A 138,783-nucleotide genomic window follows, 5' to 3' on the forward strand; every position below is an offset into this window, starting at 1 on the left:
CTTAAGGGAATGGTGGGGGCAGGTGGAGGAGAGTCTTTCCTTTGTTCATTTTTAACCAAACAATATAGAATTGTAAAAGTGACACCAGACAAAAATTTCTCACATTTGGAAAGTACAAAGTAAAAAGTAAGAGCTCCTCTTCCTTCCCCCCCACTCGCTTCCATTTCCACTCCTAAGAGGTAATCACTGATAACATGTTTTTGTGTGTATCGTTCTAGAAATTTGCTAAGCATATAAAGCCATACGCATGCTTCCTTTTTTTCCCAGGAGTCAGAGGAAAGATGTGATTGGCCACTGAATGAAGAGCGCAGCCCCACCTCTGTGCCTTTCACCTGTAGGGTCTCCTCCTTTCCCTGTCCCCTCACCTCTTTGTATTAATGCCTTGAATGGCGGCACCATGTAGTGGTAAAGGACAGATTCCCGAGTCAGACTTTCTGGCTGCACATCCGCTCTACCGTTTGCTAACTCTGATTCTAGCTGAGTTACTCAACATTTTCGTGCCATGGTTTTCTCATCTGTAAAAGGGGATTAAAAGCAGAATCCACCTCAAAGGGTTGTTATGAGGAGTAAAATATGCTAAAGTGTATAAAGGGTTTGGGGCAGGATTTGGCACAAAGCAAGTGGTGTATAAGTGGGCGCCTGGGTGGTTCAGTCGGTTGAGCGTCCCACTTGGGCTCAGGTCATGACCTCACAGTTCGTGAGTTCGACCCAGAGTCGCGTGTCGGGCTCTGTGCTGACGGCTCGGAGCCTGGAGCCTGCTTCCCATTCTGTGTCTCCCTCTCTCTCTGCCCTTCCCCCCTCCTCCTCCCTGTCTCTCTCGCTCTCTCAAAAATAAATAAAACATTAAAATGGGTGCATTAAAAAAATAAATACATGTTTACTCTTCTTCTTCTTCTTCTCAAAAGCCTAGCACTTGTTTCCTCCTTACTAGGAAACCTTCTTCAATTAGCCCTAATCCCTGCTCCCCTCCAGTTTACCTCTTTTAGTGCTAATCATGCCCCTTAATTTGGCACCCAGTTATACTGCCTCATATTGTCCCACCGTCTGTCATATGTGCATGTGTCCTGCTGACTGTCAAGGCAGGGGCCACGCCTCTTCTTTGTGTCTCTGTAAAGGCACCGCTTGAACAGAGTTGGGGCAGGAACACAGGTGCCTCCATATCTCTGTCCTGCTCTGTCCCCTGTCACAGAGATCAGTGAGCTGCAGCAGGGACCTGGGACCCAGCTGCCCCTCTTTTCCAGGGCTTGGGGTGAGAGGAAAATGGAGGGCTTCTCTTGTTTTGAGCTGCTCTTTATATGCCCCAGAAGGTGCCCTGCCAAAATTTAGAGCAAACAGTTTTAGAAACTCTTCCCTCGCACCAGGGCCCTCAGGGCGGCACTGCTCGGCACTTCTCCTGTCCCCAGGGAGCTTCTGAGATCATCTCAGTAAAACTTTAATGCCTGGAAGTCAATTAGAGCGGAGAATTCTCTTGTAATCAAAAGAGGCAATGCTTTTATTGGAAAGGTGCAAACTAGAGGGGAATGATGGCAGCTGCGAGAGGCTCTCGAGTTAATGGCTTGGGCTGGGAACGTTGTTGGGACCAAGTCAAGCTGTATCTCCCAGGCCTCAAGGCGAGGGGGGCTGTGGAGTGGGCAGGACGGGAAACGGATGGTAGGTGGCCTCCGTGATACCCTTAGAGTGAATAGGTTTATGCCTTCACTCTCCTGGACCCTCCCTCACCCCCCACCAGATCCACAAAGTGAAAATCACACCCCATCTGTCATTTGTAGAAGAGGAACTGAAGTTCAGAGACCTTAGTGCAGCACTGGATGTGAAACTCTAGCTTGTCCACTTCTTTCCAGAAAGCAAACCTGGCTGGAGCAAGGAGTGTGAATGAGGAGCGGGGAAGAAGCCTTGCTTCTTCTAAGCACATCTTCCAGAAGCACCTGCTTGTTGTCTATTAAGAGAAAACTGTTAGAAGAAGTCATGTGAAATTTATGACTTGAACCTCAGCGGACAGATGTACGGCCTGTCTACGTCTGTTCTGGTTACCGGGGCATTACAGGTCACCCCAGAACTAATGGTCTCGCAACAACCATTTCATTATGTTCACAGACTGTGTGGCTCAGGGATTCAGACAGGGCAACAGTGAGGCTGGTGTCTTCTTTCTGCGGCATCTGCTGGGAAGACTTACCCACGAGGGTCACTTGACAGCTGGGGCTAGAATCTTCTAAGGGTCCACCTGGGTGGATGTCCAGAGTTGCTTATCAATGGCTGGCAGTTGATGTTGGCTATCATGGGGCTCAGCTGGTGCTATTGAGTAGAGCCCCACGTGTGGCCCCTGTAGCATGGCAGTCTCAAAGTACTTGGTACCCTTACACGGGGGCTGGCTTTCCCCAAAGTGAGCCTCCCAGGAGCACTTGACAGACCTTTTTTGACCTAGCATCACTTCTGACCCATTCTATTGATTGAGGCAGTCATAAGGGTGCTCAGACTCAAAGGAAGGAACACAGATACCCCACCACTCAATAATGCCAAAGAACACACAGCCATCGTTTTTAAAAACCACCATTGTCTTATTCCTTTATGTCGTTGTTGCTTTATTTATTTATTTTTTTATGACCCCTCTAATTCCTAATTACTTTAGAAACTGTGGCCGGAGTCAGCAGGTGCTGAAATCCTGCCTTTGCTTTGCCACTTCCTAGTTGTGTGACCTTGGACAATTTACCTAACCCATCCAAATTTCCATTTTCTCATTTACAAAATCATGTACTATAAAACAAACAAACTTTTAGATATCTTTTGTCACGTATAAAATGTCTTTAAAAGGTAGCTGTCCTAAAAAAGATCTGAAAAGGGTTTTTGGAAAGGATTGGCATGTCCCCAAATTTGTGTATGATTCTTGTCAGGCAAAAGCTTGGTAACAATGGAGAAATGGGTAGAGGGCCTTGAGAGCAACGGTGGGGAAAATGGAGCAGAGCTGGACAGAGGTGAGAGGCACGTGTGGGATCACCGGAGACAGAAAGAGACTGGAAGGTGATCCAAGAGGGTAAGTGTGGGCTATAGGGCTGCCACTGCTGCCCCAAAATAGGAAGAACGTTGTAAGGAGGAGGGAGGGGATGGTCCAGAAACTTTGATGATGGAGACCACAGGATATGTGGAGGCCAGGGAGGGGGGCAGATGAAATTGCTTAGGCTCAGAGAGTACAAGATGGATAATAAGTAGAGGAAGGAAGCATATTTCTCCTTCAGGGTCCTGTGTGGCCCAGCCCAGGGCTGGAGGGGGCACACAGGGAGACTGGCAGGATGAATGTCAATGGCAGGCATCAAAGCTATGGACTCAGGGGAAGGGACAGGTGGGCAGGGCCGGCTTGGTGTGTGTGCAGCCTTGTGCAGCCACACAGAGCCCTGCACTTCGAAGGGCCTTGCACTTGGTTTAATGCTCTGCTGTCACCATTTTGAAATTCTTAATAATGTATGAACAAGGAACCTCACGGTTCCATTTGCACGGGGCGCTGCAAATGATAAACTTGGTCCTGTAGGCAGGGCAGCCTGACTGTTGCCTTCAGGCTTAATCAGAGGCTCAGCTGCAGAATTTGTGCCTAGGTCCCTCATGGGATAGCAAAGTGAACGTATGTGCTTCTGTGGATGGAGGCTGGAGATGGGCACAGGGTGGGAAAATGTCCTGCCACTGGCGAAGACGGATGGGTAGGAGGCACGGTCCTTTGTTAAGAGAACTCTTCCTTAAGGCCAGTCCTGGGGCAAGACAGGACCTGGGCTCGCCGAGGGAGCCGACCTGGGTATTCACAGGGCCCGGTCTTTGCATTTTTAAGGTAAGACTCAGTAAATCCGATCAGTTAGCATTTATGGACGTGTCAGTGCCCAGGCTGAGTTTGATAGTGTTCACAAGTTGACCATTTCGGAGCTGAGGTTACAACCCTTCAGATCACAGGGGTGGATAGCTTCCTCCTTCCTGTGCTGCCTGCTCTTAGGAGCCAACTCTTGGTCTCAGAGTGTCTCAGGGAGATTAATACCTTCCTCAGTATTCGACCCACATTCCTTGGTGGAGTCTCTGAGAAGTTTCGGGCACTGGGAGAGATCCTGTCACCTGGATCACCTGTGGCAGAAGGCATAAACCAGGGATATGGGTCCCAGGCATACCTGTGCCTTTAGCCAGACCTGTAAGGTAACAGTGACTCCTGTAAAAGAAGAGAGGGGTGTGTGTTTGTAGGGTGGGGATGCTTGATTCTCAACACTGACCACTAGCCTTAGTCGATTTCTTTTATATCTTCAGCTCCAGGTATCCTCTTCCTTCAGCAGATACGGTCACCTCCCTGTATGATGATTCATTAACTCTTGTGGGCCCCTCCGTGTGTTCTGAACCCCAAGCAGGAATCCACAAGCCTTTCGACAAATAGGGCTTTGTGTCTCTCTAGCCCAGCTCGCCTCTTAACGGGGAACATTGCGCCCCACTCAAGTCCACTTTTACACGTCTGGAATCACTCCCGTTTTCTCATTTGTACCTCTAAAATCTGCTCTAATCCTATTCTCCAGGTCCCTTTTGCCAGGTGGGCCCCTCAACACCCTGACTGCTCTGTCTGCATTGTGTTCTAGCATCAGTGTGGACGGTGTGGGAGCCAGTCACCAAGATGGCTCCTAGTAAGTTCTGCCCCCTGGGCTCATGCCCCTCTCACACTGAATAGGGCTGACCTGTGGGAATAACAGAGTATGACTGCTGAGGCTAGGTCATAAGAGGTCTTACATCACTTGCCTGGAGTAAGGCAGCTGTCGTGTTGTAAGGACACTAAGGAGATTGGAGAGAGGTCTAGGTAGTGAGTAACGGAAGTTGCCTACCGATGGCCAAGCACAGCCCGCCGGCCAGTGAGTGAGCCACTTGCAAAGCACATCCTCCGACCCCAAAGAGGACTTACAGGGGCTGCAGCCCCAGTCAACAGCTTGCTTGCAGCCTCATGAAAGAGCCTGAGTCAGAAGCACCCAGCTGGCCACTCCTGAATTCTGTGGCCACTCACAGAAACAGTGAGATAGTGACAGTTTATTGTTGCTGTAAGCCACTAAATTTTGTGGTCATTGTTATGGAGCTAGATGACGAATACAATGACAAGCCTCTCTCTCCCGTGGTTTCCACCATCCCAGCAGATGGCAACTCCGTCTACTCTGTGGTTCAGTCCAAAATCCAAGAGTAAAACTGGATTCTTTTCTTCCCCTCCCACCCCACATCAACACGTTTTTTAAGGCACCTTTTCCTTAAAACCTTATCACAAGTATGTCCACTCTTCCCCACCTCCACTACCCTGACTTGCACCCAAGCCACAGTCACCTCCTGAAATAGTGTGTGTTTGTGGACTCCTGAAATAGTGTCCTCACTGGCCTTTCTGTTTCTACCCTTGTCTTCCATGGGAAGTTCTCAAGACAACCAGCCAGAAAGATGTTTGGTTTTTAAATCAGAATAGGTCACTCTGTTCAAGCCCTTTAGGGGCTCTTACCATATCATAAAACCACAACCCCTCACTGCAGCCTAGAGATGCTTCAGGATCCAGCTCCTGCCTAGCTCTCTGCCCTCGACTCCTTCCACTCGCTTGTTCACTTACTTGGCTCTAGCCACACTGACCTCCTTGCTACTCCTTGATGATGTTCCCACCTCAAGGTCTTTGCATTTGCTGTTGCCTTCCTAGAATGCTCCTTCCCAACCCCTTGCCTGCCTTGTTCACACACTTTGTTGAAGGATCATCAGAAATTTTGCCTCCTTAGAAAGGCCTTTCTTGACAACTCTATATAGACAGCTCCCTTTCCCCATCTATTCTCTTTCCCTCACAGGTGAGGTATCGTATTGAAGCCAAGGTTCTTGAGTTGCAAGCAACAGAAACCAACTCTTTCCTACTTAAGCTAAAATAGCAATCATGAGAAGCCAGGGGGAGCAGAATTTGATGGAAGGCAGTGTTGAAGGGCCAGGAAGGAGCAGGCGTTGGGCAGCTCTGAACAGGTAGTTTCTGAATAGAGCACCTGCCCCAGGGCAGGGGCCTCAGATGAAGAATGAGTAAACCCAACTGGAGAAATGTGGTTAGAGAGAGCTCCTAGTGAAAAGGACCATATGACCAAGGTCATAGAGCAAGACTGCTCCAGGATTCCTCCTTTGGTCTGGTGGTTGAGGTTGGGGAATGGTGACTGCTCTGGAAACCTTCCCAAAGCGATTGGACTAAAAGGAATTGGAAATGTGATGAGCAGGATTTCATTTTACCCCATTCTAGTCCTGGGAACAAACCAGTGAACTGACCTTGACCTGCACCAGAGGACCATTTAGAAAGAGAGTAATGGAAGAAGCACACAGACTTGAAGGATTTATAATGTGTAAGCTCATCTCTAAGTAGGTTCGGTTTCTAACTTCCTGGTGGGTGAAACCCAAAACAAGCTAGCTTAAGCAGAAAAATGTTTTTGCTTTTGTTTTTTTTTTTGATAGAGATAGATCATTGTTTTATGAACCCGCAGTTCTCTTATGATGGCCAAAGGACTGGGACCAGAGTTTTTGGCAACCTATAGGGGTTCTTAGTGTGCTTCTCACAGCCTCCGTATGAGGTAGGGACTATTATTAATTCATAGTTGAGGAAAGCCGACGCATAGAGAGGTTGAATAACTTGCCTTAGTGTCACATCTTGTCTTGCCTCTAGGATAGGAGGGTCCTCGTTCATCCTGGCACAGTGCCTGGGGGTTTCAGAATGTCCTTGTTCTTTCCTCTACTACTTTCTTTCCCCATTCAAATGAGACTCAAGCTTCTGGCTCAGGGGTAGGCAGGCTGCAGAGGACCCAATGTCCATTGAAACACCACTTTACAGGGCAGCGTAGTGCCTGCCCTCTGTCCCCAGTGCCTGCTACCTTGGAGTCCTTGAATGGGGGGGCCCAACACCCAGCACCCTCTGTCTGAGGCCTGAGTGTTGAGAAATGAGCGGCCTGATCACTCTGGGCGGGGTGACGCGGAGCAAAGAACACCAACTCTCAGGAGTAGAGGGCGGGATCATCGAGACCTTGAACCCAGGAGCCACAAGCCCACCTGCTGCAAGAACCATCCAGGCACCATAAAGAAAATAAACAGTATGATAGGAGTGTGATGGTGTGGCTGATGGTCTCACTTAATAAAGCCCAGCTTCTACTGGCTTTTTTCTGCTATGTTGGACTGGTGCCCAACATTGTCAGGCTTCCTGATTTGTTTTTCAGAGAAATCAGAAATTTTCTTCTCCTACCTCATGAGATCGTTGTGACAATTAAACGAAATAACTGCATACAAGGTGCTTGGAACGTGCATCTGCCATCTGGAGGGAACCAAGTGTTGGTTGCTATTATTATTACAGCACTTCACAGATGTAGAAGCCAAGGCCCAGAATGGGGCCCCCCAAGATTACGATCAACAGGTAGATGTTACATGACAGCCCAGGCTCCCGACCCTGGGCCAGGGCCCTCCTTCCCGGCTTCCCCCTCCTGCCATCACCCCTTTCCTAAGCCATCAACCACCTTTATTATGTAGCACGACACATTTCAGGTAACCACATAATGCTTTGCTGTTGTAGCTCTCACGCAGTATTTCTGCTGATTGCCTACTTTCACAGAAATCTCCTTCCCTTAATAAACGAAACCGTTCTTTCGGCTTATTCCAGCAGAACCGTCCATAGGGTTCTTTTATTTATGTCCCTTTAGGTTCACGCAGGAGTAGCGACTTGAAAGTAGCTCCCCACCCTGCTTCATTAGCTCTGTGGGGCTGTATTCTATAAACTCAGACTTTTCCATTTAAGTCAGGGGCTCACCTACTGTTTCACCAGGGCCCATTAAACCATTAGGAACAGCGATGCTTAGCGGGCCAGGACGATCTGTGCACTTTGCTGGGAGTAAAGCTCATTTCCTCTTGCTCTGTGGAAAATGCCCTTTATACTCATTAAAAGTTCCAGGAATTCTGCATCCTGGGCTGCTCCAGGTGTGATCCCAACAGACCAGGTGTCAGGGCTACTGTTTCCTCCTCAGTTTTTTGGTCCTTCATCACAGCTCTAAATAGGGCCTGATGTTGACCCCAGTCCCTACGTTTGTCTTATACCCGTTCCCATAATTCTGAGTCAGTCGTGTCTCACTTTGCACTCTGTGTCAGATTCATCCCACTCATTGGAAAGTCTGAAAGTCTGAGGTTGAGTGAGGTCACTCCCCATCCCTCGCATGTTTTGAACTGGAATGTTCCTGTTGTTTGACCTGTAGCTAGCCTCATCTTTGCCCTAGGATGGCCACTCTGGCGCTTGAACCTCAAAAGCCTGCCATAAGTCGGATGGCCTGCTGCCCTTTCCCAAGACCGTGGATAAGGGTGCAGAAAGAGAGACTCGAGACTGATCCCTAAAGACAGCCCCATAGGGGCGCCTGGGTGGCTCATCGGTTAAGCGTCCGACTTCGGCTCAGGTCATGATCTCACAGTCTGTGAGTTCGAGCCCCACGTCAGGCTCTGTGCTGACAGCTCAGAGCCTGGAGCCTGTTTCAGATTCTGTGTCTCCCTCTCTCTCTGCTCCTCCCCTGTTCATGCTCTGTCTCTCTCTGTCTCAAAAATAAATAAACGTTAAAAAAAAAAAAAAAAAAAAAAAAGACAGCCCCATTGGGCTGGGGCTGGGGCGGGGGCACTGGCTGCCCTTGGTCTTCAGTTCTCCTCAGCAGACAGAGCTCTGATTCATACTGGAGCCGACTTGAAGCCATTTTCCAGGTCTCTTTTTTTCTGAACCACTTCTTGGAAATATAATTAAGGTGCAAGGCGAGACAGTTGCACCCTTGCATTTGTCCCTCAGGTCAGGAAGTGACATCCCTGGGTACTAAGAATTTGGCTAATAGATGGGAAGCCCAATGCCAGAGAAGGCTTGTAAACCCATGGGTGATTTGAGATTCCGGTTTTTCCGAATGACGAAGATAAGGAGCCACATCAAATAAACTGTAGCCTTAGAAACGGTGACATGGTAATGACAGACATGTACCCACAGAGAGGGTAGACGAAGGTAGATGGGAGAAAAGCAACATCAAGGTTTATTCAGCTGCAGCCTAGGGAGGGAGGCACGGCGTCTGGCATTCTTGAGTCCCTCACTCTGGGTTTTAGGCACGCCAGTTCTCCACTACATCGAACATCCCAGGCCCTGTGTAGTCTTGGTTATGAAACAAACAAACAAAAATATGTCTACAACTGTCTGGTCCCCTCCGGCTCACTTCCACCCAGTGAGTGAACTTCTGGGTACTAATTTGGCTTCCCTGGAATCCTGATGCTGGGAAGAGGCTGCCCAGGATAGCAGTCACAACTGTTTTATTAATAAATGAAATGCTCCTCATGCAGCAAAGCTCAGGGCCAAAATCCGCGTCTGGCCTGACTCTACCGTGAGCTCTTCCCTGCTGGACACCAGCACCTACTGGAAACTCGAAAAGCCCCCAGATCTCTCCTGGGCTCAGATGCCCTCGCAGCCCGGTTACAGTTAGAGCAGCCTCTCACGCATTTCTCCTCGTCATCCTGCCTTTCCAGTGGCATTCAGTTTACGATCTGTTATGGATCCTGGTACGGACTTGGAGAGTCCACGGGTAGGGACGTGCCTGAGTCCCTGCAGGGAGATCGCCGTGCCACGGCTGCGTGCGGTGGTTCCGGGACTTTTGCTGTGCTGCTCGCCCATTAACTTCCCTCCCCGGAAAGATGTTTTAAAACCCACTTTGCCCCTGGAAATGAGCCCCTTCTTTCTCCCATTCTTCACAGAGGCTGGATGTGAGGTTGGGGCCGCGCTGAAGAGGGCCTTACATGTTTGCCGGGGGGTTTTGAGGACATCTTGGGGACTGAGGGTTTTTCAGCTAAGAGACAGTCTGCTCATCTATGAATTTTTGACTGTGTGGCGAATCGGTTGAAGAAGACAGGGACCGGAGGGGCGTGTTATGATGGTCCAGGTGCCAGAGGATGAGGGCACGCATTAGAGGTCGGCAGTGGAGACGGGGAGATCCAGAAGCTTCAGAGGACCACCCTGCAGGCTTGTCAGGCAAATCCACGCCTCACCGTCCAATCAGAGACGCAGAAGCTGAGCAGGGAACAGAAGACTTCCCTGCTACACCCACAAGGAATTGCAGGACTTTACTACTTGCTATCTCCAAAATCCAGGAATCGTTCATTCGTTCAGCGAGTCATTCGTTCAGCAAATACCATTAAGTGCCTATGCCTGATTCTGGAAATGCAGTGGTGAGCAAAACCAACAGCGTGCATACCCCTGGTGGAATTTACATGAGCCGGCGGGAAAGACCGATGTTAGCGGACAAACAGAAAAGTGTGGTGGATGGGGCGCCTCGGTGGCTCAGTCGGTTTGAGTGTCCGACTTGGGCTCGGGTCGTGATCTCACGGGTAGTGAGGTCGGGCTCTGTGCTCACAGCTCAGAGCCTGGAGCCTGTTTTGGATTCCGTGTCTCCCTGTCTCTCTGCCCCTCCCCTGCTCGTGCTTTGTCGCTCTCTGTCTCTCAGAAATGAACAAACATTAAAAAAAATTTAAAAAGAGAAAAGAAAAGAAAAGTGTTGCTGGCAGAAATGCTGAGGAGAGACCAGCAGTGCTCTGAGACCTGAGAGTAGGGGGATTCAGTTCACTCAGGGAGGTCTGGGAAGGTTTTCCCAGGGAAATATTTTACACTGGTATCTGGAAGGTCGGAAGGAATTTTTTTCATAGCTTCTTTTAAGTTTATTGAGAGAGAGAGAGAGAGAGAGAGAGAGAGAGAGTGCGAGCTTGTGCAAAGTGGGGGAGGGGCAGAGAGAGTGGGAGAGAGAATCCCAAGCAGGTTTAGCCCTGTCAGCACAGAGCCTGACGCAGGGCTCAATCTCACCAACCATGAGATCATGGCCTGAGCCGAAATCAAGAGTCGGACGCTTAGCTGATTGCATCACCCAGGTGCCCCAAGGCCTGAAGGAGTTTAAAAGTAAGCTAAGAGAGTGGGGAAGAGTGTTCTGAGTGGGGGAACAGCACGTGCAAATACCCTGTGGCTTCAGGAGGCATGGCAAGCACTGAGAACAGAAAGCAAACTGTTGTGACCAGAGTGGAAAGGGCAGGGGAAGAATGAAGGGATTCAAGGCTGGAGGGGCAGGCGAGGCCTAATGGTACCTTCCCGGTATTGTTATTCAGGATTACTTTCTATCTATGGCAAGTGTTGTTAGTTTTTAATGGATAGTAGTAACATTCAGATTTTCTCAGAAGAACATATTTAAGACTAAAATTTGGCTTGATTTAAATAAAAATAGTAAGTTAATAGTTAGGTGGTAAACAGAAATGGCAAACATTGCAAACGCAGCTCAGAGACCATACTTGTGGAATTGAGGAAACAGACCTGGTTCGAAATTCTGGCCCCTCCCCTAGCTCTGTGACCTTGGCTCTGAGTAGCAGTTTTCTTGTCTGTAAAATAAGCATGGTAATACCCGCTTCATGAGGGTGCTTGTGACGAGTAATGAGGTATTGTAGAAGGTTCTAGTGGTGCTTGGCACATCCCAGGTAATCAGAGAATGTTCGTCTCAAGAGAAGAGAATTTTCTGGAAGCATCTAGGATGGTGACATTGGTGGAGAGAGGATGAGGGTTGTTTGACTATGCAAATATTCCCGTTTGGAGGTGATACAAATCTGACACAGGATGGTAGAAACAAGAGGAACGCCTGGAGAGAAAGTAATATTTGAGTTACACCTTTTTATTTTATTTTATTTTTTTTAACGTTTATTTTTGAGACAGAGAGAGACAGAGCATGAACGGGGGAGGGTCACAGAGAGAAGGAGACACAGAATCTGAAACAGGCTCCAGGCTCTGAGCTGTCAGCACAGAGCCCGACGCGGGGCTCGAACCCACGGACCGCGAGATCGTGACCTGAGCTGAAGTCGGATGCTTAACCGACTGAGCCACCCAGGCGCCCCTGAGTTACACCTTTAAGAAAATGGCCCATCTGCCTATTAACCAATATGTAGGGAGAAAAAGCATGCATTCCAAGTGGAAATTACAGAGTGATCTAAAGTGCAGGGATAGGAACTCATAGGCATGTTTGGGGGCAATGGAGATGGTCCAGTTTGAGTCACAGCATGAAATGAGTCAAGAAGCGTCAATGAGGGTAGGGCCACAGTGCACAGCTTTATCTGCAGGGTGGACAGTTGTGAGCAAAGCAAGACAGAGCAAAAAATAAAATAACAAACAGTGGTAACAGCTGACATTTGTCGAGTGCTTATGATGTGTCAGGCAATGTTTGAAAGGCTTTTCAAACACTAAGTGTTCCTTCTCCTATCAGCCTCATGCCTCATGTGACTTATTGTTTTCTGTAATTCACAGAGGAGGAAACTGAGGCACAGAGGGCTTAAGTGACGTGTTCAAGGTTGTGCAACTCTAATTCAGTAGCTAATGGGCGGGGGTCCTCCAAGCCTTCTGAGCAGCTGTGGTCTCAGGAGTGCTTGTGTGCCGGGCGGATGGAGGGGAAGAGGAACAGAAGCCGAGAAGCGATGGCCAGGGAGGAAACCGCACTCAATCTTGGCCAAGAGGCTGAGAAGCGATGGCCAGGGAAGACACCATAACATTTCGGACAAACTATGAGCGCTGGACTAGCCTGGTGGAAATTCGTTGTGAAGCAGAAACCTACTGTTCCGTTTCGTTTTGTTTGGAGTAATCACTGTGTACTCAGCAACAATAATTTTGTTCATGTCATTTTCTTTTTCCTTTTTTTTTTTTTTTTTTTAGCAGAAATGCACGTGGATCCAAATTCACCATAAGACATCTGATTGAGAGGTTTTGAAGGGAGGCTCTCAGAGGGTTTGCTTCCCAACCCTAGTTAGGAACCACTGCTCTCGAATGACCTACACTCTGTGAGCCGTATTGGATATTAAATTATTTCTTCGACCACTTCTAGTTCTGCATGTAGTGATAAATCATGACCTTCTGAGGACGAAGGCTCCTCTGAGTTTGGACAGAGGGACGGGAGAAAACTGAGTTGCTCAGAACAAAGACCAGGGAGGATTGGAGACCCTGGTTGCCAGAGGGGTGGGTGGAGGGAGAAGGACTAAGCCAGTGAGGTCACTTGAGGCATGGGACTTTGAGGGGTGACCAAAGAACTGTCCAAACTTTGGTTTGAAAAGGTTTGTATATCTGCAATGTGCAGGCCCTGTCACCATCTCCCAAGACCTTCAGTAATGTCCCCTGCACGCAGAAACGTCTAATGTGGGGTGTGAGTGGATGCTTCGAGTGTGTAAAAAGCGAGAAACAATACTCATATAACTATGGAAACTTGGTTTGTCACGGTATGTGTGTTTTGTTGGTTGACTTTCAGTATTTCTGTTTCCTTACGTTTTAATCATGTCTCAAAACGAGCCTACACCCGGAGTTTTAATTTTAAATCTAATATTACAACATTGTTTGAAACTGGAGAGCCCTGTTCACTTTTACAGTAATTACTGATATACCAAGATACATTTCTACTACGTTATTGTTTTCTTCTTACACTGCACCGTTTTCTCATTTGTTAAGAAAGAAAATCTCCGTTCTTTTTTCTTTTTAAAAAACTTGTGGTAAGATCCACATGACATAAAATTTACCGTCAGCCGTTTTAAGGGTATAGTTCGAGCGTCAAACACATTCGCATGGTCATGAGACCGAATCCCCGGAACTCTTCTCACCTTGCAAAACTGAAACTCTATATCCGTTGAACAACAATCCCCTGTTCTCCCCTCCCTCTAGCCCCTGGCAACCGCCCTTCTACTTTCTGTATGAAGTCAGTACTCGGAGTACCTCATGTAGGTGCAATCTTTTTCCGACTGGCTTATTTCTCCTAGCGGAATGCCCAACAATCTCCTCCTTGTTTTCTTCTTCTTTTTTTTATTATAATTTTTTTGTCAACTTGTTTAGAAGTTATATACTCTATATCTATTTCTTTTTTTTTTTTTTTTTAAGTTTTATTTAAGTAGGGGCGCCAGGGTGGCTCAGTCGGTTAAGCGTCCGACTTCGGCTCAGGTCATGATCTCGTGGTCCGCGAGTTCGAGCCCCGCGTCGGGCTCTGGGCTGATGGCTCAGAGCCTGGAGCCTGCTTCAGATTCTGTGTCTTCCTCTCTCTCTGCCCCTCCCCCGTTCATGCTCTGTCTCTCTCTGTCTCAAAAATAAATAAACATTAAAAAAAAAAAATTTAAGTACTCTCTAAACCCAACATGAGGCTTGAACCCACAACCCCGAATTGCACACCCCTCTGACTGAGCCAGCCAGGCACCCCTCCGTGTCTATTTCTTAGCAAGTTATTTTAACATGCCTTCGCTAGTTTAAAGTTAATCAACATTTTAATCCTACTGAGTTAGACAATCCAAGGATCTGAGCATGCTTTGATCCTTCTCCCTGTGATCCAGTATTTTATTTCTAGCCTACCTTTCACCCCTCAAATTAAGCATTATTATTAATGTTACTGTTATTATTATTAATTTTTAAAGTCAGTGTTTGTTTAGCTTTACCCACATATTAACATATTTTTACTTGGGGTGCCTGGGTGGCTCAGTTGCTTGAGCGGCCGACTTCGGCTCGGGTCATGATCTCGCGGTCTGTGAGTTCGAGCCCCGCGTCAGGCTCTGTGCTGACAGCTCGGAGCCTGGAGCCTGCTTCAGATTCTGTGTCTCTCTCTCTCTCTCTCTCTCTCTCTGCCCCTCCCCCGCTCATGTTCTGTCTCTCTCGGTCTCAGAAATACACATTAAAAATTTTTTTTAAAAACATATTTTTACTCAATATCGTTTCATGTGTCTCAGACTTTCCATCTGGGAAAATTTTTCTTTAGCTTGAGGGATTGTGGCAGAGTTCCCTCCCTAAGGAGAGGAAACAAACAAAGAAACAAACAAACAACTCAAGGCAACCTGGCTATAGCTTCAGTGACAACAGCCCTCAGGACCTTGTAACATGAGACCACTTGATCAGACTGCATGTTTGTGTGTTACCATATATGGGAGACAAGGAAATAGAAAATGTATATAAAAGAGGCTACGTGGCCTGTGGGGCTCAGTTCTTCAGGTAGGAACCCAACTGAGCCTGAGCAGGGCCGGCAGGAATAAAGTTGCTTCCTGGACAGAAAAGTCTTGGTGTCACGACTGTGTGAGAATCCTACTACAGTATATTTTTAGTGAGGATCTTTTGTTGAGAAACCTTTCCTAGTTTTTGTCCAAAATTGTCTGTATTTCACTGTTGTTCTCAAAAGATAGTTTTGTCAACATGGAATTTCAGGTTTACTTTTTTTTTCTCTCTCCCATTCCATTGGATGTTTTATTCGGTTCCTTCCCGGATTATTTTTTTGCTGTTGAGTTGTTAACCGTCATTTACATCACCATCTGTTGGTACATGATCTGCCTTTTCTCCATGGAAGCTTTTAGAATGTAGTTACTTTGGAGGTTCTGAAATTTTTTTTTTTTAATTAAAAGTTTTTTCCCTTCTTTGGATTTATTGAGCTCCTTGGACTTAAAGATTGATGTTTTCTAACAGTTCTGGGAATTTCTGCCAATTATACTTTGAACGTTCTTTTCTTTATTCTATTTTTTCCTTTTGGAACTTCAATATGAACTTATGTTAGGCTTAATCTATCTTCCATATCTCCTAGCCCCTCTTACTAATTTTACATCCTGTGCTGCACTTTGTTCTAATTTTCTCATATTTATCTTCCAGTTTAAAATTTTTCTCTTTATGTGTGTCTAATCTGCTGCTTTACTTGTATATTGCATTTCTAATTGCAGTTAGTAAATGCTTTACTTTCTAGACATTTTTTGTTTCATTTTAAAATTTGCAAAGATCATTATTTACAGTCTCTTGCTCCCTCATATTTTTAAGCTTTTTAAAATCGGTTCCTAAATTTCCTGTCAGATAATTCTACAACCTGAAATCTTTGTGTTGTCTGTTGCTTTGACTGGTTCTCGCTCTTGGTGACTTATTTCCTTCCATGTTTTGTGATTTTGATTGTGAACTGCTGAGTTTTATTAAAACATTATTGTGGGAATTGCTTGAGGCCCTGGATCACAGTGGACTTTCTCCTGAAAGGATTTGTGTTTGCTTCTGCCAGACTCCTTCTAGAGGCAGATTTTATTTCTTGTTTACCGTGCATTGTGGGTGTAAGTGCTTTGAGGCTTCCACCTTATACAGTGGACTGTTCTGACATATCCCACTTTAGATAAGCCCTAGGCTTTCTGTCCTGCCCCACACACTGTGCAGCCGTCTATTGGACACATAAGGTCCCTAAGGCTTGGCAGAGATCCTTTAGGTAAAAGCTGGTTCCAACACTCTTTTCCATCCAAGGGTTTCTGTTTTGTCTTTATCTATAGAGTCCTTCGAGCTTTTTAAATATTTTAATTTTTCAGCTTTTAATGTTTTATCCGGTATATTAGTTGTTTCAAATACAAGAAATTTTCAAGATATCTAACTCTCCATATATATATATATATATATACACACACACACACACACACACACACGTATTATATATATATATGTGTATTATATATATATACGTGTATATATATGTATATATATATACACGTATATATATTGTATATATATACACGTATATACATATATATTTTATATATACATGTATTTTATATAATTTTATAATTATAAAATTTTATGTATACATGTAATTTTATCATTATAAAAATAATTAATATATATATATGTATATATATATTAATTATTTTTTTTCTCCCAGTACTGACTCCTGACTGTAAGGAGAGTCTGTGAACCTCTAATTAATAGTCCTGTGAAAAAGCTTTTTCTCCTGAGATAACATGTATTTACACAAAAGCTTCATGAAAGGAGTACAGCAATTAAAAAGTTTTTCCTGTGATAAAACTGAAGGTTGAGAACAGTCTTTAAACATAAGATTAAATATAAATTTAAGTCCACGTTTAGGAAAAGGGGCAGGGTCTTCAACCTTCTACTTGTGCTATGTCTTATAACCCTTGTTTTTTATTTCTGTAACCATAAAAATGTCTCTTGATAGTATTTGTTAAACTATCTTGTAGATGGGTAGACTTCAACATTTGAATGTCATCTCCCATATCAGGTAACTGTAACTCTCCAAGCCTTGCTAATTAATTGCCATGTAAACATTACTTGTGAAAATCTAGTCTTATAACAGTTCTAAATGTTTTGAAACCTCTTTCTTTGCTGATGTTGTTATCAGGCTAGCTTTGCCTGCTTCTTCTTCCTTCGGCCACAGGATTGTCAATAAAATCCCACACTCTAACAGATCCTTTGTCTTAAATTAAATGTTAGAGAGATTTTTTTTTTTTCTATGCAGCCAGTGAGTTCCATGTCTGTTCTCTCAGCTGAGTGAAGGCAGACGCTGCAGCTTACTTATTTCTGGGTCTCCTTAACCCTCTCCCCCACTAAGCGCTTTATAATTTGGTAGGAACTCAGGATATATATAGGAAATAGAATAGAAACATAAGAAATAACAGTCAAAATCCAAGTTTTTGAACAGAGATTGAATCTGCTGTTGAAGCCACCTGGCTTTCTTTAGGGTGAGAGACATCTGAGTAGGGCCCCGTGGGGCAAGGTTGGTGTTCAGAGCCTGGGGGATCATAAGGTGACCTCCTGCCACTCAGCTCACCCCTCTGATTCTCTCTCCCTTAGGAGACTTGGCTGCAAACAGCTACAGCCGCTGGGGACCAGAGTGTGGGTAAGGGGACCTGGCCACCGCAGGGGGCTAGGGAGTGAGGTTGGCCCCATGCTTGTCACCCCTGCGTGATGGCTTTGCGGTCCTAGAGAAGCTGCAAGCCTGAGATTGCTGCCGTCTCCCACCCCGTTCGGCAGGCTCAGCGTTCCCTCCAATTAACTGTGCATAACAACAAGGAGTGAAACCAAGTGATTTAAGCAATAATTTATCATATTCAGTTCACCATTAACAGCCATCTAGTGTTTCCTTTGCCCTTTTAAATGAGTCTTTGTTCTGATGCTCAGCTCTTCTGTGTATTCGAGAAGCTTTTAGTGAGCCTTTCCTTCCCTCCCTCTCCCTCCCTCCCGCCCTCCTCCTGCTTTCCTCGAGCTCTGAAGCACAAGGGTCTTTCTGGAAGCAGCTGAGCCATCCCTCATCTAGCTTCCTTCATCCCATTTAATAGGGAGCTTGAATGCTAATTCATGGGCACCCAGAGAGCGGGGTGCTGAGAGATGCAAGGGAAGAGGACGCAGCCTTTGCCCTGGACCAGCCTTCAAATAGGGTGACGAGGCTCATCCAACAGGGAATGGTCAGAGGAGGAAGGGGGGGGGGGGCAGTCAGTGTCAGCAAAGTGCGACCTTGCTATGAGAAAAAGCTCCCTAGAGGAGAGGGCGTCACCTAAGTTCTGAATGTTGGTGTGGATTCCAGGAGGAGGTAGCGGGGAGGGCAGCGTGGGCAGGGGACTGGCAGGAGCACAGGTGTGGCTTTGAATGTGAGCCTCCAGCTGGCACAAGGGAGGTAAGTAAAGGTCAGGGAGGTGAGCCTTAACCAAGCCAGGGCTGCTCAGGGCGGCCCTTTGTCTGCCTGCTTGCTAGTTTGTCTCCTCTTTGGGATCACCTGGCCTGTGAGCCTCCCTTTCTTAGCCTCCTGGTGTTTGGGGGTGTGGGGAGCACACTCTTATAGAAGAAATCAGGTAATGGCCCCAACGAAGTTTTAGGTTTTCTTGGTGTTATTTACTGTCACGTCTCTGTTTGCTGGGTTGTGTGGATGAGTGTCTGTGGTGTGTGTGTGTGTGTGTGTGTGTGTGTGTGTGTGTGTGTGTGTGTGAATGCATACCTGGGCTCTCAGGGAGCCTCATCAGACACTTGTGTTCTGGACTTGAGCCTGGGGCGATAATTAACAGAATTGGTGCGGCAGGGGCGATAGCTTTGAGTCACTGACGCTGTGAGACCCTCAGCCCCACTACGGGGACTCTGGTAGCAGCCCTGTCCTCACCTTGAGGTCTGCCAGGCCCCTTGATAGTGGAGGATGGGCCCAGGGATGGGGAGGTGGGGAATCCTGGGCCTTCAGAGGGGCTGAGGGAGCACCCAGGAAGGCCCTTCGTCTTGAGCAAGGTCCTAGGCCCCTGGGGACACACAGAAGGTCCCAAGGTCAGGGCCCACCGACCCACTGGGCCGGCCCCTTCTCAGAAGGAAATTCATGCTGGGTGCTGTGGGAGAGTGGTCTCACTGGCCTCGAGGGGCTGAGGTGCTGACAGGTTGGACTGGTCGGGGCACAGATAATTCCAGAGAGTGGAGAGGAGCAGAGGGGGAGAAGCTGCACCCCAGTGGTCTGATTCCCCAGGCACCTAGGAACGTCTACACCCGTACTCGCTTCATGGTGTCATTTAAGACTGAACTGTCTTAAAAACGAGGCCTCAAAAACATGAGGATTTACGGCATCCATTTTGATTTCTAAAGTTAAACGTAAAACCGATGGCAAACAAAATAAGACAGTATTACCTTTAATTCCAAAGTAGGCAATCCAGTGAGGTAAAGACTTGTTTCTTTACCACATTTCTTTTGCAGAGAGCCTATTATTTGCTCGAAAGAAATGCTCAGATAAATCGCTTGAGATGGCAGGTGAGACCCGAGGGCATGCGGGTAAAAAAATTGAGGGGGCATCTTTGAAACCGTTATGCTCAAGGCATGGAGAGAAATGTGCCTCATTCTTGAGGGGAAAGATGGCAGGATATTGAAGTGAATACAAAGACTTGAGGGCCCAGGGGGGCTGGGAAAGGCCGAGAGAGATATCCCCAGAGCCAGAAGCGAGGGACAGCCCTGGTGGGTCCAGGAGACGTTGGAGGGACAGACCTCTGACATCGGTGCTACAGTTAAAAGGCTACGTTCTCTAGATGGCCGCCGATGGCCACCGACGGCCACAGGCTCCAGCCCTCCTAGAGGTCTGCGTCGGGCCACGTTTTACAGCGGTGGCCAGAGGAGCTACTGTGCCGAGGGTTTTAAAGAGACCGGAATAGCATCAAGTTTAGGCTTTGGCGTGAAGCACTTAACCCGAGGCCAGGGGAGGCAGAGGAGGAACGTCTTCCGGCTTCTCCTGGGACCCCCCTTCTGTGTCTGAACTTGAACCTCAGAAGACCTTGTTTCTCTTCTGTTGCACATGGTGAATTCATTTCCAGATGGCTTTACATTTGCTCCAGAAATACCAACATCCACTTTCTGCCCAGTCAGGGAAAAGCAGAGAAGACGCTGAAATGACAAAACAATGGGGGGAAGGGGGGGACATCCTGAGGCAAACCTGCTGAACTGCAGTCCTGAGACCACCTTCAACCCCTAGGGGATTAAGGGCTGCTGGGGAGGGGGTGGGGGAGGCGGGCCGGGAGCGGGGTGGGGAGGCAGCTGGGGCAAGACAGCTTCATAGGTAGATGTGTTTCTTCCTGTCACTACAGCTCAACCCCCCCCTCCTCTGTCTATTCTCTGAAGGAGAGCTGTGCAGAAGTCTGATGCTGCATGTTTGTTCAAAGCCTAGACCGTCCCTCTCCTTTACACGCTTGGGGGTGCTGTCCCTTTAAGACTTTTCCTTGCCTGTATTCCTTTCCTTCCCTTCCTCCTCCACACGGGCAAACCACCGAGAAGAATGAAGCCAGGGTAAATTGAGAAAATATTTGAAACCTATTAAGTGTGGCTACAAGTTTATTGCGATTCTTAAGTTAATTATATCCTTTTTGACTTCCAGCCAGTCCCTTCCCTGGGCTTCCTTATAGACTTGGCCACCTATCCCAGCCTCAGGCTGGCGGCATGCCTGTCTGCCTGCCTTGTTTCCCCCCTCCCTCCGTCCTTCGCTCCCTCCCTCTACCTCTTCCCCTCTCCCTCCTACACAAATAAGTTAGCAATACACTGTAGCTACTACTTGCTGGAGATTAAAAAGGGTAGGGGCTGCGGTGGCCATAAAGACTTTGGAGCTTGTGTGTATTTGTATCTATGGGGGTGGGGTGGTAAAGACGCGGTAGCCAGTGGGCGACCACACATGGGAACGCTGACTCTTACCGCAAGGAGCCTGAGTTCATTTCAGCTTGTACTTTGCAGTTCACAAAAGCGGTAGCCCCTGATCAGTTAAGTCTCACAAATGCTGCATACAGCAGGCGTTATCAGTGCCGCTTCTGGACGAAGAAACCAAGATTTAGAGAACGTTGAAAAAGAGATCACATGGCTTTTAGGCGGCACAACAAGGCAGGATTCCAGGCCAGGTCTTGTGGTTCCCCAAGAACAATAAAGTTGTTTCTTTGTATACCGTGTAGGACTATACAGAGAGAAGTTCACACACGTTGCCTCATTTGATCCTTAAAACATGGTGATGTTGGTGCTGTCCCCATTTGGGGTTCTCCAGGAGCTGCTCCCCCGGGATCCATTCGGGTTGGCAGTGGGAGTGGCCAACCTCCAGCACCCTGACCTCTGTTGATCGGTTCAGAGTCAGGCCTCGGAGCCGGAGCCGTGTGGGGCCATTCAGATCCTTCCCCAGGGATTTTGCATCCCAGAATGGAAAGGCTCCACATTTAAACGCAGAGGTTAGGATGCCATTTTCTGCCGGGTCAACTAGGATCACAGAAAACTCATGTACAGCAGAAAAGGGAGCACAGGGGCTGGGGAACAGCAACAGGAACAGGAGATGAGGAGAGACAGAGCTTCCTAAGTTTCCTGCTGGACTTCGGCTTTTCCGTCAGGGGCCACAGCCATTCTTCCCTTGGATTCTGTGCGACACCCCTGATCCCTGCCAATAAAATCTCTTTTCTGCTTATACTAAACGCTAGGGTTAGGATTTTGTTAGCTGCAACCCAAAGAGTCCTCACGGTTACATATCAGAAATACGCATCATGTCAGCATGCATATCAGACAGTGGAAGCTCTGTGGACTAAATGTTAAATGCAGGCTCCAGCAATGAACGGTAGGGGTTAGGTGATGGGGCAGTCTTCACTCCTGTGTTGCACGAGACCTCACGAGCTGGACATTGAAGCCTTCGCTCAGTCCCTACATGCTTGTACGAGCCTTTGGCTGACCGTGTGGCATCGGGGAAGGGAAGAATATATAGGAACCAGCTTTTAGGCGGTCTCTGACTAGAGCGGCTGCTTTTGGTACCCACTGCTACATTTCCTCGGACTACCTCTGATTTCAGCTAAATAGGTCACAGCCAGTTCCCCTGGGTTGGTTTGCTCCCTCCCAAGTTTTCCCGCACACGTTCCATTCACTTCGGCTGCCCACACCTGCCGTGGCAATCGTCGAACCCTCGGCATTATCCGTGAACATTGTTTATTTGCACGGATGTCTTACTGTCGGTTGAGATATCGGTGGTGGTGCACATTAGGGAAACAGAAGACTTGGTGGTTATACATCATCAGAAGCTTACGGCTGTGCCGGCGCCATGCCTGTGACTCCATACAAGTTCAAGTTCAAACTCCCGGGTGGTAGTCAAGTGGTATTCAAGGCCACGCAAAGCCTCCTCCTCTTCTGTATCCTTTTCTGTGTCACCACTTCATCCTCATGGAACAACCTGAGGTTCTCTACACATGTCCTGTCCTTGCCGGCCTGTGTGTCCTTGCTCAGGCTTTTCCTGGAAGGTCCACCCTACCTGCTCTGCATATTGAGTTCTCATTCATCTTCTCAGCCTCAGCTCAAATTCCCACCTCCTCTTGGAAGCCTTCCCAAGGCTCTCTGCTCCCTTCTGTGAAGGCCTCTGTTTGCATCTTGCTTGCAGCTTCTTGAAGCCCTCTGTCTTGTTTTTAGTTCTTCGTACATCTTTCTTTCCCGTGCAGGAGGCTGCATGCTCCTCAAGGACTCAGGTCCTGTTTTGGTATTTCCAGGCGTTCTGCAGTAATAGAGGTTCAATGTCATCTTTGCTAAATAAACAGATGGGTGTGTGGCTGCTGCTAAAGCCGATGATCCCTACTTGGCCACTGATGTCAAAGCTGGTCAGCCTATCAGATGGAAAGACTGAGACTGTCAGGATCTTGCTCCCTGCTAGCACCCAAGGGAGGTGACAGTGCTCCAGGGATATAGCAGACGTGGGGGCATCCTGCCCATGTGCTGATGTTAGCATCCCCTTATAATGCACACTCAACACAGGGGCTCTGCTCCAGCCTTCAGGTGCACATCCGCTTTCCCCAAGTGCTCTGCAGGAGAGGCGAGTCTGGGGAACGTCCTGAATGCAAACCCCATGCTGCTTCTGTGGCCTGTTACATTTGGAATCATTTGCATTTACCTTGAAGACAGAAGCTAGGATGTTCTCTGAGACTTCAGAGTGGGAAGTCAGAAAATGACTTAATAGCTTAGGAAAATAATATTTGCCAAGAGTTTGTATTTAAAAAAAAGCCAGGGCCTTTTAAGATAATGGATTTAGATGCCTCCCTTAACCTCTTCAGACACACACATTTTTAACCATGTAAAAAAAAATGCTTATTTATTAGCTCTAGGTCCTTTTCTTTTTTTTTTTTTTAAGTTTTTAATGTTTATTTATTTTTGAGAGAGAGAGAGAGGGACAGAGAGAGAGCATGAGTGGAGTAGAGGCAGAGAGAGGGAGACACAGAATCCAAAGCAGGCTCCAGGCTCTGAGCTGTCAGCACAGAGCCCCATGTGGGGCTTGAACTCATGAACTTGGGAGATCATGACCTGAGCTGAAGTCGGATGCTTAACTGACTGAGCCACCCAGGCGCCCCTCTACGTCCTTTTCCTATTCACTGGTCTTCTCTTATTCTGAGAATCGCCCTGAAATCAGACAGAGGTTTAGAATTTCTGATCACTGCTTTAAAAAGTCAGGGCATATACATTGTGCCAAGCCCAGCACTAATCCCATGTCTGTGACTTCAGTGTGGCTGCGTGGGATTTAGGTGTCGAGTCAGTAAGGGGAGAAAAGCAACTAGGCCTTTTCCCTCTTAAAAATGAAGATACTCATATCCGGTGTTTGCACAGTGTTTTTGTAGCTATTATCATATTTGCTTCTTAAGGCTAAGGAGGTTTGAAAGAATGATCCCATTTTATGCGAAGAAAATTAAGGCTCAGGGCAACTGAGTGCTTCATCCAATATCATGCAGCTTTAGCGGTAGAGCTGGGATTTATGCCCAGTTCTTTTGACTAGTGTTCAGTGCCACTTCTGGCAGGACCGAAATCTGCCTGTAATTGCAATCCAACACTCCTTTAAACACCTACTTCCTGCCTCCTGCCCCCGTATAAACATCTTGTATCGTTTATCTCAGCTGGTTGTCAGCTAGCCTCTGGAAGGGGACAGCGGCCGAAAATAGCTTATGGTGCAACACTTCCCAAAGAGATCTAAGTTTTCCCCAAGAATTAATAAAACAAAAGCCGAGTTGGGGGAGTTTGGGGTTGGATGACAGATCATTGTAGCATCGCTTTGGTGGCCAAGGGATGTGCTTGGCGTCCCTTGTGACAACCACCTAGGTAAAGCATGTCTTTTCACAGGTCTGAACCCTCAGTGTTGATGGCCCGAGAGAAAAGAAGGGAGGAGCAGCCGTCTGGGAGCCTTATGAACCATTTCACATCGTGGGCCTTGGCAGGTTCCGGGGGGCAAGAAGCCGGAGCGCCTGGGTCGGGTGGCCTCCAGGCTGAACGGCGTGGCTTTTCAGCTAGACTCTTCGCTGTTCTCTCACCCACTTGGACGAGGCCAAAGAAAAAAAACAACCTGTTTCTTTATTAATGATGCTCTCTGCAGGGTTAGATTAAGCGCTGATTAAAGGCAGATGCTTCCAAAGTATAAATGTAAGTACCATCTCAGTCACTTCTCCGGTTACAGGGTTTCCTACACGATTCTTTAAAATCACTTTGGCTGTGTTCCCATTTGCCTTCCTCAACACTCTCCACCCAGCTTCCGAGCTGCCCCTCCCAGAAGGCCTCCAACTGCCAGGAGCAGAGGCTCAGGCTCTGTGAGACTTGCTCCGTGGAGAGCTTTGAGAGGGGCTGCTGTCCGAAGCCGCCTTCCAAGGCAGGTAAGTCCTCTGGGCCGGTGGCATCCCTGTTCTTCTGGGCTTTCGAGGCTAGACCTGTCACTACGGAACTTGCTCTGTGTTTTCCATCAGGATGGAGTACAGGCCTCTTGTAACCACGTCCTACTCAGATCAGAGTCAGGGACCAGGTACAAGATACACGGCTCGGGTGATGGGGTCCATCGGGTGCTTCTCCTCCATTCAAGTGCTCTGAGAAGACATGGGGCCAGGGGGACGGGAGATGGCTGCCTGGCCTGATAGGTGCTCGCAACACCGGACTTCATGTCAGGAATTGGGTTTTTCTAGAAAAGATGTGCTCAAGTCTTCTATCCCGAGACTGCAGTGCAGACCCTCCAAATAGTTTCTGAGTTCCCTGTGGCCAATTAGCTTAATCAGAAATTAATGTGTACTTAAAAAAATTTTTTTTTTTTTTCTGAAGAGGTAGTAAGCTCATCAACCTAGGATTGATTTTGGATTGAGATCAATGAGAGTCTATTCATGTTCGTTTGTTTTCTGATCTTCTTGTGGGATCTAGGAAGGAGGAAGGGGCCATTATTTATTTGTAACCTGTGTTAATGGACATGGTTTGTGTGTCACCAGAGTTAAAATCTTGTTGTTCAGACCACCACCCAAAACGGACAAAGGGGCGTCTTACAGGGTACGTTACCATCGGGCTGTCTGGCTTGGGTGGATGAGACAGTGTCACGGTGGGGGTGGTGGGGTGCCCGAGGGAGTGACGTGTGAGGCTGTGGCAGTGAGGCTGATGTCCTGGGAAGCACGTCACACAGTGAGGATGTCACAGACCCCACCCAGCCCAGCTGGAAGCTGTGTGGCTTTCTCCTCCTGACTCCCTTCTCTCACCTTCTTGGGTTGTCTTAGCTTGGACTATGAAGAACTAGGCAGGTAGGTGGATTGCACAGTGGTGATTACTTGGGATTGAGATTCTCTGGCACTTCCGTATGTGATCTTAGGCAAGCCTCCCAATTCCTTTACGTCCTCGTGCTTTCTTCTGTAGAATGGGGGCGATATGACAATATCTACCTTGTAGATTTCCTGGGAAGTTAGGAGAGATTATGAGAGATGATCCATCTAAAGCATTTGACCCAGTGCTTGGCCCATAGTGTATAGCTTTTATTAACCGCAGTGTTGCATCTCAGGTTGTGTGGACCAGATCCACATCGAAAGGCTTTGGGTTGCAAACCTTTGGTGACTTGCCCAATGACCTCCCCTACTGGTTAGGGTCAAGTGTGAGGGTCGGTTTGTCCTTTCTCCTACTAACAGAGAAAGCTGGAGAGAAACTCTAGCCAAGGAAGGTACAAGGTTAAAACCCCTGCCTCTTAAGAGAAGGCCACAAATAATTCACCTTCATTTCAGATGAACATTTCCTTTCAGAAACCCCTCAAGGTTAATATTTATCTCATGAGATTGTTCTGAGGCTTAAAGGAGATAATGTGTGTTAGCACACTTAAAATTTTACCTGGAACAGGGTAGGTGCCATTAAGTGATACCTATCTTTGCAAAAATGTTCGCAATATCCCATTAATTGAAAAGTTCACGAGATAAAATTGCCTATGCATGACAATGCCAGCAGCGTAAATATATGGAAAAAAGACCGCGGAACAGAAATATACCAAAATGTTAAAACTTGCATGTGCTAGGTGGCTTTGGTTTGTGGGCGATCGTTTCCTTTTCTTGTTTTCTAAATTTTATTTAATGGATGATGCCATCAGCCAGAGCCCTGACAGGAAGCAGATGGCACATTCAAACTGGGCATTTCGAGGATATTTTATTAAAGGGACATTTTTTTTTTTTTTAAAAGGTACAGGCAGAGCTCAGTAACAGCAACCGGTGAGGGTGCAGTTCTCAGGTGTGGTGAGAATGGGGTGCCATTACACCCACATCTGAAGGGGCCGGGGGAGGGAGGTGTTACAGAACCGGAGAGAGCCGTGTGGATGGGCCACCGGGCAGGAGCCGTGGCGCATGGCCGCCACTGGGGAGAGAGCTGGGAAGGAAAACCCTGACCTCACTCTCCACCATTCTCTGGGTCTCTTGCTGGTGCCTCCCACTGGCCAAATGGAACCAGAAGCCAGAATTCAGGGGCTCCCACTGAGGGGTCCACGTGGATCAGCTGCACAGGCACTGAGCAAGGAGGAGAAGGACAGGGAGAGGCTTGGAGCGCAAACTGCAGATGTGCAGCACAATGAGGTTACTCAACTTTTATAATGACTGGTAGAGTCATAAATAGGGGAAAAAAGCCGTTTGCTACCCTCAGTGTTTTCACACATGCTCACACCTCCCTCCATCCTCCCAGCTCAGTGATTTCCGATTCTTCATAACCACGTTGTCCTCTGGGCTCCCACAGCACCTCGGGTTCCCCGCTAGTGCAGCCGTATTCACTGTGTGGTTTCATCCTCGGTCCCTGACTCACCCAGGTGCCCACCCCCACTGTAAGACCCTTGGGGCCTGGGATGGTGTTTTAAATCATTTTGCATTGCCCGTGCCCAGAGCATGAATGAGCGAGCAATCGGAGTTCAGATCTAACGTCTCTGTAAGGCTTGTAGATTGGACACAAAGCCCGGAGCGACCTGATCTTAACTGCAAGTGAATTCCCTGAGTAATTTAAGCTCTCTGCTTAGGGAATGAAGCTTCAGCCCTGTTTCCCTGGATGGGAGCTTGTTTTTTATCTGGCAAGCGTGGGCCTGTGGGCCTGTGAGCCTGCTGAGGGCCAGTCCTTAGAGGAGCAGGGACAGAGCCCCCTCTGACGGGGAGCCCTCCAGCCGGTCTAGGGCATCCCCTCAGGGAGGTCTGGCAGAGCCTTCTGGAGGGGTGGATGGGGGCTCCTGGTCTCTGTGGTTTCCCTATCACATCATAATTCACACGGCGCTGGCCTCCTGCTTTGGACTTCAACTTGAGATTCTGCTTGCTTCCTTTAGGACTCGAATTAGTTTAGAGCCTGTCATTGTACCTGATATTTTTGACTCTCTGTTTTAAATCCGAGGATGTTTGGAGGCCTGGAAGGATTTTTAGTCTTTTAGCAAATCTGTAAAAGTGACACTTAGGTGTACGTAATTCCAATAACTCAGAAGGAAGAAATGCTGGGAAAGGTATCACATGAAAAATAAAATGCCCCCCCCCGCCCCGCCCCCCCTTGCCTATCTCCTCCGTCCCACTTTGAATCCCTTCAGTGTTTCAGTGTTCTGGTTGTTGTCTGGCTAACTCGAACTGATCCTGTTAATGCTTTTATTTCTTGAGTTATCAAGTTTAAGTAACAGTTATTGAATTGTCCCTGTGCAAGATGAGGAATTTAGTGTACTGACGGTAATCCTTCTCCCGTACCCAGGATTCCTTCAGTTTCTGCTACTTAGCATGTTTTTAATTTGGTCTTGCGCTGGATTACCTGCGTAATTTTCAGGGGTAGACTTATACTTGTATTGCTTGATCCACAGACCTTCTATAGGATGTCTTGATTCTTCAGGTGCTTAGGATGAGGAAACTGTAGCTCTGAGCATCCCTTCATCTTTGCTCTCCAACTCGAGCTTGCGATACAATTTTATAACATTTATGTCATTTGAATTCTATTCTGTAATTGTAATTAATTCTGCTTTATCTATAGGATGATTGTTAAAATAAAAAACTGGTGTATAACTTTTATGATATAATGAATTTGTAGCTTCTAGTCTCTAAAACCAATATTTGGTATCTTATTTGGACCCAAAGAGATGCGAATGGACTCTGATGTCACTGACCTTCTGTTTCATGAAGGAGAATGTCCTAAGTGTCAAGGTCAAGTGGACTTTTTTTCCCTCTTCTGTCAGCTGCTCAAGCCATTTAGTCAGCTTCATACGTAAAATCTGACTTTCTGAAGAGCTGTTGTTTTGATGGAGTTTCTAGTTACCTTTCTTTTTTACCTATTAAGAAACCACTTGCTTAATCATTTTCCTTGTGACAGAGAACTTAACTTGTACTTGAAAAGGTTTTTCTTAGGGCTCTCTGACTTCTAGTTCTTCTTAGATCAATTGCTTTTTAAGCTGATCGTAGTGCAGTTATCCTGGAATTTTTTTTTACTGCACTCTTGGGTTTGGTACACTATGTTTTGGAATTCATGTGCCCACCATTTTTGAGATTCTGTTTTCATTATTTGGAAGCATATACCCAAATAATTTTTTTTTTTTGTAAAGAATCACTCAGTGTCTGCAAACCTTGCCGTCATATTTGATTATTAGTAAAGCTTGAGAAAGATTGCACTGTAGCCAATTTTTCAACCAATTTTTCCATGCAATGCAGTCTACTTGCTGTATAGAAAAATTCTCAGCATCAAGTATCTGGGGTATAAATTTCACAATGAAGATTTGAATTGTTCCAAATGTTACCAATTATGCATACTGATTTTATTAATTTATTAATTGAGTTAATTTTGCATGCACAGGCTTTATTTCCATAGTCCAATTTTCCTGAGTCTACTTTTATTAAAAATATTTGATTCATCAATGTTTTTCAATTATAAGACAGTTTTGCTGTGTGACTTATTTTTTCAGATTTGAGTTGATAATTTTTATAAAGTCCTCTTTTTTATTTTTTTTATTTTTATTTTTTATTTGAGAGAGAGAGAGAGAGAGAGAGAGCATGAGTGGGGAAGGGGGGCAGAGGGAGAGGGAAAGAGAATCTTAAGCAGTATGCACCCTCAACACAGAACCCAATGTTGGGCTTCATCTAATGACCGTGAGAACATGACCTGAGCTGAAATCAAGAGTCAGACACTTAACCGACTGAGCCACCCAGGGTCCCCTAAAGTCCTCTTGTTCCTGGGTCAATTTTTGTAGTTTTCAATGGTACCTTTAACATGTGGTTCTTTAGTTATTTCTGTGTCTATAACAAATTTTATTTATTTATTCATTTTTAATTCAAATTCAAGTTAGTTAGCATACAGTGTAGTCTTGGTGTCAGGAATAGAACCCAGTGATTCATCTCTTACGTGTGACACCCAGTGCTCATCCCAAAAAGTGCCCTCCTTAATGCCCATCACCCATTTAACCCATCCCCCCACCCGCCTCCCCTACAACAACCCTCAGTTTGTTCTCTGTATTTAAGAGTCTCTTATGGTTTGCACCCCTCCCTGTTTTCATCTTATTTTTTTTCCCTTTATGTTCATCTGTTGTTTTCTCAAATTCCACATATGAATGAAATCATATGATATCTGTCTTTCTCTGACTGGCTTATTTTGGTTAGCATAATACACTCTAGTTCCGTCCATGTTGCTGCAAATGTCAAGAATTCATTCTGTTTCATCGCCAAGTGGTATTCCATTGTATATTATATATATATATACCACATCTTCTTTATCCATTCATCAGTTGATGGATGTTTGGACTGTTTCCATATTTTGGCTATTGTCAATAGTGCTGCTATAAACATTGGGGTGCATGTGCCCCTTTGAATCAGCATTTTTGTATCCTTTGGGTAAATTCCTAGTATTACAATTGCTGGTTCGTAGGGTAGCTCTATTTTTAATTTTTTGAGGAACCTCCATACTGTTTTCCAGAGTGGCTGCACCAGCTTGCATTCCCAACAGCAGTGCAAAAGGTTTCCCCTTTCTCAGCATCCTCGCCAACATCTGTTGTTTCCTGAGTTGTTCATTTTAGCCATTCTGACAAGTGTGAGGTGCTATCTCATTGTGGTTTTGATTTGCATTTCCCTGATGATGAGTGATGTTGGGCATCTTTTCATGCATATATCTATAAAAAATTTTAATGTGTGCAGTTTTTATTTTGTGTTACTTATTTCCATTAAGTCTCTTTTCTGCTAGAACCTAGGTGAAATATGCTTAGGGTCAGAACAACAGGGTCAGAGTGTACAGTTTCTTCTTTAATAGTCTCCTTATTATGGTAGCAGTCCTGTACTGGATTCCTTGCTGTAACTTAGCGTAAGCTTTTGCCATCCAGGGTCTTTCTAGGCTCATCTGTTTTCCAGGATCAACTAGCATCCATAGGCTGTTGACTGCAGAGGACTCCATCCCTGTCTCAAATGTCTTTCATGAGCTCCAGAACCAAATACAGTAGAGTCTCACATAGTCCCACTTTATTTATACAAATTCAATAATATATGTTTATGAGAGAGAAGGAAGTGGAATGGAAGAGAAGAGGATTGGAGGGGTGGGAAGGGAGAAAGAATAATTTAAATTGTGTGGCCAATTCCATCATCCAGGCATATCCATAAAGAGCTTAATGCTGAATGGATGGGACAGAATGCAGTGAGTCTAGGTTCCATATGTCATTTCAGTTGACATATGACTCACACTATGGGCATTGCATTACCCTTAGTGTGTTTAAAGACACATATGTTGCCTCTATCATGGCCCTTAAACACAACCTGACCACTCTGTTTGTGGATAACTGAAGGGTGACTGGTTCCGGCACTAGAAGAAAAACTGGCCATGTTGACCTCGTTGACCAGTGAGTTGGGATGTCTCTTCAGTATGGTGCCTTCCTGAAGGATTTCCAAGAGAAACTTGACTATGCTTTTTTTTTTTTCTTATATGCTATATTCAGAGGCTAATGTGTAAGCTATGATTGCCCTGTATTCAAATGCCTCCTGGCTCTCTCTACTTACAGGTTCATAAACAGCTTCAGCTTTACCTGTTTTAAACTCAACTTATTCCCCCAAAGCTTCTTCCTTCCCTAGTGCTCTCTGTCTGAGTGAGTGGCACCTCTGACCAAGCCATTGGTGCCCAAGCCGGGAACCTCAGCTCCTTCCTGTCCCTCGAATCTCTCCCTCACCATGGCTATTTCGAAAGTGACTCTCAACTCTACCCACTCCATTAGGTCATCCTCAGCGGTTGCGATCACTGCAACAATTTCTTCAGTTCTACCTCCTCACCTCTTTCAGCCCCTGTCCCAAGTCCTATCTATTCTCATCAGTAAGAGGGATTTTTTTTTTGAAACCCTGACAGTGTTACTCCTCTGTAACAACAACAACAACAACAACAACAACAACAACAACAGTAGCAACTCACTCTTTAGCAACCCTCCATTACTGTCAGGGTGAGGTCCATGGTTTTCACTAGGATTCTAGGGTCCCACATGCTCTCTCGATGCTGACTGGGGCCTTATCTGGCCATTTTACAATGGCAGATAGAACTTGTTGATGGATATCATGTTCTTTTTCACCCACGGGTCACTGCATATGCTGCTTGTTTCCCCTACCATACTCTAATGTCCTCCTTTTTGCTTATCTATGTCTTATATCTCCTTCAGGTTTCAGCTGAGACATTAAAGCTTTGGGAGACCATCCCTGATTCCCCAAGACTGGTTCGATGCCTATCCCATGCACAGACATAGTACCCTCTCTTTCTCCCTATAACAGCATCTGTCTTACTCTTATAATTTCCTGCCTTTTATCTGTCTTCTCCACTTACACCAGGAGAGCATAACTTGTAGGACTAGGAGGAGGGACTGTTGTGTTTTTCCATTAGTGCCTACCACTGTTCTTAGAGCAGACACCACGCATGTGGTTGCTGAATGAACAAACCAGTGCTATGCTGGATTACTCGTAATTCTCTGGAGTGCCTTGGAAGTCAATCGTAGATTGGTATTCAGGTAAATAAGAAAGGAAGACGATGCATGGTATGGGAAGTAAAGGCATTTAACATGAGCCCTACTGCCTTGTCTCATAGCCTACTTTTTTGTTTCTTTAAATGTTTACTTATTTTTGAGAGAGAGCGAGAGAACGAGAGCGCAAGTGATCAGGGGAGGGGCAGAGAGAGAGGGAGACACAGAATCCCAAGCAGGCTCCAGGCTCTGAGCTGTCAGCACAGAGCCCAATGCGAGGCTCAAACTCACCAACTGTGAGATCATGACCTGAGCTGAAGTTGGACGCTTAACTAACTGAGCCGCCCAGGTGCCCCTTTCAGAGCCTACTTTTAAACTTGAAGCTATAGAGAAAGTCCTTGTAGAAGGGTTGTCAGGGATGGGGGCCAGTACAGCTATTATCCCATGGTAGAGTGACCCCGTTAGTGTTGGCAAATCATTTCTGCTTTCTTGGATCCTTACTTCTGCCAGGTCTGGGTTTCAGAAGTAAGAGAGTTGGCATGGAATCAGAGGTGTTAGTGTAAATGTCCTTGCCTGTGTTTATGGCCTTTTTGTTTCCATTTCATCATATTTTAAGAACTTTGCTGACCAAATGTGAGAAGATGTGTGCACTTAATAGCTTTGATTTTGCAGCTCATACTTATGTCCCACTTGATTCCCTATTTTTTCCTCTCTTGTTCACACTATGGCCACTTAGTCACCATCTGCAGGCCCCATTTCAGTAGTTTAGCTGGTTCAGTCTTACTGTGTTGCTCAGTGCTTGGGTCTCAATTTTAGAGACTGGGCTTCTTCTGCCCACTGTTCCCGAACTTAACTTTCCACTTATATCTAGGTCCTCCAGGAATGATGGCCTGCTTTGGTCTTCCCTGCGCCCAGAATTCCTGCTGTATCCACAATGGTGGTCACTTCTGCTGTCCTGCCCCACAATCAGTGAGCTCCCAAGCCCTCTCACCTCACCCAATCTTATAGCTCCCCATGACATCACCCCTAAGGAGCAGAATTCCAGGGCAGGCTGTGTGATTTCTATCTTCCAGAGCTCTCTGAGGATCTGCTGCTTATCTCTGTCCCGAGGATGAAAATGGATGACAGGTGCTACCCGGTGATCTTTCCAGATGAACGAAATTTCCGTCCCTTCACTTCGGACACCCTGGCTACAATTGAGAAGCGGATTGCCATCCAAAAGGAGAAAAAGAAGTGCAAAGACCAGACACCAGCAGAACCCCAGCCTCGGCCTCAGCTTGACCTAAAGGTCTCCAGGAAGTTGCCCAAACTCTATGGCAACATTCCCCATGAGCTGATAGCAAGGCCCCTGGAAGACTTGGACCCGTTCTACAGAAATCATAAGGTAGTTGGCTGGGGTTCTGGGGTGTTCTAGCCATGCAGTTATAACCGGTGTCACAAGAACCTCCAAACATTGATCTTGGGGTTTGCAGGGGTGTCTGTCCTCCTTTGCTATCACCACTTGTCATTGCCTCCATAGTCCTGAGACCCTCTTTCAGTCTTCATTTTCTCTCTGTAATGCATGTCTTGGCGAAGAAGAGAAGGTCCAGGGGGCAGCAGGAAGGTTAAAAGGAAAACAGAGAAAACATAAATGGTGTCAGGAAAGAGGACTGGACTAGCAGTCAGAAAAATTAGGTGTAGGCCATTTAAGTGACTGGCTTTTTGACTTTGGATAAATCCCTAATCCTCATTCTTCTAATCTGTAAAATGGGAATAAAGCATGCTTCCTACAACATGGACAGGCCACGGAAGCACTTATAAACTGTAAAGCATTATACTGATATGAGAGATGAATATCACTGTCCAGGAACGTCCAATTCAGTAGTAAGTTTTCCTTGAAAAGCTCCCCAGCTATAGGCTTTTTAGGCTATTAAATGAGAATTCTGGAGGTTGGAACCATACACCAACATGATGCATAAGAGAAGTTCAATAAGTGATGTTCAAGAATATGGTAATCAAGTGGGCAGGTGGAGATTTTGCATAAATCCCATGCCGATATGTGATAGGCTTGCTATTTAACCTACCTGAATATAGTTGTTGCAGGGAAATTCTAGTAAAAGTTCTTTAAAGGGGCTCCTAAGTGAGGAAATGTGAGCTCTGGGCTCCTCTGATGGCTGCTTGGAAGCCTGGGACAGTGAGGACGGTCCTCTGCAGACCATCCGGAAAAGCTCAGAAGACCTTGCCATAATAATACCATTGTGTGATCCAGCAGAGAATGGAAAACCCACCTCACCAGACTGAGGGCAGAGAGGAAGGAAGTTTGGGTAGAAGTCCTAGAAATATGAGATGCTGAGACCATTCTCTGCTGGCAACCATGAGAAATCGATCTCTCCAGAGAAATATTGCCTGGTATGTTACCTTGCATTGGGACAGACTTAGGGTTACCAGACCAAATGGGAACTGTGTGTATAGAGGAAAGTGGGGTGTGAGTGGGAAAGACAAGAAAGAAGAAGAGAGATGAAGGAACGAAAACACCCCACTATTTCTCCTTCTTCTTATGCCCCAGAATCCCAGGGGCTTCTTGGAGGCAGAGTTGTTAAATGCGAATTAATTTCTGGAGGTCTTCTGCTTCGAGGCTGGAGCAGGTGGCAGCTTGGTATGCTGCAGACAGTCCTGGGAGGACAGGTTCTGTTCCAGCCTGGCTGAATGTTCTAGGACTATCTATCTCTTCTCAGCTTGGGCTCTCCCTTTAAATTAGAAGACACGATACTTTTTTAGAGCTCTGCACACCCATGACCCCGCATGGCTGGTACTCTCAGCAGTCATGTGAGGTATATGTGATAGTTAGCCCTCCACCTCATAAATGAGAATCCAAAGACTGGGTGGGGAAGTGGATTATGACAGGTCAAGCAACCAGTAAGGGATGAAGCTGGGCCCTAAACCCAAGGGCTCTTTCGATAGTCTAAGGCCACTTCCTGTCTTTTGAAACTTCCATTTTGAAGAGCTACAGAGAGAGGGGTGGAGATATGTCAGCAAGAAGACAGAAGGAGTGGGTACCTATCATTTTAATAATTTAAACCCTGGTGAGTATAGTTAAATACACCATTAGCTGAAATATTTAAAGCAGGGAGAGATGGCATTAATAAAATATCAAGGGGCACAGAGACAGAGCCATATCATGCCACCTATTAATCTGGGGTGACCTGCCTCAAGGAGGGGTTTTCTCTCTGCCCTAAAATTGTCTTTCTAGCCGAAGGAAGGGCCCAGAATCCCTAAAGTGGGTCTTGGGCTCCTGAGCTCATAGCTTTCAGAGAAGCCTGTGGCCCATTTCCTTTTGTTATGGAGGCAACAGAAAATATCCTGCCCCATTTTTTCCTGCCGCCAGATGGCCAGCAGACAAGTAAGTTCCAGCAACTCAGCAAAGGGAGGTTGATGGTTGGCAGTGGCTGAAGTTCTGGTACCTCAGCCAAGGCAGCACCCACCCTGCTATATTGGGCCTTGGCGACAAGGCCTGTCTTTCCTGTATAAGAACATACTGGATCACATGCCAAGTAGTACTTTTGCAGATCTGAAAGGAGCAGAGACATGGGGAAACAGGAATGACCCTCATTCTGTGAAGGCTTTTGTAACCAACAGCCTTGGGGACATGTAAGGGGACAGCCAGATTATAGCTAAATGGAAAGAAGGAGGTTTCGGGGGGTTGATGTGAGACCCTGTGAGTGATGGATGGATTCTTCTGCAGGCACTGCTTCATTCCTAGGTCCCAGGAAGAATTGGGCACACGTCTGGTGTTGTCTTCAGTGGAGCCCAGTGGGCATTTTGGATGGGACAGTGTACCACTTAGCAGATCTGTCCGGGGTTCGGCATCCCTAGACCTACCCACTAAAGACCAGTAGAGCGTCCAGTCGTTGTGACAGACAGCCAAAAACACCCACATGTATTTCCAGACGCCTTCTGTAGGGCCTCCCCCACCAGTTGGGAACCGGAGGCTCATACATGAGATTTGCTCATACATCAGTGGGGAGAATGGGAGAGCAAGTCTGGGAAGCTTGATGACTTTTTCTGTTGAAGATCCTCAAGGTTGGAATTGATCGGCAGACTATCTCGCGTAGAACTGCTCAGGTACAGCAACACAGACTCCCCGGGTCCCTGACTGTTCTAACCTTTGTTACGAAGCTCTTATTCGTAATCACAATAATTGAAAATAATCTGCTGAATGTGAATGTTCAGTACTACTCCCTATCTCTTCAAGTTCCCTCCTAGTTCTTATCTCTCTAGACGGAGATACAAGACGAAGGGTTTTGCTGGTGTCCAGAGTCACAGCGTGGGCTGGTTGGAAAGTGCCTCGGGCTACAGAGTGACAGTAGCCCAATCAGAAACTGTCATGATCATGATAAGCCAAGCCACGCCTCAGTCCGCGGTCCCACTGAATTTCCTCTGAGTGAACTAACTCACGATAAATATTGTTCCGTCACTGCATGTAATTCTTGTGGCATTTGTTTGCTTGTCTTCGCAGACGTTTATGGTGTTGAACAAAAAGAGGACCATCTATCGCTTCAGTGCCAATCGTGCCTTGTTCATATTTGGGCCTTTCAATCCAATCCGAAGTTTAGCCATTAGGATCTCAGTCCATTCATATCCTTTCGTTGCATCTTCCGCCAAGTCCAGGTCATGTGAAAAGTGCCAGAGCCCCAGACTGAGGGGAAGGAGCTGATTCTTGGAACCAATAATGGCAGAGTGCCTGTGGCTGCATGGCAGGGGCTGTGCTTTTACTGCGTGTGAACAAGGCTTGGCCCTGCCCTGGGATCCTGTGGCCTCAGAAGGAGACGGGCCAAAAGGCAGGCAATTTCTTCAGTGGGTCGGGCAGTTTGGGAGCGGTAGTGTGGAGAGGCACCGCTGTGCTTTGGAGGCATCCAGGGGGACTTCCCGGAGAAAGGAACATCTAAGTTGGGGCCCAGACAAAGGTGGCAAACCATCTACCTGTCTCTGTATTTAGCTGCTAACGGTGTTGTGTTGGACCTAGACAGAATTTATTTTTATTTAAAAAAAAAATTTTTTTTAACGTTTTATTTATTTTTGAGACAGAGAGAGAGCATGAACGGGGGAGGGGCAGAGAGAGAGGGAGACACAGAATCGGAAGCAGGCTCCAGGCTCTGAGCCATCAGCCCAGAGCCCGACGCGGGGCTCGAACTCACGGACCGCGAGATCGTGACCTGAGCTGAAGTCGGACGCTTAACCGACTGAGCCACCCAGGCACCCCGGACCTAGACAGAATTTAAAGCTTTATGGAAACACTCTGTAATGTGGAAAGTCCGGATTTCTGGCTTCTTTTGAAAAACGGAACCTCTCTCAAGGCTCAGCCTATAGTCCTAGCTGGCAAAAATCGGTGTAGTGAGGAACCACTGCCTGTTTTAGAGGGTCCATGCAAGCTCTGCTTCACCACCTCTCCACCCCTCTCTGTGGCCCATTTTACCCATTTAAAGGACTCCCGAGGGGCGCCTGGGTGGCGCAGTCAGTTGGGCGTCTGACTTCAGCCAGGTCACGATCTCGCGGTCCGTGAGTTCGAGCCCCGCGTCAGGCTCTGGGCTGACGGCTCAGAGCCTGGAGCCTGTTTCCGATTCTGTGTCTCCCTCTCTCTCTGCCCCTCCCCCGTTCATGCTCTGTCTCTCTCTGTCCCAAAAATAAATAAACGTTGAAAAAAAAATTTAAAAAAAAATAATAAAATAAAGGACTCCCGAGACTCTTAAGGCTTTGAGTTTGCAACCTCAGTCTTAAGGATAAAGACAGGAGGGGATTATTGAGCATTCCCGCTGTGTGCAGGGGGTGGTGGAAGACGCCAGGCAGTTTTAGACTGGGGGAGGTCAGAAAGACATGGACTGGTACATGTATTGAAGTACTGGGGGGATGGGAAGGAACAACTGTTCAGGTTGGCTTCCCTAGAAGCAGAATCTGAGATGGGGATTCTTATTTAATCCCCATCTTTAGTATTATTATTATTTTTAAAATTTTTTAACGTTTATTTATTATTGAGAGACACAGAGAGACAGAGCGTGAGCAGGGGAGGGGCAGAGAGAGGGGGCGACCCAGAATCCGAAGCAGGCTCCAGGCCCCCGAGCTGTCAGCCCAGAGCCCGACGCGGGGCTCGAACCCACGAGCCACGAGATCATGACCGGAGCCGAAGTCGGACTCCGAACCGACTGAGCCACCCAGACGCCCTCCCCGCACCCCCCCCCCCCCCGCCCATCTTTATTATTTAATTATTTAATACCAAATGATGACTTTGTAGAGGAGTTGCCCTCTGGAGAAGGAAAGAGGGAAGCAGGATGGAGAGAAAGAGGAACAAACAAGGATAGGGTCTCAGCTGAGCCCACATCAGCTGGAGTCCACCAGGAGCTCTGGAGCACCGATGACGTCACAGAGGAAGCCCACCTGGAAGCGAGGGCCAGCTTTTTTCTACGTCTCAGTCAGTCGGACATGAGGGAGGGAGTTGTAGCCCTCCAGGTGAAGGGGCTGCCATTTGGCTGAGGACCGTTCTTCAGGGGAGGGGACAGGTGTGGGCGGTCGCCCGCCAACACGCACCGTCCGCAGACAGGTTGCACCTGCAGCCAATGGGGCCTGGAGGTATGCCCGCAGCCTCCACCGTGACGGATGACCCGGGCCACCCTGAAGTGTACCTGCCTTAACAGACAGCGGTTACATTGTTCAGCATGTTCATCATCTGCACCGTCATCATCAACTGCGTGTTCATGGCCACCGCCTGTGGGAAGGACAACAGCAACATATATACCGACAATGCCGAGTAAGTGTTTGTCCCGCGCTCATCCGACCTAAGGTTTGGAACAAATACGCCTAAACGACCTGTGATTAGATCAGAGTTCAGCTATACAGAGAAAGACAAAGTCGCCCATGGTCCCAACTTCCCAGTGCAAATGCCGGAAGGGTCCATTTTAGTTTGGTACACATATTTTTAACAATTATTTTTAAAGACCTCCAAAATAATAAGCAGCGCACTTACAACTTTTATGTCTAGCTTTTAAGAGGTTTTCTTTGTGTTTATAGAGGCTTTATAGGAATCTGCTTTTATGCTAATATAACATTCTATCAGGCGAATAAACCATAATTTACTTAACCGTTCTAGTATCTTACTCCTATAAATATCACTGCAGCAAGCATCTTTTTTGCATAAAGCTACTTTTCAAAAATGATTACTTTTCTTAGGGTAGAGTCTTAGAAATGGGTTTACTAGATCAAAAGTACATTGCAATGCTTGAAAAACATATGGGGACAAAATGTTTTCCAAAAGGTTTGGGATAGTTGTTAATTTATGGAGTTAACAATATTTCCATTTCCCATGTATCATTTTTGCTTTTTCCCTGGTGAGTTTGAGTGAGTTCTTCCTATAATTAAAACATTAACTTTTCGTAATTTTTAGTTGGCTATTCAGTAATGCAAGTTAATTTTTCAACTTAGAAAGTTCTGTATTTTGATAAGTATTCTCTTATCAAAGAGAATGTTGTCCTAGTTTTTCTAATTGAACATATTTGCTGCTTTAGTCTTTCAGGAATATATTGAATAATTGAGAGAATAATAAGAAATCACTTATTTTATTCACGTATTTTTATCCCATATTTAGCTTAACTGTGTGATAGAAACCATCACAGTCAACATACAGAACGTACAGAACATTCCAGACACTCTAAAATTTCCACTTGGCAGTCAATCCCTTGACCCCCACTCGCAACCCCAGACAAATACTGATCTGCCTTCTGTCGCTCTAGACCAGTATTGCCTTTTCTAGAATTTAATATAAATGGACTCATATAATGTATATGATACCATACTTTCCTATCTGGCTTCTTCCACTTAGCATGTTTTGAGATGCACCTGTGCTGTTGTTTGTATCACTAGCTTTTCCCCTCCTTGGTGTTGAGTTGTATTCCTTTGTATGAGCATATCACAATTTGTTTTCCCATTCACCTGTTGATGGACATGTGGGTTGTTTCTAGTTTTGGCCATTATGAATAAAGCTGCTAAGAACATTTCTGTATAAAAGTCTGTTTATGGGGATCACTTGGGTGGCTCAGTCGGTTGAGCATCTGACTCTTGATTTGGGGTCAGGTCATGATCCCAGGGTCGTGAGACAGAGCCCCATGTTGAGTTCTGTGCTGGGTGAGGAACCTGCTTAAGATGCTGTCTCTCCCTCTGCCCTCTACCCTGCTCATGCTCTTTCTTTTTCTCTCTCTAAAAATTGAATTAATTAAGTAGGTAAGTGAAAGTCTTTTTGTAGATATACGTTTGCATTTCCCTTGGATAAATACGTAGGAGTGGAATTGCTGTGACATATACGTGAAGTATATGAGCGCATAACTTTGTAAGAAATGGCCAAACTTCTCCAAAGTGAACTGTTTTAAATTCCTGCAATATATGAAGGCTTCAAAGTCTTTATTAATTTCATCCTTAATTTGCTCTTCTATTTCTAGCTTCTTAGGGTAGAAACTTTAATAGTTGGTTTTAGACCATTCTTCTTCTCTTGTACAATTGTATAAAGCTATAAATTTCCACTACGCACTGCTAAAGAAAGCTTCATCCCACATATTTTGATACGTTGTGTTTTTATTACCTTTTGGGTAAACATTCCCTACTTCTTATGATTACTTCTTTGTCCCATGTGTTATTTAGAAGTGTGTTTTTTTCCAAATATTTTATATTTTTCTAGTTGCCTTATTGTTAATGATTTCCAATTTAATTCTGTGGAAAGGATATACTCTGTAAGTTTTCAATCTTTTGAAATTAGGAGAAACTTATTTTATGGCTCTACGGGGAATGTTTCATGTGTACATGAAAAAATGTGGATTCTGCAGTTTGATATGATTGTCTGTAAATAGTCCTATTAGGTTAAGGTGGTTGATAGTGTCATTTATATATTTTATCCTTTTGCCATTTCAATTAGTACTTCTATGAATTACTGAGGAGAGGCTTGAAATCTCCATCTATGATTGTGAGTTGGTCTATTATCCCTTCATTTTTGGCAAATTTTGCTTTATATATTTTTGCAGCACTATTATTAGGCACATACAGATTTATGGTTATTATATCTTTCTGATGTATGCATTCTTTTATCAGCATGAAATGCCCTTCTTTATCTTTAGTAATATTCCTTTTAGTATTTGTTTTGTCTGAGGTTAATACAGCTGCTCCAGTTTTCTTAGGCTCATTGTTTGCATGGTATATCTTTTTCCATCCTTTTACTCTCAACCCTTTTGAGTTTTTGTATTTATAGTGTATCTCTTGTAAAGAGCACATAGTTGGCTTTTGTTTTTTATGCAGTCTATTTTCTAATCTCTGCCTTTTGATGGTATATTTATTTCATTTGCATTTAATGTAATTATGAATATGCTTAAATTCAGGTCTGCTGTTTTTCTATTGGTTTTCTGTTGCTCTCATCTGTTTTTTGTTCCTTTCCTCTTCTATCGTTCTTCCATTCCTACCTTCTTTTTTGTTAATCAGGCATATTTAGTATTTCATTTTAAATCTCTACTGTTTTTCTGTTAGATTTACTTCTTTGCATTACTTTTTAGTGATTGCTCCTTCTCTGTCGTTAAGTGGGACTTGGGTCTAGTTAAGGACAGTGAGCTTGGGGCTATGCCTTGAAGCAAGGGGCATGGATACTGCTGAGAATAGAAGTGATCCTGGGCAATATTACTGGGGAAAATGGTCTCCCCTTTAGATAGTTGGCTATTCCATGTGAGGAGCTAATTGAGAGTGGAGGAGTTGCTCATTATTTACTGCAGTGTCTCTGGAAGCCTTTGTAGTCAAAGTGTAGCTGAGCCTGCTCGGCTCTTCTAGTGAGATGCAATGAGTCTTCTTTTTCCTATTAATGGAAAGCAGTGGCCCAATTGGATGCTAATCTGCTCAAAGGTCATTTTCACTACTAAAAGACCCATAAGGCAAAGATATGAAAAAACCTTTGTCTAGGCTGTAGGGAAGCTGCTGCTGTCTCCTGGTGGCATTTGTACTGACAATGGATGCATAAAAGTGAGGGTGGGAGGAGGAGGTTGAAAACGTTTTTACAAAAGAAGGCATGTGGTTGAGTTATTAGGCCCATGGGGGGAGAGTTTCTCTAATTTTGTCAGTGCCCTTTGGTTAGAAAACTTTTAAATGGGAAATTGATTCCAAGTCTATAGCTCTCAGAGAATGAATGCCAAAGTGCCCTAGGATCAGGCGATGGTGTTCTCTTAACCTACCTGGACACCACCCATGGCCCTGATTGGATACCCTAACCGTGCTTGAACTGACAGTGACACGCTCCAGAGGGCCTCATTTGCCTGGTGGGTTGGGATCTCTCTGTCATGGAGCTCCCAAGCCCTGTTCCTTGTGGTGGGCATGGCTGTACTCCATATCAGATAGCATGGTGGGTCTGCCTGTCCCTCTATTGGCCAGGCTTCGGCTGGGAGTGGGAGGTGGGAGACCAGGTGGTTAGGTAGAAATGGCAGTCAAGGGCTGCTGTCTCATTTGCCTGAGACCTAGATGGAGATTTGCAAAATCCCACAAATCTGCAATTACAGCTTTTCCCAAAATACCCTTAACTTTGTAATTATGCCTGTTTTTTTAAAACGGTATTTCAGGGCAGACATGAATTAATCTGCTATGTTCTTTTGTCACCTAAAAGGTGATCAGCTTAGAAAAAAAGGGCTGAAGCAGAGAGCAGCTCATAACCATTTCTGCCCTTGGATTTGGCTACTTTGGATTTTTCAAGTTTCCAAGATCTTAGCTCTTTAGCTTTGTGGGCTGCCAGTGGTTGGATGTTCTACCAGAAAAGGTCCATTTCTTTTACTGTGAACCAACAGATTGTTTGAATTGATTGTTTCTGTCCCCAAAGTGGAACCTGTTGGTGTGCGTGTGCCCACGTGCGCACGGACAGACCCAGCATTTTTAACAGACTGTTTTAACTGTGGTAAAATACACATTACAGTCACATAGTTGTGCAACCAATTATCACCATCCGGCTCCAGAACTCTTTTCATTTCGCAAAACTGAAACTCGGTGCCTATTAAACACTAACTCCCCTCCAGTCCCTGGCAACCACCATTCTACCTTTGGTTGCTATGTATTTGACTGCTCTAGGCGCCTCACTTAAGTGGAATAATACAGTATTTATCTTTTTGCACCTGGTTTATTTCCCTTAGCAGAATGACTTCAAGGTTCATCCACGTTGTAGCCTGGGTCAGGGTTTCCTTCCTTTTTAAGGCTGAATAATATTTTTTGGTATGTACCCCATTGATCTGTTTATCCATCAGTGGACATTAAGGGTTCTGATGGGCTATTGTGAATAATGCTGCTGTGAACGTGCATGTACAATTATTTCTTTGAAGTCTTGCTTCAGTTCTTCTGTGTGCATGCCCACAAGTGGGATTGCTGGATCACATGGTAATTCTATTTTTAATTCTTTTGAAGAGCCTTCGTAGTGTTTTCCATGGCTGTTTGCACCATTTTACAGTACTGCACGAGAATTTCTGTTTTTCTGCATCCTTACCAACACTTGTTATGTTCTGAGGCTTTTTTTTTTTTTGAAAGCAGCCATCCTAATGGGTATGAGGTGATATTTCACTGTGGTTTTGGTGTGCATTTCCCTGATGATTAGTGGTATTGAGCATCTTGTCGTGTGTTTGGTTGGCCATCTGGATGTCATCTTTGGAGAAACGTCTAATTCAAGTCATTTAGCCATTTTTAAATTAGGTTACTTGATTTGTGCTGTTTCTTTTTAAATTTAGTTTTTTAATTAAAATCTTTTTATGGAAATGTAATGACATCAATACTGTATTAGTTTCAGGTGTATAGTGATTCAAAGTTTATATACATTATGGGATGATCACCATAAGTCCAGTCACCATACAAAGTTTTACAGTGTTATTGACTGTAGTCCCCATCGTGTACATTACATCCTCATGTCTTCTTTATTTTATAACTGAAAGATTGTACCTCTTAATCCCCTTCACCTATTTCATCCATCTCCCAACCCCCTCCCCTCTGGCAACCATCAGTTTGTTCTCCGTGTCTAGAAGTCTGTTTTGTTTTGTTTCGCTCTTTAGTTTCTACATAGAAGTGAAATCATACAGTATCTGTCTTTCTGTGTCTAATTTTACTTAGCATGATACCCTCTAGTCTATCTTTGTTTTCATGAAGGGCAAGATTTCATTCTTTTTTATGGTGGAATAATATTCCATTGTGCACATATACCACATTTTCTTTACCCATTTATCCATTGATGGATACTTAGATTCCTTCCATATGTTGGCTATTGTAAGTAATGTTACAATGAACATGGCAGTGTGTGTATCTTTTCAAATTAGTGTTTTCACTTTCCTTGGATAAATACTCAGAAGTGGAATTGCTGGGGGCGCCTGGGTGGCGCCGTCGGTTAAGCACCCGACTTCAGCCAGGTCACGATCTCGCGGTCCGTGAGTTCGAGCCCCGCGTCAGGCTCTGGGCTGACGGCTCGGAGCCTGGAGCCTGTTTCCGATTCTGTGTCTCCCTCTCTCTCTGCCCCTCCCCCGTTCATGCTCTGTCTCTCTCTGTCCCAAAAATAAATAAAAAAGGTTGAAAAAAAAAATTAAAAAAAAAAAGAAGTGGAATTGCTGGATCATATGGTACTTCTATTTTTAATTTTTGAAGGAACCTCCATATTGTTTTCCACAGTGGCTGCACCAATTTCCATTCCCGTTAACAGTGCACAAGGGTTCCCTTTGCTGCATCCCTGCCAGCACTTGTTTCTTGGCTTTTTGATAATATTCACTGCGACAGGTGTGAGGTAATATCTCACTGTGGTCCTGATTTGCATTTTCTTCATGATCAGTGATGTTGAATGTCTTTTCACATTCCTGTAGGCAATCTGTATGTCTATTCAGGTCTTCTGCCCATTTTTAATCAGATTATTTGTTCACTTGATATTGAGTTGTATGAGTTTTTTTTTTTTTAATATTTTTTGGATGTTAACCCCCATGTGATATATCATTTGCAAATCTTCTCCCATTTAGTAGGTTGCTTTTTCAATTTTTTTTTAAATGTTTATCTCTGAGAGAAAGAGAGAGAGAGACAGACAGACAGATAGAGCACAAGTGGGGTGGAACAGAGAAAGGGAGATGCAGAATCCCAAGCAGGCTCCAGGCTCTGAGCTCTCAGCACAGAGCCAAACACGGGCGTGAGGGGCTCAAACTCGTGAACTGCGAGATCATGACCTGAGCCGAAGTTGGACATTTAACCTATTGAGCCACCCAGACACCCCTAGTAGGTTACCTTTTCATTTTGTTGATGTTTCCTTTGCTGTGCAAAAGCTTTTTACTTTGATGTAGCTCCATTTGTTTATTTTTGCTTTTGTTATCCTTGTCTGGGGAGACAGAACCAAAAAAATATTCCTGAGACCGGTGTCGGAAAGCTTACCGCCCAAGTTTTTATCTAGGAATTTTATGGTTTGGTTCTTGCATTTAGATCTTTAAGACATTTTAAGTTTGTTTTTGTATACGGTGTGATTTTTTTGGTTGTTAAGTTGTGGGAGTTCTTTGTATATTCTAGATATTAACCTCTCATCAGTAATATGATTTACAAATATTTTCTTCTTGAAGTTTTATAGTTTCTGCCCTTGCACTTAGATATTTAATGCATTTTTGAGTTAATTTTTATACATGGTGTAAGGTAGGGGTCCAACTTCATTTTTTTGCATGTGGGTATTGAGCTTTCCCAGTGTTATTTGCTGAAAGGCTGTCCTTTTTCCATGGAATAGTCTTGGCATCTTTGTGGAAAATCATATGACCATATATGTTAGGGCTTATTTCTGGGCTCTCTGTTCTATTCCAGTGTTCTATATGTCTGTGTTTATACAGGCACCACACTGTTTTGATTAGTTTAGCTTTGTGATAGGTTTTGATATAAGAAAATCTGAGACCTCCAAGTTTTTCAAGATCATTTTGGCTTTTCAAGGTCCCTTAAAATTTGGGGTCCCGAAGTATGAATTCCAGGATGGATGTTTTTATGTTTGCAAAGAATGTCATGACAATGTCATGTCAATGTGATAGAGATTGTACTGAATCTGTAGATCATTTTGAGTGGTACAAACATCTTAACCGTATTAAGTCTTCTAATCCATGAACATGGGCTATGGAAAGATCCAGCTTTTAACCTTTTCATTTATTCTCCTTGTTTCTTTGCCATCATCCCCTTCTGTATATCAAAGTGACAATTCTAGAGTAGTGATGACAAAATAGCAGTGACAACCCCCGTCCCAAGGCCCCAGGTTGCTAAAACAACTCTCAAGAATGTGGCCATGGAACTAAGCACTGAACAGCAGCTTACAACTTTATCTGTGGGCCAGTTGCTTAGAAATTCTGACTACTAGAACTTGCTTACGATGCTTGCCACTCTGAACTCGGGTTTGCTGAAAATCAGAATGCTAAACGTCACACTGAAATGTAAAAAAACCACATAAACGCCAGGTAAGACAGATGGCCTCTCTGCTTTTCCCATCACTTACCATATTCCTTCTTGTTCTGAATGATTTACTTTGCAGGTATGTCTTCACTGGGATTTATATTTTTGAAGCTTTGATAAAAATATTGGCAAGAGGTTTTGTTCTGGATGAGTTTTCTTTTCTTCGAGATCCATGGAACTGGCTGGACTCCATTGTCATTGCAACAGCGTAAGAATGTCAAAGATGTTTACTGAGGAGACTTGGGGTGGGAAAGAAGCTCCTTGGCTTCCACCAGGGGTCTCTGTGGGTCCATGTGAGTAGCTAAGCATGTCCTAATAATGCCTAGAGCTCTGAGTGCAGCGTGGGTTGGCCCTGAACAGCATCATGCAGCCAATTGGCCAGAGGCCTCCACACGTGAATCCATTTCTAGGCCACATTCATGCTCTCCTTCCTCCAGCCATTCACTCCCCAAACAGTGGCCTGTGATGGGCCAAGTTCTGTGCAAGATACAAGGGTTGTGATAATGAAAACAAAACAAAACAAACAGACATGGTTCTCACCCTCTTGAAGCTCACAGTCCAGATGGGAAGAGAGAAAATTAACAACCATTGCAATCTGGTAGGGTGAGTGCTGGGACAGGAGCTGGGCATGTATCGGGCTGTCGGACCGTGTAGGAGGAACCACGGAATCTGGAAAATCTTTGGCTACTGCAAGCTCTCAAGGAGTTTTCCTCATTTTCCTCTAGAAGTTTTCTAGATCTGGCCCTTATGTTTAAGTCCATGGCCCCTTTTGAGTTAATTATTGTGTGTATATTGTATATGACATGAGGTGAGGATTGAAGTTCTTCCCGGAGGAAAGGGCATCAGTTTGGCATCTGAATGATGACACAGGGTCGGCAAAATGAAGAACAAGAAAAGCAACGGCCCATCACTGGCACAATAATAGTAACCTAACATTACTTAATTTGTGGCAGCCATCGTCTTAAGCACTTTGCTTATGCTTTCCTGTTTAGTATTTGCAAAAGCCCTTTGAGGTAGATGCTATTAATTCCCAAGTTTGACATTTGAAATTCAACGGTTGGGTGATCTTGGCTATTGAAAGGTGGTGTAGTGCAGTGGTGAGAGCTCAAGAGTCAGATTGCCTGGGTTCCTTCTGGGCTTGGCCACGTAGTGAGACCTTACGTAAATGCACTGGGCCTGGAACCCGGTAGTCAGTCAATACGTGTTTTGATTGATTTCTCTTATCGATAGCTGTAGCCACAACTGCACGGACTATTCCAAGGGATCTTAATCTATGTCCAAATATAAAAATTAGCCGAGAACAGCCTCCCGTGCAATCTGTGGCCCCCAGCTATGGAGAATGATACTACAGACCCCGAGATGAAGGTGGGGCCAAGAAGGTGAGGCCCCAGATTTCACCTTGGTGGACAGAGAGCTGAGGCCACGTTTATTTGTGGCCCGCGTGGAGATACACAGCGCAGCTGCAGGACTGAGTAGGCCCAGGCTTTTCCTGTGCTTTGTCTTCTAGGTTTGTATCATACTCACCAAGTATCAGGGCCAGTGGCATCAGTCTGTCGTCCCTACGTACCTTTCGGGTGTTCAGAGCTTTGAAAGCAATTTCGGTGGTTTCAGGTAAGTCAGTCTGACTTTCAGCATTGCCTTTTAGTGGGAGGAATGTTCTTGTACGTTAAACGTTTCTCAAGATGACGTATAAACCAAAACCAAACAAATTCTGCTTTCTTCATTTGTTTGATCATTCAACAAATGTGTCTTTGAGCACCTCATATGTCTAGACACTGTGCTAACTACTTGGGGTATATCAGTGAGTGAACACACAGAGGTCCCTGCCCTCAGGGAGTCTACATTCTGAGTGGGAGTAGGGAGACAGATACTGAGCAATAACTATAATAAATAGGTAATTACCTGCCCTGTTAGAAAGTGCTATGTGCCATGGAAAAATAAAAAGGAAAAGTAAACAACAGGAGGGCTACTGGAAGCCATGGGTTCAGGGAAACAGGATGCGGTTTTCAATAAAGTGATCAGGATAGGTGTCATTGGGGAGGGCATGGGAGGGCACGGGAATGGATTTGAAGGCAGTGAGAGAGAGTCCCACAAGCGGGTGTATGGGAAGGAGTGTCCTGAGCACAGGCAAGAGCTAGGAGTGCTGAGACTGAGGAATAGAAAGGATACAGATGCGCCGAGCAGACAGAGTGAGGGGCCAGGTGGTGGAGGTGGACCACCCTAGTGAAGGCGGGAGGTATGTAAGCACTAGGAGGACTTGGGCTTTGCTGTGAGATAAATGGGAGAGCTTTGGGCAGAGGAGTCACATGACCTGACAAGGCTTTTGTTTTGCTTTGTTTTTATGCAAGTTGGCCAACACACCATGATACGTTCGTTTCAGGTGCACGATATAGTGATTCAACAGCTCTATAAACTATGCTGAGCTCATCGCAAGCGTAGCTACGATCTGTCGCCATACAGCACTCTTACAATACCATTGACTATATTCCTTATTCTTTTCTTTAAATGTTTATTTATTTTGAGAGGGAGAGAGAGTGCAAGCAGGGGAGGGGCAGAGTGAGAGAGAGAGAGAGAGAGAGAGAGAGAGAGAGAGAGAATCCCAAGCAGACTCTCCACTGCCAAGGGAGAGCCTAACGCGGGGCTCGATCTTATGAACCGTGAGACCATGACCTGAGCCAAAATCAAAAGCTGGATGCTCAACCAACTCAGCCACCCAGGGGCTCCTCTATTCCCTATTTTGTGCCTTTCTTCTGCACGGATTACTCATTACAAAACTGGAAGCCTGTACCTCCCACTCCCCTTCTTCTGCCCATCCTCCTTCTTCCCCCTCTCTGGCAACCACCAGTCGATTCTCTGTATCTATGAGTTTCTATTTTGTTTTGTTTGTTCATTTATTTTGTTTTTGAGATTCCACATGTCAGTGAAATCATGCGGTCTTTGCCTCTCTCCATCTGACTTATTTCACTGAGTGTCTAGGTCTATCTGTGTTGTTGCAAATGGCACACTCTTGTTCTTTTTTATGGCTGAGTAATATTCCTGTGTGTGTGTGTGTGTGTGTGTGTGTGTGTGTGTGTATTTACATTTACCACGTCTTATTTATCCATTCATCTAATCTGACAGGTTTTAAATGGACTGCTCTGGCTGTTGCATGGAGAATAGAGTGAAGGGAAGGAAAGGCAGAAGCAGGGAAATCAGATAGGAGACATGGTGGTCGCCATGGAAATGTGTCACTCAGATCTGCTGCGGGCAGCATAGCTGAATAATGATCCCAGCTGCCACGTCTCTGGATTCACCACTGCATCCGTGTCCATGCCAAGATCATGCTTTCCCGCATGTCAGGGGGCCTAGTGCAGGCCCATTGCTGAAGGACATGGGCCCCCTCTAGTGGGAGACGTTAGTTCAGGGGCTCCTCAGCAGCCAGGTTGCGACTCTCTCGCAGTGGCTCTTCTTGTCCACTCCTGCTTCCTTCCCACTCTCCTTTCCCAGCTGTCAGCGCAGTGTCACGGCCCGAGGCTCTCCCTGCCAGCTGTGCTCTCTTCCCCTTTTTCTTCACGGGCATGTCACCCAACACATCCCATGCAGTTCTCATTCCAGAGTGTCTGCTTCTCAGAGAACTCAAACAGAGGCACAAGAGGCCACTGTCATAATCCAAGAGGAGAGACGGTTGTGCTCTAGGATCAGGTGGTGTGGAGGAGTGAGTCAAGGTTCTTGGCCCGAGTGACCGGCCAGATGGAGTCATCATTAACTGTAAACCCTCTTCACTAAAAAATTTTCCCTCTCTGCAGTCCTTCCCTTGCCCCTTCTTCTTCCCTTCCCTTCTAGTCTCTTCTATCAATGCTTAGCTCCCCCACCAAAACGCTAGGCAATTTGGATCCTTTCAAAAAGAGGCAGTGGGTTGGTTATTTTTTGAAGCCTCAGAAAAACAGCCGCGTAATGGTAAACTGGCAGTCAAGGACGCTTTATGTAGGATTTGCCCCTCTCCTTCTTTTCTTCCTCTTTTGCAAGGTCGGCCTTGGTTTCCCAAGTTAAGTGAGGGGCTCAGTGCCTTGTGTTTCCTATGGGTAAAATATACATCAGGCAGTCACTTAGCAGCTGTAGAGTTTCCTTCTTCATCTCTAAACAGGTGACCATAGTCTCTGTTTTGACCCATGAAACACATGAGATCCCTGGATACTTTCTGGAAGTAAGGGCATGAGGTATGATCCTTTAAGGAACTTTGTAAAAATTATTCAGGCGTCCCAGCCGTCTTTCAGCCAAATCTTCTTGCTTGGGAGAAGACTCAAACGTGTTGTTATAGATGCGAGTCGGGCTTAGGTAAGGTTGAAGCGTCCACTTGTTTGGCTGCCGCTGGGGACACAGTGAATGTCCCAGCTTGGCCTGAAGCCTCCTCCTTATGCGGCACTGCACTTTGTGGGAAAGTCATTTGCTGCCGCTTTGGCCTCCTGTTAGGTGCCACTTTCCGTTCTCAAGTCTACCCGTCGTGGTTTACACTGATCACTGGAGACGTTGTCACTTTGTGCCATCCCACACACTGTAAGTCCTGTCTGGTTGTTTATCTCTCCACCTGTGCTGACAGCGGGGCCCCTGGCTCAGTCATGGGCTGGGGCTGACTTGTTCTGGCTCCGCAGCAGGAGAACGTGCCCATCCTTTTCCAGCTCTGCATCCGGGGACGTCGTGCTGTTTAGCCTGAAACCAGCTGGATGGGAGGGCTGTACGGAGGGAGAAGAGGGATCTGCTGCGCAATTCTGCAAACAAGGAAGGCTGTAAATGCTACAGATGGGAATTTCCCTGCACATACACCCCCTCTCCCCTCCCCAGAAAGCTGATTTTAAACATTTGCCGTCCTACCAAGGATGGTGTCCTTATTTTGAAACTTGGCAGCCTATAGAGTGCCGTGGACACAGTAGGTGTTTAGTAAATATTTCTTGAATTAAAAAAACCCCTATTAGAAGTAGTGATCCGAGTTCCCCCCGCCCTAGAATATTCTCATTATCTGAGTCCAGAAAGAGCTCCTCCTTCTAGCTCCTTGCCCCCTGATTTAGCGAGGTCTCATGGCACCTTGCAGAGCTTGTGGTTGGTAGTGACCACTGAACGTTAAATACAGCTCTGTGTCCTCCTCTCGGGTGGCCTCACTGTGGCCTTAATGCTGCACGGGACCCCCAGCTGTGCGTTGTCTGCACAACTGTAACCAAGTTGCCTATATGGGATGTTTCTGTTCGGTCTTCTAACTCGCCCTGCGGAGCAACCCCGTCACAGACACAGGGCGGGAGGAAGAGGCTGAGCCCTCGACTGGCGCCCACCCAATGGCACGTAACTGCTCTGGCAGAGTTAGAACCAGAACCCGGGGCAGCAGAATCCTGGGCCAGGCTAGTTTACAGTCCCAGCCTGCAGTCGGGTGACACCCGAGGCCTTGGACATTCGCTCCACGCCCTTTGCCTGTGTCTGCTGTAGACGTGAGTGGGGGCTTCTTCCCACCCTGGTCCTTTTCCTCCCCAGGTCTGAAGGTCATCGTTGGGGCCTTGCTGCGCTCTGTGAAGAAGCTTGTTGACGTGATGATCCTGACCCTCTTTTGCCTCAGCATCTTCGCCCTGGTAGGTCAGCAGCTCTTTAAGGAAAATCTGAACCAGAGATGTGTCAGGAAGGACTGTAAGGATATGGATAACCTTGACGGTAAATATTCTGCCCTCCACACCTTGGTCCGTGCATGGCTAACTTTTATTCTCACCGTTCATGCTATCTACAGATCTACGTTCCAGAGTCTTAGAAGGGAGGATGATTTCATCCTTCCAGGGGTCTCACGTGGGCAGATGCGCTTCTTAGAGAACTGCCTCATTCTTCGGGTTTCCATGGAGAAGGCAAAGCCTGAAGCCATATCCCTACAAGTGGTGTCAGCTCCCATCCCTTCCCCTGTGGATCTGTCCACTCTGTGTCATGTTTTGCTTTATTTTTTTTTTTTAATTTGAGAAAGAGAGAGGGAGGGAGAAGGAGAGGGAGATGGAGGGAGAGAGAGAGAGAGAGAGAGAGAGAGAGACTGAGCGTGAGCAGGGGAGGGTAGAGAGAGGAGACACAGAATCTGGAGCAGGCTCCAGGCTCTGAGCTGTCTGCACAGAGACCACTGTGGGGCTTGAACTCACAAACCATGAGACCAAGAGCTGAGCCAAAGTCAGACACTCAACCGACTAAGCCACCCAGGAGCCCCGATATCACTTCTTTTTCTGCTGCACCCTCTCCACACTGAGGTCGACCCTCCAGCAATTTCCCATGTCCTGGATCTCACATGGCTACCCCGTTTCCATGTCTGTCTTGGTTTATTTAACTTCTCGTGGGTTGCGTCTGTGTCCAGCTTCCCCCAGGGCCTGGTCTCTGGTTCAGTTTTATGCACTGAGAGGCCAGGGGGGCATGGCGGTGTCCCTGCTTCCTCCTCGTCCTTCTTCCTTCTTCCTTTCCTTCCTTTTCTCTTGCTCCTTCCTGAGGGCTTACTGTCTGCTTCTTCTCTGGCTGCCCACTTCGATCATTTTAGAGGATTCCAAACCATTGGTTTCAAGCAAACCTGGCACATTGGCTGTTGTCTTTCCTTTCAGGTTTTGCTTTTAAATCTGAATTTATGATTCTTTCCTTTTCAGACCATTGCTTTGAAAAGAAAGATTCCACTGAATTCAGAATATGTGGCAGCTGGATGGGTGAAAGGTAAGAGGTTCACACTCTCCTTTTTTCTCCCAAGCAGATCACTTGTGGACCTTTTGGGGTGCTGTTGCAAATAGTCTTCATCTAATGACTCGTGGAGGCAGTGATGGTAGTTGACAAACAGTCCTGATTATTGCACTCATCTACGCAAGTTTCGACATGCATTATTAAGTTATTAACAACTCACCATTGTAATTAATAAAAATAAAATCAATTATTTTTAAAATTAGTAATAAAACAATAAACTTACTGTAATTGCTACGATATTCATTTAAACATGAATTTAATATAATTCAATTAATTTCATATAGCTTAAAAATAATAAAAAAATGATGTAACATAATTTTAAAAATTAATATAATAATTATTTCCAAGTGTTTACAGCAGCTTCCCTTCCTCCCCAAAGTTAGGTTGAATTAGTAGCTGAAGAAACCTACTGAGAATGTAGTATTTTGACTTTATGGAGTGAGTATTCAGGACTTTCAAAGGTTAGGAAGAAGGTTATGACTGAGAACCTCATGGAATCCTTATTTTCTGTTCAATGGCATGGTTCTGATGCAAGGCTATCTGAACGTCTTTCTCAGGTGCTCATGTGTTGATCACCAATGCCTCTAATTTCATACACGGTTTTATGTGTGTTCACAGGCCGCTCGTAGCCCTCTGGCCCTTTGGGGATACCCTTCTTTCTTCCAGGGCCTCAGTGCTCTCTTGTGGTGAGAAATTCAATTCCGGGTGATTTAATGAGCATATTTCAACGTTTATTTATTTTTGAGACAGAGAGAGACAAAGCATGAATGGGGGAGGGTCAGAGAGAGAGGGAGACACAGAATCTGAAACAGGCTGCAGGCTCTGAATGGTCAGCACAGAGCCCGATGCGGGGCTCGAACTCACAGGCCGTGAGATCATGACCTGAGCTGAAGTCGGACGCCCAACCGACCAAGCCACCCAGGCGCCCCTAATGAGCATATTTCAAATTAAGATAATACTCAAATCCTTCTCATAAAATAGGCTAAATTTGCGCCCCAGTAACAGATAAGTATCAAAGGCCAGCAGCATGCCAAGCTCTGTGCTAAGCCCAAAGACTGCAAGTGCGAACCAGGGAGCATATTCCTCTGGAAGCTGGCCTCTCGCAGGAACGAGAGAAAATGTGTTTGACTCTTTGAAAGTATGATGAGTGTTTTAAGAGAGATGTGTAGATACTGAGAGAAATAACAGGGGATATAACCCTGTCTATAACATGAGAGAAGCATCCTGCAATACCACGTGGGACGGTCACAGGTTCAGACTCAGCCAAGCCCACAAGACGCCATAGGCTTTAATCTAATACAAAGTTTATTGAGCTTTCTGAAAGGATCCCCAGCAGGACACTGCACCCACAGTGCTTTCGTTTAATGAGGAGACAGACACTGTAACGTACGGTGCTTCCTTGACCCCACGCAGGGCAGGTACAGTTACTATGGGCAAAATCCAAGGGGGGTTGGGCCACCTGGACACACAGATACCGCAGCCTTGGCTTCTAAACGGTCTTTATTGTGTCTTCGTCTCTCTAAGCTTGTATGCCGGTCTTAGTTCTCTAGTCTAGGTGTAGTCTCAAAGCTCAGGCGTTGTGTTTTTTTTTTATTTTGTTTTTTAAGGTTTATTCATTTCTCAGAGACAGACAGAGCGTGAGCAGGGAAGGGGCAGAGGGAGAGGGTGACACAGAATCTGAAACAGGCTCCAGGCTCTGAGCTGTCAGCACAGAGCCCAATCGGGGCTTGAACCCATGGACCACGAGATCGTGACCTGAGCCGAAGTCGGACGCCCAACCGACTGAGCCACCCAGGTGCCCCAGGTGTTTGATAGACCAACTCTTAGTACATGATCTTCTGCATTGATCATAGCACAGTAGTTTCCAAGGAGATGGCAGGTCTCAGGTCACCTTCCTAGGCAGGTCTCCTTCTGCCCAGGGCCCAGGCCTGGTCTTCAGCCTTTCCTCGCTGCCTCGTGCCCTGAAGACCATCCGGCTGGTTCTGAAGCATGAGTAGGAGGTTCTGGTAGGTGAGGAGATAGTGTGAACAAGTCCATTCAGTAGAAAAGTAACAGGGAAGGCTTTGCGCCTGAGGGCAAGTGGTCAGGGGGAGTAAGAAGAAACCCAGCAGCTTGTTGGGCAGAGGAGCAGGAGACGGGAACTAACTCTGCAGGGTCCGGTAGCCCGTCAGTGCCTAGGGTTTTTACTTTGATCACAAAGGAAACAAGACCTGACCAGGTTAGGGGTTTATAAAGGTCCCTGTGGCTGCTACATGGAGAATGGATGCATGGAGTAGATGAGGCAGCCACTTAGGAGACTATGTTGATACAGGTGAGAGTCACGAAGCAGTGCGGTAGAGATGATGAGAAATGGATGGACGAGTTCCAAAGGCATTTAGGAGACAGAAAGAGCAAGATTTGTGAATTGAACAGCAGGGTTTCGCTGAGGTCTGAGACAGGGGCACAATGGACGTCTTCCTTCTGAGTCACCCTAACGCCAAGTCTACCCCTCACCGAGTCCTATTCTGCCCACCAAGCAAACTCCCAATCAATTTGTCAGGACCTCTGATTAAATGTGACTGAACAGCCCAGGCTTACCGGGTATCTGAAGAAAGCCTTTGGCATAAAGGGGCCGACATAAAGAAATGGGAAAAATGATCATTGTCATAGTTCAGGCAGCTATAATAAAATACAGTAGACGGAGTGACTTATCGACAACAGGAATTTATTTCTCACAGCTCTGGAGGCTGGAAGTTCAAGATGAGGGCACCAGCTTGGTTGGGTTCTAGTGGGGGTCTCTTCCAGATTGTAGGTGGCAGTCTTCTCTGCTGTGTCCTCGCATGGCAGAAAGGGGGTGAGAGAGCTCTCTGGGGTCTCTTTTATGAGGGTACAAATCCCATCATGAGGGTTCCACTCTCCTGCTCTAATCACCACCCACAGGCCCCACCTCCAAACAGTATCCCACTGAAGATAACAACTGCAAGGTACAAATTTCAGGAGGACCCAAACATTCAGGCCATAAGAGCTGCGGACAAAACAACAGTTTAGAGAGAACCAACAAGGACTTTTAAAACCTCAAATAGGGTCCTCAGTGAAATTAAAAGAGCTATTATATACATAAAAACAAAAATAGCTCATTATGAAAAAGGAACAGGGCTGTCTGGGTGGCTCAGTCGGTTGAGCGTCCGACTTCGGCTCAGGTCATGATCTCCAGTTTGTGAGTTCAGCCCCGCGTCGGGCTCTGTGCTGACAGCTCGGAGCCTGGAGCCTGCTTCACATTCTGTGTCTCCCTCTCTCTCTGCCCCTCCCCCAGTCAATGCTCTGTCTCTCTCTGTCTCAAAAATAAATATAAACATTAAAAAATTTAAATATTATTTATGTAATTGTTAAATTATTATTTATTTTATTATTATATTAAAAATTTTAATATAAACATTAAAAAAAGGAACAGTGAACACAAGGTTTTTTTTGTAACATGATTCCAAAAACTCAATAATAGAATTAAAAGATTAAGTTGAGGAGGGGCACCTGGGTGGCTTAGTCGGTTAAGCGTCCAACTTTGGCTCAGGTCACGATTCCATGGTTTGTGAGTTCGAGCCCTACACTGGGTTCTCTGCTGTCAGCACAGAGCCCGATTCAGATCCTCTGTATCTTTGTGCCCCTCCCCCATTTGTGCGCACGTGTGCGCGCGCTCTCTCTCTCTCTCTCTCTCTCTCTCTAAAATAAATACATTAAAAAAAAATTTTTTTAAAGATTAAGTTGAGGAAATACTCCCCAGAAAGTAGCAACAACAGACAGAGACAGAAAATATGAGAATAAGTATCAATCCAGAAATTCCAACTTTGGACTAAATAGAAATTTCTGAAACAGAGTACAGAAAAAACAAAAGGGAGAAAATTAGCAATGCAACAATACAAAGAATTTTCCTGAGCTTGAGGATGCACGTCTCTCTGTCCCTCCGTGTCCCATAAAGTGCCCAACACCGTGAATGAAGAAAGGCCATGCCAAGGGCATTATTGTGGCATTTCAGAACCTTTAGGAGTCAAGATCTTAAAATAAAGAGAAAAAGGTTACCCACAAAGGAACAAAAATCAAAATGACATCAGAATTCTCAACAGCGACACAGGATAACCACTGCACAATGCCTTCATATTTCTAAGGAAAAATTATTTTCAAACCAGAATTCTACTTCTGACCAAACTATCAACTGTGAAGGCAGGATAAAAGTATACTCACATAGGCAAAGATCACCCAGTCTTCTTAAGAAGCCACTTGAGATTTGTTCCAGAAAAATGAGGAAATACAACTTGGAAAAAGCAACACACAAGAGCCAACAAAAAATGGATCTGACTGGGGAGAGCCATCAACCAAGGCCGCGGTACTTTTCTGGAAAGAGGGATGTAAGTGGTGATGGAGTGGGATAGGATATTGGGGAGCTAACCCTCAGAGCAGCAACTTAATCACCAAGGACTAAAATTGAGAGATATCGGCATAAACATTATCTTTAGAGGTACAGACATAAACGAGTTGAAAGTTGTTGACTTTGGGGTATGTAAATGGTGGTTAAAGAGTGGTGATAAAGGTCTTAATTACAAGTCTTTGGGTACCACATGGCTTTTAAACTGTATGCATGTATTCCTTCGATCAAAATGCTGTACTTATCAAAAATGAAGAAAGTATGTACCCTTAGTATTATCTGATAGATGCACTTAGTGATGTGTGCTCTGATGACGTGGGCAAAGACCCATGTACACGATATCCACTGTTTGTAAAGTAAAACCCAAATGTTTGTGAGACCAAAAAGACTTAACAACCGAAGCATAAATCTTCACCATTAGCACAGCAGTTAAATAAATCATCGGGCTGTAAGGCACGAAAAGAAATGAGATATTTCCCTGTATGGTCATGTGGAAAGGCCTCCGTGCTATCTTGTTCCATCAAAAAAAACAAGGCGCAAGAGAGCGGTCAAAGAATGCTCCCATTTAATGAAAAGAAAAAACCTGCTAATATGAACTTACTAATCAATCCAGTTGAAAAGAGCCAGTGAGTGCCCACAGTAAGGTGCGGGCTGGGAAGCTTGGCAGCTGGGGCACAGTCACTCGACAAAAGCTCTAGGGCTTTCCGATGGGAGCCGTGGTCCCCAGAAGAGCAGGTGCGTTGGCCAGGATGGGCAGGAGGCAGGAGCGAAGCTGGCCTGGAATGTAATTCCTCCTCTGTTCCTTTGTTTCCATCTAGTGCCTGTTCTGAACAGTTTCAGTGCAACCACACCAAAAGGAATCCCGACTATAATTATACCAATTTTGACAACTTTGGCTGGTCTTTTCTGTCCATGTTTCGGCTGATAACCCAAGATTCCTGGGAGAAGCTTTATCAACAGGTTATCTAATTACCCTCCCTCCCCCTCCCCCTCCGCTCCCTCTCCCCCCTCCCTCCCTCCCCCTCCATCACTCATCGACATTTCTGTCGTTTATTCATAACTTGCCATCCACTCCCCGCCATTGTCATCTGCTCTCCGTCCTCAGCAGTTGTACTGTTAGGTTCTACTTCAGCTATTCCGTTAGAAACGCCAAAAAAGTGCCTCCTTTTCCTAGAAATGCTGCCCCTCTCCAGATTCCCTGTAGCCTGCGGTTCTGCTACCCATGCTGGGGTTTTCAGGAAGCATTCCTTTCTCTCCTGCCTTTTCAATTCTAAAATGCAAATACCCTTGAGAAAGTCATCATAAAGTTCCGAGACCCACATGGGAGTTCAGGGCCGGCCTCTCCTCACTGATGGGCAGCAGGAGCCCCCCAGGAACGGGAGGCTATCCATGATGCTGCTGTGGGCGGCTCAGCCAACCGGTGCTGGGGGCGGGCCGCTTGCCACTGTGCTGTGTCTCCTTGAGGTGACGGTCACCTCCTGCGGAACAAGGCTTCAGACGCAAGCGTGTGCTGTGTCCTTTGCAGACCTTGCGTACCTCAGGGCTTTTCTCAGTCTTCTTCTTCGTGGTGGTCATCTTCCTGGGCTCCTTCTACCTGATTAACTTAACCCTGGCTGTTGTCACCATGGCTTACGAGGAGCAGAACAGAAACGTAGCTGCCGAGACCGAGGCCAAGGAGAAGATGTTCCAGGAAGCCCAGCGGCTGCTGAAGGAGGAAAAGGAGGTAGGGACACGCAGCGTCAGACAGTGGGGTCTGCTTAGGGGGTGGACTGCAGAGGTCACGAAGCCTTGAGCCTTAGGCCGGGGCTCAGAGCCTTCTCTACTATGCTTTTTGGAGAATTTAAGCCCCTTGAAGACTGGCTCTGCTGCCGTTCTTACTGAGCTGTCCAGGCACAGAGCTCTCGAGAGCAGGAAATCCTCGGTCTTCTGAGACCCGGGCCTTGTAGGACAGACCCCAAACCGGGGCTAGAGGATAAAATATACATCTATGTAAATTAAGGCTGGGCTCCAGGCTTGTTTATGGGAACCCGGAGATGCTTGTATTCAGGGCCTTTGCTTGCCTAGGCTTTGGGAAAGTTAGACACAATAGCCGTGATTACCTCTCCCTTCTTGAAATTCCCGTCATATTTCCAGGCCATTCTCATTGTTTCTTGGCGTCTTTACATTTTTCCAACTCTAAGACTTCAGGAACGTGTTTTGTTCTCTTTCTCGTCCTCCACGGAGATTTGTCAGAGGGAGGCCCCACCGTGTTTCATACCGGCATCATCAGGCACAGACACGATAGAGTGCCGTGCTACGGTTTAGCGATAGAGGCACGAAAGCATTAACCTTGCCTTTGAGGCTGCAGTCTCTGTGGATAAATAAACAGGATATGTCCTTCTGGTAAATAATAACAAAGCTAGCATATTCCCAGTCGGCGATGAGCAATCTAAGTGGGTGGACGCCTCCAGGAGGGAGGAGAGAACGCTCACGAAGGTCAGGTCATTTGCAGTGTTTTATGGGGAAGTATAATCTGTTTATTAATTGCTTTTGTTCACTTTCTAAGGCTCTCGTTGCCATGGGAATTGACAGAAGTTCGCTTAATTCCCTTGAGGCATCATCTTTTTCCCCAAAGAAGAGAAAGCTATTTGGTAGTAGGAAACGAAAGTCCTTTTTTTTGAGAGACTCTGGGAAAGACCAGCCTCCAGAATCAGATTCTGATGAAGATTCCACGAAAAAGGCAAGTCTCGGCCCAGGGATTGATGATCCTATAGCACCGTTAGGGGGACAGGTCAAGTTGTCAGCCTAATTGAAGGGATTCACTCATTCATTCAGTCATTCATCCATTTGCACATACTTTCCCACATCCATGCATCTGTTCAACTACCCATCTCTTTACAAACATCTATTTGAAGTGTTGACAGGGTTTACCAGCCACGTGGCACTGGGGTAGGTACGAGGGCTCTGTGAGATGTCTGAAACAGACAACTAACGATGAAGACCCACGAACAAGGAGGCAGTTATTGTTTAGTATGACAGCTGACATGATGATCACATATGGGAGAACAGAGGAGAAGCCATGTCTTAGTGGGGGTTCCTGGCGAAGCAAACCCTGAGACGTTAAAGTGCAGGTAGATTATTTGGGAAGTGATCCCAAGAGGCACCAAGAGGAGTGAGAAGAAGGGTTACATGGAAGATAAAGTGGCCAACTAAGGTTCATCATGAAGCTGGTTACCACTGAAGGTACTTGGAGTTTAATCTCCGTGGAGTGAGGGCACTAGAGTATTTATACACCGACTTTGGTCCATCATTGGTTCCAGACTGCTGGATTCAGGTGAAGTCATTTTCCTGCATTTCTGACTTTGTGTTCATTAGGGCAGAGGGTGGTCAGGTCGCCAGAGAAAGCCCTCAGGGAGGACCCGGGGACATACAGATCCAGCCAACGGCAGCATCTATGACTTGGGGGGGTGGGGGGTGGGAGAAGAGCCATGGATCAGAAGAGTTCCCAGAGGAAAAAAGCATCCGTGCCCAAAGGATGAATTAATGTTTCATCCCTGGGTAAAAAGTGAATGGAGCACCACAGGTAGAGGGAGCGGCACACGCAAAGGCCTGGAGGCAAAGGAGAGCGGGAGAATGTGACCTCGTAGAACACTTGTGAGTGTGTGTGTGCACGTGCATGTGTGTATGAGGCTGGAGACGGCCTGGCAAGAGGCTATAGTGGTAGGATGGGGTCATCACAAAAGGCCTCCAAACCAAGCTGAGGGGCTCACCCTTTACTCAGGGACCAAGGGCTAAGCAGTATTGAAAGCTGTTTGTTTGTTTTTTTAAATATTTATTTATTTTTGAGATAGAGAAAGAGACAGAGTGCGAGCAGGGGAGGGGCAGAGAGAGAGGGAGACACAGAATCCAAAGCAGCTCCAGGCTCTGAGCCGACAGCAGAGAGCCTGGTACGATACGGGGCTTGAACTCATGAACCATGAGATCATGACCTGAGCCAAAGTTGGACACTCAACCGACTGAGCCCCCCGGGCGCCCGTGAAAGGTTTTAAACAAAAGAGTGACTTGACCAGGTCGACAGTTTTGAAATCCTAGATGCACTGAAGAGACCGGACCAGAGCAGGACGAGACTGGAGGGAACCAGTTGAGAAGCTGTGGCGGCAATCCAAGTAAGAGGAGACAGGGGCTTAAACTGTGGTGAGGGCAGGAGGATGAAGAGACAATAATGGTACAGTGATTTCCAGAAGAGAAAATTTGGCACTTGACTAGATAGATGCAGAGAGGGGGAAGATGCCAGGTTGACTGCTTGGGTAGCCAACTTGATGGACGGTAGTTTACCGAGACCGGAAAGGAGCTTGTCCCGGGGGAGGGAAGGATGGTGAGCTCAGTTTTGGGTGTGGCAAGCTTGAAATGCCTGTGGGGCATCCTAGCAGGGATATTTTGTAGGCCAAGTGGATATGAAGCTATGAGGGGTAGAGAAAAACCCTATCTTTATCAGTGTGGTGGGGGATGTTTGAACATGTTTTAATTGTGGAGAGAGAAATCGGAGGAGAGGAAAATGTTGAAGATACAGGCCAGGGAATAATGGCGAGAGCCACTTTTCTGAGATGGGAGGAAGAGGTGAAGTGGTCGCAAGGGAGGGTGCATGCCTGAGGGGAGGTGGGGAAAGGAGGTCGGGGGCCTTTACAGAAGTGGGTGGGCAGACCTCATCCATTGCTGTGTGCATTTCTCTGATGGAGGGACAGGGACCCATCTTTCAGTTTAGAGGCTTCTCTAATGTCAGACCATAGCATATTGAAGAGCCTGCAAATATTTTTTAATATTTTGAAGGTTTTTTTTTTTCTCATTTCACAAAACAATAGACCAAGAGCAGACAGCTAATAAAAAGTGTCTTTTCCCTAAGCCAAAATAAGAAATAGCTATAGAAAGACTACAGGTTGCCTTTAAAATAGCTTATCACTGGGGCACCTGGGTGGCTCAGTCAGTTAAGCATCTGACTTCAACTCAGGTCATGATCTCACGGTTTGAACCCCGCATGGGGCTCCATGCTGACAGGGTGAAGCCTGCTTGGGATTCTCTCTCTCTCCTCTCTCTGCCCCTCCCCAACTCATGCTTTCTCTCTCAAAATAAATGAATAAACTTAACTAAAATAAAATAGTTCCCTCTGGGGCCACGGTTGGTCAGAACTTTGGGGAAATAAGTCATCTAGGTAGCTGAAGATTTATGTACTGTCATGTCCAGAGACCTTAGAATTGTAGGTAAGGCGAGAGTCGAGCCCCCAAGCACGGCCTGAGAGAATGCTTGAGGTTTAGTATATAGACTTTGTCATATTTATTTTGGCTGTTCTTTTTAGTTACTGACTGTTTCAAAATCCATTTAGGCAGCCATTCTAACCTGGCCCCGATCCACCCTTCTAAATGTATCTATCCCCCCACTCCTGCCACTCAAAAACATTATTTCTAATTTTGACTTTTTATTGCTTTTGTGTCCTGAACCGTTTATTGCTCCTTCGTTTTCGTAAAATTTTGTTTGCTCTTTGTTGACAATGAATAAATCACAGAGAAAGAAACATTTCCGTAGTTAGGATCCGGGAAATTTGCATACATTGAAAAGTATGAATGCCACCCTGTATTTTAGTTATGAAATCTGAAACAGGAAAGCTGAACCTTCGTCCTGCCGTGAGATGCAAGGGAGCGGAGCTATATAATATACTAAGTCTTTTCCAGGCATGTGGCGTTCAAACAGAGTAGCTTGTGACCTTTCGAGGAGGGGCAGTCCCTTCCCTTTGAAGGTCTACCGTGCCTTCCTTCTCTTACAGCCACACATCCTAGAGCAAACCAAACGGCTGTCCCAGAATCTGTCAGTGGATTTCTGTGATGAGCACGGGGACCCCTTCCAAAGGCAGAGGGCCCTGAGTGCCGTCAGCATCCTCACCATCACCATGCAGGGTAAGCTCTGCCCTCCTGGCCCCAGGGACAGCCCAACTGCAGTGACGTCCCTCCATTTTCCTTCTTTCCATCTCCCCCAGAAGCCCCCTGTAGCCCCTTCTGCTTCCTGCAGAGTGACTTCTTGCGCCTCTTTGGAGCATGGGAGCCAAGTGGCTTGCGGAAGCAGGCCCACCCTGAGTTGGCCCTTGGGTATTGGTGGGAACTGGCTAGCTTTGGCATTTAGGACCAAGAGTACAGACAAGACCCCCGCCCTTACCCACCCTGATCAGGCCAGGCAGTCACAGGGGGTCGCAGTGGCAATGACAGTGACCAAAGAAGAGACGACACAGAAGTTTCCAGAAGGTGACGGTTGTCATGGAAGTTAGAGTTAGGAATCTGGCATGCAAAGTGGAAGACCTGTGTAGATAGGCTGGAATCATCTGACGGACCTCATCAACAGCAGGTAACCAGGACCCCCAACTGAGGGGTTGGTGTTCAAAGGCAGGACCCAAGTCCTTACAGGGACGGGGTCAGATTCGTCCTTAGCACTTTTGAGCCCTATTGCATCGCTTCATTTGGCTTGTATGAGTCCCTTGAAATGGTGCCAGGGAAATCGGAAATCAGGGGTACAGTGGCCTTGTGGCCTGAATTCAACCTGCTGATAGAGTACCTCTTGCTTCAAAACAAAAGATGCCCCTGCCTGAATACCTGGCCTTCCTCTGAGCCCTGGTAGCTCTGTGTGCCTCTGGTACAGCTGTCACCGTGGTCTGCCTTGAATGAACATAATTTGAGCTTATACCTTTCCCTCTCATGGGTTCACAGCCTGTGAGTGTTGACTTCCCCATCTGTATCTCTAACGGTGCGGCTCAGCTCCCAGATGCTCAACACAAGTATAAAGACTGGATGTACACGGCTATACCACAGGGAAGTTGTATACGGCAAACCTTTCTGGCTGTACCCGTCAGCGCCCCTCTTGGCTGATCGTGTTGTTCACGAGAGACCGTAGGGAAGAGGGGGGGAAGAGAGTGGAATGCACTCAGGCAAACAGCGGCCAGATGGATTCATAGCTAACTACTCAACTGCTCTCCCATTCTCCTTCTCCAGAGCAAGAGAAATCACAGGAGCCTTGCCTCCCGTGTGGGGGAAACGTGGCGTCCAGATACCTCGTGTGGAACTGCAGCCCCCAGTGGCTGTGCATTAAGAAGGCCCTGCGAGTCGTGATGACCGACCCCTTTACTGAGCTGGTCATCACCATCTGCATCGTAATCAACACTGTCTTCTTGGCCTTGGAGCATTACAAAATGGACCAGAGTTTTGAGTATATGTTGTATACAGGGAATTTGGTAACTTTAGGCTTTTTAAAATATCCAAATATTCCAAACTGTGACTTATAACTCTTTCAAAGTCTAAACATTTTGTAAGTGGCCTAACCTAGCCTAGGTCCCTGGTCCCCTTAAGTAGAGTCGAGGGCAAATGCAACTGTTAGAATTTTGTTTTTACTCGTTTGGTAATTTTCCACGGCCCCTGTGTTGGCCCTCTGGTATGCCAAGGCATCTCTTCAGCCATCCAGTGGTAAGCCAGAAGGCAGCAGACATCTTAAAAGGTCAGCTATTTGGCACGATCTTGGGGGCAAGAAAACATTAATGATGTCCAGAGACCCTTGGTAACGTGTCTCATGGTCCCCAGTGATGCTGATGGCATCATTTGTCACAAAATAATGTGACTGCCATTACTAGTTATTATTCCCCCTGGAAAGGTGGGTCAGGGCGTGGCGGCTGTGGGAGGCTTGCTTTCCCAGGAGGGAAAGCTTATGCTTATGTGCAAAGCTTATGAAGTACAATGCTTATGAAGGTGGGGTGGGGCTCCCGACTTGAGCCTGCTTCAGTATGTTTCTCGTTAGATGTATCTAATCCAAGTTAAATTGGGAAAATTAAGGTAGGAGAGCAGACGTTTCATGAACTGCTCAATTTATTGTTCCCGGAGAAGGCATTTTTCCCGAGGATTAATTAGTCTCCTAAATATCAGAAATAGCAAATTACCCGCTGAACGTTCTATCCTAATTAGCTAATGAGTGAATAGGCTAAAAATCTTACCAGAGTATGTAGCCATTTATTGTTTTTTTAAAAAAAATTTATTTATTGTTTAATTTACATCCAAGTTAGTTAGCATATGGTGCAACAATGCTTTCAGGAGTAGATTCCTTAATGCCCCTGACCCATTTAGCCCATCCCCCCTCCCACAACCCCTCCAGCAACCCTCTGTTTGTTCTCTATATTGAAGCGTCTCTTATGTTTTGTCCCCCTCCTTGTTTTTATATTATTTTTGCTTCCCTTCCCTTATGCTCATCTTTTTTGTATCTTAAATTCCTCATATGAGTGAAGTCAGATGATATTTGTCTTTCTCTGACTAATTTCGCCTAGCATAATACCCGCTAGTTCCATCTACATAGTTGCAAATTGTAGCCATTTATTCTTAAAGTTTTATTTCATTTTTCCAACTTAAAAAAGTAATACATGCTTTTTTTAAATTTTAAAACTAAGGAAAATTTTAAAAATGAGGGGAATACAAAGCAGAAACTTATTTCCTATGGTCCTGTTAGCAAAGATGATCATTTTTTAGCATGGCAGAGGATTTCTAGGCAATATGTACGTATGTGTTTTTTAATTAATTATTTTACGCTGATCGGAACCCGCTATGCCTATTGAATCAGAAGTTGGTTCACAGAGCTGCTTCCATGCATCAGGTTTAGGTAACTGTCACCCTCAGTTCCAGGGCCCCTCAGGAGGAGCAGGGATCCAGTGGGACCACAGTGCAGGACCAAGGAGGCTCTCCATACAGTCTGCATTTAAGTTTCTTTCCCCAAACTGCCCTTGGGTGGAAGTGCCCTTGTGGGTGTGTGTGGGTCAGATCAGATTTCATGCTGCTCGATGAGCCTAACACACACGGTCCCTTCTAATAGGCTGGTGTCTTCTGGGCTCTAGGCCAGCGTATTCACCTATCTCCTGCTGACGTATCCCAGACATGGGCTGACAGTGTTATTTCCCTTGGAGACAGAAAGCTGTGCCCAGGAGACCATTGGTTCCCGGCTCAACGGAGTCAGCAGAGCCATCCTTCATCACCTCCTGGTGGATGGAGTTATTAGATTAGTTCCAGAGAATAACCCAAAGAACCCAAAGTCATGCCCCTAGACAGGGCTTTCCAGTTACAAAGGTGGCCTGTCTGTCCATCCCTTCATTTTCTGATCCAAGTGTGGGAAATGACAAAAGCCACCCTCTCAGATTTCCCACTGATTAGACGTTCTGGGTGTTGAGGTGAAGCTGCATTTTGCAGTCAGAAGTTGGATAATTAAATGACATTCTTCTTCACTCTCCCCAGAAGCGGTATAGAAGGAGGCCCAGGGACATTGTTGGTGTCTGAGTTCACAGGCAAAGACTGCACCCCGGCCCCCTGAAAATTGACACGAAACCTGCATTGCTGGCCATGTAGCCTGTGCTTCCATCCCCTGCGCTCTGTTCCCTAGGCACATGATACGAGGGTGGTAGCCACCTCATCTGTGCCCCCGTAGCAGCGGTGGAAGGAGGCTTTGGAGCCCTGAGTTCCCAGGAACACATCCAAGGCTCCCTCCTCTGATGGGTGGGCGAGGCTTTAACTGGCCTGTGGAGGTTCTGTGGGACTGGACTTGAAAATGGACTCTCTAGGCTTTGGGACAGCTTAAATCAGGGGAGTACGTTGAGCTCCCGAAAAGCCATGAGTAGCAGTTGAGTGGGCTTGCAAAACCCATGGTCCCAAGGCATGTAGGGTTGCTGTAGGGCTAGACAGCTTAAGCCTGAAGGGGACAGGACGGGGAGGAGGAGCTCAAAAGGGAACAGGGATCAGTCCAGCACAATTAACTAGAACAGGTAACACTGCGTGCTTTCAGACTCTGGTTGCAGCTTTGGGCAGAAGTAGATAGAAATATTTAAAGGGAAAAGACTGATACGAGCTTTGGGTTTTTTGGTTTTTGGTTTTGCCCCCTTGATTTCTTTTTTTTTTTTAATTTTTTTTTAACGTTTATTTATTTTTGAGACAGAGAGAGACAGAGCATGAACGGGGGAGGGTCAGAGAGAGGGAGACACAGAATCTGAAACAGGCTCCAGGCTCTGAGCCGTCAGCACAGAGCCCGACGCGGGGCTCGAACTCACGGACCGCGAGATCATGACCTGAGCCGAGGTCGGCCACTTAACCGACTGAGCCACCCAGGCGCCCCTTGCCCCCTTGATTTCTATTTGCCTATCTTGGATTTATCTTTGCTTATTCCCCCCTCCCCCTTTTTTTTTTTTAACTTGTGTCACTTTATTTTAGGGATTTTTAAAGATAAATAGTACGTCATCAAATTATTTATAAAAATGGATCATCTGTTACTTTTAATAAGGACGTTTAAAAATCATTTCTGGGGTGTTTCTTTTTCTTTTCCAAAGCTGTAGAGTCCTATAGCCGACAACCTTTTTATATTACCTTATTCCATACTATTGTTTCATACTATTATCACTTATTTCATGCTATTGTTTTCATATTTCATATTATTTCATACTATTGTTTTCTCATATCTATTTATTTGTGTATGTGTGAGAGAAAATGTGCTATTTGCTATGAAGAAATGCTTTGTTTTCTCGTCTGCAAAGATGTAGATGATAGATGATGTAGAATTTGGCTGCCGCTCATTCAACACTGGAGTGTTTTTCAGCCTGTATTTATCTAATTTTCAAAGACAAAACCAAAAACATATATTTGTGCCCGTGGAAATCACATCGTTTCGCGCTTTCTGTAGCTCTTGCCTTTCTTTTTGATTCTCCGGTATTTTGTTCTGGAATAAGGAACCCTGCATTCTGCGAGTGAATGTTTAGGATTATACGCCAACCCACTTCTCCTCCTTTCAACCATGACCAATGCGGGGTTTAGCCCATGGTATTCATCATAGAGGCCAAGCCTCCATATTGAGTTGCTCAAAGATGTTTCCTGTTCCTGGCAGTGTTTTTTCAAGTCTCTGCTCTGGGCCCCTTTTAAGTCTTTTTCTGATCAAAGTGGTTGGGTGAACTCCTCCTGGGTTCGGCTTTATGGAGGATATTTATCTTCAGTTTTCAGAGCTGCCGTGTACTCCCCACCTCCCCCATTTTGGAACTTTCGTTGACATTTTAAAGGAACTTAGAGGAGGGATCGCTTGACATTTTCTATCACTCTGCCTTATTTCCAGCTGAATGGGAGATAATATTTATTCTCCATGCCGATGTCCGCGAGCTTGGGAACACTGGAATGGGCACTATGGGGAGAGGAATGGGGGGAGAGGAGCCAAGTAAATCAAAATGCACTGTATTTCTTCCTGACTTCTGCAATTCCCTTGGACCATTCTTAGAACTGTATCTTCAAGGAGCAGTAGCTCCCTTTTCTCATTCTTCCCTGTCTCACTGCAGGTTTTCACTGGCATTTTCATGGCAGAAATGTGCCTAAAAATCATCGCGCTCGATCCCTACAACTACTTCCGCCGAGGCTGGAACATTTTTGACAGCATCGTCGCTCTTCTGAGTTTTGCAGATGTGATGAACAGTGTGGTTGTAGGAAAACAAAGTCCTCTGTTTTTCCATTCCTTAAGAGTGGTAAGGCACTTACTGTTGTATTTTACTGAAATGCCTTAGCTGCCAGGGTTGACGAGAGTCTTGAGTGAGTTCAGTGGCTATTTTGCACTCAACTCGAACTCCTCTTGCCTTAACCAGAGACTCAAAACCGCGCTCCTCCTGCCACCCAGGTTTGCATATTCTTGGGAGTCCGCGGGGGTCTCCTCCCAGCTGAACCCCTACCTCCCCACTCCCAAGATGATGGTTTAGGCAAGCAGGTGCAGTGTTGTGTCTTCTGGTGTCAGGATTGTGCTCCTTGATTAGCGTACCACCCCTCCCTCCATCTCTTCCCCACCACCCACCCCTGAGCTCTGAGCCAGGCACCCTCACATCTGGGCTCACCAAGGTGGGGGGTGAAGACCGACAGGCACGAGGTTCCACCTCACGGCTTCCAGTGCCACATTCCCATGCTGTCATCTCGGCCCTCCGTCTACTGCCCATGGAGGCATGCTGGTGACCTTTGCAGAGGCACCTGATAGGAGCTGACCCGAAGGAGGGCTGAAAGGGGAGGAAAAGTACTGTCTTCAAGGAGTCTGGCATCTAGAGACGAGACAAGGCAGGGCCAGAAATGACCATGAGGCAAAGTAGAGAACGTGACAGACCCCATGAGAAGTATGGATAGAAAGCTACAGAGAGACCACATCTAACAGGGGAAGCAGGAAGCCAGAAAAGGTGGCCTTTTGTCCCCTTCCAGAGATTTGCTTTTTATTTTGGCAGGGATGAGATTTCCAGGAGTAAGACAGTTGCCCCAGTTACAGAAGGTGTACATTTTATACTTGGGATATGTTAGGCGATCACACTGCCCAAACTCATGCATTGTTTTAGGCTGCTCTCCTGAAGTTTTATTGGTGCTCAGGTGGGCAAAGTTACATTTGCTTTACGATTGTTTAGGCTTATTACAGCCATGCTCTGACGGGAGGGACTCTGGAGTTGTCTATATGAGAACAGAACGTGATTTCCCCCATCTACCCTCTGGGGACACAGCACTGATCCTTCTCTTGGGCCATAAGTCTTACTGACCTGAAATGTTTCTCCCAAATAGTTGATAGGATTGTACTTTGGAATGAAACCCATTGGTTTACATTGGAAGTTAATGTAGGAAATGACCTATGAACGTAGTTGCCACGTTGTCTCCTACAGGGTCTATAAGGTTCCAGGGAAAAAATGTTCTTTTTGGAAAAAGTGTGTGTGTTTTGAGTAGCTGATTGCTTTTTCTCTCCTGGGTACAAAATGTCATATTACTCTCATCACTGTTAGACAGTTTAGATTCAGACTTGTGACCTGAATTATGTAAAGCAGGAGTTAGCAGTTTTTTTTTCTGTAAAAGGCCAGATGGTAAATATTTTCAGCATTATAGGCTATGTGGTCTCTGTCGAAATCATTCAACTCTGCTGTTATAGCACAGAAGTAGCCATAGACATTCGAGAAGAAATGGGCGTGACTGTGTTCCAATAGACTTTTATTTATAGGCGTGGACATTTGAACTTCATACAGTTCTCATGTGTGATGAAATACCCTTCTTTTGATTATTGTCTAACCATTTAAAAATGTAAAATATTCTAAGCCCTTAGGCCATACCAAAACAGGCATTGGCTGGATTTGGTCCTTGGGCCAGACTTTTTTGACTCTGGGTATAGTATTCTATAGTATTCTATAGTATAGAATTCCAAAACATTTCATTTTATGCAACAGACACATATGCTTAATTCCACCATCATGACTCCAAAGTATCATTTAACAAAAATCAGAACAAAATATTTCTTTTTTTTAATTTATTTAAATTCTAGTTAGTTAACATAGAGTGTATATTGGTTTCAGGAGTAGAATTTAGTGATTCATCACTTGCATATATCCCAGTGCCCATCCCAACAAGTGCCCTCCTTAAAACCCATCACCCATCTAGCCTATCCCCCTACCCACTTCCCCTCCAGCAACCCTTAGTTTGTTCTCTGTAGAATATTTCCATTTTTATTTTTTTTAACTTTTTAAATGTTTATTTATTTTTGAGAGAGAGACAGCGTGAGCAGGGGAGGGCAGAGGGAGAGGGAGACACAGAATCCGAAGCGGGCTCCAGGCTCTGAGCTGTCAGCACAGAGCCTGACGCAGGGCTCCAACCAACGAACCGTGAGATCATGACCTGAGCCGAAGTCGGACACTTAACTGACTGAGCCACCCAGACGCCCCAAGTATTTCCATTTTTAAAACAAAAAGTAAATATGGGTGTTAGCGTAGGACAAGGAGTTGATGACTATGTTTAGGATGGATTTGGCTTTGAAAAGATTTTTGATAATCATAAATGCTGTGCTTTGGGAACGTGTCATTTACTACATAGCTGAGCAGATGGCATTTGTCTTTAACAGGCTTTTCTTCCACTTTTGTTTATTGTCTGTTTCTACAGCTAAGGGTTTTCAAGCTAGCCAAATCCTGGCCGACTTTAAACACACTGATAAAGATAATTGGTCACTCCGTCGGAGCCCTGGGAAACCTGACCGTGGTCCTGGCCATTGTGGTCTTCATTTTCTCAGTTGTTGGCATGCAGCTTTTTGGCTCTAAATTCAATTCTGTAAGGAATAACACCAAATCCTGTGGCCCTACAGTCCCATGTTTACGACGCTGGCACATGGGGGACTTCTACCGTTCCTTTCTGGTGGTATTCCGCATCCTCTGTGGGGAATGGATCGAAAACATGTGGGAATGTATGCAAGAAACTAGTAAACCACTGTGCGTCGTCGTCTTTCTGTTGATCATGGTGATAGGAAAACTCGTGGTGAGTGTCTTATATCTTTTTTTTTTTTTAATATATGGACTGAACGGATGCATTACCTTCTTTTGCAATGCTTCGCTAGTGATTATTACTCTACATATAAAATTATGCATGTAATGTTATATGATATTAAAATATGCATTTGAATTTGACTTGAGGAAATTATTATAAGCATGAAACAAAACCTCCTTGTCACACAGCGCTCATGTTGACGGATGCCTCAATATCTATTCTACTACAGGCGATTATTCTAAGATAATTGTATTCTCTTTGTCCATGAATGGCTGAGGTAGGGATGTGTGACTTAATTTGGGCAATAAGATGTAAAGGGATATCTAGTAAGGAAGATTTCTTGGTCTTAAAAAAAAAAAAAAGGGATGAGCTAAAAAAAAAAAAATGGTCCTTTTACTTTCCCTGGGCCTTTTTATTAAAGACTGATTCATCTCAGAGCTGCAAACATTATCCAAGCAGGAGAAGAGCCAGCCTAACACAAAGTTGTTAGGAAGGTAGAGGGAAAAGGTGGAATGAACCTATCTTCATGTTCCCCATGTTTTATTTTTTAATTTAATTTTATTTTTTGAGAGAGAGAGAGAACACGCACATGTGTGCAAGCAGGGGAGGGACAGAGTGGGAGAAAGAGAGAATCCCAAGCTTGGGGCGGGGCTTGATCTCACAACTGTGAGATCGTGACCTGAGCTGAAATCAAGAGTCAGACGCTTAACCAACTGAGCCACCCAGACACCCCATCCCCTTGTTTTATTTTCAAGTGTCTTGTGTTACATTTTCTTGTTGTGTAAGTTACCTTGAGTCTATTACCTGCAGCCGGAAGCATAGACACTATTAGCTAATTGGGTACCCAGTAAAGATATGAAGAGACAAGAGACACACAGGACATCTGACCACAAGGTCTTGAGAATCAAGTTGGGGCTATCGTGCAAATATAATGAACCATCCGCATGAACACCATTGCTTCATCCTATGTATGAGATCAGCGTTGTTAGAAAGACAATAAGTGATACAAAAGTTTCGGAACAGGGTATCACCAATGGGAGTGGGAACGGAGTGTTAACAAAGGATGTGTGGAAGATACAGTACTTGAGAAGGGTACTCAAGAGGCAAGGAGGTGGCGCCTGGGCGGCTCAGTCGGTTGAGTGTCCAACTTCAGCTCAGGTCATGATCTCACGGTTTGTGATTTCAGGCCCCACGTCACTCTCGCTGCTGTCAGCCCAGAGAGTGCTTCGGATCCTCTGTCCCCCTCTCTCTCTGCCCCTCCCCTGCTTACACTCTCTCTCTCTCTCCAAAAAAAAAAAAAAAATTATAAAAAAAAAAGAGGCAAGGTGGACTTAGCAAAGAGAGGAAAGCTTGAGCAAAGATCCACAGGTGGGAATTCTTACGGTGAAGCTGAGGGAGAGTGAGTGATGAGACCCATTCGAGCTCATGAGATACACCTCCCCGAAGGCAGTCTATTTTTGAGTGGGTGACAGCCACAAAGGCGCTTGAGGAGGTAAAGATGATGAATGGGAGGGTGTGTAAGTGTCAGCAAAAAAACCCCGAGTAGGAAGCTGATGAGATGATCTGAATTTAAATTGATCCAAGCTTCAACAGAAGAGTCGCAGATTCGCAGATTCGATTCCAACCCCTCCGGCTCAGTCCCAACACTTTGCTGTGGTTCAGGCAACAGGACCTAAAAAGCCTGCCCAAAGCACATCCTCTCTCAAACTGTACCAACAGGAGAGGACTCCACGGCAGTATGAGACATCAGACCCATATCCCTGTGGGCAATTCCAGGAAAACCAAGGTCAGGATTCGACGGATCCCCAAGGAATATACATGGCCACACAGCTCTGCTTTACCGTGGCCAGGGTTTACAACATCTGTTGCTTGTATGTAGACAAGGCAGACTTGGGCTGTTTGCACCATTTCCCTTCCGTTTTTCTTTTACCTTGCTCTCTTCCTCAATTTTTCTCCTCTTATTCATTTTATAGGTAAACTTTTTTATAGGTAAATACCAGAAGGACGTAGAACTCTCATTTGAGTTAGTTTTGGGTCTTGGGGGGAGAAGTTGCTCCGGAAACCTACTGTATCTTCCCATCTGCTAAACTTCCTATTCCCCTTGTGTCTCCCCTCCCCTCGCCCCGCCCCAGGTACTCAACCTCTTCATTGCCTTGCTGCTCAATTCCTTCAGTAATGAGGAGAGGGATGGAAGCTTGGTTGGAGAGGCCAAAAAAACCAAAGTCCAGTTAGCCCTGGATCGGTTCCACCGGGCTTTTTGCTTTGTAATCCATACTCTTGTGCATTTTTGTCACACGTGGTGCAGGAGGCAAACGTTACCGCAGCAAAAAGAGGTGTCGGGAGGCCCTCCTGCCAAAAGCAAAGACATCATTCCACTGGTCGCAGGGGTGAAAAGGGGCTCGGAGACCTGGGAGGAGTTCGGTGTAGTCACGTCTGCACCAAAGACCTTGAGTGTAGACCATGACCGGACTTGGTTGGCCCCACTTGCAGAGGAAGAGGATGATTTTGAATCTTCTGGCAAAATCAATGCACAGTGCGTTGCACCACCTGAGGCTGGAAAACAGGTACGAAGCTTGATACGTAGACGTAGAGGTCACATGAAGGTAGAGCTGCCATGGGGCACTGGTGGCCCGCCCTGTTCTGAGCACCATGCGGTATTTGCGTGCACATCCTAGTGCCGGTTCAAATCTTGCTCCCGCACGTACGGAGGTGGAGAGATGGCAGAGGAGTCCAGAGGGGAGCGAGATCAGAGTGGGCCAGGGTGACAGGGGAATCAAGTGACTGTGGTTGAGCCCTAAAAGAAGCGTAACGTTTGGATTAGCTGAAAGGTGGGAAGTGAACCGAACAGCACAGAAAAGGAGACGGTGGTGAGAACAAACGCAGTCTCTGAAGGGACCAGTAGGCGAGGAGTGGTGGGAGATGAGGCGGTCAGGGAGTGGCAGGGAGCTGAGCGCCCTAAATAAACAACTACAGGCTTCATTCTGGATGCAGCTGGGCTGTCTCAATATTCCTGAGTTTTCCACAGTGGTTGTACCATATTGCATTCCCATTAGCAATCACTGTAATCATTCTGACGGGTTTGTGGTGGTATCTCATTGTGGTTTCAAGTCTCATGTCACTGATAAATAATGATATTGCATAATATATCTTCATTGGTAAAGTATCTATTGTCCATCTTTATTTCTTATTATTGAGTTGTAAGAGTCTATTACATATTTGGATACAAGTCCTTTGATAGGTATAACACTGCACATATTTTCTAACTGCCTGTGGTTCATCTTTTATTTTCTTCCCAGTATCTTTCAGTGAGGAGAGATTTTTAATTTTGGTGAAGTATCACTGATCAATATTATTCCTATGGTTCATGGGTTTTCATTCCATTCTAAGAAATCTTTGTATAACCCAAAACTGGACATATTTTCCCATATGTTTTCTTTGAGAATTTTACAGGTTTAACTCTCAGGTTCAGGTCTATGATCCATTTCAACTTAATTCTTGTGTATGATATGAGTTGAGTCATTTTTTCCTGTATATATGAGTGATTATAGTACCGTATTTTGAAAAGACTGTTCTTATCCCACTGAATCAACTTGGTATCTTTGTCAAAGATCAAATTGGCTCTATCTGTTAATATTTTTATGTTATTGTAAATGTAATTTTTAAAATTTTAGTTTCTGAATGTTCGGTATTAGTACATGGATATAAATAGGCTTTTGTGTTTTGACTTTGTATCTATCCTGCAGTGTTGGTAAACTGACTTATTCATTCCAATAGCTTTTTTGTAGTTTCCTTAGGATTTTCTAGGCATATAAGTATTTCATCTGTAAATAAAAACTTCTTTTTTTTATGTGGGCTTTTTTTTTTTCTTGCCTTATTCCATTGGTTAGAACCTTTGGTATAATGTTGAATAGGAATCATGGGAATGTATTCCTTGCCTTGCTCCTGGTCTTAGGTAGAAACATAAAGTCTTTTCCCATTAAGTAAGATCTTAGGAGAGGAAGTTCCCTTCATTCCATTTGCCAGGAGGTTTTATTTTTCTTTTAAATTATGAATGTATATCGATTTTTATGAAATACTTTTCCCATATTTATTGGGATAATCATTTTTAACATTTATTTTGGATGCTAAATCACTTAGGCATTCCTTGGATTATCCCTATTTGAGCATGGTATGTTATTATCCTCTTATGCATATTTGCATCCAACTGGCTAGTATTTTGTTAAAGATTTTGCATCCCTAGGTTTTTCCCTTATAATGTGTCAGCCTGGTTTTGGTATCAGGTTAACATGGGCCTTCTTATAATATGATTACCACCGTAGTATTAGCTAACACCTCCATCATGTCACATAATTATTTCTTTATTGTGGTAAGAATATTTAAGGTTTACTCTCTTAGCAACTTTCAAGTATATACCATAGTATTATTAATTATAATCACAACACTGTACATCATATCCTTATTCATCTTCTAACTGAAAGTTTGTATTTTCGGACCAACAGCTACCCACTCCCCCTACCCTCCACCCCCCAGCCCCTGTTAACTACCATTCTGTTCTCTGTCTCTGCAAATCTGGCTTTTTTAGATTTCACACGTAAGTGATACCATGCTGTATTTGTCTTTCTCTGACTTGTTTCACTTGAGCATGATGTCCTGGGGTCCATCCAAATATTATCGGTTATAATTGAGGCTAGAACATTGTGTGTATTGTTTCAAATATTCTGTTCTTTTCTCTCTTCTCCTTCTGGTATTCCCATTACATGTATGTTTCACCTATGTAGGTGCCCCACAGGTCTTAAGGATTCTGTTCCTTTTTTTCCCCGTATTTTTTTCTCTTTGTCTTTCAGGTTTGGAGATGTTTACTGAGATAGCCTCAAGCTCAGAGATTCTTTCCTCAGCTGTATCCAGTCTCCTAACAGGCCCATCAGTGACATTCTTTATTTCTCTTACAATGTGTTAGATCTCTAGCATTTTTTAAATCCTTTCTGAGAACTTTCATCTCTCTTGCTCAATTTGCCTGTGTGTTCTTGCATGCTGTCTACTCTGTCCATTAGAGCCCTGAGTATTTTAATCATAGCTGTTTTAAATTCCTGGTCTGACAATTCCAACAACACTGCCATATTGAGACTGGTTCTGATGCTTGCCTGTCTCTTCAACCTATATTTTTTGCCTTTTAGTATGCCTTCTGTTTTTTCTTCAGAATCAGACATGATGTGCTGGGTAGATGGAAATGCTCTAAATGGGCCTTTATCAATGTGTTGGTGAGGTTTGAGGGGAATGAAGAAGCTCTGTGGTCCTATGATTAGGTCTCAGTCTTTTAGTGAGCCTGTGCTTCTGGACCGTGAACAGTGCTCCTCAGGTGGCTAGCGTGAGCTAGAGTTGGGTATTTCCCACCCCCGGGTCAGTTAGGTCCTGATAAAACCCCAGCAGGTTAGGCTCTGGTTAGTTTCTCTTGAGGGAAGGGCTTGTTAAGAATAGAATTCTCTAGCATGTTTCAAAATGGTTCCTTTTACTCTCCCCCTGCTGGAAGCAAGTGTGGATTTTTCTCCTGTATTTACTGTGAGAACCTGGTAGAGCTCTAAGAGTTAAAACTCACAAACGTGTGGGGGCCTCTGTTGACTGGGTCCCCTAGGACTTTTATCTCTTAGACTTGTCCACACTGAGCCTCCAGCAGTTTGTCAATTACAGTTTAGGTTTCCCTCCTCGGGGACTGATTCCCACAGAGGATTTTGCTCCTGGGCTTCCGCTTTGGTGAATTGTGATTCTCTGTATTATCCTGTCTTTCTCTCCAACTTGGGGGACAATAATTTGCCCTGGACTTATTTCTCTTATGGCTCTAAGAAGAGTTATTGGTTTTCCAGTTCGTTTAGCTTTTCACATGTTAGGATGGAGTGGAGACTTCCAGGCCTTCTTACATGTCAGACCAGAAACTGGAAGAGAGAGAGAGAAACAAAGCATAAACAGGGGAGGAGCAGAGGGAGAGGGAGACACAGAATCTGAAGCAGGCTCCAGGCTCTGAGCTTTCAGCACAGAGCCCGATGTGGGGCTCAGACTCACAAACCCTGAGATCATGACCTGAGCGGAAGTCACTTAACCGACTGAGCCACACAGGCGCCCCTCTGTGAGAAGTTTTTAAATTACAAATTAAATCTGTTTACTTTGTTATAGGAATTACAGGGCTATTCTGATGTTCTGTTTCTTCTTGTGGCTGTTTTGGTAGTTTTTGTATTTCTAGGAATATGTCCTTTTTTTGAAGTTATCTGATTTGTTAACATATAGTTAATCATAATATTTCCTTGGAATCCTTTTGGTTTCTATAAGGTTGATAGCAATGTCCCCTTTTGTTCCTGATTTTAGCAATTTGATCTTTCATTTTCTCTTGGTCAGTCTTATTAAAGTTTTGTCAATTTTGTTGATCTTTTAAAATAATCAACTTTTGATTTTGTTGATTATATCTATTATTTTCTGAATCTCTGTATGCTTATTTATGCTTGTTTTGAGTTAGTTTTCTCTTCCTCTCCCAGTGCCTTCAGGTGGAAGGTTAGGTTATTGATTTGAGATGTTTTTTAATTGTAGGTATTTACTGTATGCTTATTTATGCTTGTTTTGAGTTAGTTTTCTCTTCCTCTCCCAGTGCCTTCAGGTGGAAGGTTAGGTTATTGATTTGAGATGTTTTTTGATTGTAGGTATTTACTGTATGCTTATTTATGCTTGTTTTGAGTTAGTTTTACTTACTGTATGCTTATTTATGCTTGTTTTGAGTTAGTTTTCTCTTCCTCTCCCAGTGCCTTCAGGTGGAAGGTTAGGTTATTGATTTGAGATGGTTTTTAATTGTAGGTATTTATAGCTATAAATTTCCCTCTAAGTGCTACTTTAGCTGCATGTATCCAACAAGTTTTGGCATATAATATTTTTATTTCCATTTATCTTAAAGTCTTTTATACTTTAAGCCTTAAAGTCTAATATCTTTTGTGATGTTTTCATTTGACTACAAGTCAAATTGGTTGTTTAGGAATGTTTTGTTTAATTTCCACATAGTTGTGATTTTTCAAGTGTCTTTTTGTTCTTCCAATTTTATTTCATTATGATCAGAGAACACAGTCTGTACAATTTCAATACATTTAAGTTTATTGAGGCTTGTTTTATGGCCTAGCATATTGTCTATCCTGGAAGTGTTCTGTGTGCATGGGAGAAGAATGTATATTATGCTGTTTGGAGTTGAGGGTTCCACAGGTGTCTTTTCAGTATAATGGCTAGGTCATGTTGTTCGAGTCTTCTATTTCTATCTTCTACTTAGTTGTTATATTCATTTTTGAAAATGGGTTATTGAAGTCTCCAACTATTATTATTGAAGTGTCTATTCCTCCCTTCAATTCTGTCAGTTTTTGCCTCATATATTTTGTGGCTCTTCTGTTAGGTGCATACATGTTTATAAATGTTATATCTTTCTGATACAGTGATTTGTCGTCATTATAAAATGTCCCTCTTTATGTCTAGTAAATTTTTTTGTTTCAAAGTCTGTTTTGTATGATATTAATATAGTTATTACAGCTTTATTCTGGCTTCTGCTTGTATGATAGCTTTTTCTATTCTTTTACTTTCAAACTGTTTGTATCTTTGAATCTAAAATGTCTCTTCTGTAGACAGTACATAATTGGATCTTGTTTTCTTATCCAGTCTAACATTTTCTACCTTTTTTATTAGATTGTTTGACCCATTCACATTTAACATTATTATTGATCCAGTTTATCTACTAATATTTTACTTTTTGTTTTTATAAGTTCCATGTGTTTTTATTCCTCTTTTCCTCCTTTATTGCCTTATTTTGCATTATTTATTTATTTATTTTTTTTTTTAGCGTTTATTTTTGAGACAGAGAGAGACAAAGCATGAACAGGGGAGGGTCAGAGAGAGGGAGACACAGAATCTGAAACAGGCTCCAGGCTCTAAGCTGTCAGCACAGAGCCCGACGCAGGGCTCGAACTCACAGACGGCGAGATCATGACCTGGGCCGAAGTCAGCTTAACCGACTGAGCCACCCAGGCGCCCCATGTATTTTCTAATAGAACATCTTAATTCCTTTAATGACTTTCACATCATTTTTTGAGTTACTTCCTCATTGATCGCTCTAGGAGCTGCCACATACATCTAACTTCTTCAGAATTGATGTCTGATAAGTTAACTTAGTTCTAATGAGATACAGAAACATGACTCATGTGTAGCTCTGTTCCCTCTCCCACATTTTTATAGTATTTTTATTATACATATTGCATTCATATATGTTAAAAACACAACAATACATTTTTATCGTTGCTTTATATAATTATATGTTTACTAGTGAAGCTGAGAAAAGAAGGAAAACAAGTATCTATTTATAGAGTTTATTAATTTTCTCATTTATCATTTCTAGCTCTCTTCATTTGTTTCTGTGAATGTGAGTTACCTTCAGGTGTCATATCCTTACTACAATAAAACTTTGCTCCTGGTTGCCTCTTTGGTATTATTATTATCACATATATTTTATTTTTATATGTTACATGTCCAAAAATACGTTAATTTTAAACTGTTTCAGACGATTTCTTTTGAAATCAGAAGGGAAGAAAAGAAATACGCATTTTTCTCATCTTTTATAATTACAGACTTACCTTTACCTCCGCTCTTTGCTCTCGTGTGTGCTTTTACTATCATTTAGGATCACTTACTTTCAGCCTGAAAGATCTTTTTCAGCATTTTTTTGTAAGGTGGGTCAGCTCGCCAAGAATTTCCTTTTTGTTAATCTGGGAATGTCTTTATTTCACCTTCATTTTTGAAAGATAGTTTTGCTGGATAATAAAATCTTGGTTCACATTTGCTTTTTAATTTCAGCACTCACGGCATATCATTCCACTGCTTTCTAGTCTCCATTGTTTCTAATAAGAAGTCAGCTGTTAATTTTGTTGGAATCCCATGGTACATGATGAATGGCTTCTTTCTTGCTATTTTCAATATTTCCTCTGTCCTTGGCTTTCAGCATTTTTACTATGGTATATCTATGTTTGGATCCCTTTGTGTTTATCCTATTTTGAGTTTTCTGAGCTTCTTAAAGGTGTCGATTAATATTTTTGGTCAAAATTGGGAAGTCTTCAGCCATTATTCTGCTCCTTTTTCTCTCTCCTTTATAGTTGGTGTGCTTAATAGTGTCCTACATTCCTCTGAGTTTCCTTTAGGTTTTCTCTCTTCTTTCTTTCCTGTGCTCTTTGGATTGCACAATCTGTACTGATCCCTCTTCAAGGCCACTGATTCTTTCTTCTGCCAGTTTAGATGTACTGTTGCTCAACTTAGTGAGTTTTTCATTTCTGTTATTACACATTTCAACTCTAGAATTTTTATTGGTTTTTAAAAAATATTTTTTTTAAGGTTTATTCATTTTTGAGAGACAGAGAGAGAGCATGAGCAGGGAAGGGGCAGAGAGAGAGGGAGACCCAGAATCTGAAGCAGGCTCCAGGCTCTGAGCTGTCAGCACAGAGCCCAACGCGGGGCTCGACCTCACAAACCGTGAGATCATGACCTGAGCCAAGGTCAGATGTTCAACTGACTGAGCCACTCGGGTCCCTCCCCTCCGCCCCCAACCCAGGGAGAGTCTTCTCAGTTGTCTCTTTCCTCGGTTCTCTGTGGTGAACTTGCTGACCTGTGGTTTAGTTTGTTGCTGTTTTTTAATTTATTTATTTATTTTTAAGATTTACATCCAAATCAGTTAGAGTTTGTTGCTTTTCATGAAGAGCTACCAGTCTCTTCTTCCTTGCTTACCATCAAAATCTCCGTTGTTTTCAAGAATACCCTTAGGCTTGGACTCCCTCACATTGTGTCGGATAAAGTCGGTTCTTTTGTGGAGAGCTTCAAAGTTCTCGTTTCTTCTGGAATGCCTCCTACCATAGACAAAAGCCCTTAGCTACTAATGCAAGTGCTTGGAGGGGCAGTAGTCTCACATCTTCTCAGCTTCCCTCTTGTCAAAAGAGGGAAGCTCTTCCCTCCAAACTAGCTGGCGTAAGGCTTATCAGGATTCCAGTATTCTCAAGCTGGGGAGCCTGGCATAGTCTCTGTCCTAGGAGACTGGTTTGAAAAAGAGAGCCCAAATCCTTGGCCGCATTCACCAGGAACGTGGCCTCGTCAACTCCGCATTGGAGAGGATAAGGAAAGCTAGTGATCTCCACCTCCTGATAAGATACATCTCCCTTCCTTGGGGGCTGAGGGTAGAGGGAACCTCATCTTCCTCGCAGCCGCCTCAAGTAAGGCTTCCATCAAACTGAGCTGGAAGGTGAGAGGGAGAGGGGAAATCATGGCTCGATTGCCATGGACTCCTGCTGCTGTTACTGAATTCTGAAGATTTTTTTGAATAAGTGTTTCTTCCTTGGCTGTATGCCCTGAGGACAATTTCCAGAGACTCTAAGTGATTTCTTAAAAATATTTTTCCCCACTGAGGCTCATTTCTCTGGAGAACACGTCCACAGAGCTCCTTACATTGCCATTCAGGAAGTGAAACTCTGTATACTTTTGATTAAATCCTAAACTTACTCATTTTGATGACCCTTCCAGATTATTATATGATTTCGGTTTTTTCTCAGGTAAATCCACCTCCTAGTAGTTAATTTACAGGGCTACTGATTTGTTTGTCTCCTCCTGTATTTCGGAGCCTTCGTTTAAAATTTCATCTTTAGTGAGAGGATCTGTCACTCCCTCTGCAGTCTAAGTTCTGTGATGTCTTTAATAGATACTTCTGGGGCAAGCAGCGCAGAACCAAGTCTTAAATTGCCAACTTGAGCTTCCTGTCTAATAGTGACACTAGGTGTATTTCAGATCCAGTGGGTACCTTTACTCAGGCCTTATTGCTGAGGCCTTCCTTCCTTCTGCCTCCCTAGACAGGCAGCTGTGTATAATTGTAATTCCAAGCATTGACAACAACTTGTTTTGGCCTTCTCTCTTACGTGCAAGAACTTCAACCCAGTCCACAGTTTCAAGCTTTGGGCATAGCTGTGGTTCCCTTCCTCATATGGGGCACTTTTAGTTATCATTCTCTGCTACACACTTTAATTTTTTTTTAATGTTTATTTATGACTGAGAGACAGAGAGAGACAGAGCATGAGCATTGGAGTGGAAGAGAGAGGAGGAGACGCAGAATCTGAAGCAGGCTCCAGGCTCCGAGCCGTCAGCACGGAGCCCGACGCGGGGCTCGAACTCACAAACCATGAGATCATGTCCTGAGCCGAAGTCAGACACCCAACCGACTGAACCCCCCCAGGCGCCCCTCTCTGCTACACACTTTAAATTGTTACTACTTCATATTTCTGTTCTGTGTCTTGTCCATAGATACATTTACCTGTGTTTCGTGTGTGTGTGTGTGTGTGTGTGTAATGTGTCCATGCATGTGTTCGAATGGGAGAAGTGTTCTTAAATTATGACCTTAGAGTGTCAGAGCCACAGGAATATTTACATACACCGTGACATCCTTCTTGATTATACCTGCAGGTGTAATCACATATACCTGCATGACTTTGTACATCTTTCTTGAATATACCCACAGGTTGTCACACAAAATTTACTTTTTATTTTTCTGTAGTAATACATCTTCATTTGTCTCTTTATGCCCTTTTCTATTTCACTAAGCCAACCCTCTGTACCCCAAAGAATAAAAAAAATTATTTTCCAAATTATTCTTCTAACATTTTCTACTCATCTATTTTTATATTAGTACATCAAATCATTATGGATTTTATTTTTACTGCATTCTGTATTATATTATTTTTTTTCAGGGATAATTATACCAGTACCACTTTTTAAATAATTTATTATTTAGTCATTCCCTTCTGAATTATTTGGTGAATTTTGTACCAAAACCATATAGTTTTGCTTAAATGACTTTTGGATAAGTTTCATTACCTGTTTCCTATGGTAGCTTTCCCAGAATTATTTTGTGTGGAGTTTCTCCAGGAGAGTTTTAAAAAGTGAAAAGAAAAGGAGTAAAACATCATAATTCAAAGTTGTTTTATCTCAAGTGAGCTGTCCAGGAGAAATATTAATTGTACTTAATTGGCCTCCTCTGTGTCAGGCCTATGAACTCCCTCAGGAGACCAAGACGTCTACCAGCCCAGGAGCTCAAAGTGTGGAAATCGATGTGTTCTCTGAAGGTGACATTTATCTGTCAGCACAGAACCCCCGAAAGGTAATTTTCCCAGGGTGCTCCCAAGAGGCACCTGTGGCTTATCCATACACATTCTCCAAGACAGTCACTATGGCTATCAAGACTAATGCGGAACCAATTGCCAGAGTCCGATCTTAAGCAAAGGTGTAGTCCAGGGTTTCTTAACCTCTCCACTAAGACATTTGGGGCACGATAATTCCTCATGGTGGTAGGTTCTTCTGTCTACTGTAGGATGTTTGGCAACATTCGTGGCATCTACCCACTAGATGCAAATAGTATCCCCCAGTTGTGAAATCAAAAGTGTCTCTAGACATTGTCAAAATGTATCCTGGAAGACAAAAATCAATGAGAGCCACTAACATAGGCCTACTCTTCTAGGGATTGAGAGAGCTGAAAATTAGTCTCAGTAAAGTAGCCTTCACCTCATCACCCAGCTTCCCTATTTGGAGTTAGGTAGTGTATCAGAGGTATGATTTGTAGAGGGGGGACGGTTGAGACACTGTATCTTCATATACCTTGTCTTTTTTCAGCCAAGGGAGAGTAGTTAGGAAATTCTCTCCTAATGTCAGGGCTACTCAGAGCACTTTTTAAAAACACCCAATGAGAGGGACACTTTCTAGAAACCCCTATACCTGGAATCTTTGTCTAGCTAGCTGTATTCCTAAAATGTCACACAGTAAGGTATTAGGAGCTACCATGGTGAGAGACAGTCTTGGTAAATGATTCCCTTTTTCCTTTGTTCTCATGTGCAGAAGTCTGATACTACCAGTGTTTTCTCAGAATGTAGCACCATTGATCCACAGGATCCTTTTGCAAGGATACCGGAAATGGTTCCCAAAAAAGAACCAGAGAGATGTTTTCCCAAAGGTAAGTGGCAGTATTCCTGCATCCAGTTCGCAGAACATTTGGAGGAAATTCTGTTATTCTTGGAAGCTCTGTAGATGCCTTCTTTCTACTTCTACTGGAGACAAAAGTGAAGGGAGGGCATCTATCAATTCTTGGGGCCATTATCAGATCCAGGCAAAGGAGATTTCAGGAAATTCTTGATTTAGGTGGGCTCAACTTATATAACCTAACCACTAGGGTAGAAACTCTAGAAAACTTTCCTAGAGAGCCCGCTGGGCCAATATGTCTTCCACTTTCTTTAACCCCCAGTACATCCATTGTCAGGACGTAGACGAGGTGGTAGAAAAGGGAACCTGACCAGGGTTGAATGGAGCCCTGCCATCCCTCAAGATTTTTCTCTGAAAGAAAGATAGCATTGTAGTTAGGACCTTTGGCTCTGGAGCCAGACTGCCTGAGCTTAATTTTGGCCTCTCCACTTACTAGCTGTGTGACTTAATTTACTTAGCCACTCTGTGCCTCATTTATAAGATGGCTATAATACTAGTATCTACTGCAAAGGGTTATTGTTAGTATTAAATGAGTGAATGTAAATCACCTAGAAGAGTATCTGGCACATAATAAGCAATCAGTAAATGCAGTCTCTCTTGATTCCTTGAGTAGTTACAGTGGTTCGTTCCTATGTGCCTTTATTATTTCCTATATTCATGTGGGGAATTTATTTGTGTCTGTCTCTCTTGTGAGGTCCTTAAAAACATAGGCAGTGACTTAATATTGTATCTCTAGGGTGAGAATGGAATCTTTCCTAGATTATGGGCTCAACATAGATAGATGATAGATAGATAGATAGATAGATAGATAGATAGATAGATAGATAGATACTTAAGTGAATGAATGAATCTAAAAATTAAAAATTTCTCCATAAGTTTGACACTAGACCGGTCTCAGACAAGACACCAAGAATGGTTTCAAACATATTCCAGGTGATTTGACGGCCCCCCAACTTCCCACGGGGTCAGAAGTCAGGCTAGGAATAGATCACTGTTCTCCTGACTTACATTTGGACTGGTCTTTGAGGTATGCACAGGTTGTCAACAGTGGAGTTGGAGAAGAAAGGTTGGTTTCAAGAAGGGAGGGGTGGCATAAAAGAAGAAATAACCTTTCAGGGAGATTGACCTATTGGTGTTCTAAACAATGGAGGATGGCAGGGGCAGACTGAGGAGACCTCACAGTTGCTTAGGAAGATGATGAGGAAGGGAGTGGAATGTTGTGATCACTGTGAAATTAGCATCCACAGGACTTGGAGGATGGGCGGAGGAGACAAGGGGAGAAGGATGACGTGGTTCATGCCGAGGGCTCGTGTGTGTTGAAGTCAAATGTCCAGCTATGTGTAAGCACCTCGACAGTGGATCAGATTCTCCCCTGTGTGGTTTGGGTGGTTCACAGAGCCTGTGACCCTCCTTACCTCATTCCCCTCAGTCCTTAGGACACAGCTTACTATTGCCAAAAGAAATTGCAGTATAACAAACAGCCATGCAGCCCCAGTGGCACACAAGAGTAAACATGCATCTACATGATTCCGCTCATCTAGGCTGGGTATCTCTGCTGATTTTGGCTGGCTTTATTCATATGAGTGGTAATGACTGGGAGCTGGCCAACCTAGCCTGGGCTTACCTGGGCCACTTGGTTCTGTACCACATGTCCATCCTCCTTCTCCTGAAACCAGTGGGCTGACCCAAATATTCCTTTCTTATGAAAATGGTCCTGGAGAGCAAGTGGAAACATGCACGGCCTGTTAAGGCCGAAGCTCGGACCTGGCATGTGTGACTTTCACTCTGCTCTATTGGCCAAATCAAGTCATATGGCCAAGCCCAGAACTGAGGGGTTGGAAAGCGACTTCACCTCTTTCTTCAGTGGGAAAAATTGCAAAGGTAAGGAATAAACATAAAGGCAGGGATGAAGAGTTAGGATTATTAATACAGTTCAAGGCAGGCACTAATGATAATGCTACTGCTTATTTCTTGCAGGCCTGGGTCACTGCTTCCCATGCTGTGCCACGGACAAGAGAAAGTCCCACTGGATCATTTGGTGGAACCTGCGGAAAACCTGCTACCAAATAGTGAAACACAGTTGGTTTGAGAGCTTTGTTATCTTTGTGATTCTGCTGAGCAGTGGGGCACTGGTAAATTATCACGGTCTTGTGGGGACATTGGGGATCAAGGCAGCTGGGCTACATTCTGACATGGGACTGTGAATGTGGGGAGACAAGGCAGAAGCGGGATCTCTGCTGCTGGGTCCCCTCAAGGGCAAGATTTTACACAACTTCTAGAGTCATGCTCCAACTGGCAAGTCCCCAAGCCAAAGACACTTTACCTGTGGGGAAGCGTGACTCAAATCAGCACTTTAAAGTGGCTACTGGAGCCTGCCCTTGACCCCAGGCCTGTCCCTCATTCTTGGACAATTTCTAGACATTTTCACTGTATCCTACATATTTCTTCCTCTGGACAGCAATGTTTCTACCTCTCTTTTCCAGAAGAACATAGAGCTGCTCTCCAAAAGGTAAAACATTAAGAGGGAAAGGCTACAGGGACCAGATGAGGATATAATATGTTGTCTTGGTATTTTCCACCACTCATGTTCCCTTGGGAGGAGAAACAAAGAGATAATGCTTTATGTACATGGCAGATCCTTCTAGATTGAGGTGTCAGGTGTGTCCCAGTGAGGTTTGGAAATAACTCCAAATCCATTGGCCTCCATAGCATATATCCTTCCTGCTCTCTCTCCTCACCTTTTGGTCCTTGCCTTCTCTTTGCCCCCCACCCTTGAGTGATAGTATCTTCTTCCTTACTACCTACATGTTTCTCTCTCTCTTTCCCTTCGTCCCCTTCTAGCTTGTGTTTTCCCTTAAAATGGACATAATATATAACTAAACTCTCTTACTATTTGGTATGTAAGTGAATGGAACCTTAGGTTCTCCCTTATTGATTTGGGGTCACAGAACATTAAGTCACTAGCCATTGGAAGGGACAAGGAAATGTCTTGCTTCGTCACCACTGCTTTCCTGGCTAGTGCTTTACTTTGTGTGATCTCCAGGTGAAAGCAGATGAGTGCACGCTGGGGCCCCCCAGACCCTATGATCAGCACCCGTCTCCATTTATCTACTTGCAGTACAAATTATTTCTCAAGAAAAAGAAAAGTAAATTTTTCTAAACCATATCAGAGAACTCTCCTACTTTTTGTTGCGAACCCTTGGTCTAGGATCCCCTGAAGTCTTCTGGGCTTACATTTTCACTGGCTATTTACCTTATTCAAGTAATGGGGCTCTTCATTTATTCCACGATGATAATTGGTGTCTACCAAACCCTGTGTTACTCAGTGGGAAAGCAAGGTGTTGTCAGAAGGCCAGGGAGACATGGTACCCTCCTTCTAGTTCTCACCTTTCTTATGTTAAGAGAAGTGTAGGTTGGACAAAGCAAGACTGAACACACAATGTTGAGGGTTATAGGAGAGGGACTCGGGTCTAGTTCCACTTAACGTATCTGTAGAGAAAGGAAGACAGGAAACATCTGGTCTTTTGCCACTGTCTGTGCTGTGTGGACCAGCAGCCTTAGTATCACTTGGAAACTTGTTAGAAATGCAGTCTTGGGCCCACCCCAGGCCCGCTGAAATCAGAACCTAGATGCTTTGGGACTCATGAGAGTTTGGGAAGCTCTGGTCTGGACAACTGTGTAATAATGGGAGCTTCCTGGACAAGGAAATGTCCTCATTATAGTGTGGGAGCCTCCAAAGCTCAGTTGCTAATATTGGCCTACTCTTCTGTGGAGCAAACAGATCTGCTGAGCCAGCTTGCTGCTCAGCTTCCAAAATGACAGAGGAACTGAGCTTCCACACCATTCCCATTTGTCTGTCTTTAAGAGGCAAACACACAGATAAGTCCCTGACTTCCAGGAGCAGGGAGTCTAGTAGGGAAGACAGATGGGGTCCAAGCAATTATAGACCAGGACCATAGTGATACACTCAGAGAAGCAGTGGATAACATGGGGCCATGTAGAATGGGCATCTAACTCATTCTTGGTGGAAGAAGGACAGTTTCCTATGGAAAATATCAGCCAAATTAAGACTTCAAAAATGATGAGGAGATGACAGAGGACAGGAGGAAGTGGAGGGTCTTCTCCAGTCAAAGCCCACCTAGGAGTTGAAAGTCAGACTGTTTTATTCTTTTGCATTATTGTTCCCTAGGGCCATGGGGCCGTGGGCTTACCTTCGTACTCAACAGCAGGACCGATTTCTTTCTTGCCTTCAGTGTTTGCCAGATGTCTTGACAGGTTCAGTACTAGGTCCCCTTATCTTCTTTTTTTTCATTCTCAGTTTTTACCCTAGTTATATAGACCCCGAAGAATCACATATGCACTTTGAATGAGGGAAATGCTTGCATGCAGCATGAAAAAGTGTCTCTTCAGAAGCTAAGGCGTCTCATTTTCATCATCACACTGAACGAATGTTTCACGTTCAAAGTAATTTACACTAGCCCAGAGCTTCCTCAACTTTTGCATGTGTTGGTACACATAAAAATGAGCACATCCATCGTGAGCACAGGGGTAAGTGGTAAGGCTGTTTGTGGTAGGTCGTTGGCATCAGGGTTGGCAGGATTTAGAGTGGGAGCTAAGGTGTTTGGACCTAAGGTGTTACAGGCAATGGAGAGCCACTGAATAGGGCTACTAAAGTAACTAGGAGGATGAGAGAGATGGAATATTTCACTGAGTGGTTCTGGAAACGTTGGCAAGATATTGCTGACAAGAGTTGGAAGGATCAGGAAGATCAGGAAATTGTGTGGTGATCTGTTAGGAAGATGTTTTCACATTTCAGGGGTCAGTGATGAGAACCTAGGGAGCTCTTGTGGCAATGGAAGTCTAGAAATAGGATCTTCCTTCTTGTGGTTTTACTTACTCAAGGAGTTGATTCCACTGAGACATTTCATCCTTAATACCTTTTGAGCAAAACCTCGTCACCAAAAGAGATACTAGTTTATTCAAATAAGGAAGAAAAATTAAAAAGTAAAGTCCTCAAGCAGTTCTGTGCAAATATTCAACCTGGCCCATGGCTATGCTTTATCATTTCAGGTATTTGAAGATATTCACCTTGAGAAACGACCCAATATCCAAGCATTACTTAATTGTACTGACCATATTTTCACCTACATTTTTATCCTGGAGATGGGTCTAAAATGGGTAGCCTTTGGATTTGGGAAGTATTTCACCAGTGTCTGGTGCTGGCTTGACTTCATCATTGTAATTGTAAGTTTACCATCTCTGTGTGCCATGCGGGCAAGGGTTGGGGGGAGGGGAGGGGTGGGTATCATACGGGAGCTGCCTTTCCTGTGTGCCTTATATGGGTGCCTCTCCAAAATATTTTTCTTCACAGTACTTTCAAATAGTCGTCATCTACCCATCAGCAGTCCCGTCTGTTCTGGGTCACATTCTTCACACTGCACTTCATATTCTCACCACCCCAGCCCTTTCCATGATGACTCATCCAGTTCTCTCCATAAGCCCTGCTGATGTCTGATGTATGCCTAGAATAATATCGAGTGTCCTACCCTTCTCCTTCCAACTTTCTATTTTCTCTGAAGACTTCTCAAAGCAGGTCAGAAGCCAGTAGACTAAGCTGGTCTCCCTTTTGATTGCCAAGCAACATAAGAACATTCTTTCATTTAATCTGCACATCAATGCTCTGGCTTAAGCAGAGTTATACATCACCTACCAGATTACGGACAAAGAAATTTGAAGCTCAGGTGGTTAGCAACTTGCTTCAGATGAAACTGGGACTCACACCTTGGTCTGTGCGATCCTAAAGCTAATAATAGTAGATCACACTTATCAAATGCCTTGTCTGTACCAGGTATTCTGCCATATGCTTCATATGCCTTCTCTCTTTTAGCTGTCACAACCACTCAGTACAGTAGGCACTATTACTTTTCTCATATACACAGGAAGAAACTAAGTCATAGAGAAGTTAAGAAATGTGTCAAAGATTGGCTAGAAATGGTGGAGGTGAAACTCAAAAACCCAGTAAGCTTCACTCTAAAGCCCTTGATTTTAACATTGATATCCTTTCTACCATGAGCTAACTAGTTAGACTTTGTCCCTGCTATTTAAAGAAGCAGACACGACACGTGCATAAACCACGTGGTCAGCATACCTATTTGGAGAACCATAATGTTGCTAATGTTGGTGGACACACCCAAGCGTCCATCGACTCATGAATGGATAAAGAAGATGTGGTATATATGTACATAGTGGAATATTACTCAGCCATCAAAATGAATGAAATCTTGCCATTTGAAACAATGTAGATAGAACCAGAGTGTATTATGCTAAGCGAGATAAGTCACACTGAGAAAGACAAAAGCCATATGGTTTTACTCATACGTGGGATTTAAGAAACAGATAAACATGGGAAGGGGGAAAAAGGGAAAGAAGGAAACAAACCGTAAGAGACTCTTAACAATAAAGAACAAACTGAGTGTTGCTGGAGGGGAGGTGGGTAGGGAGATGGGCTAGATGGGTGGTGGGCATTAAGGAGGGGACTTGTTGGGATGAGCACTGGGTGTTGTATGTAAGTGATGAATCACTGAATTCTACTCCTGAAACCAGTATTGCACTGTATGTTAACTAACCAGAGTTTAAATAAAAATTAAAAAAATGATTGGTGGACACAAGTAGCCATGTGTTTCAGGCATTTTAGAAAGGCACCAGTGCTATGGGAGCTCCAGCAGGAATGATAAAAGGAAATAAATATATCCACGTCTGTCAACCCTGTCAGTTCCCAGGGTGCAAATCATTCTGAATCCATTATCTTCTTATATTATAGTGAAGAACCCATAAGACAGTGGACAAATGATTGGCATCTCCATTCTAGGGACCTGTGGTCCACTGACCTCAACTCAGGAAACTGATCCTAAAGCTCTCTTGTCTGTGCTTTTTCTGTGCAACTTTAAGCAAAGTGCTTCCTTCTTTTGACATAAATCTTCACATTAATAAAAATGAGAGTATAGACTTTTTACCAAGTGCCAAAATTTGACCAGAAACAAAATAGAAAACATAAATCTAACAATAACCATTTAAAATACCAAAACAGTAGTTCAATACACACTGTCAAAAAAAGGCACCAGGCCGAGATGGTTTTACAGGCAAGTTGTATCAAACTTTCAAGGAGTAGTGCCATATACTGAATGTTTGCATCCCCTAAAATTCATATGTTGAAACGTAATCCTCAATGTGTTCCTATTTAGAGGTGTTTATTAGGTTACGAGCAGAGGTTATGAGGGAAGAGCCCTCATGAATGGAACTACAGCTGCTATAAAAGAGAACCCCACAGAACTTCCTCACCCCTTCTGTCACGGGAAGACACAGGGAGAAGAAAGCAATATGTGAGCCAGGATGTGGCCTCTCACCAGACAGTGACTCTGCTGACACCTTGATCTTGGACTTCCCAGCTCCAGACTGTGAGAAATAAATTTCCATTATTTATAAGCAACCCAGGCTATGATATTCTGTTACAGCAGCCTGAACTAAGATAGGCAGTTACCCCCAACCTTATTCAAATTGTTACAAAGAATACGAAAAGAGAGGAAGCTTACAAACTTTACTTAATGAGACAAGTATAACCTTGATAACAAAATGAACGGAACAAAAATGAGTAGAACAAGGAGAGAAATAATCTTATAATTATATGCTTTATAAATCCCAGACAAGGCACTGGATAAGTGTGGTCCACTATTGCTGTTATTAGCTTTGGCATCCCATAGGCCAGGGTGTGAACGCCAATTCCACTTGAAGTAAGTTGTTAATCCTCTGGGCTTTGGGTTTCCTTGTCTAACATGGCAGGTGATATAAAATGTACTTAATTCAGAAAATTATTGTGCAGATTAAATAAGAGAATGTCTGTGAATAATCCTTTTACACTGCTTGTTAATCAGCATTGTGTAAAATGATCTTTATAATTTTGAAGTAGAAAAATAGAGGGGCGCCTGGGTGGCTCAGTCGGTTAAACATCCAACTCTGGATTTCGACTCAGGTAATGATCTCACAGTTTGTGAGTTGGAGACCTGCACTGGGTTCTGCACTGACAGCAGATTGGGATTTTCTCTCCCTCTCTCTCTCTTCCCCCTCCCTGCTTGCATGCGCTCTGTCTCTCAAAATAAATGGTCGGACTTAAAAAAAAATGTATGTAAAAAGAAAAATACAAACACAACCACAAGAACATAATTGAATTCAACTATCCCAAAATGTAAAACCTCTGGTTTTTTTATTCAACAGAATTGTAATTATAAAGACAGGCTAGGGCCTGGAAACAGTATTTGCCATATACATAACAGAAAATTATTATCCATAGTATAAAAAACTCCCTACAGCTCAACAAGAGAAAGACAACCCAATGTAAGAATGGGAGAAGGATGCAAACAGGTAATTCACGTAAGGAACTCAAGTCGTAATAAATATATGAAGAAATACATACTAGCTACATCACCAATTAGCACAGAAGTACATGTTAAAATGAGAAACTGTGTTACTCGTCAGACTGACAAAAATTTTAAAGTTGGATAATCTCTAATACTTAGAAAGATATAAGAAAATGGAATCTGTAATCACTGCTACTAATGTAATAAAATTTCAGGGAAATTTTTGCAGTATTTTTTAAAAAGGTTTATTTGTTTATTTTGAGAGAGAGAGAGAGAGAGAGAGAGAGAGCAGGACAGAGGGACAGAAGGAGAGAGAGAATCCCAAGCAGGCTCCACACTCAGCACCGAGCCTGATGTGGGGCTCGATCCTGTAACCCTGGGATCATGACCTGAGCTGAAATCAAAAGTCAGACACTTAACCAACTAAGCCACCCAGGTGCCCCAGAAAAATTTTGCACTATTAAGTAAAATTACAAATGAGCCCAATTTGTAATTCACTATCCAGAAATACTACTTCTAGTTATACACGTAAGGAAAATTCTTGAGTACGTAGGCAGGAAAAATGCATACAGCTGTCCAGTGTGTTGTTCATAGCAGCAAAGAAGTTGAAATAACCTAGATACTCACCAAGGGGGAATGGATCCATAAAATATGAATATTTATATACTGTAATATTTTACAACAGTTAAAAGGAATAAACCACAAGGAAAAAAAGATATGTATCAAAATGGTGACTGTTCACACGGTGCAGACTGATAAATGCAAGTTAGATCGGAAAAAAAGATAAGATAAAAAGCAGCAGAAGACTGTGGAGTGGGAAAGAATGCGGGTGTTTTTATGTCTGCGTGTCTCATCAGTGCTTCTGAATCTAGTGGAACGGAGACTGGGGATCGGATTCCAGGTGAAAAGGTGGACAATGTCCCTCTAGGGACCCTTCTTCCCCACCCATGATAACAGCTACTGGGTAAAGCCAGAAGAACTGTTAAGCTGTGCTGTTCTTTTCCCTCTCGCCAGGAACCAGGTAGAAGGAGTATTTGTGGAAAAGCTGCTGAAATAACTCTCCTGACGGGCAGTGCCATTACAAACAAACAGCCTATTTTAGGAAACCTTTATAAATAAGAGCATTTTGAATGGATAATTTTTTAAAAGCTGAATTACCCATCTAAAAATTTTGTCATTCTGCCATACCAACTCACTTAATTTCTCTGAATTTGCCAGTATTTTACTACTACGATGAGATTGACAGGATTAGTGGGGAATGGTTTTAGATAATAGTGAACTCTAATGTCAGCACAGTCAGTTGTAGGATAACTCACTTCCTGTCCCGCTGGGCAACCCGTCTTGCAAGCTGAGCCTCTGCATAATCGATGACAGTGACTGGAATCCGCAAATGGTGGTGTGCAACTTAAGCTCATTATATTTAAGTTTCAATTTAGTGTGTTTATAGAGCTTTCCAGTCCTTAGTCCTGACTCATTGGGAAGAAGTATGTTGGGAGAGAAAATTGGATTGAATTCCCCCCCCAAATTTAACTGAGTGAGGGGAAATACTAGCAATTTATTATTTCATTGTAGCTTTTAATTTTGATATTGAAACGGATATTTGAGGATGTTACGGAAACGTTGCAAGAAACAACCTAAAGAACCCCTTATACTCTTTCCCCAGATTCACCAGTTGTTAACATTTCACCCCATCTGCTTTGTCCTTTTCGCTTCATTTTTCTTGCTAAGCTGCTTGAGATTAGGTTGCAGGCACCACACCTCGTTACCCCTAAACATTCCAGTGTGTATTTCCTGAGAACAATGAAATTGTCTCACATGGTCACAGCACAATTATCAAAGTTAGGAAATTTAACATGACTCAATAGTAAGATCCATACACACTTTCTAATTTTGTCAATCGTTTCAATAAGGTCCTTTACGGTTAATTCTTTCTATCCACCTGTGTCACCTTCCCTCACCTCCCCCTAGTCCAGGATCCAATTCAGGACCCTAAGTGACACATCATTGTCATGTCCTTTGGTTTCCTTTAACAATTTCTCACTTTTCTTTGTCTTTCATTAAACAAATCACGTAAGTGCATTGCCCTCACCTGCATGGGTTGTAGCTTTGGCAGACTGGAGCAAAAATAGCCTCTTCACTTGCCTTCCGACTTCTAGAAGGCTGGCTGGCTTCTGTTTCTGGATAATCCACTGAGGACACCCTGTGTCTGCCTCTCGGAATGAGGGCTACCAGCCCCCCACTGGCCTCCCTGGGAGCCAAGTCAGGTACACTACCTATCGCTTCTCTTCCCACCAGGTCTCTGTGACCAGTCTCATCGACCTAAAGAGCTTGAAGTCCTTCCGGACTCTACGAGCACTGAGGCCCCTGCGTGCACTGTCCCAGTTTGAAGGAATGAAGGTATGTTCTTGAACAAAGGGGAGGAAGGTCAGCTGTCAGGGAGAGGTGGAAACACCAATCGTGCTTCTTGGGCTGGGCTTCCCTTAAATTGTCAAGCTGTTTCTGGACTCCTTCCTACCTAACGCGCTGTTTAGAATTTGAGAGATGAAAAATTTAGGATGTGGCGTGCATTCTGTGGTAGGCAAGATGGGTTCCGGCTTTCCTTCAATCCTAGGGCAGGTGTCCCATAGGTCTGTGACACTGTCATCAGAGGACACTTCTCAAGTGATCCTCAGTGACAAGAGAAACGGGTCCGTAGGGAGCCGAGAGCAGGGCTTGTCCTAGGATGCGGGGTTGGGAGTTTGAGGGTAGAAAGTAAAGACAGACCCTAAGAGGTCCAGTCCTGCACATCAGGCCCATCCTGAGATCCAGAGTGTGGTGAATCTTACACATCTGTTACGTTTTTCTTCCGTTTTCTTTTTTAAGGTGGTCGTCAATGCTCTCATAGGTGCTATACCTGCCATTCTGAATGTTTTGCTTGTCTGCCTCATTTTCTGGCTCATATTTTGTATCCTGGGAGTAAACTTCTTCTCTGGAAAATTTGGAAGATGCATTAATGTATCAGACACAAACTCAGTTATAAATTACAGCGTCGTCGCAAACCAAAGTCAATGCGAAAGTGGAAATTTCTCTTGGGTCACCCCGCCGGTCAACTTTGACAATGTGGGAATGGCTTACCTTGCCCTCTTGCAAGTGGTAAGTGCCGTTGGTATATTTTTCACCCTGAGGAGCGAAACCTTTAAAGAAGCATAAATCGTTTCTCGGGTTAATGAAAAACACAGTGACTGCATTGAGCTGGTAGAATCGACTCCCAGTTCCTCATGTGGAAGCCAGTGCCCTCTGGAACTGCCCCCCACCGAGTGTCTCCAACTTTCTTGTTTCCTGAGCCTCAACCTCCACGCAAGGCCCTGTACATCTCTCATGCTGTCCCGTATTGCGCCTTACGCTCCAGAGCCAAACAGGGGCGGAGACTCAGTTGCTAAGCAGCACTTCTTGGTTGGAAGTCAGTCCTCTGGTCAAACCACGGTTGCCAGGGCTTGAACAGCACAAACATGAGGCACGAGGGAAGCCTCGGCCAGGCTCTTTCCAGCAGCTTTAACACAGCTTCTCCAGAAATTTTTAAGGCAGGAATGTCTTTAAAAAAAAAAAAAAAACTCTTTATTTTGTATAAATGAAGAAGAAAAAAAAAAACCCCACAAGACACCCATAGTCTGAATTCCTTTGTAAAGGAAAGGAATTTTCTTTCACCTGGCCATTCCGTCCTGGAAGGGTGGGGCATCGTCTTAGACGCATCTGCCCACTGGGCCTCGCTTGCTGTTTTACGGCACTTATCTGCAGATGGCAAGTCTCTGTGTTCTTGTTTCTCTGCTTTTGTTACAGGCAACATTTAAGGGCTGGATGGATATCATGTATGCAGCTGTCGATTCCAGAGGGGTGAGCTCGTGTTCTGCCATGTTATAGAGAGTGCCAGGGTCACATCAGGGATGTCATCACTACACGGTCTAGAACTTCCCACGTCGTAGTTCCACTGGCTAGCGTTCTTGCCCTGTTTTCCTTGGGACAAACACTATGAAATAGGGATCAAAAAAAAAAAAGTTTCCACTCATCTTCTGTTGAGCATTCCATTCCATTCTGCTCCAAAGCCCGTTCCTGTTTCTCCATAGTGACCAAGGAACAACCTCTCACGGAGGAGAACTTGGACAAAGGGGCTTTGGGATGCTTTGGAGCCAGAAGCAACAGAATCACAGAATGCCTTGATTTTCCTCTCTCACTTCTTTTCCAAATGGGTATACAGGCAGAAGCCAGATTTCAAAGGGTGCCAGCCAAGGGCTGTGGGAAGACCTTACAGATGGACTGCGTCTGATAAGAGAGGCTTCCCATGGCTACAGTCTCTCCAGAGACTAAACGGGCTTCTGGCGATTGCCACCTGTTAAATTCTAGTTAAGTAAGAAGTAAAATCATGGATTCCCAAAGTTGGAAGGGTACTCAGCCATCTAGGCCATTTCTATTTCGCAGTAGGGAAAACTGAGGAGTAGAAGGGAAGAATGCTGCCCAAAGCCATGGAGTAAGCAAATGGTTGAATCAAGAATGGAGTCAGCGTTATTTTTTTCCTGTCGTCACACACATGTTGTTCTGTTTGAGAGTCTGCAGAATTGATGCCTGGCACATAGTAGATGTTCAATACATGTGAGCTGGTAGAGGCAGCACTGGGGGTATGAGAAGTGGTACAGTAGCAAATTATAACAAACGCAGGATTTTAAAGTATTGATGTGCTTAATTTTTGTCTTTTGAGTATATGACCTTCACCCTAGTTTACCTTAGGCATCCATTTGCCTTGAGGTGGAGATGGGGGATGGGGAGGGAATCTGATGCAGAAGTCTGCAGGAAGTGTGACTCACGTATGTTCCCTGAGCGAATGATAGGTGGGTGGCGGTGGGTGGAGGGATGTCTATCCTGATGCTGGTCCTGGGACATTATAGCTGGTATGTGCTGGCACCTAGCATGACGATACCCTTGTCTGCGTAGTCACAGAGAATCTTGTGGGTCTCAAATATCGGTGAAAACATGGACCTTTCTCCCCCCTTAACTCTTCCTGGCCTTAAACACTGACTCTCTGTCATGTCCTCTACTTGGCTCCCTGGCCCAGCAGGCTACTCCCATCACTTACCCACTTACCATGGGTCAGGGCGGGCCCATGGCTATCAACTCCATGTCCCAGCCTCATGAAAACTGAAAAGTCTGAGAGACTCTGTCTGTCCAAGTATGCCACTCGAACCTCTTCAGTCATCCTGCCTGCGCAATGTATCCCAGGCCTTCCCAGCAGCAGCTTCCTTTTGGAAAAATACAGAAGTTGAGCAAAACTATCCTCTTTCCCCCCTTCGTGTTCCTTTCAATTTACTGAATCCCAAGTCCCCTCTCCAAACCCGTGGAGGGAGAATCAGGATACACATCTCATGACTCTGATGTTCTCTGTCGCTCTACTGCTTTTTCTGGGTACGAGAGAGGTGAGCTTTTATCATTTACTTTCCCTAGTTGAACCTCCCTTTGCAGGATGGTTAGCCTGCATTATAACCTTATTTTAAGTGTCAGATGCTGAGTGGTGATTCTTTCCATTATATAGTTTTTGTACTAATGGCTACCCTTAGTTCAAACAAATGGACATCTCAAGCCAATTGGGACCAAGGCCAGGTACTCTTCAAGGCAAAAGACAAAAATATTTTCAAATATTACCTTCATTACATTAGTCTGTGTGGTGGGTATTAAATAACAAACATCATAAAAACATTCAACAAGTGACAGAGCTATCAACACTCATAGACATATCTTCGCATGTCATCTGGAGAAAGAAAAGAGAAATCTTCCTGTCACCTGTTCCCAAACTGCATAAAGCCAATGACAATGTGAAGAACTTGGACAAAGGGGATTTTGGATGCTTTTGGTCACACCTTGAGTTGGGGGAACTTAGTTGTGGTCCATTTTTGCGTCTGCTCTAGAGCTTGATTATTAATTCACTCATCCATCCATCCATCCATCCATCCATCCATCCATCCATCCAAGGTGTATTGAGAATCTACGTGTCACAAAGTGTGCTAGGCACTGGGAATTCGAGAGTGACAGGGCACAAGCACAGACTAAATACAACAGTGGGCTCTATATGAAGGATGTAGCTGTTCAAGAGTTGGTAGTCACCTTCTCCAGTGGCCTTATCTCCAGTCTGGCTCCTTCCAGTTATGTGTCCATATAGACATTCTAGAGACCTTCTCAAAGGACACATGTGGTCATGCCATTCCCCAATCTTACAACCCTTTCATGATTCTCTATTGCTTAGGAGAAAAAGCCTACGCCTCTTTTCACATGCCCACCCCATTGCATGGTACCACTTAAGCCCCTCAAGGGGAAGCTTAAAGAGGGTTTCCCTGCACGAGCCATGGCTGGTTGGCGGAGGCTGGGGAGCTAAAGCTCCTGCCGAGAAACACTCTGGTCTTTTAGATAAGGTAGTTAAGATGGCTTCTACTTTTCTCCGGTAATTGTTTTCTTTTCTTGTTTAAAAAACTCCCTAACAGAAAGAACTACAGCCAGGGTTTGAGGAGAACCCACAAAACTACCTTTTCTTCGTGGCTTTTATCATCTTTGGCTCATTCTTTACTCTGAATCTCTTCATCGGTGTTATTATCGACAACTTCAACCAACAGCAGAAAAAGATAAGTATGGGGGTTGTTCTGATTTGGTGGTTTTACGTCTTCCCCAAAGGGCTTGGAAGGAACACAATGCTGATCTAGATTGTGGTGCAAAGCATCATCTGCATGGGAACAAAGCCACCTGGAGAAGATTCTTGGAGATATGGCTGAAAAGAGATTGAGGATAGCTGGTTTCTATTAAATCGCTGCTTTTATTCTCCACTCTACCCACCTACACAGAGGACATTGTTGAACCCCAACAGAAAAACACGTACTAGGATGAGTATTTATGACTCTACAGTCATATTTAAGTAACCTTTCAAGTGTACCTTGTAATCCAAGATAAAAAGAAGAACTCTCCTTTTCCAGCAAACTTGTGTCCTGGCTCCCAGCACGCAAGTCTCGGCAGATTTTGTGAACTTACTTGGAAACAAGTTGGTTGGGAAAGAGGCAGGGTTTTTTTAGGGAGATTTTTTTCGTCATGCATTGTAATAAACAGATGTGTATTCCTTTTTTCTGATTCTGTAATCTATAGGGGATGTTTAGTGAATGTGGAAAATAAAAGAAGACTAAAAAAATTTAATCGCCACTAAGGTGGTCACTAGATGATAACAGTTTTAGAGTAAGCCTCGTCAGTTACTTTCTCACTAAATATGTATTCCTTGTACATGGTTGAGATGACAGAATATTTTTAATTTTGTAGCACCCCCCTTGCCCATTAGTACTGAGCCCATGTGATGAAATCATCTCTATTGTGAGAATTTTCAGGGCTGAATTGCATCTCATATTATAGATAGATAGTAATTTATCTTAATCATTCCCTTCTTTTTTGGACATTGAGGTCATTTCTAAATTTCTTGCTCTTCTGAAACAATCGTGAACATTCTTGAAATTCTCTCTGTACCTGTGATTATTTTCTCAGGATAAGTTTCTAGCATTTAAGGCATTAAACATATATTGTCAAATAACCTTTCAGAAATGCTGTGCTCGGCGCTCCTTGCAACAGGATTGCAAGATATAAAAATGCCTGTTTGCTCTGTTCTCATCATTCGTATTTTTATAATTTTTCGTTTCCAGCTTGATGGGTAAAGGTGTTATCTCATTGTTTTATATTCATTTATTTAATCATTTGTGAGCTTATATATTTTTTCAGATTGATGGTTATATTTCTCCCTTTGTCTCTTTTCCAAATGGAAATTGTCATTTTTTCTTATGTTTTTATATATTAAGTCCAATTTGTGACTTGCTTCTTATATTTCTGTAATGACATTTTTGATTTGTAGGCATTTAGTATTTTTATGGTGCTGAACTCCCAATCTTGTCCTTTTTTGGCTTCTTCTCTTACATGTAGGAACTGAATCCCCAAATCCTAAAATCAGGTAACTAAATATTCACCTTTGGTTTTCTAACTGTTTTTATGGTTCTTTTCAACTTTTCTTCAACTCTTGTAATCTATCCAAAATGTAGACTGATACTGATTAGCTTTGTTACTTATTAAAAATATTTTTTTAATGTTTATTTTTGAGAGAGAGTGAGAGAGAGAGAGAGAGCAAGGGAGGGGCAGAGAGAGAGGGAGACCCAGAATCCGAAGCAGGCTCCAGGCTCCGAGCTGTCGGCACAGAGCCTGACGCGGGGCTCGAACCCACGAACCGTGCGTGAGATCATGACCTGAGCCGAAGTCAGACGTTTAACTGACTGAGCCTCCCAGGTGCCCCTGATTAGCCTTTAGTGACTTCGGGGAAAGTCACTCATTGTCCTTCTGTAAGTTTACTGCTGCTATTACTTGGAGGTGTGTGGTGTGGAGTCACCTCTGTTATATGCGGCTTGACTGCAGTCAATACTTACAATTTGGATGTCAAGGCCTTGTGATTTTAGATTTCAGCTTACATTTGAAATCACTGTTTTGATCAGGCCATGGCATTTCGTTTTATCTTTACTTTTTATTATAGAAGATTTCCAACATGCACAAGAGTCTACTAAAATGAACCTACACTACCCATCACCCAACATGTTTATTGATTTAAGAGCTTCTTTATGGGGGCGCTTGGGTGGCTCATTTGGTTAGGCGTTCGACTTCGGCTCAGGTCATGATCTCACTGTTCGTGAGTTCGAGCCCTGCGTCGGGCTCTGTGCGGACAGCTCAGAGCCTGGAACCTGCTTCAGGTTCTATTTTTTTCTCTCTCTCTCTGCCCCTCCCCCTGCTCATGCTCTGTCTCTCTTTCTCACTCAAAAGTGAATAAAGCATTTTTAAAAATTAAAAAAAAAAATCTTTATGGCATCTCTCCCCTTATCCAATCCTGCCACCAGGTTTTTCAACAGAGCAAATGACAGCACATCATTTCATCCACCGATATTTCAAGACATATCTCTTTTTAAACATAAACACAGTCCATGATCACACCTAAAAAGTTTAACATGAAATCTTTAAACTTGTCAAGTACCCAGTCAACATTCAGATTTCTTTGAGTCTTTCATTTTCTTAAAATATTTATCTTTCATCCTTTGATCAAGTGATCTTAAAGTTTGTTTCTTTTCAAATCAGGATTAAAATCAGGTCCTCCCGTTTGACAGCTTCCTTGCCATCTGGAATGACAAGATGTTCCAGGGCTAAGTGGTATCACTCCTGTGCCAGATCAAGAATCAGCCATTTCTCTAAGGAGTTCTGTTTGTTGTTTTTTTTTTTTTTTGTGGGGGGTGGGGTGGGGAGGTGGTACCCCAAGATCACAACCTGGAACGCTCATTGCCATTGCTTCTAGGATTTTTCAGTGGCCAGAGCTATTCACATTTAGAACTTCAAGGAAATGTACGTAGAAATAGGAATACTGGTCATTCAAGTTGAGAACTGTAAGGTTTTCACGTAACCTCTTCTCTGATAATAACTTGAATTAAATCTCTTCTTTCCCATGCTGAGAAAACCGATTCTCACGGGCACAGGAAATGATAGAATTAACATTTTCCATGATTACTCATTTTTGCTTTATACCCCAACACACACACAGGACAGTCTCAGAATAACAGCACTAATACATACTGTCATGATGCATATGATTACTGAAGACGCATATCTGCCAGGCATCCGGAGACAATCTGGTTAACTTCTAGGGCTGCATTTTTGTTTTTTACAAAAAAAAATTTATTTATTTTTTTACGGTGGTACAATATACATAACATAAAATTTACCACCTTAACCATTTTCCATGTACAGTTCAGGGGTATTAAGTACATTCATAATGTTGTGCAATCATCACCCCTACCCATCCCCACAACTCTTTTCATCTTGTAAAACCGAAACTCTGTACCTGTTCAACCCTGCCTCCCCATTTTCCTTCCCCCTCCCCCAGCCCTTGGCAACTACCGTTCTACTTCCTTTTGCTCTGAATTTGGCTGCTCTGAGTACCTCGTGTAAGTGGAATTATATGGCATTTGTCCGTTTGGGATGGACTTATTTCCCTCAGCATCGTGTCCTCAAGGTTCGTCCGCGCTGTAGCGTATGTCAGAATCTCCTTTTTTAAGGCTGAAGAATATTCCCCCGCGTATATATGCCGCATTTTGCCCAGCCACTCAGCTCTTGATGGACGGTGAGGCAACCTGGGTTGCTTCCACATTTTAGCTTTCGTGACCAGAGCTGCTGTGAACATCGGCGTGCAGATATCTCTGACTCGCGGTGGTGAGCATTTTTTTTTCATAGGCCTGTTGCCTATTTATATGGCTTCTTTAGACAAATGGCTAGTCGAGTCCTTTGCCAGTTTCTGAATTAGATCGCTTTATTTATTTATTTATTTATTTATTTATTTATTTAGAGTAGAGTGGACACATAATATCACATTACTTTCAGGTGTAGCACATAGTGATTTGCCAAGGTTATACATTACGGTGTGCTCACCACGGTGTGACTGCCATCTGTCACTCTTCAACATTATACGGTGTGCTCACCATGGTGTGACTGCCATCTGTCACTCTTCAACATTATTACAGTATCACTGCCTCTATTCCATATGCCGTGCCTTTTGTTCCCAGGACTTATTCCCTCCATAACGGGAAGCCTGTATCTCCCACTCCCCTTCCCCTATTTTGCCCACCCCCCCCTTCCCTCTGGCAATCATCACTTTGTTCTCTGTATTCTAGGTCTGATTCTGCTTCCTGTTTGTTTATCCGTTTGGTTTTTAGATTCCGCGTAGGCGTGAAATCATGTGGTATTTGTCTTTCTCAGTTTGACTTATTTTACTTAGCATAATACGCTCGAGACCCACCCAGGTGGTCACAAATGGCACAAACTCCTCCTTTTTTAATGGTCGCATAATATTGCACACCTGTGTGCCACATCTTCCCTTTTTTTTAATGTCTATTTATTTTTGAGGGAGAGAGGAAGAGAGAGAGAGAGCGCCCAGCATGGGCAGAGAGGGAGAGAGGGAGACAGAGGATCCAAAGCGGGTTCTGCACTGACAGCAGAGAGCCCGATGTGGGGCTCGGATTCATGAACCGTGAGATCATGACCTGAGCCAGATTCAGATGCTTAACCGACTGAGCCACCCAGGCACCTGCCCCTGTAGTACATCTTCCTTATCCATTCGTCTATCAGTAGATGCTTAGGTTTCTTCCAGGTCTTGGCTATTATAAATAATGCTACAATAAACATAGAGGTGTGTGCATCTTTTTAAGTTAGCGTTTTCATTTTCCCTTGGTAAATACCCAGGAGTAGAATTATTGGATCATATGCTATTTCTATTTTTAATGTTTTGGGGAACCTCCGTACTGTTTTCCACAGTGGCTGCACCATTTTGCATTCCTACCAACGTGCGTGAGGGCTCCTTTTTCTCCACATTCTTGTCAACACTCGTTCTTTCTTATCCTTTTTATTTTAGTCATTCTGACAGGTGTGAGGTGATATCTCACTGTGATTTTGATTTGCATCAAGATCCCAACAGTGATGTTGAGCCCTTTTTCATGTGTCTGTTGGCCATCTGTATGTCCTCTTTGGAAAAGTGTCTATTCAGGTCCCCTGTCCATTTTTTAATTGGGTTGTTGAGTTGTATAAGCTCTTTATATATTTTGGATATTTACCCTTACTGGATAAATCATTTGCAAAGGTCTTCTCCCATTTAGTAGGTTGCCTTTTTGTTTTGTTGATGGTTTTCTTCACCGTGCAAAAGTTTTTATTTTGATGTACTCCTGATAATTTATCTTTGCTTTTTTTTTCTCCTTGCCTCAGGAGACATCTAGAAAAATATTGACAAAAATATTACACTCATTCATGATAAAAACTCTTAACAAAGGGGATTTAGAAGGAAATACCTCAACATATTAAAGGCCATATACGAAAAGCCCACAGCTAACATCATACTCAGTGGAGGGGAAACTGAGAGCTTTTCCTCTAAGATCAGGAAGAAGACAAAGATGTTCACTCTTGGCACTTTTATTCAACATAATACTGGAAGTTCCAGCCATGGCAGTGAGACAAGAGAACAGGAATGAGTCATCCATATTGTTAAAGAAGTTAAATTGCCACTATTTGTAGATGACATGAAATGATACAAACAAAATCCTAAAGACTCTACCAAAAAACTACCAGAAGTAATAGATAAGTTCAGTAATTGTGCAGGACACAAAATTAATACCCACCAATTGGTAGCATTTTAATACACTAATAATGAAGTAACAGAAAGAGAAACTAAGGAAACAACTCCATTTACAATTACACTTAAAAGAATAAAATGCCTAGGAATAAATTTAATCACAGAGGTGAAAGACCTATACTCTGAAACCTATAAACATTGATGAAAGAAATCGAAGATGATACAAATGGAAAGATATTCCATGCTCATGGACTGGAAGAATTAATATTGTTAAAATGTCCATACTACCCAAAGCAATCTATGGATTCAATGCAATCCCCATCAAAATACCAACAGCATTTTTCACAGAACAAGAACAAATAACACGAAACCTTGTGTGGAACCACAAAAGACCCTGAAGAGTCGAAGCAATCTTGAGAAAGAAGAACAAAGCTGGAAGTATTGCAATTTCAGATTTTAAAATATGCTACAAAGCTGTAGTAATCAAAGCAGCATGGCACTGGGGCACAAATAGACACACAGACCAATGGAACAGGATGGAGAGCCCAGAAATAAACACATGCTTATCTGGTGAATTAATCTGTGACAAAGGAGGCAAGAATATACAATGGGTGAAAAACAGTCTCTTCAATAAGTGGCGTTGGGAAAACAGGACAGCTACGCGTAAAAGAATGAAACTGAACCACTTTCTAACACCATACCCCAAAATAAACTCAAAATGGATCAAAAACCTAAATGTGAGACTTAAAACTATAAAATTCTAGAAGAGAACACGGATAGTAATTTCTCTGACATTGGCTGTTTGGTTTTTTTGTTTTTAAGTTTTAGGAGTTTTCCATATATTCTGATTAATCCCTTATCAGATACATGATTTCTGATATATAAGGGGCACCTGGCTGGCTGACTCAGTGAAGCATGCGACTCTTGGTCTCGGGTTTGAGTTTGAGCCCCATGTTGGGTATAAATATTACTTAAAAATAAAATCATAGAGGGGCGCCTGGGTGGCTCAGTCGGTTGAGCGTCCGACTTCGGCTCAGGTCATGATCTCACGGTCCGTGAGTTCGAGCCCCACATCGGGCTCTGGGCTGACAGCTCAGAGCCTGGAGCCTGTTTCGGATTCTGTGTCTCCCTCTCTCTCTGCCCCTCCCCGTTCATGCTCTGTCTCTCTCTGTCTCAAACATAAATAAACATTAAAAAAAAATAATAATAAATAAAATAAAATAAAATAAAATCATAGAAAAATATGTATATGATATATACATATAAAAATATATATATATATATATATATATATATATATATATATATATTTCCCCCCATTCTGTGAGTTGCCTTTTGGCTCCACTGATAATGTCTTTTAATGTACAAAATTTAAAAATTTTCATGAAGTCCAATTTGTCTCTTTTTAATTTTGTTCTCTGTGCTTTTCACATCACATGCAAGAAATCATTGCCAAATCTAACGTTGTGAAGTTTTTGTCCTATGTTTTCTTCTAAGAGTTTTGTTGTTTTAGATCTTACCTTTATGTCTTTGATCTTTTTTGAGCTATTTTTTTTTGTGTGTGTGGTGTTAAGTAAGGATTTACCTTTATTCTTAGTGCTGGGAAAATTGGGGATAACCAGTTTCCCCAGCACCATTGCTGAAAACACTGCCATAAGGCTGTATATTTTTGGTCCACACTGGTAGTGGTGAAAATTCAAATCCCACACTGTCATCAAGGCAGGCCTGGATTCACAAATTATCAGGGAAGACTGGATTTTTACCCAGAGTCCGAACTAAGTTTCCTACTTCTCTTCCTCCACCAACAGACAGATTCTGATTTCTTCTTCACCCTTTCATTGGTAGCACTTGGGGAGTCCCAGATTCATGGAGGCATCTTGGCATAAGCCCACTGCCTTTTTTCCCTCATGACTCCCTTACACTTATTAAGGCCCAAGATTCTAGTTTTTACAGAGATTAGCAAATGCTCTTGGCCCACAATGGCTTCAAGCTAGTTTTCTACTCTCTGTCTTTTTTGATCACTATTGATTTTCAGACCCTGGAGATTTTCCTGTCTTTTGTGCCAGTTTAGCTGTACGTTTTAAAAGAATTTGTTCTGATTTACCCAGCATTTCTAGATATTTTACTCCCTCCCAAATTTTCCAGAAGCAGAAATTCTTGTTCATATTTCTATTCTTTCTTGCTCAATAGTGACATTTAAAGCTCTCTAGTTGTTATTGTTTTCTGAGAATTGGTCGGAACAAATCTTATGAAATCCTATTAATGGATGCATTTATACACTTATTCGGGAGAATTTTAATTGCCACTTCGTGAGAGTTTTTGTTTAAATGTTTGTTACTAGATTTTTGTTGCCCTGTGTTTGATTTATGAAACCTGAAATATATTCAGTTCTTGTAAAGATTCCATGGCTGTTTGCAAAGAGTAAGTAATCTTTGTTCACATTCTAAAAAGTAAAATATAGCTGATAAAAGTAACATTATTTCCTCGTTCCTTAATTTAAACCCTGTTACCTTTCAGCCTTCCCCTAGAGTCCCGCCTCTTTTGCTTCCCACTGGAATTTTAGGATGGAATGTAGTAGAACTTTGAAACTGTTTCTGAAAATTTAGAACTTGTTTCCAAAAAAAAAAAAAAATACTGTTAATGATAATTAGCTCTCATCTTCTCCATATACTTAGGTGGTGAAGATATTTTTATGACAGAAGAACAGAAGAAATACTATAATGCAATGAAAAAATTAGGATCCAAAAAACCTCAAAAGCCCATTCCGAGGCCTCTGGTGAGAGCAATTGATTTGTTCTAAACACATAGCTCTATTAAGTAGTCTTGAGCTCAGATGTCTACTGTGCCATTCTCCTTTATTTTCTAAGTTTACGCACATTATCTAAGAACTCCATAAAAACCCAGATACACTAGTGTCTTTAAGGAAATGAGACATTCAAATTCAATAATAAGAACTTGGGCAAAAAACCTTTCATTTGCTTTTTGGTAAGTGCACAATAGGTGTTTAGTATATGCTCATTGCAATGATGTGAACTTAACAGTTTAAATCTTTTTTTCTTTTTTAATTTTAAATTCCAGTGTAGTTAACGCACAGTGTTATATTAGTTTCAGGTGTAGAGTATAGTGATTCAACACTTCCGTACATCACTTGGTGATGATCGCGACAAGTGCACTCCCCCCTTTTTTTTTGTACGTTTATTTCTTAGAGAGAGAGAGAGAGAGAGAGAGAGAGAGAGAGAACACAAGTGGGGGAGGGGCAGAGAGAGAGAGGGGGAGAGAGAGAATCCCAAGCAGGCTCCACACTATCATTGCAGAACCCAACGCGGGGCTCAAACTCACGAACCGTGAGACGGTGATCTGAGCCGAAATCAAGAGGTGGACGCTTAACTGACTGAGCCACCCAGGCGCCCCGCGACAAGTGCACTCCTCAATCTTCATCACTTATATTTCCCCCCTCCCCCTACACAGCTCCCCCTGGTAATCCTCAGTGTGTTCTCTGCAGTTAAGAGTCTGTTTCTTGGTTTGTCTCTCTCTCTCTCTTTCTTTTTCCTCTCTTTGCTCGTTGGTTTTGTTTCTTAAATTCCCCACGCAAGTGTGATCCTATGGTGTTTGTCTTTCTCTGACTGACTTATTTCACTTGGCCCTAGCTCCCTCCATGTTGTTGCAAGTAGCAAAATTTCATTCTTTTTATGGCTGATATTCCATTGTGTATATCCATCTTTGCCCCTTCATTAGTTGATGGGCACTTGGGACTGTTCCCATAATTTGGCTATTGTAGATAGGCTGTTATAAATATCAGGGTGGATGTATCCCCCCAAATTAGTATTTTTATGTTCTTTGGGCAAATATCTAGGAGTGCGATTGTGGGACCTTAAGGTAGTTCTGCTTTTAAGTGTTTGAGGAACTCCATAGTGTTTTCCACAATGGCTGCCCCGGTTTGCATTCACACCAACAGGGCAAGAGGGTTCCTTTTTGTCCACGTCCTTACCAACACCTGTTGTTTCTTACGTTGTTAATTCGCCCACCGTGACAAGTGTGAGGTGATTTCTCCCTGTAGTTTTGACTAAATCTTGACCAGTTTAAAATGTATTTATACTATCCTTGACCGGTCTTTTCTGGTGTGAAGTCTAGGCCATGCCTACCGGCTTCCGCCTCACCAGCATTTACCACGAAGTTTCTGTGTCGGGAGTTGACACACCTTTTTCCGCAAAGGGTCAGATAGTAAATATTTCAGCCTTTGCGGGCCGCGTGGTCTCCACTCTGGCATTAGCACAAAGGCAGCCGTAGACAGTATTGAACTAATGGTCATAAAGCATGGCTGTGTTCTAGGGCAACTTGATTTATAGACACTGAAACTTGGATTTCTTTAATTTTCACATGCTGACATTTTATTTTTCTCGTGAGTTTTCCCCCAAACATTAAAAAAAATGTGACACCCATTCTGAGCTCCCAGGCGACACAAAAACCAACTGCGGGCCAGATCTGACCCCTGCTCTCTGTGAATCGTGCTTTCTCAGGTAGTCTGGGGCTGTCTCAGGCTTGCAGCTTGATTGAGGCTCTGGAATTGGGGCACACCAGATTAAAAAGGGATGGCTAGCCATAGTTAGCAGCTCTGACAAGTGAGTTTCAAGGTAGGGAGGGGGCTGAAAAGTTCAGGAAGGCAATATGGAAGAGGGGCTTGATATCTGCAGCATGTAGACGACATAGAGACTTTCACTCGAACACGAGACCCCAAATTATCAAAGGTATGTTTCGTTTACTGCTATTCCCGTGACGCAGAATAGAGCGTGGCACAGCATGTATTGTCCGTAACCATTGGCTGAGTGAGAGGTTATGTTCGAGGGTCCACACAGAGTCCACCCCACTAGGATTAAATATTTGCGTTGCGCTAAAAATACCTGTGAGTGTTCGGGCAAAGGGTTTAGAATTTATACCAGGAAGAATTTTTCACCGGGAGGTTAATGATGTAACTATATTTGAGGAGGTTGTCATTTGACCTCGAGCCAACAAAAAAGACAGAGAGAATTTTTATTCGCCCGTGGGTGTTGTGCAACCGCTGATTCGGGACTGGTTGGTCCTAGGTTTGAAATTAACTGGAAGACTCAAGAGACACAATATGTTCCCACGTATTTACCCGTCGACCTCATAAAGGGTATGAAGCAAGCAAGGCAGCACACAGCCAGACAGATGTTGCAAGGGCACAGATGCAGCTTCTAGGCCTTTCTGCTGCCCTGGGCATGCTAGGCTGCAAGCGCTGAGCTTCCGGTGGGCACGAGCTACTTTACCCCAGGGAAGCTGCCACCTCCGTGCTTGAACCATGTCTTATGGCGTTTGTGTCCCATGGATTGTCTGCGGGTAGGTGTCACCCCGTAACCCCCTGTGTAGCTGCAGCTTACCAGTCATAGCTTCACACCGAGCGATTCCAACAACCGAGTATCATTTCCCCAGTTAACGCATCACGTTTACGTTAACTTCTATGTTCCAGACAGCAGTCTTGCAAGAGGTAAATACATACTCCCCGATGTCCCTGAATTTAAGACTTTACATCAGCTGTTAGCACTTACCTTGCAACTTGACCTCCCTACTGACATTAAAAAAATTTTTTTTTAATGCTTATTTATTTTTGAGAGCGAGAGAGACAGAGCACAAGTGGGGGAGGGGCAGAGAGCGGGGGAGACACAGAATCCGAAGCAGGCTCCAGGCTCCGAGCTGTCAGCACAGAGCCCGACGTGGGGCTCGAACCCACAAACTGTGAAATCATGACCCGTGCTGAAGTCTGGCCCTCAACCGACTGAGCCACCCAGGCGCCCCTCCTACTGACTTTTTTTAATCTCTAAAATCTAAATATTATCTTTGGAACAGATGAATAACAATTGCATGGGGGGAAACTCTAACTGTTTTTACCTGAGCAGTGATGCATTTTCTTTTTAACAGTAGAGGAAGGGATCTGGAGTCATTTCTGATTCTTCCTGAACCATCCACACAGTGGCGGGGGGGGGGGGGGGGAGAGGGGGGCTCCATTACCGGTTTAAAAATGATACCGAGGTGCAGGATTCACTGTACATTCTAATGCTTTTTTGTACATGCAAATGCTTTTTTATATCTGCCAACTTAGCTACCTTGTATTCTTGATCTCCTCTGTTTGTCAGAGTTGAACTCTTAGGCCTAGGCTTACCCTCCCTCACTCTTAATTCTTGCCACTCACTGGGCTTCCCCGGACAGCGCCCTTTAAAGTACCTTTTCTCCAGTTCCTTTCTGACTTCCCAGATGCATTCTCCCATAGCAAATGCAATTGACTTTCAAGTTTCTCCTCCAGACTCCTTTAATGATTCGGGGACAAAATTTGGAAGACACCAACTTACGTGTAGTATCCCTCCAGTGCTGTCCCTAACCCCTCTTCTCATTGCTCTCGCCCTTCCTGACTGATACCGTTCACTCTCATGGTTTTAAGTCATGTCGGCACTGGTGCCCTTGAACTCCACATCTGCGTTCCAGCTCTGCACCTGAGCTCCGTACCCATACCGTTACCTGCCCAGGGCCCTCGGATGCCTCACTGGTGCCTCAAACTCAGTGTTCTCAGGACAGATCTTATCATCTCCCTCCGAAATTCCACATTGTCTGCTCTGTGGCTGGCCGACCGGTTCCACCAGCCTGAGATGATAGCCTCAGCTTATCATTTTCCCGCAGCCACCGCCATGAAAACACTCCTTCTGCATTTACTTCCCTCTTAGCTCTTCGACCTAAATGCTTATATCTCTCTCCACTATTACCACCACAAGCCACCATCATCTTTTGCCTGATTACCGTAACGGATGCTAGGGTTCTAACGATGATTCTTAGGGGTTTAGGAGTTTTCCAAGTAGACTGGCGTGTGTATATTTTGATTGGATGATAACATAAAATACCTTAACATATACATATATTATAAAACAATCAATTTATAGTCAAGCATAATTAGTGTCTGAGTTTGTGTTTAAGAATAGCTTTCCACTAAGAGCAAAGTAGTGCTTCACAGCCGTTAGATTACGGAAAATATAGTGGAATAGTTGAGTCATATCACTGCGTGTGGTGGGTTAGGTGTGCAAACTTGAGCTAGATAGAACCTGTACCAGAGCAACTGTGCATCGGATGGCCATCTGTGTACCAGCCAACTGTGCAAGTTCACCATCAGTAATAAAATGAAATCATTTTTCCATTTCTGTTTTTAGTAATCATTGCCTCACAATACCATTTACGTAGCCTTATTTTCAAGTGAGCCACATGTGGAAAATTGGCATTCAAGAACTGCTCGCATACAGGGTTTGGGTTAAGTACAAGGTCTGACTATTCTGAATTAATGAACGGAGCCTTGGGGATGTGAATTCCATTTTGTCCAGCATACTTATGTGAGCAGGTGTTATTGAAGTCAGAGTAAAGAAACAGATGAGGTATAGAGACCAAAGGTCATCTTTTTGTCATTAAATCCAACATGAGCTGTTCTATTTCAGCAAAACATCATCCATCATATCAAAGTTATGCTGTTACTAAGAATTTTTAATTTTTTGTGTTTTAAAATGGAATTAAAGCTGTAAGCCTACAGCTTAAAAGCAGTCATGTAATTAAATTTAAATGAACATGTATATGCAAGAATTTCTTGTTTAAAAAGGGTGTTCATTTTTCAAGAAACTGCTTTAATTGTAAGGGAGGACAAATTCTGTCGTGTGTGTCTTCCTTATGTACGTGACTTCGTTCTTACAATGCAAAATGATCTAAGATTTATTTTTTTTTCCCCCTCTCAGAATAAATGCCAGGGTCTCGCGTTCGACCTGGTCACAAACCAGGTCTTTGACGTCATCATCATCATCCTCATTTTCCTCAACATGGTTATCATGATGGCTGAATCAAATAACCATCCCGAAGACACAAAAGCCATCCTTGAGGATCTCAACCTGGCCTTTGTGGTCATCTTTACAATTGAGTGTCTCATCAAAATCTTTGCTTTGAGGCAATACTACTTTACCAATGGCTGGAACTTATTCGACTGTGTGATCGTGGTTCTCTCTATTGTTAGTAAGTAAAATCAGAAGCCAGAGGGGCCTTCATCTGAGAGCTAGAAGTAAATCCTATCATTTGGTAGCGTGTCCAGACTATCCGCAACGCAACAAATTAGGCTTAACGTGGATTCTGAAAAAATAGGTGTACTGATGCCATTCTCTCCTGGGAAGTTGCTAGGAGATACGGAGCAATTTTCATTCTCTTGACTGTTTACATGAGTGAAATAGAGAGTCCAATAAATGTGCGGATCCATTTATTCAGTGGAGAGAGACAAAGTTAAGATGACCTTAAAGTGTTTGTGGGGGTACCTGGTACAGTCACATAGTTGAGCCAAAGCTCTACCTTTCCTGTGCAACTATAAGCTCTCGTCAGCATCTTTTAGTTTGAAGGATTTGGCACTTAGTTCCCACGGTTTTCCTTAGTTCAAAATCCATGTGGATATCAGATCACAATTACTGTACCCCTGGGACATTCCTAGGCCCTCTCTCACCTCCTATACAGGGCCTCCATGGCTTCCAAATTGGGCTTCCAAGAGTGTGTCCTAAAGATAAGCAGAGCTTTCTCTTTATTCTGAATCCCACGTTAACCTAAACCACAGCATGAACGATGCTTGTCTCTACTGCTTGGACCCCATTCACCAACCAGCCTTACTCTATAATCAGTATATTTTTCTTAACATAAGCAGGATTACCTATAAGATTTATGGAAGAAGAATACAGAAAAAAAAAGAGCTGTTGCTGTATACCTTTTATAACACACATACATACACACACACATCAACTTTGAAATTAAATTCTTCATGGCTAAACCGTGAGAGTTAACACTCTGGGTTTTTGCAGTTTGCTTTTAACTAAACCGATAATTTGACTTTGTATAATTGTGTGCAACCACCCAGAGGCCATTCTCGTAGTTCAAAAAGCAATGAAGATAATGAAAACTGATTTCACAAGTGGGAGCTTTTGTGCTCCTTCAGAAAGGATGCGTTAAACAGATATGCGAGATCAAAATATTTTGGTTCCTATCACTACGGCAGCAATGCCGATGTTTCCAAGAACGAGAAAACGGTACCGATGATAGTCTGTTCTGGCTTCTAAGCCATGAAACTTATGTAGATAAAGTTTAGCAATAGATCCTTCCACACGCCTACGGTGAAATGGATCGCTTATCTTCGTCAATCAATTCCAATCCCAAGTCCCGGTGAAACTGACAGCAACAGCAAACCCAGAAAACTGTGGTAAGGATGGGTCTGGCACAGCCCTCGGAGAACTTGAAGAGCCCGTCCTCCAATATGTAGAGAGCAGCTCATTTATCCCACCCCTTACTGAGCTCCTTCCAGGCAGTGCCAGCCATTGTGTAGTTTGTGGGAATATCTCTTACTTCTGTCCTTGGAACAACCGCTAGGCAATTTGAACAGACCCCAGCAGAGCACTGTATCGCATTTTGCTCCAGTGGATGAGAAAATGCATGCGCTGAGCCAAATCCCACTCGCCGATGTGGGCAGCATTTTATCTGCCTTTGCCAGTAGATAGATATGCCACCCAACACTAAGCTTCTACGCTTTCTCAAGCTCTTTCCTAAGCTTTTAGATAAATACAAAATGAGTGCGAGTCAAAGTGAATCTCTCTAGGAGTTAACGAGGCAGGTGACGTATTGAGACTTACTCACCTTAAAGAGTCAGAAACCGAGAAATGAGCTGCACACCAAATCTCATGGTACACGGAATTGAGCTCAGATAAAGGACGGATTACTGTTGGCTCGATTAGTCAGAGAAATATTCGTGGAGGAGGTGGCCTTAAAGGGTGGACCTCCTCCAGTTGTTGCTAAATTGGAACTTAATAAATTCCACATCTACCAGCGTTGGCTGCAAAATTAACATGTGAATTTAACTTCATTGACACAACAGGGCAGTTGGTGAAGTAGATTATCCACCACTTCTCTTTAGTCATTAGGCGATAGCAGACAATTCGGGCTGCCCACCACCCCTAATGACCTCAGAGGACCCCCCAGAGCAAGACCAAGGCCATATCTACACAGGGTAAGCAGGTCCCAGCCGCTCTATAATATTTAGGCCAAAATGTGAGCTGTTTCAAATCCTGTATCATTTCCTTGCAGAGCAGGCGATGAGAGAACAGGATGACATTTTAGGGCAAATATTCAGCTGTTTGCGGAAACCTCTGCTCGAGATGCTCTTTTGGGGGGTGTCTACAGCAATACGGAAAGTATCTCCAGTCCCTCAAGCTTTTTGAGCAGACCCCAGGAGTCCTTCCTTGGGATGAGCATATTGACAAATATGAGACGCCCATGGCAGCTTCCGCCCAGATTTGAGCCTCCCAACACCTTCTCCCTCCAGCCCTGTCATCACCTGTAGCAGGCTGTGCTCACATTCCCCTACACAAATAGGAACTGGCCTTTTTAAGGAGTTTTGGGGTTAGGGTTTCCACAGTTTCTGATGACAGCTCAGGTTCAAGCCAACCTTCGGTAACAGACATTTCTCCCTGCGCTCTAATCTGAAGGACTCCATCCTTAGTTTATCTGTTTTCCATCTGTTTTCCACTTCCATTTCCAACAAATATGGGAAACTATTTATCCCGTGAATGACTTTCAATACCCGGCACAGAAAATGTACTTCGAGTGTATGAGATAACTCACAAAATAGCCTTTTATAAACTGCATTCTCTTTCCATTCCTTGGGTGCCTTCAATATTTTAGATCATCTCCTATTCCATCCAAAGTCCCATGTTAAAGTTGTACGGTGCTTGGAAACTATCTTCCAAGTTAAGGCACAGGTAGATATTGCCCTGATATTGGTAAGTGTGCGGTGCGTAAATTGCAAAGTACCGAGAAAAGTCGGTCACGCTAAGATTCCAAGGCAGGAGCGACAAGCTGGATCTGAAAGCAGTGTGCCTGCTGGAAATTAATCGACCTATCTCCTTCTCCTAAGGTGCCATGGTTTCTGCCTTGGAGAACCAGCAGCACATTCCCTTCCCTCCAACGCTCTTCAGAGTTGTGCGCTTGGCTCGGATTGGTCGGATCCTGAGACTTGTTCGGGCAGCACGAGGAATTAGAACCCTCCTTTTTGCTCTGATGATGTCCCTTCCCTCTCTATTCAACATCGGTCTTCTGCTTTTTCTGGTTATGTTTATCTATGCCATTTTTGGTATGAACTGCTTTTGCAAAGTGAAGGAAGGGTTTGGAATTGATGACATATTCAACTTCAAGACTTTTGTTGGCAGCATACTCTGTCTCTTCCAGATCACCACCTCGGCAGGCTGGGATGCCCTCCTCAGGCCCATGCTGCAATCAAACGATTCATGCAACCCCAACTTAGACAGCCGTCACCTCCCTGCCATAGCCATAGCCTACTTTGTTAGTTACATCATCATTTCCTTCCTCATTGTTGTCAACATGTACATTGCTGTGATCTTAGAGAACTTCAATACTGCCACTGAAGAAAGCGAGGACCCTTTGGGTGAAGATGACTTTGAAATATTCTATGAAGTCTGGGAAAAGTTTGACCCAGAAGCAACACAGTTTATCAAGTATCCTGCCCTTTCTGACTTTGCCGATGCCCTTCCTGAGCCTTTACGGGTGGCAAAGCCAAACAGATTTCAGTTCCTAATGATGGACTTGCCCATGGTGAGTGGAGATCGCCTCCACTGCCTGGATATTCTCTTCGCGTTCACCACCAGGGTACTTGGTGACTCCAGCGGCCTGGACAGCATGAAAGCAATGATGGAGGAGAAGTTCATGGAGGCCAACCCTTCCAAGAAGTTGTATGAACCCATAGTCACCACCACCAAGAGGAAGGAAGAGGAAAGATGTGCTGCTGTTATTCAAAAGGCCTTTCGAAAATACAAGCTGAAGATGTCCATGTGTGCCTTAGAAGACGGGCCTCGTTCACCACTCCAGACACTCTGCAATGGAGACCTCTCCAGCTCCGGGGTGGCCGAGGGCAAGGTCCACTACGACTGAGCCCCTACCTCCACCCTTACCTCACAGCCTCACCACCTTGCCTCCGGCCTCTCAGCTCCAGGGGTCCACAGCTCGGTGTGTGAACAAGCAACTGACTCCCCAAAATAGCCATCCCATTTCTTTTTCTGCCTAAAAGAAGTGATACGTCAATGTTTATTTCAAACGGTTCTTACAGAGATAGACGATAAGGCTGCCTGACTATGAACCACTGGCAGTATCTTAGCCAGGAAGACACTAGAAGGGCTGTAGAGGACACACCAATGTTAGGATTGAAACACAGTTCAAATCATGGAGAAAAAAAAGAATAAACAAAACAAAAACCACATTAAAACTGTAGATGGTGTTTTTCCATATTGTTTCTAAGCACATTGTTCAATACCTTTGTTCCGTGTTTTCCCCAATGCAAGTATGTGGCTTATCCCATATAACTCCTTTGCATGCTGAGTAAAAATTCAAAACCTGCCAATAAATAAATAACCTATTGCAGATACTTTTTTACCAGCCATTAGTATTTTGGTTTTGTTTTGAACCTAAGGCATGATCTCGACTTCTCAGTTCCCACCCTATCTTTCACCAGCTGCAATCTCCGTTATATACATTTCGAAAAAATAAATAAACAAATGAGACTTTTAGTTGGCCTTTCATTCAGATGGCACACTGAAAAAACATCTTGTTTGGCGGTTGTCTAAGGAGTCATTTAAAAGTGGTGCTTTGCTTCGAATTTCGATGGAAGCCAGTCATCTGCTGATAAATGTATAGCAACTGGCTCTTCAGGGAAAAAAAAAAAGGGCCACGATTTGTAACATGTACTGATTTCTGTGGTGAACTCTCCCATCAGGCCTGATTTCAGGCTACCGACATGATATTACTGAATGTGGAGCGGGAAAGAGATGCCCGAGCAGTTCTCACGAGCTGGCCCCAGCACACCACTGGCTGGAACCAGTAAGAAAGCCTCCCTTAATGGGGCGCCTGGGGGGTTTAGTCGGTTGGGCGTCCGACTTCGGCTCAGGTCATGATCTCATGGTTTGTGAGTTCGAGCCCCGCATCAGGCTCTCTGCTGACAGCTCAGAGTCTGGAACCTGCTTTGGATTCTGTGTCTCCACCTCTCTGTGCCCCTCCCCAGCTTGCACTCTCTCTCTCTCAAAAGTAAACATTAGGGGAAAAAAAAGAAAGCCTCACTTAAAATATCTGCAGTGGCCACCTTGGGCAGGGAGAGCACCTTCTTAGCCACACATGGACCCCTGGGTGGGGGAGCCGTAGTGGGTGAGCTGATGAGCCCTACATTCAGTTCTGGCTGAATGCGTGAAATGCAGTCCAGAGAACCAACCAGGCCTCTCAAAAGGCCCAGGACCTCCCTAAAAACTGGAGGTGTCCTGAGACCAAGACAGGCTTGGCAAGAGGCTACCCTGGGGGCGGAGAACCTACCTCGTGACAGTGGAGGCGTAGAGGAAAACCCTGTGCAAGCCGGGGCTGCAGGCAGGCTGGAGGGGCTGGTGCCTGCCAGCGGCCCCGGGTCTCAGGTCTGAGCCTCTGACCTGCTGCTCCTTGTCGCGGGGAGGGCACAGGCTCTGCTTCGCTTTAGCCACAGACTGAGCCACGCTTCCTTCACTAGATGGCAGCAAATGCCCGACGTGCTCTTTTCCGAGCGCTGCCCGGCATCTGTGTGTGAGCCTGGCACTGGGAGACCCAAAGGGCTAAGGGAGGACAGCCAAGGCGGGAGAATTATCCAAATCCTGGGCGGGTGCTAGAAGTCTCTCTCCTCTGAGAAAGCTCGCACCGTGCGGGGCTCCGGGATACCCCCAGGACACAGAGACGATACTCTGTCCTCCCGGGGCTAAGCTGCATGTCCAGGGCAAACAGCCCTCCAGGCACAAGAAGCCAGGCGTCTTGTCTTCTGAGTTGTATTTCCAGGCAAATCAGCCCCTGCTGAATTCAATCGACAGCCACGTCCCTGAGGGCCAGTGCAGGACCACCCTGGGTAAACTGCTCACAGCCAATAGCCCTTAACGTCACGAGCACATACGCTGGTGGGGCAGGGAGTCAGACAAGGACTCATGGGATAATAATACAATGCAACGTAACAGGTGCAGTAAACCAGGGACATCCCTCTGTTCTCGAGAGTGTGTAGTAGGCAAGCTCCCGGGAAGGCTTCACAAGAGAAAATGGGGTACCCGACGTGACACTGATAGATGTGCAGGATTGTGGCAAGGGAAGCTGGCTCGGGAGGGTGTTGAAGTGGAGACGGCAGAGGTGGCGCCGTGGAGGGGAAGGAGAAAGGTGTAGAAGGTATAAGGAAGTACCAGCCATCCAACTGACCCATTGGGACGTAAGAGCACCTTGGTGGAGCAGCCCCAACAGGATCTTGGAAATGGGCTGTTCTCTGAAGAGCCTTAAATGCCAGGGCGAGGAGTTATAACATATTTAGGTAATAGGGAGGCACTGAAGGTGTTTGAAACGGGGAGAAAAACTAATCAGAGGATGCAGGGTGGAATACAGTGGAAGGAGAGCAGAATACTGGCCTTGGAGGGGAAGAGGCGCTGAGGAGGGAGGCAGGGGCAATGCAGTGTGACCCTAGGATGCTTGTGCCCACTGACCGGCCGTGGTGGAGGGATCCAGGGGGAACCTTAGGATTTGAGGGTCAAGGTGACAGGGTAGACAGCAGTGCAAGTTGCCAAGTTCATGACTATAGGAGGGCAAGAAGTCGTTTGATTTCACGGCTACGGCGGAGGAAATTTTTCATATAAAATTTTTTTTAATGTTCATTTATTTTTGACAGAGAGAGAGAGACAGAGCATGAGCGGGGGAGGGGCAGAGAGAGGGGGAGACACAGAATCCAAAGCGGGCTCCGGGCTTCGAGTTGTCAGCACAGAGCCCGACGCGGGGCTTGAACCCACAGACCGTGAGATCACGACCCCAGCCGAAGTCGGACGTCCAACCGTGGAGCCACCCAGGCACCCCTGGCAGAGGAAATTTTTTTATTTTTTTAATTTTTTTTTTTTTTTTTTTTTTTTTACCAGTTCAGAACATTTTTAACAGTTGGGAACATTTTGAAGGTTTAAGATGCCGTCCAAGTGACAGTGTCCAGCCAAGACCGCGAGGATAAGGCATGAGCAGGGATGGCGTTTGAAGCCCCAGGAGCAGATGAGCTCATGGAGGAGAGGACCATACCCAGATCTAGAAGGAGGCAGAGGCCTCGCCCCGGGGGACATGCTTTCAGAGGGTAAAGGCGAGGAGGAGAGACAGTTCGGCCAAGGGCGTGGGGAGGCAGGGGAAGGGAAACACGATGCCAGGCCGTTTGGGCGTGGAGCGGGCTTCAGGAGAAATTCACAGCCAACAGGATGAGTTAACGTGGTCCCACCTTCCCACCCCTTCCACCAAGAAGCAAGCCAGGAACCAGGACGCGGCGTCGTTGGGTTCCAGGAAAGGACCCCACTGCCCGCTCTTCTCCCTGTCTGTGGAGCAAGCGTGAGACCTTGCCGTATACACAGTCCGGGCTCAGGAGCCGGCTGCTCTGGGGAGCCGTCTTGGAATGTCAGCCACTCGTGCTCGGTGCCCTTGGGAAAGTTGAAATCCTGTGCGAGCTCCTCCTGCTCAAGGAGGGGGAGCCGCCGGTCCCGGAGAGCTTGTTGCCTGGCAACACAGAGAGAAGCGCCAGGGTCATTCACTGGGCAGTCCTGTCCCCGTGGCTGCACAAGGAGTAATCAGAGAGGCGGTAAGGAAACAAGAGCTAACATTTATTGAGCGCTTATTCTGGACCCGGTGCCACTTTACCGGGACGACCCCGTTTCATCGGCACAACGGCTCTATTAGACAGAGGCTGGTTTTAATCCTCACCGTTCTAATGAGAAAACTGAGGCATGTAGAGGGTATAAGAGGCGTGTTCAAGGCCACCTAGCCAACATGGGGCTCTGGCAGGATTCAAACCCAAGCAGTCGGGCCACAGGGCGCAAGCTATCAACCGCTGCCCTCCACCGGCCAGACACAAAGGGGTAGTGTGACTGGAGTCGAGGAGGGGGGACAGAGTCGGTTACGTCCGTGAACCTTTCACCACCCCCCTCTTCTCCTCTGGAGATAACGCATGTTTTCCAAGTTCTTGCATTGTGGAAACATCACCTACAGCGGCGGGACACAGATGCTGCCCCCCTCCCCGCCCCCGTGCATGTCACATCCTCCGTTCTGTCAATGTACTCGGTTCCCTAACATTTTGATGTAGTTTCCATCCTTTTCCCGCTCTCCCCCTCCTTCTCCAGACAAACTCTGGTTAGTCTATCTCCTTTTGGACAATATATGTACGGCTATTAATGTCAGCTTCAAGCGTGCTAACGTGACCGCGATGGTACAGGAGGTATCGTGGGGGTGCTGATTTAGTCCACCCTAATCTCCATCCCCGGCCCAAGCCACCCGGGACAAGCACACAGTCCCCCGAAAACCACTGTGTCTGCTGAGCCGTTGGAAGTTCGAATGCCCTTACCTCCTCTAAGCTCTTTTCGTATTTTAAAATCACTTCCGGATCCAAATTTTAAAATCGCTTCCGGATCCAAATCACACTGATGCACTCTATTTTTTTCCCAGCTTTATTGAGGTATAAAAATTGTGTCTATTTAAGGTACACAGCATGATGGTTTGAGACACGGATACATTGTGGAATGATTACCGCAATCAAGCTAATTCCCACGTCCAACGCCTCACTTAGTTTCTTAGCAAATGTCTGGTATATGACACAGTGTTATTAACGATAGTCACCTTGCTGCACGTTCAATTCCCAGAACTTAATTCATCTCACAACTGAAAGCTTACACCCTTTAACCTGGATATGTTTCCCTTTCTTCACCCCACCCGCAGCTCCTGCTGACCCCCTTTCTACTTTCGGGTTCTATGAGTTTGATGTTTTCTAGATTCCATAGATAAGTGAAATCATGCAGCATTTGTCTTGCCGGGTCTGGCTTACTTCGGTTAGCATAATGCCCTCCAGGTTCTTCTATGTTGTCACAAATGACAGGATTTCCTTCTTTTTTCATGGCTACGTGATGTTCCATTAGCATTCCAAATGATATTTCGTTCACATTTTTAAAATCTGTTTATCTGTTGATGGACTCTTAGGTCATTTTTACATCTTGGTGGTTATGAATAATGCTGCAATGATAATTGGAGTGCAGATACTTCTTCGAGAAAGTGATTTCATTTCCTTTAGATATATATCCAGTAATGGGCCCGCTGCATTGTATGGTTAGTTCTATTTTTTATTTTTTGAGGAACTTGCATAGTGTTTTCCACAATAGCTGTACCGATTTACATTCCCACCAACAATACACAAGGGTTCCTTTGACTCCACACCTTTATCGACACTTGTTAACGTCTTATCTTTTTGATAATAACCATTATTATTATTATTTTTTTTTTTTTTGAGAAAGAGTGAGTGAGTGAGGGGCAGAGAGAGAGAGCGAGAGACAAAGGGCGTGAGAGTGCAGAGCCTGGAATGGGGCTCGAGCGACCTGATGCGGGGCTCGAACTCACAAACTGTGAGATCATGACCTGAGCCGAAGTCGGTTGCTTCGCGGCTGATCCCCCCAGGTGCCCCTGATAATAGCCATTCTAACAGGGGTGAGGTGATATCTCATTAGTTTTGACTTGCATTTCCCTGATAATTAGTGATATTGAGTACCTGTTGGCCATTTTCTATATCTTTTCCGGAAAAGCGTCTACTCAGATCCCTTGTGCATTTTTAAATTGCGTTATTTGGTTTTTTGCTATTGAGTTCTTTATATGCTTTGGATATTAATCCTTAATCTGATACATGCTTTGCAAATATTTTCTTCCATTCCATAGGTTGCCTTTTCTTTTGTCGATGGTTTCCTTTGCTGTGCGGAAGCTTTTTAGTTCGATGCAGTCCCACCTGTTCATTTTGGCTTTGTTGCCTGTGCTTTTGGTGTCATATCCAAAAAATTATCGCCAAGACCAATGGCAAAGAGCTTTTCCCCTATGTTGGCCTCCAAGAGTTTATGGTGTCAGGTCTCAGGACTTTGGATGGGAGAATTTAATCCATGTGCACGTAATTACTGAGAAGTAAAGACTTACTATTACCATTTTGTTAATTGTTTCTGTCTGTTTGTAGTTCCTTTCTTCCTCTGTCATTTTCTTCCTTTGTTATTTATTTTTCACAGTGGTGTGAAAGGCTTTAATTCCTTTCTCTTCGTCTTTTGCGTATCTCTTGGCAGTATTTTGCGTTTGTGTGGTTATTACCACGAGGCTTACATAAAACCTCTTATGGCTATAACAATCCCTTTAAAACTAATAAAAACTTACATTCAATCACATACAAAACCCTATACCTTTACTTCTCCTGTCTCCACATTTAATGATATGGACATCACGCCTTGTATCTCTTTATATTGTGTATCCATTAACATGTATTGTAGCTACAGTTATTTTTAATACTACTGACTTTTAACTTTTATACTAGAGATAAAAGTGATTTATACACCACCATGATAGTGTTAGAGTGTTTTGAGGTTGACTATGTATTTACCTTCACCAGTGAGTTTTTCTTTTGTTTTGTTTTTGTTTTTTAAGTAGGCTCCATGCAACCCGGGGCTTACACTCACTACCCTGAGATCGAGACCTGAGCTGAGATCACGAGTCAGATGCTTAACCGAGCCACCCAGGCACCCCTTTCCTTATAGCAGTGAATTTTATACTTTCATGTGTTTTTATGTTGGTGTTTAGCGCCCTTTCATTTCAAACCGCAAACAAGTCAAGTGTCCATTAACAGGCGAATGGATAAATGAGCTGTGGTATATCCATCCAATGCTGTACTACTTGGTACAATGGAGCAAACTATTTGTACAAGTCATAACATGAATGATGCTCAAAAGAATTATTCTAGGTGAAATAAACTGGATAAAAATGAATACGGGCTGCATGTTTCCATTTCTATAAAACTCCGGGAAACATAAACTGAACGGCAGTGACAGAAAGTCAATCAGCGGGGATCAGGGGCTGGGGGAAGGAAGGGTTGGTAAGAGGGAGGACAAAGGTGAATGAGGAAACTTTGGGGAATGATGGATATGTTGACTATCTTGATACTGGTGATGGTTTTATAAGTGAATAATAAATATCAAAATTTATCCAATTGTACACTTTAAAAATGTGCAGTTCATGGTATGTCAATTATATGTCAATAAGCCTAAAAAAAAAAGGGCCAGCTCTTGAGTTTTTTGGATCTAAGTGGAAGTCTCCGTAAGCCTCTGGATCTTTATTTCAGCACTCAAGTCCGCAGGGACAGGCTGCTACTGTTCCGGGGAGGGCTGCTAAGCCTTGCCACCTGCACATCAAAGGTGATACCCTGCCTGGGGTTGGGGGGGGGGGGGAGGGGAGGAGCTCTTGGGATAAGACCTGGGGTAACTCCCTCATTGAGGAATGACAAAGCTCAAAAAACTTCAAGACATCATCTTGACCAACTCCTCATTGCCGTGTGTAGAAAAGAAAACCGATGCCCTGAGATTGGTAGTGATCCAACCCAAGGTCCATGACTGATGGTGGGACAGGTTCAGGGACGGAATGGTGAGCGAGCATGGTCAGGGGAGGGAGGGACGCTCCCTATGAGCAGGGACTGCGTTACATGTCTCTTCTCCCCTCCCCTGCAGTGGGCACTCATCCAACAGGCTTGACTGCCTGAGGGCCGTTGGGTAGGTGCTCTTGGCTCCCATCCCCCCCCTTCTTCCCCTAGATTTAATGAGAATCAGGCGGCCACTGAACCCTGCATCCTGATCTGCTTTCTCTCCCAGGGCCTCACCCCTCTTCTCTCTCCCAGGAGAGGACTCCACACTGCAGCCCCGAGGATGAGCTTTCTGCACCCCAGACGCAGCCCCAAGAGGCAGGAAATGCCAGGCACTTTCCTTCTCCCTACAGACCTTGTGAGCTCATTCTGGTAAAAATTTAATGCCTAAAAGTCAATTACACTTAAGAATGCTCTGATGAGCCCCACAGCAGCCTTTTCTCAGAGCCACCGGGGCCTGCAGCTGCTTTCCGGATCCTTCTACGCGATGCTGAGAAAACCTCCCCGCCCTTCCTCACAGCACAGCAGGGGCCTGACCTCCTGCTTTGCCCCCAACTTGCTAAGTGACCTGGAGCAAGTCCCATCCCCTCTGTGGGCCTAACTTTGATGTGCATAAAAAAAGGAAAGGCTGGGGCGCCTGGGTGGCGCAGTCGGTTGAGCCTCCGACTTCAGCCAGGTCACGATCTCGCGGTCCGTGAGGTCCGTGAGTTCGAGCCCCGCGTCAGGCTCTGGGCCGATGGCTCGGAGCCTGGAGCCTGTTTCCGATTCTGTGTCTCCCTCTCTCTCTGCCCCTCCCCCGTTCATGCTCTGTCTCTCTCTGTCCCAAAAATAAATAAAAAACGTTGAAAAATAAATATCCTTTAAAAAAAAAAAAGGAAAGGCTACTTGGGGTCCTCTCTGAGGCTTGGCTCTTTCAGGCTCACAGCTCCACGCCACCTCGGAAGGCGAGAATAAGAGGACACCCCAGGGTAGAGACCTGGGGTGCAGTGGCCAGGGCCAGAAATGCCAAAACACAGAAGTGCGTGCGGGGGGCAAAGGGGAGAGATTCTGGATGCGTTTCTGTTCTCTGTTTTTCTGTTCTCGTTTACAACGAACGCACAGAGAATCCTGCAAAACGCAGTGCAGGTTACCGTGACCTGGCCACCCTTCCTGTGTGGCATCCAGCTCCCGGTGCCATTATAGCTGTTTCATCAGCCGGCCCCACGTGTGCACAGCTGGCTTCAGGCAGGGGCTGCATGGCTCGGACAGGCCCAGGGAGAGAAAGAACGATGGCGCCTGGGTCTTCCATAATGGGCACTTTACCTCTGATCTAGCCATTCGTTGCTTCCCATTCAGGCCCTGCCATCCCTCAGTGGGTCTCTGCATAATCCTGGAAATGTCCTCGCCTTCCTGTTCCCTGCCCAAGCAGCTCTGGGCTCGACCTCAGGCACCTTCTCTGCCTAACTGCACTCCGAGATGCCTTGGAAGATTTCTACCCTTAAACTCTACACATGCCAGCACTACGCAGGGAACAGCTCAGACACGATGTGGAGGCTCTGGAACCATGGGCTTTGTCTGCTCCCCCGTCTCACCACGGGGGCCCCACACTGCATAAAAAATCCTGGCTAAGATGCTGGTGGCCCCGAGAGGTTCGTTCCATAGCCTAAGAGGCAGCTCTTTTGAGCCAGGGGAGACCTTCCCTGTGGGGCACAAGGGCGTGATTCTGTTCTGCGTTGAGGCTGCTTCAGAAATGGGGGACAGTGTGTGAACCGGGGGAGTCTGGGGAAGAACCACTGTCCTCAGTGAGGGCCTTGGACAGCGCAAGCCTGGGGACTGAGGAAGGAATAGAAGAAGAGGGAGATGGGATGGAAAGGGGGCAGGTGGGAGGGGTAGATGGCAGAATAGAAGATTCAGGTCTGAGTTAGTCCACAAAACACCCGGAGAGGCATCTTCCCGCCTCCACCCGCTCATCAAATGGGATCAAGGTGAGAGCCAAAGCGAGTGCAGTACAGGTAAGAGTCTCTAGGCTGGCAGCTCGGGGTGGTTCATTTAACCTTATTTCTAGGCAAGTTTTCTTGAAGCGGCAAATGCTGCCTGTGTTGGCTCTCAGCCTCCCATGCTGCTCTGTCTCTGGGGACCAGCATGCCAGCTGCCCTCGGGCCCCACAGACAGTCCCAGCTTAGAGAAGACTGCGCCTGCTGGTGTGTGTGTGTGTGTGTGTGCGCGCGCACACACACACACACACACACCCATGGGTAGGCAGGGCACCTTCCTCCTGCAGTTACCAGCAGCCTCGCATTACTGCGCAGGGGGCCCCTTTGTCGAGTGGAACTGCCTCGGGGTGCCCTCTGTGAGTCACTTCCTGTTATTCTCCTTGGAGAAGTCCTGCCATTCTTTAAAGCGAGATTTGACATTTTTACAAGACGAACTTCGGGGGCCTTCTGGTCAAGAAAGAAAGAAGCAGGGATCCTTTCTTTTATATTTACAAAGCCATTAATCGGCTCCTTTATAAAATTAGACTCTATTATAAGCTCAATTGGAGTGGGAGCACAGCTTTATTTAGTCCCAAACATCAAGCAGTCTTTTAAAGGATTCTTGTTAATAACCAAATGTTTCGTAGCGCGAAACTGGCACGAAGACTGGCGAGGTAGGCTCCCCTCCCTTCTTTTCTGCTGCTGAAAGCGGGTCCAAGACCACGTTCATGGAGTGAGGCTCTGGTGCGAGCCACTGTTGTAACAGGTGGGAAGGTAGAGCCCAGCTGGGGAGAGTGATTTTCCCAAGATACTTGATCAGGCTTGAGGAAGCGTCTGGGGCGAGCTTACCGGTCTCCTGTCACCTGGCCTTCCCTTAGGAGACAAGCTCACAACTCTTCACAGAAATGCTTGTGAGGCCTAAATATGCTCCTGCATCACCTGGGACCCCGTTAAAATGCAGATTCTGGCTCAGTAGGGCTGGAGGGGGGCGGCTGAGAATGTTCATTTCTGGCAAGCTCCCAGGTGGTGCCGATGCTCCGGGTTCTTGGACCCCATTTAGTAGCGCGGTCCTGGACGATGGTAGTACCCCATATTTTATGAGGTGCTGTTACATGCATTAGCTCCCCTGAGGCTCACAGGAGCCACCGGACAAAGTCAAGTTCATGTATAGGTGCCTTCCTCCCTGAGGCCAGCCCAGAGACGGGATGCTGCTGGGAAGGGTTTAGAGCTGGCCAGGCTCACCTCAAAGTTTCTTACGGTTGAGCCGCTTACACTTTTGTCTCTATAAAAATGCTTCTCATGGCTGACCTTGACCATCATAACTCACCCGAGTCAGGTCAAGCAAAGCAAAGTTATGACAGAGGTGGGAAGGGGCTCACCAGTAGCCACTCTCCTCTTTTCTCAGTAAAAGAAATCAGACTTTGTTAGAAATACCAAGTGGCCACCTTGAAAAAAAAATAGTTCCAATCCTCCCTTAAGCTAAGCACTAAGACTTGTACTAAGTTCTGGCCAATGAGGTATGAGTGACCATTACTGGATGAGGCTTCTAGAAAAGCTCCTTAAAAGAGGGGCTGACTCCATCAAAGAGAATGAAATCTTGCCATTTGCAACGACGTGGATGGAACTAGAGTGTATTATGCTGAGCGAAATAAGTCAGTCAGAGAAAGACAAATATCATATGATTTCACTCACATGTGGAATTTTAAGAAACAAAACAGATGAACCTAGGGGAAGGGAAGGAAAAATAAAATAAGATAAAAACAGAGGGGGAGGCAAACCATGAGAGACTCTTAATAATAGAGAACAAACTGAGGGTTGTTGGAGAGAAGGTGGGTGGGTGATGGGCACGAAGGAGGGCACTTGTTGGGATGAGCACTGGGTGCCATATGTAACCGATGAATCATTAAATTCTCCTCCTGAAACCCATACTATACTATATGTTAACCAACTTGAATTTAAATAAAATCTTGGAAGAAAACGAAATAATAAAGAGGGGCTAACTGGGTTCATATATGCTTTTTTTTTTTTTAATCTTTTTTTACCTCCTCCTTCTTCCTGCCTGGAATATAGATGCGATGGCGTGGCTCTCATAGCCACCTTGTGACCTTAAGGCACACTAAAGAATGGCAGCTACACCCTAAGTAGGGCAGAGCAGAAAGATGGAAAGACTGAGACTCTTTCACCTGCTGTACCGGCTCAAAACCACCTACTTCTGCACATCACCTTAGGTTAGAGAAAAAGATCCACATATTTTTTAAGCCATTCTTTTGTGAATCTCTGTTTCAAACAATTGTGGAGGTTGTCTAACTGATACCATGATTCCGTCATCAACCTTGAAGGGTGATACAACATTTCCTATGTATTCCCTTCCCAGAACAAAATAACGGAACTCAAATTGGGTTTAAAATGACCAGATCCTGAGGCAAGGGAAACAAAAGCAAAAATAAATTGTTGGGATTACATTGAAATAAAAAGCTTCTGCACGGCGAAGGAAAACTAAAAGGCAACTTAAGGAATGCGAGAAGATATTTGCAAGTGACCTATCTGATAAAGAGTTAGCAGCATCCAAAATACATAAAGAACTTATAAAACTCAATAACCAAAAAACAAATAATCCAATTAAAAAATGGGCCGAAGACCTGAGCAGACATTGCTCCAAAGAAGACATCCAGATGGCCAACAGACACACGACAAGATGCTCATCGTCATTTATTAGGGAAATACACATCAAAACCACACTGAGATATCACCTCACACCTGTCAGAATGGCTAACATCAACAACACAAGGCGGGTGCCTGGGTGGCTCAGTCGGTTCAGCGTCCGACTTCGGCTCAGGTCATGATTTCCTGGTTTGTGAGTTCGAGCCCTGCTTCGGGCTCTGTGCTGACAGCTCAGAGCCTGAAGCCTGCTTGGGATTCTGTGTCTCCCTCTCTCTGCCCCTCCCCCACTCGGGCTCTTATGACCCAGCAATTGCACCTTTGGGTATCTACCCGAAGAATACAAGAACACTAATTCAACGGGATGCACGCATCCCTATGTTTATAGCAGCATTATTTACAATAGCCAAGATATGGAAGCAGCCCAAGTGTCCATGGCCTGACGAATGGAGAAAGAAGGTATGGTGTATACATACACAGTGGAATATTACTCAGCCATAAAAAAGAGTGAAATCTTGCCATTTGCAATGACATGGTTGGATCTAGAAAGGAAAATACTAAGCGAGACAAGACAGTCAGAGAAAGACAAATACCATACGATTCCACTCATATGTGGAGTTTACGAAGCCAAACAAACAAGCAAAGAAAAAAAATAAGAGAGAGAGAAACACAAAGCAACAAACAGACTCTGAACTCTAGAGAACAAACTTATGGTTACCAGAGCGGGGGGGGGGGGGGGGGGGGGGGATGGGCAGAATAAGTGACGGGGATTAAGGAGGGCACTTGTCCTGAGGAGCACTGGGTGATGTATGGAAGTGATGAATCGCTGTATTGCACACTAATAATAGAACACTGAAACTAATAGAACACTGCATGTTCACTAACTGCAATTTACATAAAAACTGAAAAAATAATTAAATAAAATAAAAATAAAATAAAATAACCGGAAACAGATACATCGGGGTGGAGTGAGCTAGGGAGGGTCTGGGAGAGCAGTCTGCCCCCAGCCCTCCACCATCCTCACTGCAAGGACTCTGTTATTCTCTCTGGGCCCCAAACATGGCCGACAATGGAGGCTGCTTGGGCCTCACGTCCATACCTACCTCATGAGGTAACTGCGATCCTTAGATGAGATAGGGCTCGATGCATGTTATGATTGTACGTATTAAATCTTCATTGTATGTATATTTGCTATATTTGGAAGAGTCAGGATGGGATGAGTAGGATGGGATGAGTGTTCCAGACCTTGTACGGAGGCCTGGAGGGCTTCCCTCACCCCCGGGAGGGCACAGAGAGAGGAAGAGCCCCGGGGATGACTGAGATGAGGTTCTCATTTCCTGGATGGACGGGGGCCCACAGACACACATCATGGAACCTTAGAAAACTAAAGGAATGTAGCATCACGTGTCCCCGAGCATCGTAGTGCAGGAAAACCCCTGCTCGCTACACACAGACCCTCCCGTGGTCGGAACATCTAACAGCCTTGACGTCAGCCCACCCGCTTGCACAAGATCCTTCGCCGGGGTGTTGGCCCCGTCACTGAGTGTCCTCCCCATCCTCCTCCAGGCAGTCAGGCCCCGAGTGGGCCTGTGGAATGTACCTGCTACGGGCTGAACTGTGCCCCACCCCCACCCCTGAGTCATAGCCTCAAATCCTGACTCCCAGTGTGACTGCGGTTAGAGATAGAAGGTGATTAAGAAGATAACTAAAGTCAGGGACACCTGGGTGGCTCGGGTCATGATCTCACGGTTTCCGAGTTCAAGCCCCGCATCAGGCTCCTGCTCTCAGCACGGAGCCCGCTTTGGATCCTCTGTCCTCCGCTCTCTCTGCCCCTCCTCCACTCATTCTCCCTCTCTCTGTCTCTGTCTCTGTCTCTCTCTTTTTCAAAATAAATAAATAAATTTAAAAATAAATATTAAGTGGGGCGCCTGGGTGGCGCAGTCGGTTAAGCGTCCGACTTCAGCCAGGTCACGATCTCGCGGTCCGTGAGTTCGAGCCCCGCGTCAGGCTCTGGGCTGATGGCTCGGAGCCTGGAGCCTGTTTCCGATTCTGTGTCTCCCTCTCTCTCTGCCCCTCCCCCGTTCATGCTCTGTCTCTCTCTGTCCCAAAAATAAATTAAAAACGTTGAAAAAAAAAATTTAAAAAAAAAAAATAATAAAATAAATAAATAAATAAATATTAAGAAGATAATGAAAGTCAAATGAGGTCACAAGGATGGGGTCCTCGTAGGGCGTCACAGTCCTCATAGGACTGCATCCTTATAAGAAGAGCAAGGAAGGGGCACCTGGGTGGCTCAGTCGGTTAAGCATCCAGCTCTTGACTTCAGCTCAGGTCATGATCTCATGATCTCACTGGGTAGCGCAGAGCCTGCTTGGGATTCTCTCTCTCGCGCGCGCGCGCGCTTTCTCTCTCTCTCTCCCCTGCCCCCTTCCACTTGCACTGTCTCTCTTTCCAAATAAGTAAATAAGCTTAAAATAGAAAAAGAAGAAGAACAAGGGATGCCAGAGATTGTACGCAGAGCAGAAAGGCTGTTTGAGGACCCTGTGAGAAGGTAGATGTCGACAATCCAGGAAGAGAGTTCTCGCCAGTAGCCCAACCCTGCCAGACTTAATCTGGGACTTTCCAACCTCCAGAACTACAAGAAAATAAATTTCTGTTGCTTAAGCCCCCCAGCCTGTGGTATTTTATGACAGCCCACACTAATACACTACCTGAAATATAGGGCTTGATGTCCTGCACCAGAATCATCTGAGTACTTGTGAAACAATGAAGATTCTTGGAACCTACTCCAAACACATGGAAGGAGGAAGGAAGGAAGGAAGAGGGGGGAGGGAGGAAGAGAAAATAAGGGAAGAGGAGAGGAAAAGAGGAAGGGAGAGGGGAGGGGAGGGGAGGAGAGAGGAGGGGAGGGAAGGGAAGGGAAGGGAAGGGAAGGGAAGGGAAGGGAAGGGAAGGGAAAGGAAGGGAAAGGAAGGGAAAGGAAGGGAAAGGAAGGGAAAGGAAGGGAAAGGAAGGGAAAAGAAAAAATCTCTAAGGATTGGAGCTCTAGGCTATGCATTTAGGACCACCCAAGGTAATTCCTAAGGTTGGAGGTGCTTCTGGACAGCATACTCCTGCCAGTGACATTTGGCCACCCTCTGCTCGTCCATTGCTGGGTGTCCCCCTCCCCCCATCCCACCTCTCCACTCAGATACAGCCCTGCCCCTTCCAGGAAGTCTCCAGTCCACCCTGACCCACCTCCAGTGAAATCCTCAGATGAATTTTCTGCTCTGAGTGCCAGGAATTGTACCCTTCAGAGATCCCAGACCGTTTGCCATGTTATAGTCCTTTCTGACTAGAGGAAGAAATCGTGGGCCAGGATGCGCTTCTCCTCCGCATTAACAGCAGCTTTTCAGGACACCCAGCCTCCACCCACCTGCTAGCAGTCCTTCTTCAGCTTCAGACGGCCCTGCCATCTTTATCGGCTCCAGGCACAGATTGTTCTAGAATATCTGTGCCCAGTGCATGAACCTTCACAGCCCATACTGTGGGCTTACTGAGGGAGAGACCATCTGGGTGTCCCCCCCCTGCAATGCCAACTCTGTGCACAACTCCTGACAGTAAGACTCGGCCCAGGTGTTTCCCACCCTAACCTGCTATCAGCATCTACCGTCATCTTTCACTCTGTGGTTGGTTCATGGGCCAGGGGAGGGCCAACTCCCTGGGAGGGCCCAGGGGAGTGGGCATCTTATCCACCCCTGAGGAAACTCTCCCCCAAGAAAATAGACTCCTAACCAGCCCCCCACCCAGTTTTAATCTTATTCCAATTATCAACGTAATATCTTTTCACTGTAGAAAACTTGGAAAGCACGGGAAATTAGCTGCCTCATTAAAGTCCATTTTCACAAACCTCCTCTGACAACTTCAACTTCTTTCATTCACTTAATCAATTGGTCATTCAGCAAATTCTTGAGCTAACAGTTCTCTCCAAGAATAAGCATCAGAGAGGGAGAAAATAAAGGTCACAGAACAATTCCTACCCGGCATGGAATTGCTAACATCATTTTGATTTAAGATATGTGGTTCCTTTCAATTAAATATATATTATATTGAAATGCTCCTTGGATTCATATTTCATCTGGGATTGAGATATCCATTAACAGCCATTCTATACTTCCTTTGTCCATTTGGATTAAGTTGTATTCCGAGCTCCCGATTCTCCTGGGCACGGCATAGCTCTTAGAGGGCGCCCTGCTCCTTCCAGCCCATCTCTGAATTTTTCCTGAAGTCAAAGGCTAAGGGATTTGAGATCCCAAATGTTTTCTCTTCTTTTAAAACTCTCTTTGGCCAACTTCTACTGAACCCACAGCAGGCGATGCATTTTCCTTTGATTTAGACATTTTTTTCTTCCATCTATTTTCTCCTTTCACTTTGAAGTTATGAAAACAGGTATCAATTATGACTCTAAAACAATTGTCATTTAAACGAGCGTGACTCTATTTCAAAGATAATGTGTGTAATAGTGCAACTCTCCTGCACCACCCCCATCCAATCCTATTGTAACAAAGAGCTTGAGGCGGAAAATAAAATCGCATCTCTTTTGCTATTCAAATTCATATAACTCCAAGCCCCATTCTGTTCCCTCTGAGAGTGTCTTTCTTCTTTAGTGCTGACTGCTCGCGCACAGTTCCAGAATTCGAAGGAGGTTCACCACACTTGGTCCATCGTATCCCGGTAAGTTGGAGCCACGAGGGGAATAGTCATGGTATCATACCATTTCCTTCCAGATAACGCCTTGACCACTGTGCACAGTGCCCCTGTTTCATTCCAGTGACCTTCCTGGCTTGGGAGTTTGGGGTGGGATGTGGTTCAATGAATCCCATGCCTACAGAGCCCCAGGCCTCTCAAACAAATGTCCTTTTATACCTACCCTCAGAGCAAAGGGCATTCCAAGTCCTGGCAGGTGTTGGATGAGTCCTCGTGGTGCCCTCCGCTTTCAGCTAAGCTCCAGGATTTAATCTTGGCTCTGGCATTTGTTGGCTGTGCTAACTCTGGGATCGCCTCCCTGAGCTCCAGGCTTATTATCTGTAAAGTTGGGATCAAAAAGCATACGCCCAATGGCCACTCTCAGTCGTGGCTCCTGGAGCAACAGGGGCCCCGTCTCCCCTGGCCTGAGGCAGCAGTGGCCATCCTTAGGGAGAGGGCCCCTGCAGGGAATCCCACTGCAGAGTCCCAGGGAGCTGGGATGCCAGGAGTAGCAGGAGCCCGCAGAGGCCATCACACCTGCGATGCCCACGGTGGAGTCGGGGTCTGAAACATCAGCACCCACTGCTGACCCTGTCTCCCCAGCATCTGGAGACAGGACCCCCGGGTGGACCCAGGAATCTGTTCTAACAAGCTCTCCGGGTGATGCCAAGGCACACTGAAACCTGAAGACCATTTCTCTTATCTTTCCCCACCGTCCCCATGCCACCTCTGGGCATTTTGCACCAAGGAGCCCCGAGACCCAGACACAAGAGGCCAGGTCCCCTGCATCCCTAGTAGACTGTCACTCAGCACTGCCTTTTAAAGGCCTCCAAGGCTCCCCACCACACTCACCAAGCCAGCCCAGCTACATTGCCTTTTCCCATGGCTCCGAATCCCCTCCTTGGGTGCCGCTTCAGGAGCCCCCCTTGTCACGGCTCCGGGAACAACAGGCTCTCCCCTCCCTCCGGCTCTGCGTGACTTCCCCCTTCCTGCTGCAGCCCACGGACCATGCTGTTCTGTCCTCCACGGCGCTGGTCCCTTCGTCCAGACCCTCTCGATCCCCTGCACCGTGGTTGTGCAAACAGACTAGTCCGGAGTCCGGGCCCGCCCCACAATGGCTGTGTGATCCAGACGAGCGACCTAACCCACCTGGGCCTCCATTTCCTCCTCTGCAAAGTGGGGAGGACAACGCTCACCTGCCGGGGCTGTCGTGAGGGTAGGAGGAGGTTCTGGCACACTCCTGGCAGGTCGGCTGCTCACGGAACGAGAGTGACCGTCTTATGCCATCAGGAGGTGGGGAGGGAGAAACACAGCCCACCTCACGAGCCGTACTTAGGAGGGAGGAGGAGGGGTGTAGACCCGGGAGGAGGACTAGCCACGTGAGTCCTCAGGGCTCAGCTCCCCGACTCCCCACTTTTGCTGAACAGATGTCTGCTTCGTAACAGGACGCATACATTTCTCAAGACCGAGGGCAGTGTCTTTTTTTCTTGTGTCACTTCTCCCCCCGCTGAGGTCCCGAGGACAGCCCAGGTCTCTCGACACGGATGCTTCAGTAGGCAGTGGGTGAGCGGAGGAAGGGGACGCTGCCGGCCTCATCCTCAGTGCATGGGGATCCTGGCAGGTGGGGATACCTTGTTGACTGACCCACGCTTGCGTGAAAGTCACGTGTTCACCCCCGCACAGCTTCCCGCAACTCTGGAGCCCCGTCTGCGGCAGCTTCCGGCACAGTGACCGCGGCAATGAGGAGAGAGGCCATCCCACCTGGGCTAACACACTTGCTGCTGGGGCCAGGCTCTGCCACCTGGGTGCTGTGGGCCCCGGGCCCTTACTTCCCCCAAATGACCACTGCACCCTCCTCTGTAAAATGGGATAACACACGTACCTCTCTCCCAGGAGGGCACAAGATGATAGAAACAAAGGGTGAAGGGCCAGAGTCCATGGTAGCTATTTTTGCCATTATTACTACGTCCCTGACATTAGAGGCACGCAAGATTAGAATCAAGCCTGGGAGGACTTTCTAGACTAACGGATCCAGACCCAACAAGTTTCCAGCGGGGAGAGCTGCCCAGGACCCCACGCAAGCAGGGCAAAGTCGTAGATATGGTGGACGCGGTGGGAACCATGCCACCTTCCCTTCAGCGAGGGCTCACTGCCCAGCTCTGGGCGTGCTCGGGGCAGACTTCACCGGCCAGCCTTTTAGGGATGCCTCGGCTGCTGGTGGCTGCCTCCCCAAGGTGATGCCCTTCTGGGGATGGCCCACATCCAGTGACCAACTGAGGAGGGGACATGAGGCCCTGGCCATCCCGCCCCGTGCAGGACAGCTCTCGCAGTCACCTCAGCACCAGAACTGCCCGTGGGATCGGCCAAGGCTCCATAAAACCTGCATCACGGTTGACTTCTCCCCTGCCCTGTCCTGCTGCTGCCCCCTCCTTTTACAGGTGTTGGCCCCAGGGCTCCCCTTAATAAACCTCTGCAAGTTGACCTCCCTCTCTGAGTCTTCCTGAGAATCTGACCCGTGACAGCAGCTGGGCGAGGCCTTGTCAGTGAACAGCCAGATCTCCTGGCTCCTGGTTTCTGCCATTTCCACATAAGGGCACCGGGCCAATGCCCTTGGCCACACCTCACACAGAAGGAGATCCCCGACTCTGAGAGAGATTAGTCACCAACCTCGGGTCCTCGCCAGGATTTCTGCGGCCACGTCACTGTCCTCCCCGCCTTCCATCCCCTCCTTCAACCTGCCTTTCATTGCTCCCCAACATCCACGGTGACCTTTCTAGATCGCTCCTCGAGCCACCCTTCTTTCCTTGTGAAATGAGTCCTCTTTCCCCCACAGGACAGAGCCCAAGCTCTGCAGCCTTCCACGGGGGGAGGCTTGCACCTTCCCCTGGACGCACATCCTCCTTTCCCTCTCTCTCCAGCACCCAGACCTTGTTATCTCACAGAGCATATTCTTTCCGTGCCTCCTGCTTCCCCTTCTGAAACTTCCCCAGAGTCGGTCAGTCCCTCCTGTTTCTCGTTCCTAGTTCCACTGCGGCCAGACCATGCTACCTTGTAATTACCAGCCCATGGGCCATTGTCCTTGCCCCTCCTTGAGGGTGGGGACAGTGCGTCTGCCACCTTGGTGTTCCCAGGCATGGAAGTGAGGTGTGTGTGTGGGGGGGGGTCAGGGAATGCCCCATGCATGACACAGAAAGCCCCACCGTGCCAAGCTCTTAAAGCTATCTTTGGTTGGAGGATGGGTTGAGGGACAAGGGCACCTGACACTCCATCTTTCTTCCAAGAGCTCTGAGCAGGAGAGGAGCTGCTCGAACTGCAGGGCAGTTTTGATCTGGGGATCTGACCACAGGCAGCGTGTGCCCACATCCGTCCCCATGGGAACCGTGTCAGGCAAAGCCCCAGCTCAGAATGAACAGCCTGCCTCGGGCCTGAACCCGGTGGGGGCCGACGTGGGCACAGGGCTCCATCGGGCCACCCGCAGCCCCCGCCTCAAGGGCCCAAGAGGGGCTGCAGCTGCAGGGACCGGGTGGGCAGGTTGCCATGGAAACCAAGCTGTTCGCCTCTCCTGGCGCTTGGAGTTCTGACAAGGAGGCTGGACTCCACAGAGCACCCTCGCCCCGGGCTCCCCCTCGCCCACGCAGTCTGTGTTCAGGGCACATCGCAGGCACAGAGATGGATGGCAGGAGCTCAGAGGAGCAGGGCAAGCAGAGGGATCAAGACACTGGCAGTGATTCTCTCCCTTCCACTCATCTGACCACTGCCATGATTCCAGGGGACGGTTACTGCCTGAAAACAGGTGGCTTGCCCAAGGAGCCATAATCAAAGAAGGCGAGAGTCACATCTGGGAAATCTGTGCTGGCAAGAGCCTGGGAGTAGGAGA

At 45.2% G+C, this 138,783-nt stretch overlaps 1 protein-coding gene across 1 annotated transcript; it reads left to right on the forward strand.

Annotated features, from left to right (window-relative positions):
• The first annotated feature begins 33,046 nt into the window (after positions 1 to 33,046).
• On the forward strand, positions 33,047 to 118,347 carry SCN11A (sodium voltage-gated channel alpha subunit 11). The gene is made up of 26 exons (XM_078432477.2): positions 33,047 to 33,837; positions 36,949 to 37,067; positions 39,130 to 39,231; positions 46,993 to 47,121; positions 48,421 to 48,524; positions 52,410 to 52,583; positions 53,537 to 53,600; positions 58,839 to 58,980; positions 59,546 to 59,743; positions 60,566 to 60,739; positions 63,815 to 63,944; positions 65,028 to 65,266; positions 69,371 to 69,553; positions 71,970 to 72,338; positions 74,480 to 74,911; positions 84,427 to 84,540; positions 85,272 to 85,386; positions 87,390 to 87,544; positions 90,483 to 90,656; positions 96,119 to 96,220; positions 96,686 to 96,955; positions 97,640 to 97,693; positions 100,324 to 100,465; positions 108,686 to 108,786; positions 113,789 to 114,059; positions 116,986 to 118,347. Exons 1-26 carry the CDS (start codon positions 33,565 to 33,567, stop codon positions 118,014 to 118,016), a joined length of 5,361 nt encoding a protein of 1,786 aa, XP_078288603.1. The 5' UTR covers positions 33,047 to 33,564; the 3' UTR covers positions 118,017 to 118,347.
• The last annotated feature ends 20,436 nt before the right edge of the window (positions 118,348 to 138,783 follow it).

This window comes from Panthera onca, chromosome C2 (assembly GCF_046562875.1).
Source record: "Panthera onca isolate mPanOnc1 chromosome C2, mPanOnc1 haplotype 2, whole genome shotgun sequence".
NCBI lineage: Eukaryota > Metazoa > Chordata > Mammalia > Carnivora > Felidae > Panthera > Panthera onca.

Excerpts from the sequence above, each read along its gene's own strand:
- SCN11A (XM_078432477.2), top strand. The coding sequence starts at position 33,565 with ATGAAAATGGATGACAGGTGCTACCCGGTGATCTTTCCAGATGAACGA. Across the intron at positions 87,545-90,482 it reads TGCTGAGCAGTGGGGCACTG|GTATTTGAAGATATTCACCT; the intron begins GTAAATTATCAC and ends TTATCATTTCAG. Across the intron at positions 100,466-108,685 it reads CCAACAGCAGAAAAAGATAA|GTGGTGAAGATATTTTTATG; the intron begins GTATGGGGGTTG and ends CCATATACTTAG.